We start from the raw sequence: 143,876 nt of genomic DNA, 5'->3' as shown, positions 1-143,876 counted from the left end.
GCTGAGCAGAACGATGTAAAGCAAGAGCGTTTGAACTTTGCTCCCACAGGAAAAGAGCCAGGAGTGAAAGATGTTGCTGGACATCTTCAGCACACAGTGAGCTTTGCAGGGTGACACAAACATAGCTGTCCCTCCTCCCTTCCAACCTAAAAGTGCATTTGAATCCAACATCTCTGGTGCCTGGTGCTCTCTGAGCACAGCAGAGTAAAGCACGAACGTTTAAGCTCTGCTCCCACAATAAAAGGGGCAAGAATGAAAGATGTTGCTGGGAAACTTCAGCACCCAGTGAGCTTTGCAATGGTGACACACTCATTGCTGTATCTCCCCCTTCCTACCGAAAAGTGCATTTGAATCCAACATCTCTGGTGTCTGGTGCTCTCTGAGCGCAGGAGAGTCAAGCACGAACGTTTGAACTTTGCTCCCACAGGAAAAGAGGCAAGAATGAAAGATGTTGCTGGGCATCTTCAGCACCCAGTGAGCTTTGCAATGGTGACACACTTATTGCTGTATCTCCCCCTTCCTACCGAAAAGTGCATTTGAATCCAACATCTCTGGTGTCTGGTGCTCTCTGAGCACAGCAGAGTAAAGCACGAACGTTTGAACTCTGCTCCCACAGGAAAGGAGTCAGGAGTGAAAGATGATGCTGGGCGTCTTCAGCACACAGTGAGAGTTGAAAGGGTGACACGCACATTGAGGTCTCTCCTCACTTTCGTTCCTCAAAGTGTATTTGAATCCAACATCTCCGGTGCCTGCTCTCGGCTGAGCAGAACGATGTAAAGCAAGAGCGTTTGAACTTTGCTCCCACAGGAAAAGAGCCAGGAGTGAAAGATGTTGCTGGACATCTTCAGCACACAGTGAGAGTTGAAAGGGTGACACAACCATAGCTGTCCCTCCTCCCTTCCAACCTAAAAGTGCATTTGAATCCAACATCTCTGGTGCCTGGTGCTCTCTGAGCACAGCAGAGTAAAGCACGAACGTTTGATCACTGCTCCCACAATAAAAGGGGCAAGAATGAAAGATGTTGCTGGGAATCTTCAGCACCCAGTGAGCTTTGCAATGGTGACACACTTATTGCTGTATCTCCCCCTTCCTACCGAAAAGTGCATTTGAATCCAACATCTCTGGTGTCTGGTGCTCTCTGAGCACAGCAGAGTCAAGCACGAACGTTTGAACTTTGCTCCCACAGGAAAAGAGGCAAGAATGAAAGATGTTGCTGGGCATCTTCAGCACCCAGTGAGCTTTGCAATGGTGACACACTTATTGCTGTATCTCCCCCTTCCTACCGAAAAGTGCATTTGAATCCAACATCTCTGGTGTCTGGTGCTCTCTGAGCACAGCAGAGTAAAGCACGAACGTTTGAACTCTGCTCGCGCAGGAAAGGAGTCAGGAGTGAAAGATGATGCTGGGCATCTTCAGCACACAGTGAGAGTTGAAAGGGTGACACGCACATTGAGGTCTCTCCTCACTTTCGTTCCTCAAAGTGTATTTGAATCCAACATCTCCGGTGCCTGCTCTCGGCTGAGCAGAACGATGTAAAGCAAGAGCGTTTGAACTTTGCTCCCACAGGAAAAGAGCCAGGAGTGAAAGATGTTGCTGGACATCTTCAGCACACAGTGAGCTTTGCAGGGTGACACAAACATAGCTGTCCCTCGTCCCTTCCAACCTAAAAGTGCATTTGAATCCAACATCTCTGGTGCCTGGTGCACTCTGAGCACAGCAGAGTAAAGCACGAACGTTTGAACTTTGCTCCCACAGGAAAAGAGGCAAGAATGAAAGATGTTGCTGGGAAACTTCAGCACCCAGTGAGCTTTGCAATGGTGACACACTCGTTGCTGTATCTCCCCCTTCCTACCGAAAAGTGCATTTGAATCCAACATCTCTGGTGTCTGGTGCACTCTGAGCACAGCAGAGTAAAGCACGAACGTTTGAACTTTGCTCCCACAGGAAAAGAGGCAAGAATGAAAGATGTTGCTGGGCATCTTCAGCACCCAGTGAGCTTTGCAATAGTGACACACTTATTGCTGTATCTCCCCCTTCCTACCGAAAAGTGCATTTGAATCCAACATCTCTGGTGTCTGGTGCTCTCTGAGCACAGCAGAGTCAAGCACGAACGTTTGAAGTCTGCTCCCACAGGAAAGGAGTCAGGAGTGAAAGATGTTGCTGGGCATCTTCAGCACCCAGTGAGCTTTGCAATGGTGACACACTTATTGCTGTATCTCCCCCTTCCTACCGAAAAGTGCATTTGAATCCAACATCTCTGGTGTCTGGTGCTCTCTGAGCACAGCAGAGTAAAGCACGAACGTTTGAACTCTGCTCCCACAGGAAAGGAGTCAGGAGTGAAAGATGATGCTGGGCGTCTTCAGCACACAGTGAGAGTTGAAAGGGTGACACGCACATTGAGGTCTCTCCTCACTTTCGTTCCTCAAAGTGTATTTGAATCCAACATCTCCGGTGCCTGCTCTCGGCTGAGCAGAACGATGTAAAGCAAGAGCGTTTGAACTTTGCTCCCACAGGAAAAGAGCCAGGAGTGAAAGATGTTGCTGGACATCTTCAGCACACAGTGAGCTTTGCAGGGTGACACAAACATAGATGTCCCTCCTCCCTTCCAACCTAAAAGTGCATTTGAATCCAACATCTCTGTGCCTGGTGCTCTCTGAGCACAGCAGAGTAAAGCACGAACGTTTGAACTTTGCTCCCACAGGAAGAGGGGCAAGAATGAAAGATGTTGCTGGGAAACTTCAGCACCCAGTGAGCTTTGCAATGGCGACACACTCATTGCTGTATCTCCCCCTTCCTACCGAAAAGTGCATTTGAATCCAACGTCTCTGGTGTCTGGTGCTCTCTGAGCACAGCAGAGTAAAGCACGAACGTTTGAACTTTGCTCCCACAGGAAAAGAGGCAAGAATGAAAGATGTTGCTGGGCATCTTCAGCACCCAGTGAGCTTTGCAATGGTGACACACTTATTGCTGTATCTCCCCCTTCCTACCGAAAAGTGCATTTGAATCCAACGTCTCTGGTGCCTGGTGCTCTCTGAGCACAGCAGAGTAAAGCACGAACGTTTGAACTCTGCTCCCACAGGAAAGGAGTCAGGAGTGAAAGATGATGCTGGGCGTCTTCAGCACACAGTGAGAGTTGAAAGGGTGACACGCACATTGAGGTCTCTCCTCACTTTCGTTCCTCAAAGTGTATTTGAATCCAACATCTCCGGTGCCTGCTCTCGGCTGAGCAGAACGATGTACAGCAAGAGCGTTTGAACTTTGCTCCCACAGGAAAAGAGCCAGGAGTGAAAGATGTTGCTGGACATCTTCAGCACACAGTGAGCTTTGCAGGGTGACACAAACATAGCTGTCCCTCCTCCCTTCCAACCTAAAAGTGCATTTGAATCCAACATCTCTGGTGCCTGGTGCTCTCTGAGCACAGCAGAGTAAAGCACGAATGTTTGATCACTGCTCCCACAATAAAAGGGGCAAGAATGAAAGATGTTGCTGGGAATCTTCAGCACCCAGTGAGCTTTGCAATGGCGACACACTCATTGCTGTATCTCCCCCTTCCTACCGAAAAGTGCATTTGAATCCCACATCTCTGGTGTCTGGTGCTCTCTGAGCACAGCAGAGTCAAGCACGAACGTTTAAACTTTGCTCCCACAATAAAAGGGGCAAGAATGAAAGATGTTGCTGGGAAACTTCAGCACCCAGTGAGCTTTGCAATGGCGACACACTCATTGCTGTATCTCCCCCTTCCTACCGAAAAGTGCATTTGAATCCAACATCTCTGGTGTCTGGTGCTCTCTGAGCACAGCAGAGTAAAGCACGAACGTTTGAACTCTGCTCCCACAGGAAAGGAGTCAGGAGTGAAAGATGATGCTGGGCATCTTCAGCACACAGTGAGAGTTGAAAGGGTGACACGCACATTGAGGTCTCTCCTCACTTTCGTTCCTCAAAGTGTATTTGAATCCAACATCTCCGGTGCCTGCTCTCGGCTGAGCAGAACGATGTAAAGCAAGAGCGTTTGAACTTTGCTCCCACAGGAAAAGAGCCAGGAGTGAAAGATGTTGCTGGACATCTTCAGCACACAGTGAGAGTTGAAAGGGTGACACAAACATAGCTGTCCCTCCTCCCTTCCAACCTAAAAGTGCATTTGAATCCAACATCTCTGGTGCCTGGTGCTCTCTGAGCACAGCAGAGTAAAGCACGAACGTTTGATCACTGCTCCCACAATAAAAGGGGCAAGAATGAAAGATGTTGCTGGGAATCTTCAGCACCCAGTGAGCTTTGCAATGGCGACACACTCATTGCTGTATCTCCCCCTTCCTACCGAAAAGTGCATTTGAATCCAACATCTCTGGTGTCTGGTGCTCTCTGAGCACAGCAGAGTAAAGCACGAACGTTTAAACTTTGCTCCCACAATAAAAGGGGCAAGAATGAAAGATGTTGCTGGGAAACTTCAGCACCCAGTGAGCTTTGCAATGGCGACACACTCATTGCTGTATCTCCCCCTTCCTACCGAAAAGTGCATTTGAATCCAACATCTCTGGTGTCTGGTGCTCTCTGAGCACAGCAGAGTAAAGCACGAACGTTTGAACTTTGCTCCCACAGGAAAAGAGGCAAGAATGAAAGATGTTGCTGGGCATCTTCAGCACCCAGTGAGCTTTGCAATGGTGACACACTTATTGCTGTATCTCCCCCTTCCTACCGAAAAGTGCATTTGAATCCAACGTCTCTGGTGCCTGGTGCTCTCTGAGCACAGCAGAGTAAAGCACGAACGTTTGAACTCTGCTCCCACAGGAAAGGAGTCAGGAGTGAAAGATGATGCTGGGCGTCTTCAGCACACAGTGAGAGTTGAAAGGGTGACACGCACATTGAGGTCTCTCCTCACTTTCGTTCCTCAAAGTGTATTTGAATCCAACATCTCCGGTGCCTGCTCTCGGCTGAGCAGAACGATGTAAAGCAAGAGCGTTTGAACTTTGCTCCCACAGGAAAAGAGCCAGGAGTGAAAGATGTTGCTGGACATCTTCAGCACACAGTGAGCTTTGCAGGGTGACACAAACATAGCTGTCCCTCCTCCCTTCCAACCTAAAAGTGCATTTGAATCCAACATCTCTGGTGCCTGGTGCTCTCTGAGCACAGCAGAGTAAAGCACGAATGTTTGATCACTGCTCCCACAATAAAAGGGGCAAGAATGAAAGATGTTGCTGGGAATCTTCAGCACCCAGTGAGCTTTGCAATGGCGACACACTCATTGCTGTATCTCCCCCTTCCTACCGAAAAGTGCATTTGAATCCAACATCTCTGGTGTCTGGTGCTCTCTGAGCACAGCAGAGTCAAGCACGAACGTTTAAACTTTGCTCCCACAATAAAAGGGGCAAGAATGAAAGATGTTGCTGGGAAACTTCAGCACCCAGTGAGCTTTGCAATGGCGACACACTCATTGCTGTATCTCCCCCTTCCTACCGAAAAGTGCATTTGAATCCAACATCTCTGGTGTCTGGTGCTCTCTGAGCACAGCAGAGTAAAGCACGAACGTTTGAACTCTGCTCCCACAGGAAAGGAGTCAGGAGTGAAAGATGATGCTGGGCATCTTCAGCACACAGTGAGAGTTGAAAGGGTGACACGCACATTGAGGTCTCTCCTCACTTTCGTTCCTCAAAGTGTATTTGAATCCAACATCTCCGGTGCCTGCTCTCGGCTGAGCAGAACGATGTAAAGCAAGAGCGTTTGAACTTTGCTCCCACAGGAAAAGAGCCAGGAGTGAAAGATGTTGCTGGACATCTTCAGCACACAGTGAGCTTTGCAGGGTGACACAAACATAGCTGTCCCTCCTCCCTTACAACCTAAAAGTGCATTTGAATCCAACATCTCTGGTGCCTGGTGCTCTCTGAGCACAGCAGAGTAAAGCACGAACGTTTGATCACTGCTCCCACAATAAAAGGGGCAAGAATGAAAGATGTTGCTGGGAATCTTCAGCACCCAGTGAGCTTTGCAATGGCGACACACTCATTGCTGTATCTCCCCCTTCCTACCGAAAAGTGCATTTGAATCCAACATCTCTGGTGTCTGGTGCTCTCTGAGCACAGCAGAGTAAAGCACGAACGTTTAAACTTTGCTCCCACAATAAAAGGGGCAAGAATGAAAGATGTTGCTGGGAAACTTCAGCACCCAGTGAGCTTTGCAATGGCGACACACTCATTGCTGTATCTCCCCCTTCCTACCGAAAAGTGCATTTGAATCCAACATCTCTGGTGTCTGGTGCTCTCTGAGCACAGCAGAGTAAAGCACGAACGTTTGAACTTTGCTCCCACAGGAAAAGAGGCAAGAATGAAAGATGTTGCTGGGCATCTTCAGCACCCAGTGAGCTTTGCAATGGTGACACACTTATTGCTGTATCTCCCCCTTCCTACCGAAAAGTGCATTTGAATCCAACGTCTCTGGTGCCTGGTGCTCTCTGAGCACAGCAGAGTAAAGCACGAACGTTTGAACTCTGCTCCCACAGGAAAGGAGTCAGGAGTGAAAGATGATGCTGGGCGTCTTCAGCACACAGTGAGAGTTGAAAGGGTGACACGCACATTGAGGTCTCTCCTCACTTTCGTTCCTCAAAGTGTATTTGAATCCAACATCTCCGGTGCCTGCTCTCGGCTGAGCAGAACGATGTAAAGCAAGAGCGTTTGAACTTTGCTCCCACAGGAAAAGAGCCAGGAGTGAAAGATGTTGCTGGACATCTTCAGCACACAGTGAGCTTTGCAGGGTGACACAAACATAGCTGTCCCTCCTCCCTTCCAACCTAAAAGTGCATTTGAATCCAACATCTCTGGTGCCTGGTGCTCTCTGAGCACAGCAGAGTAAAGCACGAACGTTTGATCACTGCTCCCACAATAAAAGGGGCAAGAATGAAAGATGTTGCTGGGAAACTTCAGCACCCAGTGAGCTTTGCAATGGTGACACACTCATTGCTGTATCTCCCCCTTCCTATCGAAAAGTGCATTTGAATCCAACATCTCTGGTGTCTGGTGCTCTCTGAGCGCAGCAGAGTCAAGCACGAACGTTTGAACTTTGCTCCCACAGGAAAAGAGGCAAGAATGAAAGATGTTGCTGGGCATCTTCAGCACCCAGTGAGCTTTGCAATGGTGACACACTTATTGCTGTATCTCCCCCTTCCTACCGAAAAGTGCATTTGAATCCAACATCTCTGGTGTCTGGTGCTCTCTGAGCACAGCAGAGTAAAGCACGAACGTTTGAACTCTGCTCCCACAGGAAAGGAGTCAGGAGTGAAAGATGATGCTGGGCGTCTTCAGCACACAGTGAGAGTTGAAAGGGTGACACGCACATTGAGGTCTCTCCTCACTTTCGTTCCTCAAAGTGTATTTGAATCCAACATCTCCGGTGCCTGCTCTCGGCTGAGCAGAACGATGTAAAGCAAGAGCGTTTGAACTTTGCTCCCACAGGAAAAGAGCCAGGAGTGAAAGATGTTGCTGGACATCTTCAGCACACAGTGAGCTTTGCAGGGTGACACAAACATAGCTGTCCCTCCTCCCTTCCAACCTAAAAGTGCATTTGAATCCAACATCTCTGGTGCCTGGTGCTCTCTGAGCACAGCAGAGTAAAGCACGAACGTTTGATCACTGCTCCCACAATAAAAGGGGCAAGAATGAAAGATGTTGCTGGGAAACTTCAGCACCCAGTGAGCTTTGCAATGGTGACACACTCATTGCTGTATCTCCCCCTTCCTATCGAAAAGTGCATTTGAATCCAACATCTCTGGTGTCTGGTGCTCTCTGAGCGCAGCAGAGTCAAGCACGAACGTTTGAACTTTGCTCCCACAGGAAAAGAGGCAAGAATGAAAGATGTTGCTGGGCATCTTCAGCACCCAGTGAGCTTTGCAATGGTGACACACTTATTGCTGTATCTCCCCCTTCCTACCGAAAAGTGCATTTGAATCCAACATCTCTGGTGTCTGGTGCTCTCTGAGCACAGCAGAGTAAAGCACGAACGTTTGAACTCTGCTCCCACAGGAAAGGAGTCAGGAGTGAAAGATGATGCTGGGCATCTTCAGCACACAGTGAGAGTTGAAAGGGTGACACGCACATTGAGGTCTCTCCTCACTTTCGTTCCTCAAAGTGTATTTGAATCCAACATCTCCGGTGCCTGCTCTCGGCTGAGCAGAACGATGTAAAGCAAGAGCGTTTGAACTTTGCTCCCACAGGAAAAGAGCCAGGAGTGAAAGATGTTGCTGGACATCTTCAGCACACAGTGAGAGTTGAAAGGGTGACACAAACATAGCTGTCCCTCCTCCCTTCCAACCTAAAAGTGCATTTGAATCCAACATCTCTGGTGCCTGGTGCTCTCTGAGCACAGCAGAGTAAAGCACGAACGTTTGATCACTGCTCCCACAATAAAAGGGGCAAGAATGAAAGATGTTGCTGGGAATCTTCAGCACCCAGTGAGCTTTGCAATGGCGACACACTCATTGCTGTATCTCCCCCTTCCTACCGAAAAGTGCATTTGAATCCAACATCTCTGGTGTCTGGTGCTCTCTGAGCACAGCAGAGTAAAGCACGAACGTTTAAACTTTGCTCCCACAATAAAAGGGGCAAGAATGAAAGATGTTGCTGGGAAACTTCAGCACCCAGTGAGCTTTGCAATGGCGACACACTCATTGCTGTATCTCCCCCTTCCTACCGAAAAGTGCATTTGAATCCAACATCTCTGGTGTCTGGTGCTCTCTGAGCACAGCAGAGTAAAGCACGAACGTTTGAACTTTGCTCCCACAGGAAAAGAGGCAAGAATGAAAGATGTTGCTGGGCATCTTCAGCACCCAGTGAGCTTTGCAATGGTGACACACTTATTGCTGTATCTCCCCCTTCCTACCGAAAAGTGCATTTGAATCCAACGTCTCTGGTGCCTGGTGCTCTCTGAGCACAGCAGAGTAAAGCACGAACGTTTGAACTCTGCTCCCACAGGAAAGGAGTCAGGAGTGAAAGATGATGCTGGGCGTCTTCAGCACACAGTGAGAGTTGAAAGGGTGACACGCACATTGAGGTCTCTCCTCACTTTCGTTCCTCAAAGTGTATTTGAATCCAACATCTCCGGTGCCTGCTCTCGGCTGAGCAGAACGATGTAAAGCAAGAGCGTTTGAACTTTGCTCCCACAGGAAAAGAGCCAGGAGTGAAAGATGTTGCTGGACATCTTCAGCACACAGTGAGCTTTGCAGGGTGACACAAACATAGCTGTCCCTCCTCCCTTACAACCTAAAAGTGCATTTGAATCCAACATCTCTGGTGCCTGGTGCTCTCTGAGCACAGCAGAGTAAAGCACGAATGTTTGATCACTGCTCCCACAATAAAAGGGGCAAGAATGAAAGATGTTGCTGGGAATCTTCAGCACCCAGTGAGCTTTGCAATGGCGACACACTCATTGCTGTATCTCCCCCTTCCTACCGAAAAGTGCATTTGAATCCAACATCTCTGGTGTCTGGTGCTCTCTGAGCACAGCAGAGTCAAGCACGAACGTTTAAACTTTGCTCCCACAATAAAAGGGGCAAGAATGAAAGATGTTGCTGGGAAACTTCAGCACCCAGTGAGCTTTGCAATGGCGACACACTCATTGCTGTATCTCCCCCTTCCTACCGAAAAGTGCATTTGAATCCAACATCTCTGGTGTCTGGTGCTCTCTGAGCACAGCAGAGTAAAGCACGAACGTTTGAACTCTGCTCCCACAGGAAAGGAGTCAGGAGTGAAAGATGATGCTGGGCATCTTCAGCACACAGTGAGAGTTGAAAGGGTGACACGCACATTGAGGTCTCTCCTCACTTTCGTTCCTCAAAGTGTATTTGAATCCAACATCTCCGGTGCCTGCTCTCGGCTGAGCAGAACGATGTAAAGCAAGAGCGTTTGAACTTTGCTCCCACAGGAAAAGAGCCAGGAGTGAAAGATGTTGCTGGACATCTTCAGCACACAGTGAGCTTTGCAGGGTGACACAAACATAGCTGTCCCTCCTCCCTTACAACCTAAAAGTGCATTTGAATCCAACATCTCTGGTGCCTGGTGCTCTCTGAGCACAGCAGAGTAAAGCACGAACGTTTGATCACTGCTCCCACAATAAAAGGGGCAAGAATGAAAGATGTTGCTGGGAATCTTCAGCACCCAGTGAGCTTTGCAATGGCGACACACTCATTGCTGTATCTCCCCCTTCCTACCGAAAAGTGCATTTGAATCCAACATCTCTGGTGTCTGGTGCTCTCTGAGCACAGCAGAGTAAAGCACGAACGTTTAAACTTTGCTCCCACAATAAAAGGGGCAAGAATGAAAGATGTTGCTGGGAAACTTCAGCACCCAGTGAGCTTTGCAATGGCGACACACTCATTGCTGTATCTCCCCCTTCCTACCGAAAAGTGCATTTGAATCCAACATCTCTGGTGTCTGGTGCTCTCTGAGCACAGCAGAGTAAAGCACGAACGTTTGAACTTTGCTCCCACAGGAAAAGAGGCAAGAATGAAAGATGTTGCTGGGCATCTTCAGCACCCAGTGAGCTTTGCAATGGTGACACACTTATTGCTGTATCTCCCCCTTCCTACCGAAAAGTGCATTTGAATCCAACGTCTCTGGTGCCTGGTGCTCTCTGAGCACAGCAGAGTAAAGCACGAACGTTTGAACTCTGCTCCCACAGGAAAGGAGTCAGGAGTGAAAGATGATGCTGGGCGTCTTCAGCACACAGTGAGAGTTGAAAGGGTGACACGCACATTGAGGTCTCTCCTCACTTTCGTTCCTCAAAGTGTATTTGAATCCAACATCTCCGGTGCCTGCTCTCGGCTGAGCAGAACGATGTAAAGCAAGAGCGTTTGAACTTTGCTCCCACAGGAAAAGAGCCAGGAGTGAAAGATGTTGCTGGACATCTTCAGCACACAGTGAGCTTTGCAGGGTGACACAAACATAGCTGTCCCTCCTCCCTTCCAACCTAAAAGTGCATTTGAATCCAACATCTCTGGTGCCTGGTGCTCTCTGAGCACAGCAGAGTAAAGCACGAACGTTTGATCACTGCTCCCACAATAAAAGGGGCAAGAATGAAAGATGTTGCTGGGAAACTTCAGCACCCAGTGAGCTTTGCAATGGTGACACACTCATTGCTGTATCTCCCCCTTCCTATCGAAAAGTGCATTTGAATCCAACATCTCTGGTGTCTGGTGCTCTCTGAGCGCAGCAGAGTCAAGCACGAACGTTTGAACTTTGCTCCCACAGGAAAAGAGGCAAGAATGAAAGATGTTGCTGGGCATCTTCAGCACCCAGTGAGCTTTGCAATGGTGACACACTTATTGCTGTATCTCCCCCTTCCTACCGAAAAGTGCATTTGAATCCAACATCTCTGGTGTCTGGTGCTCTCTGAGCACAGCAGAGTAAAGCACGAACGTTTGAACTCTGCTCCCACAGGAAAGGAGTCAGGAGTGAAAGATGATGCTGGGCGTCTTCAGCACACAGTGAGAGTTGAAAGGGTGACACGCACATTGAGGTCTCTCCTCACTTTCGTTCCTCAAAGTGTATTTGAATCCAACATCTCCGGTGCCTGCTCTCGGCTGAGCAGAACGATGTAAAGCAAGAGCGTTTGAACTTTGCTCCCACAGGAAAAGAGCCAGGAGTGAAAGATGTTGCTGGACATCTTCAGCACACAGTGAGCTTTGCAGGGTGACACAAACATAGCTGTCCCTCCTCCCTTCCAACCTAAAAGTGCATTTGAATCCAACATCTCTGGTGCCTGGTGCTCTCTGAGCACAGCAGAGTAAAGCACGAACGTTTGATCACTGCTCCCACAATAAAAGGGGCAAGAATGAAAGATGTTGCTGGGAAACTTCAGCACCCAGTGAGCTTTGCAATGGTGACACACTCATTGCTGTATCTCCCCCTTCCTATCGAAAAGTGCATTTGAATCCAACATCTCTGGTGTCTGGTGCTCTCTGAGCGCAGCAGAGTCAAGCACGAACGTTTGAACTTTGCTCCCACAGGAAAAGAGGCAAGAATGAAAGATGTTGCTGGGCATCTTCAGCACCCAGTGAGCTTTGCAATGGTGACACACTTATTGCTGTATCTCCCCCTTCCTACCGAAAAGTGCATTTGAATCCAACATCTCTGGTGTCTGGTGCTCTCTGAGCACAGCAGAGTAAAGCACGAACGTTTGAACTCTGCTCCCACAGGAAAGGAGTCAGGAGTGAAAGATGATGCTGGGCGTCTTCAGCACACAGTGAGAGTTGAAAGGGTGACACGCACATTGAGGTCTCTCCTCACTTTCGTTCCTCAAAGTGTATTTGAATCCAACATCTCCGGTGCCTGCTCTCGGCTGAGCAGAACGATGTAAAGCAAGAGCGTTTGAACTTTGCTCCCACAGGAAAAGAGCCAGGAGTGAAAGATGTTGCTGGACATCTTCAGCACACAGTGAGAGTTGAAAGGGTGACACAAACATAGCTGTCCCTCCTCCCTTCCAACCTAAAAGTGCATTTGAATCCAACATCTCTGGTGCCTGGTGCTCTCTGAGCACAGCAGAGTAAAGCACGAACGTTTGATCACTGCTCCCACAATAAAAGGGGCAAGAATGAAAGATGTTGCTGGGAATCTTCAGCACCCAGTGAGCTTTGCAATGGTGACACACTTATTGCTGTATCTCCCCCTTCCTACCGAAAAGTGCATTTGAATCCAACATCTCTGGTGTCTGGTGCTCTCTGAGCACAGCAGAGTCAAGCACGAACGTTTGAACTTTGCTCCCACAGGAAAAGAGGCAAGAATGAAAGATGTTGCTGGGCATCTTCAGCACCCAGTGAGCTTTGCAATGGTGACACACTTATTGCTGTATCTCCCCCTTCCTACCGAAAAGTGCATTTGAATCCAACATGTCTGGTGTCTGGTGCTCTCTGAGCACAGCAGAGTAAAGCACGAACGTTTGAACTCTGCTCCCACAGGAAAGGAGTCAGGAGTGAAAGATGATGCTGGGCATCTTCAGCACACAGTGAGAGTTGAAAGGGTGACACGCACATTGAGGTCTCTCCTCACTTTCGTTCCTCAAAGTGTATTTGAATCCAACATCTCCGGTGCCTGCTCTCGGCTGAGCAGAACGATGTAAAGCAAGAGCGTTTGAACTTTGCTCCCACAGGAAAAGAGCCAGGAGTGAAAGATGTTGCTGGACATCTTCAGCACACAGTGAGAGTTGAAAGGGTGACACAAACATAGCTGTCCCTCCTCCCTTCCAACCTAAAAGTGCATTTGAATCCAACATCTCTGGTGCCTGGTGCTCTCTGAGCACAGCAGAGTAAAGCACGAACGTTTGATCACTGCTCCCACAATAAAAGGGGCAAGAATGAAAGATGTTGCTGGGAATCTTCAGCACCCAGTGAGCTTTGCAATGGCGACACACTCATTGCTGTATCTCCCCCTTCCTACCGAAAAGTGCATTTGAATCCAACATCTCTGGTGTCTGGTGCTCTCTGAGCACAGCAGAGTAAAGCACGAACGTTTAAACTTTGCTCCCACAACAAAAGGGGCAAGAATGAAAGATGTTGCTGGGAAACTTCAGCACCCAGTGAGCTTTGCAATGGCGACACACTCATTGCTGTATCTCCCCCTTCCTACCGAAAAGTGCATTTGAATCCAACATGTCTGGTGTCTGGTGCTCTCTGAGCACAGCAGAGTAAAGCACGAACGTTTGAACTCTGCTCCCACAGGAAAGGAGTCAGGAGTGAAAGATGATGCTGGGCATCTTCAGCACACAGTGAGAGTTGAAAGGGTGACACGCACATTGAGGTCTCTCCTCACTTTCGTTCCTCAAAGTGTATTTGAATCCAACATCTCCGGTGCCTGCTCTCGGCTGAGCAGAACGATGTAAAGCAAGAGCGTTTGAACTTTGCTCCCACAGGAAAAGAGCCAGGAGTGAAAGATGTTGCTGGACATCTTCAGCACACAGTGAGAGTTGAAAGGGTGACACAAACATAGCTGTCCCTCCTCCCTTCCAACCTAAAAGTGCATTTGAATCCAACATCTCTGGTGCCTGGTGCTCTCTGAGCACAGCAGAGTAAAGCACGAACGTTTGATCACTGCTCCCACAATAAAAGGGGCAAGAATGAAAGATGTTGCTGGGAATCTTCAGCACCCAGTGAGCTTTGCAATGGCGACACACTCATTGCTGTATCTCCCCCTTCCTACCGAAAAGTGCATTTGAATCCAACATCTCTGGTGTCTGGTGCTCTCTGAGCACAGCAGAGTAAAGCACGAACGTTTAAACTTTGCTCCCACAATAAAAGGGGCAAGAATGAAAGATGTTGCTGGGAAACTTCAGCACCCAGTGAGCTTTGCAATGGCGACACACTCATTGCTGTATCTCCCCCTTCCTACCGAAAAGTGCATTTGAATCCAACATCTCTGGTGTCTGGTGCTCTCTGAGCACAGCAGAGTAAAGCACGAACGTTTGAACTTTGCTCCCACAGGAAAAGAGGCAAGAATGAAAGATGTTGCTGGGCATCTTCAGCACCCAGTGAGCTTTGCAATGGTGACACACTTATTGCTGTATCTCCCCCTTCCTACCGAAAAGTGCATTTGAATCCAACGTCTCTGGTGCCTGGTGCTCTCTGAGCACAGCAGAGTAAAGCACGAACGTTTGAACTCTGCTCCCACAGGAAAGGAGTCAGGAGTGAAAGATGATGCTGGGCGTCTTCAGCACACAGTGAGAGTTGAAAGGGTGACACGCACATTGAGGTCTCTCCTCACTTTCGTTCCTCAAAGTGTATTTGAATCCAACATCTCCGGTGCCTGCTCTCGGCTGAGCAGAACGATGTAAAGCAAGAGCGTTTGAACTTTGCTCCCACAGGAAAAGAGCCAGGAGTGAAAGATGTTGCTGGACATCTTCAGCACACAGTGAGCTTTGCAGGGTGACACAAACATAGCTGTCCCTCCTCCCTTCCAACCTAAAAGTGCATTTGAATCCAACATCTCTGGTGTCTGGTGCTCTCTGAGCACAGCAGAGTAAAGCACGAACGTTTAAGCTCTGCTCCCGCAATAAAAGGGGCAAGAATGAAAGATGTTGCTGGGAAACTTCAGCACCCAGTGAGCTTTGCAATGGCGACACACTCATTGCTGTATCTCCCCCTTCCTACCGAAAAGTGCATTTGAATCCAACATCTCTGGTGTCTGGTGCTCTCTGAGCACAGCAGAGTAAAGCACGAACGTTTGAACTTTGCTCCCACAGGAAAAGAGGCAAGAATGAAAGATGTTGCTGGGCATCTTCAGCACCCAGTGAGCTTTGCAATGGTGACACACTTATTGCTGTATCTCCCCCTTCCTACCGAAAAGTGCATTTGAATCCAACGTCTCTGGTGCCTGGTGCTCTCTGAGCACAGCAGAGTAAAGCACGAACGTTTGAACTCTGCTCCCACAGGAAAGGAGTCAGGAGTGAAAGATGATGCTGGGCATCTTCAGCACACAGTGAGAGTTGAAAGGGTGACACGCACATTGAGGTCTCTCCTCACTTTCGTTCCTCAAAGTGTATTTGAATCCAACATCTCCGGTGCCTGCTCTCGGCTGAGCAGAACGATGTAAAGCAAGAGCGTTTGAACTTTGCTCCCACAGGAAAAGAGCCAGGAGTGAAAGATGTTGCTGGACATCTTCAGCACACAGTGAGCTTTGCAGGGTGACACAAACATAGCTGTCCCTCCTCCCTTCCAACCTAAAAGTGCATTTGAATCCAACATCTCTGGTGCCTGGTGCTCTCTGAGCACAGCAGAGTAAAGCACGAACGTTTGATCACTGCTCCCACAATAAAAGGGGCAAGAATGAAAGATGTTGCTGGGAAACTTCAGCACCCAGTGAGCTTTGCAATGGTGACACACTCATTGCTGTATCTCCCCCTTCCTATCGAAAAGTGCATTTGAATCCAACATCTCTGGTGTCTGGTGCTCTCTGAGCGCAGCAGAGTCAAGCACGAACGTTTGAACTTTGCTCCCACAGGAAAAGAGGCAAGAATGAAAGATGTTGCTGGGCATCTTCAGCACCCAGTGAGCTTTGCAATGGTGACACACTTATTGCTGTATCTCCCCCTTCCTACCGAAAAGTGCATTTGAATCCAACATGTCTGGTGTCTGGTGCTCTCTGAGCACAGCAGAGTAAAGCACGAACGTTTGAACTCTGCTCCCACAGGAAAGGAGTCAGGAGTGAAAGATGATGCTGGGCGTCTTCAGCACACAGTGAGAGTTGAAAGGGTGACACGCACATTGAGGTCTCTCCTCACTTTCGTTCCTCAAAGTGTATTTGAATCCAACATCTCCGGTGCCTGCTCTCGGCTGAGCAGAACGATGTAAAGCAAGAGCGTTTGAACTTTGCTCCCACAGGAAAAGAGCCAGGAGTGAAAGATGTTGCTGGACATCTTCAGCACACAGTGAGCTTTGCAGGGTGACACAAACATAGCTGTCCCTCCTCCCTTCCAACCTAAAAGTGCATTTGAATCCAACATCTCTGGTGCCTGGTGCTCTCTGAGCACAGCAGAGTAAAGCACGAACGTTTAAGCTCTGCTCCCACAATAAAAGGGGCAAGAATGAAAGATGTTGCTGGGAAACTTCAGCACCCAGTGAGCTTTGCAATGGTGACACACTCATTGCTGTATCTCCCCCTTCCTACCGAAAAGTGCATTTGAATCCAACATCTCTGGTGTCTGGTGCTCTCTGAGCGCAGGAGAGTCAAGCACGAACGTTTGAACTTTGCTCCCACAGGAAAAGAGGCAAGAATGAAAGATGTTGCTGGGCATCTTCAGCACCCAGTGAGCTTTGCAATGGTGACACACTTATTGCTGTATCTCCCCCTTCCTACCGAAAAGTGCATTTGAATCCAACGTCTCTGGTGTCTGGTGCTCTCTGAGCACAGCAGAGTAAAGCACGAACGTTTGAACTCTGCTCCCACAGGAAAGGAGTCAGGAGTGAAAGATGATGCTGGGCGTCTTCAGCACACAGTGAGAGTTGAAAGGGTGACACGCACATTGAGGTCTCTCCTCACTTTCGTTCCTCAAAGTGTATTTGAATCCAACATCTCCGGTGCCTGCTCTCGGCTGAGCAGAACGATGTAAAGCAAGAGCGTTTGAACTTTGCTCCCACAGGAAAAGAGCCAGGAGTGAAAGATGTTGCTGGACATCTTCAGCACACAGTGAGAGTTGAAAGGGTGACACAACCATAGCTGTCCCTCCTCCCTTCCAACCTAAAAGTGCATTTGAATCCAACATCTCTGGTGCCTGGTGCTCTCTGAGCACAGCAGAGTAAAGCACGAACGTTTGATCACTGCTCCCACAATAAAAGGGGCAAGAATGAAAGATGTTGCTGGGAATCTTCAGCACCCAGTGAGCTTTGCAATGGCGACACACTCATTGCTGTATCTCCCCCTTCCTACCGAAAAGTGCATTTGAATCCAACATCTCTGGTGTCTGGTGCTCTCTGAGCACAGCAGAGTCAAGCACGAACGTTTAAACTTTGCTCCCACAATAAAAGGGGCAAGAATGAAAGATGTTGCTGGGAAACTTCAGCACCCAGTGAGCTTTGCAATGGCGACACACTCATTGCTGTATCTCCCCCTTCCTACCGAAAAGTGCATTTGAATCCAACATCTCTGGTGTCTGGTGCTCTCTGAGCACAGCAGAGTAAAGCACGAACGTTTGAACTCTGCTCCCACAGGAAAGGAGTCAGGAGTGAAAGATGATGCTGGGCATCTTCAGCACACAGTGAGAGTTGAAAGGGTGACACGCACATTGAGGTCTCTCCTCACTTTCGTTCCTCAAAGTGTATTTGAATCCAACATCTCCGGTGCCTGCTCTCGGCTGAGCAGAACGATGTAAAGCAAGAGCGTTTGAACTTTGCTCCCACAGGAAAAGAGCCAGGAGTGAAAGATGTTGCTGGACATCTTCAGCACACAGTGAGCTTTGCAGGGTGACACAAACATAGCTGTCCCTCCTCCCTTACAACCTAAAAGTGCATTTGAATCCAACATCTCTGGTGCCTGGTGCTCTCTGAGCACAGCAGAGTAAAGCACGAACGTTTGATCACTGCTCCCACAATAAAAGGGGCAAGAATGAAAGATGTTGCTGGGAATCTTCAGCACCCAGTGAGCTTTGCAATGGCGACACACTCATTGCTGTATCTCCCCCTTCCTACCGAAAAGTGCATTTGAATCCAACATCTCTGGTGTCTGGTGCTCTCTGAGCACAGCAGAGTAAAGCACGAACGTTTAAACTTTGCTCCCACAATAAAAGGGGCAAGAATGAAAGATGTTGCTGGGAAACTTCAGCACCCAGTGAGCTTTGCAATGGCGACACACTCATTGCTGTATCTCCCCCTTCCTACCGAAAAGTGCATTTGAATCCAACATCTCTGGTGTCTGGTGCTCTCTGAGCACAGCAGAGTAAAGCACGAACGTTTGAACTTTGCTCCCACAGGAAAAGAGGCAAGAATGAAAGATGTTGCTGGGCATCTTCAGCACCCAGTGAGCTTTGCAATGGTGACACACTTATTGCTGTATCTCCCCCTTCCTACCGAAAAGTGCATTTGAATCCAACGTCTCTGGTGCCTGGTGCTCTCTGAGCACAGCAGAGTAAAGCACGAACGTTTGAACTCTGCTCCCACAGGAAAGGAGTCAGGAGTGAAAGATGATGCTGGGCGTCTTCAGCACACAGTGAGAGTTGAAAGGGTGACACGCACATTGAGGTCTCTCCTCACTTTCGTTCCTCAAAGTGTATTTGAATCCAACATCTCCGGTGCCTGCTCTCGGCTGAGCAGAACGATGTAAAGCAAGAGCGTTTGAACTTTGCTCCCACAGGAAAAGAGCCAGGAGTGAAAGATGTTGCTGGACATCTTCAGCACACAGTGAGCTTTGCAGGGTGACACAAACATAGCTGTCCCTCCTCCCTTCCAACCTAAAAGTGCATTTGAATCCAACATCTCTGGTGCCTGGTGCTCTCTGAGCACAGCAGAGTAAAGCACGAACGTTTGATCACTGCTCCCACAATAAAAGGGGCAAGAATGAAAGATGTTGCTGGGAAACTTCAGCACCCAGTGAGCTTTGCAATGGTGACACACTCATTGCTGTATCTCCCCCTTCCTATCGAAAAGTGCATTTGAATCCAACATCTCTGGTGTCTGGTGCTCTCTGAGCGCAGCAGAGTCAAGCACGAACGTTTGAACTTTGCTCCCACAGGAAAAGAGGCAAGAATGAAAGATGTTGCTGGGCATCTTCAGCACCCAGTGAGCTTTGCAATGGTGACACACTTATTGCTGTATCTCCCCCTTCCTACCGAAAAGTGCATTTGAATCCAACATCTCTGGTGTCTGGTGCTCTCTGAGCACAGCAGAGTAAAGCACGAACGTTTGAACTCTGCTCCCACAGGAAAGGAGTCAGGAGTGAAAGATGATGCTGGGCGTCTTCAGCACACAGTGAGAGTTGAAAGGGTGACACGCACATTGAGGTCTCTCCTCACTTTCGTTCCTCAAAGTGTATTTGAATCCAACATCTCCGGTGCCTGCTCTCGGCTGAGCAGAACGATGTAAAGCAAGAGCGTTTGAACTTTGCTCCCACAGGAAAAGAGCCAGGAGTGAAAGATGTTGCTGGACATCTTCAGCACACAGTGAGCTTTGCAGGGTGACACAAACATAGCTGTCCCTCCTCCCTTCCAACCTAAAAGTGCATTTGAATCCAACATCTCTGGTGCCTGGTGCTCTCTGAGCACAGCAGAGTAAAGCACGAACGTTTGATCACTGCTCCCACAATAAAAGGGGCAAGAATGAAAGATGTTGCTGGGAAACTTCAGCACCCAGTGAGCTTTGCAATGGTGACACACTCATTGCTGTATCTCCCCCTTCCTATCGAAAAGTGCATTTGAATCCAACATCTCTGGTGTCTGGTGCTCTCTGAGCGCAGCAGAGTCAAGCACGAACGTTTGAACTTTGCTCCCACAGGAAAAGAGGCAAGAATGAAAGATGTTGCTGGGCATCTTCAGCACCCAGTGAGCTTTGCAATGGTGACACACTTATTGCTGTATCTCCCCCTTCCTACCGAAAAGTGCATTTGAATCCAACATGTCTGGTGTCTGGTGCTCTCTGAGCACAGCAGAGTAAAGCACGAACGTTTGAACTCTGCTCCCACAGGAAAGGAGTCAGGAGTGAAAGATGATGCTGGGCATCTTCAGCACACAGTGAGAGTTGAAAGGGTGACACGCACATTGAGGTCTCTCCTCACTTTCGTTCCTCAAAGTGTATTTGAATCCAACATCTCCGGTGCCTGCTCTCGGCTGAGCAGAACGATGTAAAGCAAGAGCGTTTGAACTTTGCTCCCACAGGAAAAGAGCCAGGAGTGAAAGATGTTGCTGGACATCTTCAGCACACAGTGAGAGTTGAAAGGGTGACACAAACATAGCTGTCCCTCCTCCCTTCCAACCTAAAAGTGCATTTGAATCCAACATCTCTGGTGCCTGGTGCTCTCTGAGCACAGCAGAGTAAAGCACGAACGTTTGATCACTGCTCCCACAATAAAAGGGGCAAGAATGAAAGATGTTGCTGGGAATCTTCAGCACCCAGTGAGCTTTGCAATGGCGACACACTCATTGCTGTATCTCCCCCTTCCTACCGAAAAGTGCATTTGAATCCAACATCTCTGGTGTCTGGTGCTCTCTGAGCACAGCAGAGTAAAGCACGAACGTTTAAACTTTGCTCCCACAATAAAAGGGGCAAGAATGAAAGATGTTGCTGGGAAACTTCAGCACCCAGTGAGCTTTGCAATGGCGACACACTCATTGCTGTATCTCCCCCTTCCTACCGAAAAGTGCATTTGAATCCAACATCTCTGGTGTCTGGTGCTCTCTGAGCACAGCAGAGTAAAGCACGAACGTTTGAACTTTGCTCCCACAGGAAAAGAGGCAAGAATGAAAGATGTTGCTGGGCATCTTCAGCACCCAGTGAGCTTTGCAATGGTGACACACTTATTGCTGTATCTCCCCCTTCCTACCGAAAAGTGCATTTGAATCCAACGTCTCTGGTGCCTGGTGCTCTCTGAGCACAGCAGAGTAAAGCACGAACGTTTGAACTCTGCTCCCACAGGAAAGGAGTCAGGAGTGAAAGATGATGCTGGGCGTCTTCAGCACACAGTGAGAGTTGAAAGGGTGACACGCACATTGAGGTCTCTCCTCACTTTCGTTCCTCAAAGTGTATTTGAATCCAACATCTCCGGTGCCTGCTCTCGGCTGAGCAGAACGATGTAAAGCAAGAGCGTTTGAACTTTGCTCCCACAGGAAAAGAGCCAGGAGTGAAAGATGTTGCTGGACATCTTCAGCACACAGTGAGCTTTGCAGGGTGACACAAACATAGCTGTCCCTCCTCCCTTCCAACCTAAAAGTGCATTTGAATCCAACATCTCTGGTGTCTGGTGCTCTCTGAGCACAGCAGAGTAAAGCACGAACGTTTAAGCTCTGCTCCCGCAATAAAAGGGGCAAGAATGAAAGATGTTGCTGGGAAACTTCAGCACCCAGTGAGCTTTGCAATGGCGACACACTCATTGCTGTATCTCCCCCTTCCTACCGAAAAGTGCATTTGAATCCAACATCTCTGGTGTCTGGTGCTCTCTGAGCACAGCAGAGTAAAGCACGAACGTTTGAACTTTGCTCCCACAGGAAAAGAGGCAAGAATGAAAGATGTTGCTGGGCATCTTCAGCACCCAGTGAGCTTTGCAATGGTGACACACTTATTGCTGTATCTCCCATTTCCTACCGAAAAGTGCATTTGAATCCAACGTCTCTGGTGCCTGGTGCTCTCTGAGCACAGCAGAGTAAAGCACGAACGTTTGAACTCTGCTCCCACAGGAAAGGAGTCAGGAGTGAAAGATGATGCTGGGCATCTTCAGCACACAGTGAGAGTTGAAAGGGTGACACGCACATTGAGGTCTCTCCTCACTTTCGTTCCTCAAAGTGTATTTGAATCCAACATCTCCGGTGCCTGCTCTCGGCTGAGCAGAACGATGTAAAGCAAGAGCGTTTGAACTTTGCTCCCACAGGAAAAGAGCCAGGAGTGAAAGATGTTGCTGGACATCTTCAGCACACAGTGAGCTTTGCAGGGTGACACAAACATAGCTGTCCCTCCTCCCTTCCAACCTAAAAGTGCATTTGAATCCAACATCTCTGGTGCCTGGTGCTCTCTGAGCACAGCAGAGTAAAGCACGAACGTTTGATCACTGCTCCCACAATAAAAGGGGCAAGAATGAAAGATGTTGCTGGGAAACTTCAGCACCCAGTGAGCTTTGCAATGGTGACACACTCATTGCTGTATCTCCCCCTTCCTATCGAAAAGTGCATTTGAATCCAACATCTCTGGTGTCTGGTGCTCTCTGAGCGCAGCAGAGTCAAGCACGAACGTTTGAACTTTGCTCCCACAGGAAAAGAGGCAAGAATGAAAGATGTTGCTGGGCATCTTCAGCACCCAGTGAGCTTTGCAATGGTGACACACTTATTGCTGTATCTCCCCCTTCCTACCGAAAAGTGCATTTGAATCCAACATGTCTGGTGTCTGGTGCTCTCTGAGCACAGCAGAGTAAAGCACGAACGTTTGAACTCTGCTCCCACAGGAAAGGAGTCAGGAGTGAAAGATGATGCTGGGCGTCTTCAGCACACAGTGAGAGTTGAAAGGGTGACACGCACATTGAGGTCTCTCCTCACTTTCGTTCCTCAAAGTGTATTTGAATCCAACATCTCCGGTGCCTGCTCTCGGCTGAGCAGAACGATGTAAAGCAAGAGCGTTTGAACTTTGCTCCCACAGGAAAAGAGCCAGGAGTGAAAGATGTTGCTGGACATCTTCAGCACACAGTGAGCTTTGCAGGGTGACACAAACATAGCTGTCCCTCCTCCCTTCCAACCTAAAAGTGCATTTGAATCCAACATCTCTGGTGCCTGGTGCTCTCTGAGCACAGCAGAGTAAAGCACGAACGTTTAAGCTCTGCTCCCACAATAAAAGGGGCAAGAATGAAAGATGTTGCTGGGAAACTTCAGCACCCAGTGAGCTTTGCAATGGTGACACACTCATTGCTGTATCTCCCCCTTCCTACCGAAAAGTGCATTTGAATCCAACATCTCTGGTGTCTGGTGCTCTCTGAGCGCAGGAGAGTCAAGCACGAACGTTTGAACTTTGCTCCCACAGGAAAAGAGGCAAGAATGAAAGATGTTGCTGGGCATCTTCAGCACCCAGTGAGCTTTGCAATGGTGACACACTTATTGCTGTATCTCCCCCTTCCTACCGAAAAGTGCATTTGAATCCAACGTCTCTGGTGTCTGGTGCTCTCTGAGCACAGCAGAGTAAAGCACGAACGTTTGAACTCTGCTCCCACAGGAAAGGAGTCAGGAGTGAAAGATGATGCTGGGCGTCTTCAGCACACAGTGAGAGTTGAAAGGGTGACACGCACATTGAGGTCTCTCCTCACTTTCGTTCCTCAAAGTGTATTTGAATCCAACATCTCCGGTGCCTGCTCTCGGCTGAGCAGAACGATGTAAAGCAAGAGCGTTTGAACTTTGCTCCCACAGGAAAAGAGCCAGGAGTGAAAGATGTTGCTGGACATCTTCAGCACACAGTGAGAGTTGAAAGGGTGACACAACCATAGCTGTCCCTCCTCCCTTCCAACCTAAAAGTGCATTTGAATCCAACATCTCTGGTGCCTGGTGCTCTCTGAGCACAGCAGAGTAAAGCACGAACGTTTGATCACTGCTCCCACAATAAAAGGGGCAAGAATGAAAGATGTTGCTGGGAATCTTCAGCACCCAGTGAGCTTTGCAATGGCGACACACTCATTGCTGTATCTCCCCCTTCCTACCGAAAAGTGCATTTGAATCCAACATCTCTGGTGTCTGGTGCTCTCTGAGCACAGCAGAGTCAAGCACGAACGTTTAAACTTTGCTCCCACAATAAAAGGGGCAAGAATGAAAGATGTTGCTGGGAAACTTCAGCACCCAGTGAGCTTTGCAATGGCGACACACTCATTGCTGTATCTCCCCCTTCCTACCGAAAAGTGCATTTGAATCCAACATCTCTGGTGTCTGGTGCTCTCTGAGCACAGCAGAGTAAAGCACGAACGTTTGAACTCTGCTCCCACAGGAAAGGAGTCAGGAGTGAAAGATGATGCTGGGCATCTTCAGCACACAGTGAGAGTTGAAAGGGTGACACGCACATTGAGGTCTCTCCTCACTTTCGTTCCTCAAAGTGTATTTGAATCCAACATCTCCGGTGCCTGCTCTCGGCTGAGCAGAACGATGTAAAGCAAGAGCGTTTGAACTTTGCTCCCACAGGAAAAGAGCCAGGAGTGAAAGATGTTGCTGGACATCTTCAGCACACAGTGAGCTTTGCAGGGTGACACAAACATAGCTGTCCCTCCTCCCTTACAACCTAAAAGTGCATTTGAATCCAACATCTCTGGTGCCTGGTGCTCTCTGAGCACAGCAGAGTAAAGCACGAACGTTTGATCACTGCTCCCACAATAAAAGGGGCAAGAATGAAAGATGTTGCTGGGAATCTTCAGCACCCAGTGAGCTTTGCAATGGCGACACACTCATTGCTGTATCTCCCCCTTCCTACCGAAAAGTGCATTTGAATCCAACATCTCTGGTGTCTGGTGCTCTCTGAGCACAGCAGAGTAAAGCACGAACGTTTAAACTTTGCTCCCACAATAAAAGGGGCAAGAATGAAAGATGTTGCTGGGAAACTTCAGCACCCAGTGAGCTTTGCAATGGCGACACACTCATTGCTGTATCTCCCCCTTCCTACCGAAAAGTGCATTTGAATCCAACATCTCTGGTGTCTGGTGCTCTCTGAGCACAGCAGAGTAAAGCACGAACGTTTGAACTTTGCTCCCACAGGAAAAGAGGCAAGAATGAAAGATGTTGCTGGGCATCTTCAGCACCCAGTGAGCTTTGCAATGGTGACACACTTATTGCTGTATCTCCCCCTTCCTACCGAAAAGTGCATTTGAATCCAACGTCTCTGGTGCCTGGTGCTCTCTGAGCACAGCAGAGTAAAGCACGAACGTTTGAACTCTGCTCCCACAGGAAAGGAGTCAGGAGTGAAAGATGATGCTGGGCGTCTTCAGCACACAGTGAGAGTTGAAAGGGTGACACGCACATTGAGGTCTCTCCTCACTTTCGTTCCTCAAAGTGTATTTGAATCCAACATCTCCGGTGCCTGCTCTCGGCTGAGCAGAACGATGTAAAGCAAGAGCGTTTGAACTTTGCTCCCACAGGAAAAGAGCCAGGAGTGAAAGATGTTGCTGGACATCTTCAGCACACAGTGAGCTTTGCAGGGTGACACAAACATAGCTGTCCCTCCTCCCTTCCAACCTAAAAGTGCATTTGAATCCAACATCTCTGGTGCCTGGTGCTCTCTGAGCACAGCAGAGTAAAGCACGAACGTTTGATCACTGCTCCCACAATAAAAGGGGCAAGAATGAAAGATGTTGCTGGGAAACTTCAGCACCCAGTGAGCTTTGCAATGGTGACACACTCATTGCTGTATCTCCCCCTTCCTATCGAAAAGTGCATTTGAATCCAACATCTCTGGTGTCTGGTGCTCTCTGAGCGCAGCAGAGTCAAGCACGAACGTTTGAACTTTGCTCCCACAGGAAAAGAGGCAAGAATGAAAGATGTTGCTGGGCATCTTCAGCACCCAGTGAGCTTTGCAATGGTGACACACTTATTGCTGTATCTCCCCCTTCCTACCGAAAAGTGCATTTGAATCCAACATCTCTGGTGTCTGGTGCTCTCTGAGCACAGCAGAGTAAAGCACGAACGTTTGAACTCTGCTCCCACAGGAAAGGAGTCAGGAGTGAAAGATGATGCTGGGCGTCTTCAGCACACAGTGAGAGTTGAAAGGGTGACACGCACATTGAGGTCTCTCCTCACTTTCGTTCCTCAAAGTGTATTTGAATCCAACATCTCCGGTGCCTGCTCTCGGCTGAGCAGAACGATGTAAAGCAAGAGCGTTTGAACTTTGCTCCCACAGGAAAAGAGCCAGGAGTGAAAGATGTTGCTGGACATCTTCAGCACACAGTGAGCTTTGCAGGGTGACACAAACATAGCTGTCCCTCCTCCCTTCCAACCTAAAAGTGCATTTGAATCCAACATCTCTGGTGCCTGGTGCTCTCTGAGCACAGCAGAGTAAAGCACGAACGTTTGATCACTGCTCCCACAATAAAAGGGGCAAGAATGAAAGATGTTGCTGGGAAACTTCAGCACCCAGTGAGCTTTGCAATGGTGACACACTCATTGCTGTATCTCCCCCTTCCTATCGAAAAGTGCATTTGAATCCAACATCTCTGGTGTCTGGTGCTCTCTGAGCGCAGCAGAGTCAAGCACGAACGTTTGAACTTTGCTCCCACAGGAAAAGAGGCAAGAATGAAAGATGTTGCTGGGCATCTTCAGCACCCAGTGAGCTTTGCAATGGTGACACACTTATTGCTGTATCTCCCCCTTCCTACCGAAAAGTGCATTTGAATCCAACATCTCTGGTGTCTGGTGCTCTCTGAGCACAGCAGAGTAAAGCACGAACGTTTGAACTCTGCTCCCACAGGAAAGGAGTCAGGAGTGAAAGATGATGCTGGGCGTCTTCAGCACACAGTGAGAGTTGAAAGGGTGACACGCACATTGAGGTCTCTCCTCACTTTCGTTCCTCAAAGTGTATTTGAATCCAACATCTCCGGTGCCTGCTCTCGGCTGAGCAGAACGATGTAAAGCAAGAGCGTTTGAACTTTGCTCCCACAGGAAAAGAGCCAGGAGTGAAAGATGTTGCTGGACATCTTCAGCACACAGTGAGAGTTGAAAGGGTGACACAAACATAGCTGTCCCTCCTCCCTTCCAACCTAAAAGTGCATTTGAATCCAACATCTCTGGTGCCTGGTGCTCTCTGAGCACAGCAGAGTAAAGCACGAACGTTTGATCACTGCTCCCACAATAAAAGGGGCAAGAATGAAAGATGTTGCTGGGAATCTTCAGCACCCAGTGAGCTTTGCAATGGTGACACACTTATTGCTGTATCTCCCCCTTCCTACCGAAAAGTGCATTTGAATCCAACATCTCTGGTGTCTGGTGCTCTCTGAGCACAGCAGAGTCAAGCACGAACGTTTGAACTTTGCTCCCACAGGAAAAGAGGCAAGAATGAAAGATGTTGCTGGGCATCTTCAGCACCCAGTGAGCTTTGCAATGGTGACACACTTATTGCTGTATCTCCCCCTTCCTACCGAAAAGTGCATTTGAATCCAACATGTCTGGTGTCTGGTGCTCTCTGAGCACAGCAGAGTAAAGCACGAACGTTTGAACTCTGCTCCCACAGGAAAGGAGTCAGGAGTGAAAGATGATGCTGGGCATCTTCAGCACACAGTGAGAGTTGAAAGGGTGACACGCACATTGAGGTCTCTCCTCACTTTCGTTCCTCAAAGTGTATTTGAATCCAACATCTCCGGTGCCTGCTCTCGGCTGAGCAGAACGATGTAAAGCAAGAGCGTTTGAACTTTGCTCCCACAGGAAAAGAGCCAGGAGTGAAAGATGTTGCTGGACATCTTCAGCACACAGTGAGAGTTGAAAGGGTGACACAAACATAGCTGTCCCTCCTCCCTTCCAACCTAAAAGTGCATTTGAATCCAACATCTCTGGTGCCTGGTGCTCTCTGAGCACAGCAGAGTAAAGCACGAACGTTTGATCACTGCTCCCACAATAAAAGGGGCAAGAATGAAAGATGTTGCTGGGAATCTTCAGCACCCAGTGAGCTTTGCAATGGCGACACACTCATTGCTGTATCTCCCCCTTCCTACCGAAAAGTGCATTTGAATCCAACATCTCTGGTGTCTGGTGCTCTCTGAGCACAGCAGAGTAAAGCACGAACGTTTAAGCTCTGCTCCCGCAATAAAAGGGGCAAGAATGAAAGATGTTGCTGGGAAACTTCAGCACCCAGTGAGCTTTGCAATGGCGACACACTCATTGCTGTATCTCCCCCTTCCTATCGAAAAGTGCATTTGAATCCAACATCTCTGGTGTCTGGTGCTCTCTGAGCACAGCAGAGTAAAGCACGAACGTTTGAACTTTGCTCCCACAGGAAAAGAGGCAAGAATGAAAGATGTTGCTGGGCATCTTCAGCACCCAGTGAGCTTTGCAATGGTGACACACTTATTGCTGTATCTCCCCCTTCCTACCGAAAAGTGCATTTGAATCCAACGTCTCTGGTGCCTGGTGCTCTCTGAGCACAGCAGAGTAAAGCACGAACGTTTGAACTCTGCTCCCACAGGAAAGGAGTCAGGAGTGAAAGATGATGCTGGGCATCTTCAGCACACAGTGAGAGTTGAAAGGGTGACACGCACATTGAGGTCTCTCCTCACTTTCGTTCCTCAAAGTGTATTTGAATCCAACATCTCCGGTGCCTGCTCTCGGCTGAGCAGAACGATGTAAAGCAAGAGCGTTTGAACTTTGCTCCCACAGGAAAAGAGCCAGGAGTGAAAGATGTTGCTGGACATCTTCAGCACACAGTGAGCTTTGCAGGGTGACACAAACATAGCTGTCCCTCCTCCCTTCCAACCTAAAAGTGCATTTGAATCCAACATCTCTGGTGCCTGGTGCTCTCTGAGCACAGCAGAGTAAAGCACGAACGTTTGATCACTGCTCCCACAATAAAAGGGGCAAGAATGAAAGATGTTGCTGGGAAACTTCAGCACCCAGTGAGCTTTGCAATGGTGACACACTCATTGCTGTATCTCCCCCTTCCTATCGAAAAGTGCATTTGAATCCAACATCTCTGGTGTCTGGTGCTCTCTGAGCGCAGCAGAGTCAAGCACGAACGTTTGAACTTTGCTCCCACAGGAAAAGAGGCAAGAATGAAAGATGTTGCTGGGCATCTTCAGCACCCAGTGAGCTTTGCAATGGTGACACACTTATTGCTGTATCTCCCCCTTCCTACCGAAAAGTGCATTTGAATCCAACATGTCTGGTGTCTGGTGCTCTCTGAGCACAGCAGAGTAAAGCACGAACGTTTGAACTCTGCTCCCACAGGAAAGGAGTCAGGAGTGAAAGATGATGCTGGGCGTCTTCAGCACACAGTGAGAGTTGAAAGGGTGACACGCACATTGAGGTCTCTCCTCACTTTCGTTCCTCAAAGTGTATTTGAATCCAACATCTCCGGTGCCTGCTCTCGGCTGAGCAGAACGATGTAAAGCAAGAGCGTTTGAACTTTGCTCCCACAGGAAAAGAGCCAGGAGTGAAAGATGTTGCTGGACATCTTCAGCACACAGTGAGCTTTGCAGGGTGACACAAACATAGCTGTCCCTCCTCCCTTCCAACCTAAAAGTGCATTTGAATCCAACATCTCTGGTGCCTGGTGCTCTCTGAGCACAGCAGAGTAAAGCACGAACGTTTAAGCTCTGCTCCCACAATAAAAGGGGCAAGAATGAAAGATGTTGCTGGGAAACTTCAGCACCCAGTGAGCTTTGCAATGGTGACACACTCATTGCTGTATCTCCCCCTTCCTACCGAAAAGTGCATTTGAATCCAACATCTCTGGTGTCTGGTGCTCTCTGAGCGCAGGAGAGTCAAGCACGAACGTTTGAACTTTGCTCCCACAGGAAAAGAGGCAAGAATGAAAGATGTTGCTGGGCATCTTCAGCACCCAGTGAGCTTTGCAATGGTGACACACTTATTGCTGTATCTCCCCCTTCCTACCGAAAAGTGCATTTGAATCCAACGTCTCTGGTGCCTGGTGCTCTCTGAGCACAGCAGAGTAAAGCACGAACGTTTGAACTCTGCTCCCACAGGAAAGGAGTCAGGAGTGAAAGATGATGCTGGGCGTCTTCAGCACACAGTGAGAGTTGAAAGGGTGACACGCACATTGAGGTCTCTCCTCACTTTCGTTCCTCAAAGTGTATTTGAATCCAACATCTCCGGTGCCTGCTCTCGGCTGAGCAGAACGATGTAAAGCAAGAGCGTTTGAACTTTGCTCCCACAGGAAAAGAGCCAGGAGTGAAAGATGTTGCTGGACATCTTCAGCACACAGTGAGCTTTGCAGGGTGACACAAACATAGCTGTCCCTCCTCCCTTCCAACCTAAAAGTGCATTTGAATCCAACATCTCTGGTGCCTGGTGCTCTCTGAGCACAGCAGAGTAAAGCACGAACGTTTGATCACTGCTCCCACAATAAAAGGGGCAAGAATGAAAGATGTTGCTGGGAATCTTCAGCACCCAGTGAGCTTTGCAATGGTGACACACTTATAGCTGTATCTCCCCCTTCCTACCGAAAAGTGCATTTGAATCCAACATCTCTGGTGTCTGGTGCTCTCTGAGCACAGCAGAGTCAAGCACGAACGTTTGAACTTTGCTCCCACAGGAAAAGAGGCAAGAATGAAAGATGTTGCTGGGCATCTTCAGCACCCAGTGAGCTTTGCAATGGTGACACACTTATTGCTGTATCTCCCCCTTCCTACCGAAAAGTGCATTTGAATCCAACATGTCTGGTGTCTGGTGCTCTCTGAGCACAGCAGAGTAAAGCACGAACGTTTGAACTCTGCTCGCACAGGAAAGGAGTCAGGAGTGAAAGATGATGCTGGGCATCTTCAGCACACAGTGAGAGTTGAAAGGGTGACACGCACATTGAGGTCTCTCCTCACTTTCGTTCCTCAAAGTGTATTTGAATCCAACATCTCCGGTGCCTGCTCTCGGCTGAGCAGAACGATGTAAAGCAAGAGCGTTTGAACTTTGCTCCCACAGGAAAAGAGCCAGGAGTGAAAGATGTTGCTGGACATCTTCAGCACACAGTGAGCTTTGCAGGGTGACACAAACATAGCTGTCCCTCCTCCCTTCCAACCTAAAAGTGCATTTGAATCCAACATCTCTGGTGTCTGGTGCTCTCTGAGCACAGCAGAGTAAAGCACGAACGTTTAAGCTCTGCTCCCGCAATAAAAGGGGCAAGAATGAAAGATGTTGCTGGGAAACTTCAGCACCCAGTGAGCTTTGCAATGGCGACACACTCATTGCTGTATCTCCCCCTTCCTACCGAAAAGTGCATTTGAATCCAACATCTCTGGTGTCTGGTGCTCTCTGAGCACAGCAGAGTAAAGCACGAACGTTTGAACTTTGCTCCCACAGGAAAAGAGGCAAGAATGAAAGATGTTGCTGGGCATCTTCAGCACCCAGTGAGCTTTGCAATGGTGACACACTTATTGCTGTATCTCCCCCTTCCTACCGAAAAGTGCATTTGAATCCAACGTCTCTGGTGCCTGGTGCTCTCTGAGCACAGCAGAGTAAAGCACGAACGTTTGAACTCTGCTCCCACAGGAAAGGAGTCAGGAGTGAAAGATGATGCTGGGCGTCTTCAGCACACAGTGAGAGTTGAAAGGGTGACACGCACATTGAGGTCTCTCCTCACTTTCGTTCCTCAAAGTGTATTTGAATCCAACATCTCCGGTGCCTGCTCTCGGCTGAGCAGAACGATGTAAAGCAAGAGCGTTTGAACTTTGCTCCCACAGGAAAAGAGCCAGGAGTGAAAGATGTTGCTGGACATCTTCAGCACACAGTGAGCTTTGCAGGGTGACACAAACATAGCTGTCCCTCCTCCTTTCCAACCTAAAAGTGCATTTGAATCCAACATCTCTGGTGCCTGGTGCTCTCTGAGCACAGCAGAGTAAAGCACGATCGTTTGATCACTGCTCCCACAATAAAAGGGGCAAGAATGAAAGATGTTGCTGGGAATCTTCAGCACCCAGTGAGCTTTGCAATGGTGACACACTTATTGCTGTATCTCCCCCTTCCTACCGAAAAGTGCATTTGAATCCAACATCTCTGGTGTCTGGTGCTCTCTGAGCACAGCAGAGTCAAGCACGAACGTTTGAACTTTGCTCCCACAGGAAAAGAGGCAAGAATGAAAGATGTTGCTGGGCATCTTCAGCACCCAGTGAGCTTTGCAATGGTGACACACTTATTGCTGTATCTCCCCCTTCCTACCGAAAAGTGCATTTGAATCCAACATGTCTGGTGTCTGGTGCTCTCTGAGCACAGCAGAGTAAAGCACGAACGTTTGAACTCTGCTCGCGCAGGAAAGGAGTCAGGAGTGAAAGATGATGCTGGGCATCTTCAGCACACAGTGAGAGTTGAAAGGGTGACACGCACATTGAGGTCTCTCCTCACTTTCGTTCCTCAAAGTGTATTTGAATCCAACATCTCCGGTGCCTGCTCTCGGCTGAGCAGAACGATGTAAAGCAAGAGCGTTTGAACTTTGCTCCCACAGGAAAAGAGCCAGGAGTGAAAGATGTTGCTGGACATCTTCAGCACACAGTGAGCTTTGCAGGGTGACACAAACATAGCTGTCCCTCGTCCCTTCCAACCTAAAAGTGCATTTGAATCCAACATCTCTGGTGCCTGGTGCACTCTGAGCACAGCAGAGTAAAGCACGAACGTTTGAACTTTGCTCCCACAGGAAAAGAGGCAAGAATGAAAGATGTTGCTGGGAAACTTCAGCACCCAGTGAGCTTTGCAATGGTGACACACTCGTTGCTGTATCTCCCCCTTCCTACCGAAAAGTGCATTTGAATCCAACATCTCTGGTGTCTGGTGCTCTCTGAGCACAGCAGAGTAAAGCACGAACGTTTGAACTTTGCTCCCACAGGAAAAGAGGCAAGAATGAAAGATGTTGCTGGGCATCTTCAGCACCCAGTGAGCTTTGCAATAGTGACACACTTATTGCTGTATCTCCCCCTTCCTACCGAAAAGTGCATTTGAATCCAACATCTCTGGTGTCTGGTGCTCTCTGAGCACAGCAGAGTCAAGCACGAACGTTTGAAGTCTGCTCCCACAGGAAAGGAGTCAGGAGTGAAAGATGTTGCTGGGCATCTTCAGCACCCAGTGAGCTTTGCAATGGTGACACACTTATTGCTGTATCTCCCCCTTCCTACCGAAAAGTGCATTTGAATCCAACATCTCTGGTGTCTGGTGCTCTCTGAGCACAGCAGAGTAAAGCACGAACGTTTGAACTCTGCTCCCACAGGAAAGGAGTCAGGAGTGAAAGATGATGCTGGGCGTCTTCAGCACACAGTGAGAGTTGAAAGGGTGACACGCACATTGAGGTCTCTCCTCACTTTCGTTCCTCAAAGTGTATTTGAATCCAACATCTCCGGTGCCTGCTCTCGGCTGAGCAGAACGATGTAAAGCAAGAGCGTTTGAACTTTGCTCCCACAGGAAAAGAGCCAGGAGTGAAAGATGTTGCTGGACATCTTCAGCACACAGTGAGCTTTGCAGGGTGACACAAACATAGATGTCCCTCCTCCCTTCCAACCTAAAAGTGCATTTGAATCCAACATCTCTGTGCCTGGTGCTCTCTGAGCACAGCAGAGTAAAGCACGAACGTTTGAACTTTGCTCCCACAGGAAGAGGGGCAAGAATGAAAGATGTTGCTGGGAATCTTCAGCACCCAGTGAGCTTTGCAATGGTGACACACTTATTGCTGTATCTCCCCCTTCCTACCGAAAAGTGCATTTGAATCCAACATCTCTGGTGTCTGGTGCTCTCTGAGCACAGCAGAGTAAAGCACGAACGTTTGAACTCTGCTCCCACAGGAAAGGAGTCAGGAGTGAAAGATGATGCTGGGCGTCTTCAGCACACAGTGAGAGTTGAAAGGGTGACACGCACATTGAGGTCTCTCCTCACTTTCGTTCCTCAAAGTGTATTTGAATCCAACATCTCCGGTGCCTGCTCTCGGCTGAGCAGAACGATGTAAAGCAAGAGCGTTTGAACTTTGCTCCCACAGGAAAAGAGCCAGGAGTGAAAGATGTTGCTGGACATCTTCAGCACACAGTGAGCTTTGCAGGGTGACACAAACATAGCTGTCCCTCCTCCCTTCCAACCTAAAAGTGCATTTGAATCCAACATCTCTGGTGCCTGGTGCTCTCTGAGCACAGCAGAGTAAAGCACGAACGTTTGATCTTTGCTCCCACAGGAAAAGAGGCAAGAATGAAAGATGTTGCTGGGAATCTTCAGCACCCAGTGAGCTTTGCAATGGTGACACACTTATTGCTCTATCTCCCCCTTCCTACCGAAAAGTGCATTTGAATCCAACATCTCTGGTGTCTGGTGCTCTCTGAGCACAGCAGAGTAAAGCACGAACGTTTGAACTTTGCTCCCACAGGAAAAGAGGCAAGAATGAAAGATGTTGCTGGGCATCTTCAGCACCCAGTGAGCTTTGCAATGGTGACACACTTATTGCTGTATCTCCCCCTTCCTACCGAAAAGTGCATTTGAATCCAACATCTCTGGTGTCTGGTGCTCTCTGAGCACAGCAGAGTAAAGCACGAACGTTTGAACTCTGCTCGCACAGGAAAGGAGTCAGGAGTGAAAGATGATGCTGGGCATCTTCAGCACACAGTGAGAGTTGAAAGGGTGACACGCACATTGAGGTCTCTACTCACTTTCGTTCCTCAAAGTGTATTTGAATCCAACATCTCCGGTGCCTGCTCTCGGCTGAGCAGAACGATGTAAAGCAAGAGCGTTTGAACTTTGCTCCCACAGGAAAAGAGCCAGGAGTGAAAGATGTTGCTGGACATCTTCAGCACACAGTGAGCTTTGCAGGGTGACACAAACATAGCTGTCCCTCCTCCCTTCCAACCTAAAAGTGCATTTGAATCCAACATCTCTGGTGCCTGGTGCTCTCTGAGCACAGCAGAGTAAAGCACGAACGTTTAAGCTCTGCTCCCACAATAAAAGGGGCAAGTATGAAAGATGTTGCTGGGAAACTTCAGCACCCAGTGAGCTTTGCAATGGTGACACACTCATTGCTGTATCTCCCCCTTCCTACCGAAAAGTGCATTTGAATCCAACATCTCTGGTGTCTGGTGCTCTCTGAGCACAGCAGAGTAAAGCACGAACGTTTGAACTTTGCTCCCACAGGAAAAGAGGCAAGAATGAAAGATGTTGCTGGGCATCTTCAGCACCCAGTGAGCTTTGCAATGGTGACACACTTATTGCTGTATCTCCCCCTTCCTACCGAAAAGTGCATTTGAATCCAACATCTCTGGTGTCTGGTGCTCTCTGAGCACAGCAGAGTAAAGCACGAACGTTTGAACTCTGCTCCCACAGGAAAGGAGTCAGGAGTGAAAGATGATGCTGGGCATCTTCAGCACACAGTGAGAGTTAAAAGGGTGACACGCACATTGAGGTCTCTCCTCACTTTCGTTCCTTAAAGTGTATTTGAATCCAACATCTCCGGTGCCTGCTCTCGGCTGAGCAGAACGATGTAAAGCAAGAGCGTTTGAACTTTGCTCCCACAGGAAAAGAGCCAGGAGTGAAAGATGTTGCTGGACATCTTCAGCACACAGTGAGCTTTGCAGGGTGACACAAACATAGCTGTCCCTCCTCCCTTCCAACCTAAAAGTGCATTTGAATCCAACATCTCTGGTGTCTGGTGCTCTCTGAGCACAGCAGAGTAAAGCACGAACGTTTGAACTTTGCTCCCACAGGAAAAGGGGCAAGAATGAAAGATGTTGCTGGGTATCTTCAGCACCCAGTGAGCTTTGCAATGGTGACACACTTATTGCTGTATCTCCCCCTTCCTACCGAAAAGTGCATTTGAATCCAACATCTCTGGTGTCTGGTGCTCTCTGAGCACAGCAGAGTAAAGCACGAACGTTTGAACTCTGCTCCCACAGGAAAGGAGTCAGGAGTGAAAGATGATGCTGGGCGTCTTCAGCACACAGTGAGAGTTGAAAGGGTGACACGCACATTGAGGTCTCTACTCACTTTCGTTCCTCAAAGTGTATTTGAATCCAACATCTCCGGTGCCTGCTCTCGGCTGAGCAGAACGATGTAAAGCAAGAGCGTTTGTACTTTGCTCCCACAGGAAAAGAGCCAGGAGTGAAAGATGTTGCTGGACATCTTCAGCACACAGTGAGCTTTGCAGGGTGACACAAACATAGCTGTCCCTCGTCCCTTCCAACCTAAAAGTGCATTTGAATCCAACATCTCTGGTGCCTGGTGCTCTCTGAGCACAGCAGAGTAAAGCACGAACGTTTGAACTTTGCTCCCACAGGAAAAGAGGCAAGAATGAAAGATGTTGCTGGGAAACTTCAGCACCCAGTGAGCTTTGCAATGGTGACACACTCGTTGCTGTATCTCCCCCTTCCTACCGAAAAGTGCATTTGAATCCAACATCTCTGGTGTCTTGTGCTCTCTGAGCACAGCAGAGTAAAGCACGAACGTTTGAACTTTGCTCCCACAGGAAAAGAGGCAAGAATGAAAGATGTTGCTGGGCATCTTCAGCACCCAGTGAGCTTTGCAATAGTGACACACTTATTGCTGTATCTCCCCCTTCCTACCGAAAAGTGCATTTGAATCCAACATCTCTGGTGTCTGGTGCTCTCTGAGCACAGCAGAGTCAAGCACGAACGTTTGAACTCTGCTCCCACAGGAAAGGAGTCAGGAGTGAAAGATGTTGCTGGGCATCTTCAGCACCCAGTGAGCTTTGCAATGGTGACACACTTATTGCTGTATCTCCCCCTTCCTACCGAAAAGTGCATTTGAATCCAACATCTCTGGTGTCTGGTGCTCTCTGAGCACAGCAGAGTAAAGCACGAACGTTTGAACTCTGCTCCCACAGGAAAGGAGTCAGGAGTGAAAGATGATGCTGGGCGTCTTCAGCACACAGTGAGAGTTGAAAGGGTGACACGCACATTGAGGTCTCTCCTCACTTTCGTTCCTCAAAGTGTATTTGAATCCAACATCTCCGGTGCCTGCTCTCGGCTGAGCAGAACGATGTAAAGCAAGAGCGTTTGAACTTTGCTCCCACAGGAAAAGAGCCAGGAGTGAAAGATGTTGCTGGACATCTTCAGCACACAGTGAGCTTTGCAGGGTGACACAAACATAGCTGTCCCTCCTCCCTTCCAACCTAAAAGTGCATTTGAATCCAACATCTCTGGTGCCTGGTGCTCTCTGAGCACAGCAGAGTAAAGCACGAACGTTTGAACTTTGCTCCCACAGGAAAAGAGGCAAGAATGAAAGATGTTGCTGGGAATCTTCAGCACCCAGTGAGCTTTGCAATGGTGACACACTCATTGCTGTATCTCCCCCTTCCTATCGAAAAGTGCATTTGAATCCAACATCTCTGGTGTCTGGTGCTCTCTGAGCGCAGCAGAGTAAAGCACGAACGTTTGAACTTTGCTCCCACAGGAAAAGAGGCAAGAATGAAAGATGTTGCTGGGCATCTTCAGCACCCAGTGAGCTTTGCAATGGTGACACACTTATTGCTGTATCTCCCCCTTCCTACCGAAAAGTGCATTTGAATCCAACATCTCTGGTGTCTGGTGCTCTCTGAGCACAGCAGAGTAAAGCACGAACGTTTGAACTCTGCTCCCACAGGAAAGGAGTCAGGAGTGAAAGATGATGCTGGGCGTCTTCAGCACACAGTGAGAGTTGAAAGGGTGACACGCACATTGAGGTCTCTCCTCACTTTCGTTCCTCAAAGTGTATTTGAATCCAACATCTCCGGTGCCTGCTCTCGGCTGAGCAGAACGACGTAAAGCAAGAGCGTTTGAACTTTGCTCCCACAGGAAAAGAGCCAGGAGTGAAAGATGTTGCTGGACATCTTCAGCACACAGTGAGCTTTGCAGGGTGACACAAACATAGCTGTCCCTCCTCCCTTCCAACCTAAAAGTGCATTTGAATCCAACATCTCTGTGCCTGGTGCTCTCTGAGCACAGCAGAGTAAAGCACGAACGTTTGAACTTTGCTCCCACAGGAAAAGGGGCAAGAATGAAAGATGTTGCTGGGAATCTTCAGCACCCAGTGAGCTTTGCAATGGTGACACACTTATTGCTGTATCTCCCCCTTCCTACCGAAAAGTGCATTTGAATCCAACATCTCTGGTGTCTGGTGCTCTCTGAGCACAGCAGAGTAAAGCACGAACGTTTGAACTTTGCTCCCACAGGAAAAGAGGCAAGAATGAAAGATGTTGCTGGGCATCTTCAGCACCCAGTGAGCTTTGCAATGGTGACACACTTATTGCTGTATCTCCCCCTTCCTACCGAAAAGTGCATTTGAATCCAACATCTCTGGTGTCTGGTGCTCTCTGAGCACAGCAGAGTAAAGCACGAACGTTTGAACTCTGCTCCCACAGGAAAGGAGTCAGGAGTGAAAGATGATGCTGGGCATCTTCAGCACACAGTGAGAGTTAAAAGGGTGACACGCACATTGAGGTCTCTCCTCACTTTCGTTCCTTAAAGTGTATTTGAATCCAACATCTCCGGTGCCTGCTCTCGGCTGAGCAGAACGATGTAAAGCAAGAGCGTTTGAACTTTGCTCCCACAGGAAAAGAGCCAGGAGTGAAAGATGTTGCTGGACATCTTCAGCACACAGTGAGCTTTGCAGGGTGACACAAACATAGCTGTCCCTCCTCCCTTCCAACCTAAAAGTGCATTTGAATCCAACATCTCTGTGCCTGGTGCTCTCTGAGCACAGCAGAGTAAAGCACGAACGTTTGAACTTTGCTCCCACAGGAAAAGGGGCAAGAATGAAAGATGTTGCTGGGTATCTTCAGCACCCAGTGAGCTTTGCAATGGTGACACACTTATTGCTGTATCTCCCCCTTCCTACCGAAAAGTGCATTTGAATCCAACATCTCTGGTGTCTGGTGCTCTCTGAGCACAGCAGAGTAAAGCACGAACGTTTGAACTCTGCTCCCACAGGAAAGGAGTCAGGAGTGAAAGATGATGCTGGGCGTCTTCAGCACACAGTGAGAGTTGAAAGGGTGACACGCACATTGAGGTCTCTACTCACTTTCGTTCCTCAAAGTGTATTTGAATCCAACATCTCCGGTGCCTGCTCTCGGCTGAGCAGAACGATGTAAAGCAAGAGCGTTTGTACTTTGCTCCCACAGGAAAAGAGCCAGGAGTGAAAGATGTTGCTGGACATCTTCAGCACACAGTGAGCTTTGCAGGGTGACACAAACATAGCTGTCCCTCGTCCCTTCCAACCTAAAAGTGCATTTGAATCCAACATCTCTGGTGCCTGGTGCACTCTGAGCACAGCAGAGTAAAGCACGAACGTTTGAACTTTGCTCCCACAGGAAAAGAGGCAAGAATGAAAGATGTTGCTGGGAAACTTCAGCACCCAGTGAGCTTTGCAATGGTGACACACTCGTTGCTGTATCTCCCCCTTCCTACCGAAAAGTGCATTTGAATCCAACATCTCTGGTGTCTGGTGCTCTCTGAGCACAGCAGAGTAAAGCACGAACGTTTGAACTTTGCTCCCACAGGAAAAGAGGCAAGAATGAAAGATGTTGCTGGGCATCTTCAGCACCCAGTGAGCTTTGCAATAGTGACACACTTATTGCTGTATCTCCCCCTTCCTACCGAAAAGTGCATTTGAATCCAACATCTCTGGTGTCTGGTGCTCTCTGAGCACAGCAGAGTCAAGCACGAACGTTTGAACTCTGCTCCCACAGGAAAGGAGTCAGGAGTGAAAGATGTTGCTGGGCATCTTCAGCACCCAGTGAGCTTTGCAATGGTGACACACTTATTGCTGTATCTCCCCCTTCCTACCGAAAAGTGCATTTGAATCCAACATCTCTGGTGTCTGGTGCTCTCTGAGCACAGCAGAGTAAAGCACGAACGTTTGAACTTTGCTCCCACAGGAAAAGAGGCAAGAATGAAAGATGTTGCTGGGCATCTTCAGCACCCAGTGAGCTTTGCAATGGTGACACACTTATTGCTGTATCTCCCCCTTCCTACCGAAAAGTGCATTTGAATCCAACATCTCTGGTGTCTGGTGCTCTCTGAGCACAGCAGAGTCAAGCACGAACGTTTGAACTCTGCTCCCACAGGAAAGGAGTCAGGAGTGAAAGATGTTGCTGGGCATCTTCAGCACCCAGTGAGCTTTGCAATGGTGACACACTTATTGCTGTATCTCCCCCTTCCTACCGAAAAGTGCATTTGAATCCAACATCTCTGGTGTCTGGTGCTCTCTGAGCACAGCAGAGTAAAGCACGAACATTTGAACTCTGCTCCCACAGGAAAGGAGTCAGGAGTGAAAGATGATGCTGGGCGTCTTCAGCACACAGTGAGAGTTGAAAGGGTGACACGCACATTGAGGTCTCTCCTCACTTTCGTTCCTCAAAGTGTATTTGAATCCAACATCTCCGGTGCCTGCTCTCGGCTGAGCAGAACGATGTAAAGCAAGAGCGTTTGAACTTTGCTCCCACAGGAAAAGAGCCAGGAGTGAAAGATGTTGCTGGACATCTTCAGCACACAGTGAGCTTTGCAGGGTGACACAAACATAGCTGTCCCTCCTCCCTTCCAACCTAAAAGTGCATTTGAATCCAACATCTCTGGTGCCTGGTGCTCTCTGAGCACAGCAGAGTAAAGCACGAACGTTTGATCTTTGCTCCCACAGGAAAAGAGGCAAGAATGAAAGATGTTGCTGGGAATCTTCAGCACCCAGTGAGCTTTGCAATGGTGACACACTTATTGCTCTATCTCCCCCTTCCTACCGAAAAGTGCATTTGAATCCAACATCTCTGGTGTCTGGTGCTCTCTGAGCACAGCAGAGTAAAGCACGAACGTTTGAACTTTGCTCCCACAGGAAAAGAGGCAAGAATGAAAGATGTTGCTGGGCATCTTCAGCACCCAGTGAGCTTTGCAATGGTGACACACTTATTGCTGTATCTCCCCCTTCCTACCGAAAAGTGCATTTGAATCCAACATCTCTGGTGTCTGGTGCTCTCTGAGCACAGCAGAGTAAAGCACGAACGTTTGAACTCTGCTCGCACAGGAAAGGAGTCAGGAGTGAAAGATGATGCTGGGCATCTTCAGCACACAGTGAGAGTTGAAAGGGTGACACGCACATTGAGGTCTCTACTCACTTTCGTTCCTCAAAGTGTATTTGAATCCAACATCTCCGGTGCCTGCTCTCGGCTGAGCAGAACGATGTAAAGCAAGAGCGTTTGAACTTTGCTCCCACAGGAAAAGAGCCAGGAGTGAAAGATGTTGCTGGACATCTTCAGCACACAGTGAGCTTTGCAGGGTGACACAAACATAGCTGTCCCTCCTCCCTTCCAACCTAAAAGTGCATTTGAATCCAACATCTCTGGTGCCTGGTGCTCTCTGAGCACAGCAGAGTAAAGCACGAACGTTTAAGCTCTGCTCCCACAATAAAAGGGGCAAGTATGAAAGATGTTGCTGGGAAACTTCAGCACCCAGTGAGCTTTGCAATGGTGACACACTCATTGCTGTATCTCCCCCTTCCTACCGAAAAGTGCATTTGAATCCAACATCTCTGGTGTCTGGTGCTCTCTGAGCACAGCAGAGTAAAGCACGAACGTTTGAACTTTGCTCCCACAGGAAAAGAGGCAAGAATGAAAGATGTTGCTGGGCATCTTCAGCACCCAGTGAGCTTTGCAATGGTGACACACTTATTGCTGTATCTCCCCCTTCCTACCGAAAAGTGCATTTGAATCCAACATCTCTGGTGTCTGGTGCTCTCTGAGCACAGCAGAGTAAAGCACGAACGTTTGAACTCTGCTCCCACAGGAAAGGAGTCAGGAGTGAAAGATGATGCTGGGCATCTTCAGCACACAGTGAGAGTTAAAAGGGTGACACGCACATTGAGGTCTCTCCTCACTTTCGTTCCTTAAAGTGTATTTGAATCCAACATCTCCGGTGCCTGCTCTCGGCTGAGCAGAACGATGTAAAGCAAGAGCGTTTGAACTTTGCTCCCACAGGAAAAGAGCCAGGAGTGAAAGATGTTGCTGGACATCTTCAGCACACAGTGAGCTTTGCAGGGTGACACAAACATAGCTGTCCCTCCTCCCTTCCAACCTAAAAGTGCATTTGAATCCAACATCTCTGTGCCTGGTGCTCTCTGAGCACAGCAGAGTAAAGCACGAACGTTTGAACTTTGCTCCCACAGGAAAAGGGGCAAGAATGAAAGATGTTGCTGGGTATCTTCAGCACCCAGTGAGCTTTGCAATGGTGACACACTTATTGCTGTATCTCCCCCTTCCTACCGAAAAGTGCATTTGAATCCAACATCTCTGGTGTCTGGTGCTCTCTGAGCACAGCAGAGTAAAGCACGAACGTTTGAACTCTGCTCCCACAGGAAAGGAGTCAGGAGTGAAAGATGATGCTGGGCGTCTTCAGCACACAGTGAGAGTTGAAAGGGTGACACGCACATTGAGGTCTCTACTCACTTTCGTTCCTCAAAGTGTATTTGAATCCAACATCTCCGGTGCCTGCTCTCGGCTGAGCAGAACGATGTAAAGCAAGAGCGTTTGTACTTTGCTCCCACAGGAAAAGAGCCAGGAGTGAAAGATGTTGCTGGACATCTTCAGCACACAGTGAGCTTTGCAGGGTGACACAAACATAGCTGTCCCTCGTCCCTTCCAACCTAAAAGTGCATTTGAATCCAACATCTCTGGTGCCTGGTGCACTCTGAGCACAGCAGAGTAAAGCACGAACGTTTGAACTTTGCTCCCACAGGAAAAGAGGCAAGAATGAAAGATGTTGCTGGGAAACTTCAGCACCCAGTGAGCTTTGCAATGGTGACACACTCGTTGCTGTATCTCCCCCTTCCTACCGAAAAGTGCATTTGAATCCAACATCTCTGGTGTCTGGTGCTCTCTGAGCACAGCAGAGTAAAGCACGAACGTTTGAACTTTGCTCCCACAGGAAAAGAGGCAAGAATGAAAGATGTTGCTGGGCATCTTCAGCACCCAGTGAGCTTTGCAATAGTGACACACTTATTGCTGTATCTCCCCCTTCCTACCGAAAAGTGCATTTGAATCCAACATCTCTGGTGTCTGGTGCTCTCTGAGCACAGCAGAGTCAAGCACGAACGTTTGAACTCTGCTCCCACAGGAAAGGAGTCAGGAGTGAAAGATGTTGCTGGGCATCTTCAGCACCCAGTGAGCTTTGCAATGGTGACACACTTATTGCTGTATCTCCCCCTTCCTACCGAAAAGTGCATTTGAATCCAACATCTCTGGTGTCTGGTGCTCTCTGAGCACAGCAGAGTAAAGCACGAACGTTTGAACTCTGCTCCCACAGGAAAGGAGTCAGGAGTGAAAGATGATGCTGGGCGTCTTCAGCACACAGTGAGAGTTGAAAGGGTGACACGCACATTGAGGTCTCTCCTCACTTTCGTTCCTCAAAGTGTATTTGAATCCAACATCTCCGGTGCCTGCTCTCGGCTGAGCAGAACGATGTAAAGCAAGAGCGTTTGAACTTTGCTCCCACAGGAAAAGAGCCAGGAGTGAAAGATGTTGCTGGACATCTTCAGCACACAGTGAGCTTTGCAGGGTGACACAAACATAGCTGTCCCTCCTCCCTTCCAACCTAAAAGTGCATTTGAATCCAACATCTCTGTGCCTGGTGCTCTCTGAGCACAGCAGAGTAAAGCACGAACGTTTGAACTTTGCTCCCACAGGAAAAGGGGCAAGAATGAAAGATGTTGCTGGGTATCTTCAGCACCCAGTGAGCTTTGCAATGGTGACACACTTATTGCTGTATCTCCCCCTTCCTACCGAAAAGTGCATTTGAATCCAACATCTCTGGTGTCTGGTGCTCTCTGAGCACAGCAGAGTAAAGCACGAACGTTTGAACTCTGCTCCCACAGGAAAGGAGTCAGGAGTGAAAGATGATGCTGGGCGTCTTCAGCACACAGTGAGAGTTGAAAGGGTGACACGCACATTGAGGTCTCTACTCACTTTCGTTCCTCAAAGTGTATTTGAATCCAACATCTCCGGTGCCTGCTCTCGGCTGAGCAGAACGATGTAAAGCAAGAGCGTTTGTACTTTGCTCCCACAGGAAAAGAGCCAGGAGTGAAAGATGTTGCTGGACATCTTCAGCACACAGTGAGCTTTGCAGGGTGACACAAACATAGCTGTCCCTCGTCCCTTCCAACCTAAAAGTGCATTTGAATCCAACATCTCTGGTGCCTGGTGCACTCTGAGCACAGCAGAGTAAAGCACGAACGTTTGAACTTTGCTCCCACAGGAAAAGAGGCAAGAATGAAAGATGTTGCTGGGAAACTTCAGCACCCAGTGAGCTTTGCAATGGTGACACACTCGTTGCTGTATCTCCCCCTTCCTACCGAAAAGTGCATTTGAATCCAACATCTCTGGTGTCTGGTGCTCTCTGAGCACAGCAGAGTAAAGCACGAACGTTTGAACTTTGCTCCCACAGGAAAAGAGGCAAGAATGAAAGATGTTGCTGGGCATCTTCAGCACCCAGTGAGCTTTGCAATAGTGACACACTTATTGCTGTATCTCCCCCTTCCTACCGAAAAGTGCATTTGAATCCAACATCTCTGGTGTCTGGTGCTCTCTGAGCACAGCAGAGTCAAGCACGAACGTTTGAACTCTGCTCCCACAGGAAAGGAGTCAGGAGTGAAAGATGTTGCTGGGCATCTTCAGCACCCAGTGAGCTTTGCAATGGTGACACACTTATTGCTGTATCTCCCCCTTCCTACCGAAAAGTGCATTTGAATCCAACATCTCTGGTGTCTGGTGCTCTCTGAGCACAGCAGAGTAAAGCACGAACGTTTGAACTCTGCTCCCACAGGAAAGGAGTCAGGAGTGAAAGATGATGCTGGGCGTCTTCAGCACACAGTGAGAGTTGAAAGGGTGACACGCACATTGAGGTCTCTCCTCACTTTCGTTCCTCAAAGTGTATTTGAATCCAACATCTCCGGTGCCTGCTCTCGGCTGAGCAGAACGATGTAAAGCAAGAGCGTTTGAACTTTGCTCCCACAGGAAAAGAGCCAGGAGTGAAAGATGTTGCTGGACATCTTCAGCACACAGTGAGCTTTGCAGGGTGACACAAACATAGCTGTCCCTCCTCCCTTCCAACCTAAAAGTGCATTTGAATCCAACATCTCTGTGCCTGGTGCTCTCTGAGCACAGCAGAGTAAAGCACGAACGTTTGAACTTTGCTCCCACAGGAAAAGAGGCAAGAATGAAAGATGTTGCTGGGAATCTTCAGCACCCAGTGAGCTTTGCAATGGTGACACACTTATTGCTGTATCTCCCCCTTCCTACCGAAAAGTGCATTTGAATCCAACATCTCTGGTGTCTGGTGCTCTCTGAGCACAGCAGAGTAAAGCACGAACGTTTGAACTCTGCTCCCACAGGAAAGGAGTCAGGAGTGAAAGATGATGCTGGGCGTCTTCAGCACACAGTGAGAGTTGAAAGGGTGACACGCACATTGAGGTCTCTACTCACTTTCGTTCCTCAAAGTGTATTTGAATCCAACATCTCCGGTGCCTGCTCTCGGCTGAGCAGAACGATGTAAAGCAAGAGCGTTTGAACTTTGCTCCCACAGGAAAAGAGCCAGGAGTGAAAGATGTTGCTGGACATCTTCAGCACACAGTGAGCTTTGCAGGGTGACACAAACATAGCTGTCCCTCCTCCCTTCCAACCTAAAAGTGCATTTGAATCCAACATCTCTGGTGCCTGGTGCTCTCTGAGCACAGCAGAGTAAAGCACGAACGTTTGAACTTTGCTCCCACAGGAAAAGAGGCAAGAATGAAAGATGTTGCTGGGAATCTTCAGCACCCAGTGAGCTTTGCAATGGTGACACACTTATTGCTCTATCTCCCCCTTCCTACCGAAAAGTGCATTTGAATCCAACATCTCTGGTGTCTGGTGCTCTCTGAGCACAGCAGAGTAAAGCACGAACGTTTGAACTTTGCTCCCACAGGAAAAGAGGCAAGAATGAAAGATGTTGCTGGGCATCTTCAGCACCCAGTGAGCTTTGCAATGGTGACACACTTATTGCTGTATCTCCCCCTTCCTACCGAAAAGTGCATTTGAATCCAACATCTCTGGTGTCTGGTGCTCTCTGAGCACAGCAGAGTAAAGCACGAACGTTTGAACTTTGCTCCCACAGGAAAAGAGGCAAGAATGAAAGATGTTGCTGGGCATCTTCAGCACCCAGTGAGCTTTGCAATGGTGACACACTTATTGCTGTATCTCCCCCTTCCTACCGAAAAGTGCATTTGAATCCAACATCTCTGGTGTCTGGTGCTCTCTGAGCACAGCAGAGTCAAGCACGAACATTTGAACTCTGCTCCCACAGGAAAGGAGTCAGGAGTGAAAGATGTTGCTGGGCATCTTCAGCACCCAGTGAGCTTTGCAATGGTGACACACTTATTGCTGTATCTCCCCCTTCCTACCGAAAAGTGCATTTGAATCCAACATCTCTGGTGTCTGGTGCTCTCTGAGCACAGCAGAGTAAAGCACGAACATTTGAACTCTGCTCCCACAGGAAAGGAGTCAGGAGTGAAAGATGATGCTGGGCGTCTTCAGCACACAGTGAGAGTTGAAAGGGTGACACGCACATTGAGGTCTCTCCTCACTTTCGTTCCTCAAAGTGTATTTGAATCCAACATCTCCGGTGCCTGCTCTCGGCTGAGCAGAACGATGTAAAGCAAGAGCGTTTGAACTTTGCTCCCACAGGAAAAGAGCCAGGAGTGAAAGATGTTGCTGGACATCTTCAGCACACAGTGAGCTTTGCAGGGTGACACAAACATAGCTGTCCCTCCTCCCTTCCAACCTAAAAGTGCATTTGAATCCAACATCTCTGGTGCCTGGGTGCTCTCTGAGCACAGCAGAGTAAAGCACGAACGTTTGAACTTTGCTCCCACAATAAAAGGGGCAAGAATGAAAGATGTTGCTGGGAATCTTCAGCACCCAGTGAGCTTTGCAATGGTGACACACTTATTGCTCTATCTCACCCTTCCTACCGAAAAGTGCGTTTGAATCCAACATCTCTGGTGTCTGGTGCTCTCTGAGCACAGCAGAGTAAAGCACGAACGTTTGAACTTTGCTCCCACAGGAAAAGAGGCAAGAATGAAAGATGTTGCTGGGCATCTTCAGCACCCAGTGAGCTTTGCAATGGTGACACACTTATTGCTGTATCTCCCCCTTCCTACCGAAAAGTGCATTTGAATCCAACATCTCTGGTGTCTGGTGCTCTCTGAGCACAGCAGAGTCAAGCACGAACGTTTGAACTCTGCTCCCACAGGAAAGGAGTCAGGAGTGAAAGATGTTGCTGGGCATCTTCAGCACCCAGTGAGCTTTGCAATGGTGACACACTTATTGCTGTATCTCCCCCTTCCTACCGAAAAGTGCATTTGAATCCAACATCTCTGGTGTCTGGTGCTCTCTGAGCACAGCAGAGTAAAGCACGAACGTTTGAACTCTGCTCCCACAGGAAAGGAGTCAGGAGTGAAAGATGATGCTGGGCGTCTTCAGCACACAGTGAGAGTTGAAAGGGTGACACGCACATTGAGGTCTCTACTCACTTTCGTTCCTCAAAGTGTATTTGAATCCAACATCTCCGGTGCCTGCTCTCGGCTGAGCAGAACGATGTAAAGCAAGAGCGTTTGTACTTTGCTCCCACAGGAAAAGAGCCAGGAGTGAAAGATGTTGCTGGACATCTTCAGCACACAGTGAGCTTTGCAGGGTGACACAAACATAGCTGTCCCTCGTCCCTTCCAACCTAAAAGTGCATTTGAATCCAACATCTCTGGTGCCTGGTGCACTCTGAGCACAGCAGAGTAAAGCACGAACGTTTGAACTTTGCTCCCACAGGAAAAGAGGCAAGAATGAAAGATGTTGCTGGGAAACTTCAGCACCCAGTGAGCTTTGCAATGGTGACACACTCGTTGCTGTATCTCCCCCTTCCTACCGAAAAGTGCATTTGAATCCAACATCTCTGGTGTCTGGTGCTCTCTGAGCACAGCAGAGTAAAGCACGAACGTTTGAACTTTGCTCCCACAGGAAAAGAGGCAAGAATGAAAGATGTTGCTGGGCATCTTCAGCACCCAGTGAGCTTTGCAATAGTGACACACTTATTGCTGTATCTCCCCCTTCCTACCGAAAAGTGCATTTGAATCCAACATCTCTGGTGTCTGGTGCTCTCTGAGCACAGCAGAGTCAAGCACGAACGTTTGAACTCTGCTCCCACAGGAAAGGAGTCAGGAGTGAAAGATGTTGCTGGGCATCTTCAGCACCCAGTGAGCTTTGCAATGGTGACACACTTATTGCTGTATCTCCCCCTTCCTACCGAAAAGTGCATTTGAATCCAACATCTCTGGTGTCTGGTGCTCTCTGAGCACAGCAGAGTAAAGCACGAACGTTTGAACTCTGCTCCCACAGGAAAGGAGTCAGGAGTGAAAGATGATGCTGGGCGTCTTCAGCACACAGTGAGAGTTGAAAGGGTGACACGCACATTGAGGTCTCTCCTCACTTTCGTTCCTCAAAGTGTATTTGAATCCAACATCTCCGGTGCCTGCTCTCGGCTGAGCAGAACGATGTAAAGCAAGAGCGTTTGAACTTTGCTCCCACAGGAAAAGAGCCAGGAGTGAAAGATGTTGCTGGACATCTTCAGCACACAGTGAGCTTTGCAGGGTGACACAAACATAGCTGTCCCTCCTCCCTTCCAACCTAAAAGTGCATTTGAATCCAACATCTCTGTGCCTGGTGCTCTCTGAGCACAGCAGAGTAAAGCACGAACGTTTGAACTTTGCTCCCACAGGAAAAGAGGCAAGAATGAAAGATGTTGCTGGGAATCTTCAGCACCCAGTGAGCTTTGCAATGGTGACACACTTATTGCTGTATCTCCCCCTTCCTACCGAAAAGTGCATTTGAATCCAACATCTCTGGTGTCTGGTGCTCTCTGAGCACAGCAGAGTAAAGCACGAACGTTTGAACTCTGCTCCCACAGGAAAGGAGTCAGGAGTGAAAGATGATGCTGGGCGTCTTCAGCACACAGTGAGAGTTGAAAGGGTGACACGCACATTGAGGTCTCTACTCACTTTCGTTCCTCAAAGTGTATTTGAATCCAACATCTCCGGTGCCTGCTCTCGGCTGAGCAGAACGATGTAAAGCAAGAGCGTTTGAACTTTGCTCTCACAGGAAAAGAGCCAGGAGTGAAAGATGTTGCTGGACATCTTCAGCACACAGTGAGCTTTGCAGGGTGACACAAACATAGCTGTCCCTCCTCCCTTCCAACCTAAAAGTGCATTTGAATCCAACATCTCTGGTGCCTGGTGCTCTCTGAGCACAGCAGAGTAAAGCACGAACGTTTGAACTTTGCTCCCGCAGGAAAAGAGGCAAGAATGAAAGATGTTGCTGGGAATCTTCAGCACCCAGTGAGCTTTGCAATGGTGACACACTCATTGCTGTATCTCCCCCTTCCTATCGAAAAGTGCATTTGAATCCAACATCTCTGGTGTCTGGTGCTCTCTGAGCGCAGCAGAGTAAAGCACGAACGTTTGAACTTTGCTCCCACAGGAAAAGAGGCAAGAATGAAAGATGTTGCTGGGCATCTTCAGCACCCAGTGAGCTTTGCAATGGTGACACACTTATTGCTGTATCTCCCCCTTCCTACCGAAAAGTGCATTTGAATCCAACATCTCTGGTGTCTGGTGCTCTCTGAGCACAGCAGAGTAAAGCACGAACGTTTGAACTCTGCTCCCACAGGAAAGGAGTCAGGAGTGAAAGATGATGCTGGGCGTCTTCAGCACACAGTGAGAGTTGAAAGGGTGACACGCACATTGAGGTCTCTCCTCACTTTCGTTCCTCAAAGTGTATTTGAATCCAACATCTCCGGTGCCTGCTCTCGGCTGAGCAGAACGATGTAAAGCAAGAGCGTTTGAACTTTGCTCCCACAGGAAAAGAGCCAGGAGTGAAAGATGTTGCTGGACATCTTCAGCACACAGTGAGCTTTGCAGGGTGACACAAACATAGCTGTCCCTCCTCCCTTCCAACCTAAAAGTGCATTTGAATCCAACATCTCTGTGCCTGGTGCTCTCTGAGCACAGCAGAGTAAAGCACGAACGTTTGAACTTTGCTCCCACAGGAAAAGGGGCAAGAATGAAAGATGTTGCTGGGAATCTTCAGCACCCAGTGAGCTTTGCAATGGTGACACACTTATTGCTGTATCTCCCCCTTCCTACCGAAAAGTGCATTTGAATCCAACATCTCTGGTGTCTGGTGCTCTCTGAGCACAGCAGAGTAAAGCACGAACGTTTGAACTCTGCTCCCACAGGAAAGGAGTCAGGAGTGAAAGATGATGCTGGGCGTCTTCAGCACACAGTGAGAGTTGAAAGGGTGACACGCACATTGAGGTCTCTACTCACTTTCGTTCCTCAAAGTGTATTTGAATCCAACATCTCCGGTGCCTGCTCTCGGCTGAGCAGAACGATGTAAAGCAAGAGCGTTTGAACTTTGCTCCCACAGGAAAAGAGCCAGGAGTGAAAGATGTTGCTGGACATCTTCAGCACACAGTGAGCTTTGCAGGGTGACACAAACATAGCTGTCCCTCCTCCCTTCCAACCTAAAAGTGCATTTGAATCCAACATCTCTGGTGCCTGGTGCTCTCTGAGCACAGCAGAGTAAAGCACGAACGTTTGAACTTTGCTCCCACAGGAAAAGAGGCAAGAATGAAAGATGTTGCTGGGAATCTTCAGCACCCAGTGAGCTTTGCAATGGTGACACACTTATTGCTCTATCTCCCCCTTCCTACCGAAAAGTGCATTTGAATCCAACATCTCTGGTGTCTGGTGCTCTCTGAGCACAGCAGAGTAAAGCACGAACGTTTGAACTTTGCTCCCACAGGAAAAGAGGCAAGAATGAAAGATGTTGCTGGGCATCTTCAGCACCCAGTGAGCTTTGCAATGGTGACACACTTATTGCTGTATCTCCCCCTTCCTACCGAAAAGTGCATTTGAATCCAACATCTCTGGTGTCTGGTGCTCTCTGAGCACAGCAGAGTAAAGCACGAACGTTTGAACTTTGCTCCCACAGGAAAAGAGGCAAGAATGAAAGATGTTGCTGGGCATCTTCAGCACCCAGTGAGCTTTGCAATGGTGACACACTTATTGCTGTATCTCCCCCTTCCTACCGAAAAGTGCATTTGAATCCAACATCTCTGGTGTCTGGTGCTCTCTGAGCACAGCAGAGTCAAGCACGAACGTTTGAACTCTGCTCCCACAGGAAAGGAGTCAGGAGTGAAAGATGTTGCTGGGCATCTTCAGCACCCAGTGAGCTTTGCAATGGTGACACACTTATTGCTGTATCTCCCCCTTCCTACCGAAAAGTGCATTTGAATCCAACATCTCTGGTGTCTGGTGCTCTCTGAGCACAGCAGAGTAAAGCACGAACATTTGAACTCTGCTCCCACAGGAAAGGAGTCAGGAGTGAAAGATGATGCTGGGCGTCTTCAGCACACAGTGAGAGTTGAAAGGGTGACACGCACATTGAGGTCTCTCCTCACTTTCGTTCCTCAAAGTGTATTTGAATCCAACATCTCCGGTGCCTGCTCTCGGCTGAGCAGAACGATGTAAAGCAAGAGCGTTTGAACTTTGCTCCCACAGGAAAAGAGCCAGGAGTGAAAGATGTTGCTGGACATCTTCAGCACACAGTGAGCTTTGCAGGGTGACACAAACATAGCTGTCCCTCCTCCCTTCCAACCTAAAAGTGCATTTGAATCCAACATCTCTGGTGCCTGGTGCTCTCTGAGCACAGCAGAGTAAAGCACGAACGTTTAAGCTCTGCTCCCACAATAAAAGGGGCAAGAATGAAAGATGTTGCTGGGAAACTTCAGCACCCAGTGAGCTTTGCAATGGCGACACAGTCATTGCTGTATCTACCCCTTCCTACCGAAAAGTGCATTTGAATCCAACATCTCTGGTGTCTGGTGCTCTCTGAGCACAGCAGAGTAAAGCACGAACGTTTGAACTTTGCTCCCACAGGAAAAGAGGCAAGAATGAAAGATGTTGCTGGGCATCTTCAGCACCCAGTGAGCTTTGCAATGGTGACACACTTATTGCTGTATCTCCCCCTTCCTACCGAAAAGTGCATTTGAATCCAACATCTCTGGTGTCTGGTGCTCTCTGAGCACAGCAGAGTAAAGCACGAACGTTTGAACTTTGTTCCCACAGGAAAAGAGGCAAGAATGAAAGATGTTGCTGGGCATCTTCAGCACCCAGTGAGCTTTGCAATGGTGACACACTTATTGCTGTATCTCCCCCTTCCTACCGAAAAGTGCATTTGAATCCAACATCTCTGGTGTCTGGCGCTCTCTGAGCACAGCAGAGTCAAGCACGAACGTTTGAACTCTGCTCCCACAGGAAAGGAGTCAGGAGTGAAAGATGTTGCTGGGCATCTTCAGCACCCAGTGAGCTTTGCAATGGTGACACACTTATTGCTGTATCTCCCCCTTCCTACCGAAAAGTGCATTTGAATCCAACATCTCTGGTGTCTGGTGCTCTCTGAGCACAGCAGAGTAAAGCACGAACATTTGAACTCTGCTCCCACAGGAAAGGAGTCAGGAGTGAAAGATGATGCTGGGCGTCTTCAGCACACAGTGAGAGTTGAAAGGGTGACACGCACATTGAGGTCTCTCCTCACTTTCGTTCCTCAAAGTGTATTTGAATCCAACATCTCCGGTGCCTGCTCTCGGCTGAGCAGAACGATGTAAAGCAAGAGCGTTTGAACTTTGCTCCCACAGGAAAAGAGCCAGGAGTGAAAGATGTTGCTGGACATCTTCAGCACACAGTGAGCTTTGCAGGGTGACACAAACATAGCTGTCCCTCCTCCCTTCCAACCTAAAAGTGCATTTGAATCCAACATCTCTGGTGCCTGGTGCTCTCTGAGCACAGCAGAGTAAAGCACGAACGTTTGAACTTTGCTCCCACAGGAAAAGAGGCAAGAATGAAAGATGTTGCTGGGAATCTTCAGCACCCAGTGAGCTTTGCAATGGTGACACACTTATTGCTCTATCTCCCCCTTCCTACCGAAAAGTGCATTTGAATCCAACATCTCTGGTGTCTGGTGCTCTCTGAGCACAGCAGAGTAAAGCACGAACGTTTGAACTTTGCTCCCACAGGGAAAGAGGCAAGAATGAAAGATGTTGCTGGGCATCTTCAGCACCCAGTGAGCTTTGCAATGGTGACACACTTATTGCTGTATCTCCCCCTTCCTACCGAAAAGTGCATTTGAATCCAACATCTCTGGTGTCTGGTGCTCTCTGAGCACAGCAGAGTAAAGCACGAACGTTTGAACTCTGCTCCCACAGGAAAGGAGTCAGGAGTGAAAGATGATGCTGGGCATCTTCAGCACACAGTGAGAGTTGAAAGGGTGACACGCACATTGAGGTCTCTCCTCACTTTCGTTCCTCAAAGTGTATTTGAATCCAACATCTCCGGTGCCTGCTCTCGGCTGAGCAGAACGATGTAAAGCAAGAGCGTTTGAACTTTGCTCTCACAGGAAAAGAGCCAGGAGTGAAAGATGTTGCTGGACATCTTCAGCACACAGTGAGCTTTGCAGGGTGACACAAACATAGCTGTCCCTCCTCCCTTCCAACCTAAAAGTGCATTTGAATCCAACATCTCTGGTGTCTGGTGCTCTCTGAGCACAGCAGAGTAAATCACGAACGTTTGAACTTTGCTCCCACAGGAAAAGGGGCAAGAATGAAAGATGTTGCTGGGCATCTTCAGCACCCAGTGAGCTTTGCAATGGTGACACACTTATTGCTGTATCTCCCCCTTCCTACCGAAAAGTGCATTTGAATCCAACATCTCTGGTGTCTGGTGCTCTCTGAGCACAGCAGAGTAAAGCACGAACGTTTGAACTCTGCTCCCACAGGAAAGGAGTCAGGAGTGAAAGATGATGCTGGGCGTCTTCAGCACACAGTGAGAGTTGAAAGGGTGACACGCACATTGAGGTCTCTACTCACTTTCGTTCCTCAAAGTGTATTTGAATCCAACATCTCCGGTGCCTGCTCTCGGCTGAGCAGAACGATGTAAAGCAAGAGCGTTTGAACTTTGCTCCCACAGGAAAAGAGCCAGGAGTGAAAGATGTTGCTGGACATCTTCAGCACACAGTGAGCTTTGCAGGGTGACACAAACATAGCTGTCCCTCCTCCCTTCCAACCTAAAAGTGCATTTGAATCCAACATCTCTGGTGCCTGGTGCACTCTGAGCACAGCAGAGTAAAGCACGAACGTTTGAACTTTGCTCCCACAGGAAAAGAGGCAAGAATGAAAGATGTTGCTGGGAAACTTCAGCACCCAGTGAGCTTTGCAATGGTGACACACTCGTTGCTGTATCTCCCCCTTCCTACCGAAAAGTGCATTTGAATCCAACATCTCTGGTGTCTGGTGCTCTCTGAGCACAGCAGAGTAAAGCACGAACGTTTGAACTCTGCTCCCACAGGAAAGGAGTCAGGAGTGAAAGATGATGCTGGGCGTCTTCAGCACACAGTGAGAGTTGAAAGGGTGACACGCACATTGAGGTCTCTACTCACTTTCGTTCCTCAAAGTGTATTTGAATCCAACATCTCCGGTGCCTGCTCTCGGCTGAGCAGAACGATGTAAAGCAAGAGCGTTTGAACTTTGCTCCCACAGGAAAAGAGCCAGGAGTGAAAGATGTTGCTGGACATCTTCAGCACACAGTGAGCTTTGCAGGGTGACACAAACATAGCTGTCCCTCGTCCCTTCCAACCTAAAAGTGCATTTGAATCCAACATCTCTGGTGCCTGGTGCACTCTGAGCACAGCAGAGTAAAGCACGAACGTTTGAACTTTGCTCCCACAGGAAAAGAGGCAAGAATGAAAGATGTTGCTGGGAAACTTCAGCACCCAGTGAGCTTTGCAATGGTGACACACTCGTTGCTGTATCTCCCCCTTCCTACCGAAAAGTGCATTTGAATCCAACATCTCTGGTGTCTGGTGCTCTCTGAGCACAGCAGAGTAAAGCACGAACGTTTGAACTTTGCTCCCACAGGAAAAGAGGCAAGAATGAAAGATGTTGCTGGGCATCTTCAGCACCCAGTGAGCTTTGCAATAGTGACACACTTATTGCTGTATCTCCCCCTTCCTACCGAAAAGTGCATTTGAATCCAACATCTCTGGTGTCTGGTGCTCTCTGAGCACAGCAGAGTCAAGCACGAACGTTTGAACTCTGCTCCCACAGGAAAGGAGTCAGGAGTGAAAGATGTTGCTGGGCATCTTCAGCACCCAGTGAGCTTTGCAATGGTGACACACTTATTGCTGTATCTCCCCCTTCCTACCGAAAAGTGCATTTGAATCCAACATCTCTGGTGTCTGGTGCTCTCTGAGCACAGCAGAGTAAAGCACGAACGTTTGAACTCTGCTCCCACAGGAAAGGAGTCAGGAGTGAAAGATGATGCTGGGCGTCTTCAGCACACAGTGAGAGTTGAAAGGGTGACACGCACATTGAGGTCTCTCCTCACTTTCGTTCCTCAAAGTGTATTTGAATCCAACATCTCCGGTGCCTGCTCTCGGCTGAGCAGAACGATGTAAAGCAAGAGCGTTTGTACTTTGCTCCCACAGGAAAAGAGCCAGGAGTGAAAGATGTTGCTGGACATCTTCAGCACACAGTGAGCTTTGCAGGGTGACACAAACATAGCTGTCCCTCGTCCCTTCCAACCTAAAAGTGCATTTGAATCCAACATCTCTGGTGCCTGGTGCACTCTGAGCACAGCAGAGTAAAGCACGAACGTTTGAACTTTGCTCCCACAGGAAAAGAGGCAAGAATGAAAGATGTTGCTGGGAAACTTCAGCACCCAGTGAGCTTTGCAATGGTGACACACTCGTTGCTGTATCTCCCCCTTCCTACCGAAAAGTGCATTTGAATCCAACATCTCTGGTGTCTGGTGCTCTCTGAGCACAGCAGAGTAAAGCACGAACGTTTGAACTTTGCTCCCACAGGAAAAGAGGCAAGAATGAAAGATGTTGCTGGGCATCTTCAGCACCCAGTGAGCTTTGCAATAGTGACACACTTATTGCTGTATCTCCCCCTTCCTACCGAAAAGTGCATTTGAATCCAACATCTCTGGTGTCTGGTGCTCTCTGAGCACAGCAGAGTCAAGCACGAACGTTTGAACTCTGCTCCCACAGGAAAGGAGTCAGGAGTGAAAGATGTTGCTGGGCATCTTCAGCACCCAGTGAGCTTTGCAATGGTGACACACTTATTGCTGTATCTCCCCCTTCCTACCGAAAAGTGCATTTGAATCCAACATCTCTGGTGTCTGGTGCTCTCTGAGCACAGCAGAGTAAAGCACGAACGTTTGAACTTTGCTCCCACAGGAAAAGAGGCAAGAATGAAAGATGTTGCTGGGAATCTTCAGCACCCAGTGAGCTTTGCAATGGTGACACACTTATTGCTGTATCTCCCCCTTCCTACCGAAAAGTGCATTTGAATCCAACATCTCTGGTGTCTGGTGCTCTCTGAGCACAGCAGAGTAAAGCACGAACGTTTGAACTCTGCTCCCACAGGAAAGGAGTCAGGAGTGAAAGATGATGCTGGGCGTCTTCAGCACACAGTGAGAGTTGAAAGGGTGACACGCACATTGAGGTCTCTACTCACTTTCGTTCCTCAAAGTGTATTTGAATCCAACATCTCCGGTGCCTGCTCTCGGCTGAGCAGAACGATGTAAAGCAAGAGCGTTTGAACTTTGCTCCCACAGGAAAAGAGCCAGGAGTGAAAGATGTTGCTGGACATCTTCAGCACACAGTGAGCTTTGCAGGGTGACACAAACATAGCTGTCCCTCCTCCCTTCCAACCTAAAAGTGCATTTGAATCCAACATCTCTGGTGCCTGGTGCTCTCTGAGCACAGCAGAGTAAAGCACGAACGTTTGAACTTTGCTCCCACAGGAAAAGAGGCAAGAATGAAAGATGTTGCTGGGAATCTTCAGCACCCAGTGAGCTTTGCAATGGTGACACACTCATTGCTGTATCTCCCCCTTCCTATCGAAAAGTGCATTTGAATCCAACATCTCTGGTGTCTGGTGCTCTCTGAGCGCAGCAGAGTAAAGCACGAACGTTTGAACTTTGCTCCCACAGGAAAAGAGGCAAGAATGAAAGATGTTGCTGGGCATCTTCAGCACCCAGTGAGCTTTGCAATGGTGACACACTTATTGCTGTATCTCCCCCTTCCTACCGAAAAGTGCATTTGAATCCAACATCTCTGGTGTCTGGTGCTCTCTGAGCACAGCAGAGTAAAGCACGAACGTTTGAACTCTGCTCCCACAGGAAAGGAGTCAGGAGTGAAAGATGATGCTGGGCGTCTTCAGCACACAGTGAGAGTTGAAAGGGTGACACGCACATTGAGGTCTCTCCTCACTTTCGTTCCTCAAAGTGTATTTGAATCCAACATCTCCGGTGCCTGCTCTCGGCTGAGCAGAACGATGTAAAGCAAGAGCGTTTGAACTTTGCTCCCACAGGAAAAGAGCCAGGAGTGAAAGATGTTGCTGGACATCTTCAGCACACAGTGAGCTTTGCAGGGTGACACAAACATAGCTGTCCCTCCTCCCTTCCAACCTAAAAGTGCATTTGAATCCAACATCTCTGTGCCTGGTGCTCTCTGAGCACAGCAGAGTAAAGCACGAACGTTTGAACTTTGCTCCCACAGGAAAAGGGGCAAGAATGAAAGATGTTGCTGGGAATCTTCAGCACCCAGTGAGCTTTGCAATGGTGACACACTTATTGCTGTATCTCCCCCTTCCTACCGAAAAGTGCATTTGAATCCAACATCTCTGGTGTCTGGTGCTCTCTGAGCACAGCAGAGTCAAGCACGAACGTTTGAACTCTGCTCCCACAGGAAAGGAGTCAGGAGTGAAAGATGTTGCTGGGCATCTTCAGCACCCAGTGAGCTTTGCAATGGTGACACACTTATTGCTGTATCTCCCCCTTCCTACCGAAAAGTGCATTTGAATCCAACATCTCTGGTGTCTGGTGCTCTCTGAGCACAGCAGAGTAAAGCACGAACATTTGAACTCTGCTCCCACAGGAAAGGAGTCAGGAGTGAAAGATGATGCTGGGCGTCTTCAGCACACAGTGAGAGTTGAAAGGGTGACACGCACATTGAGGTCTCTCCTCACTTTCGTTCCTCAAAGTGTATTTGAATCCAACATCTCCGGTGCCTGCTCTCGGCTGAGCAGAACGATGTAAAGCAAGAGCGTTTGAACTTTGCTCCCACAGGAAAAGAGCCAGGAGTGAAAGATGTTGCTGGACATCTTCAGCACACAGTGAGCTTTGCAGGGTGACACAAACATAGCTGTCCCTCCTCCCTTCCAACCTAAAAGTGCATTTGAATCCAACATCTCTGGTGCCTGGGTGCTCTCTGAGCACAGCAGAGTAAAGCACGAACGTTTGAACTTTGCTCCCACAGGAAAAGAGGCAAGAATGAAAGATGTTGCTGGGAATCTTCAGCACCCAGTGAGCTTTGCAATGGTGACACACTTATTGCTCTATCTCACCCTTCCTACCGAAAAGTGCGTTTGAATCCAACATCTCTGGTGTCTGGTGCTCTCTGAGCACAGCAGAGTAAAGCACGAACGTTTGAACTTTGCTCCCACAGGAAAAGAGGCAAGAATGAAAGATGTTGCTGGGCATCTTCAGCACCCAGTGAGCTTTGCAATGGTGACACACTTATTGCTGTATCTCCCCCTTCCTACCGAAAAGTGCATTTGAATCCAACATCTCTGGTGTCTGGTGCTCTCTGAGCACAGCAGAGTAAAGCACGAACGTTTGAACTCTGCTCCCACAGGAAAGGAGTCAGGAGTGAAAGATGATGCTGGGCATCTTCAGCACACAGTGAGAGTTGAAAGGGTGACACGCACATTGAGGTCTCTCCTCACTTTCGTTCCTCAAAGTGTATTTGAATCCAACATCTCCGGTGCCTGCTCTCGGCTGAGCAGAACGATGTAAAGCAAGAGCGTTTGAACTTTGCTCTCACAGGAAAAGAGCCAGGAGTGAAAGATGTTGCTGGACATCTTCAGCACACAGTGAGCTTTGCAGGGTGACACAAACATAGCTGTCCCTCCTCCCTTCCAACCTAAAAGTGCATTTGAATCCAACATCTCTGGTGCCTGGTGCTCTCTGAGCACAGCAGAGTAAAGCACGAACGTTTAAGCTCTGCTCCCACAATAAAAGGGGCAAGAATGAAAGATGTTGCTGGGAAACTTCAGCACCCAGTGAGCTTTGCAATGGCGACACAGTCATTGCTGTATCTACCCCTTCCTACCGAAAAGTGCATTTGAATCCAACATCTCTGGTGTCTGGTGCTCTCTGAGCACAGCAGAGTAAAGCACGAACGTTTGAACTTTGCTCCCACAGGAAAAGAGGCAAGAATGAAAGATGTTGCTGGGCATCTTCAGCACCCAGTGAGCTTTGCAATGGTGACACACTTATTGCTGTATCTCCCCCTTCCTACCGAAAAGTGCATTTGAATCCAACATCTCTGGTGTCTGGTGCTCTCTGAGCACAGCAGAGTCAAGCACGAACGTTTGAACTCTGCTCCCACAGGAAAGGAGTCAGGAGTGAAAGATGTTGCTGGGCATCTTCAGCACCCAGTGAGCTTTGCAATGGTGACACACTTATTGCTGTATCTCCCCCTTCCTACCGAAAAGTGCATTTGAATCCAACATCTCTGGTGTCTGGTGCTCTCTGAGCACAGCAGAGTAAAGCACGAACATTTGAACTCTGCTCCCACAGGAAAGGAGTCAGGAGTGAAAGATGATGCTGGGCGTCTTCAGCACACAGTGAGAGTTGAAAGGGTGACACGCACATTGAGGTCTCTCCTCACTTTCGTTCCTCAAAGTGTATTTGAATCCAACATCTCCGGTGCCTGCTCTCGGCTGAGCAGAACGATGTAAAGCAAGAGCGTTTGAAGTTTGCTCCCACAGGAAAAGAGCCAGGAGTGAAAGATGTTGCTGGACATCTTCAGCACACAGTGAGCTTTGCAGGGTGACACAAACATAGCTGTCCCTCCTCCCTTCCAACCTAAAAGTGCATTTGAATCCAACATCTCTGGTGCCTGGGTGCTCTCTGAGCACAGCAGAGTAAAGCACGAACGTTTGAACTTTGCTCCCACAGGAAAAGAGGCAAGAATGAAAGATGTTGCTGGGAATCTTCAGCACCCAGTGAGCTTTGCAATGGTGACACACTTATTGCTCTATCTCACCCTTCCTACCGAAAAGTGCATTTGAATCCAACATCTCTGGTGTCTGGTGCTCTCTGAGCACAGCAGAGTAAAGCACGAACGTTTGAACTTTGCTCCCACAGGAAAAGAGGCAAGAATGAAAGATGTTGCTGGGCATCTTCAGCACCCAGTGAGCTTTGCAATGGTGACACACTTATTGCTGTATCTCCCCCTTCCTACCGAAAAGTGCATTTGAATCCAACATCTCTGGTGTCTGGTGCTCTCTGAGCACAGCAGAGTAAAGCACGAACGTTTGAACTCTGCTCCCACAGGAAAGGAGTCAGGAGTGAAAGATGATGCTGGGCATCTTCAGCACACAGTGAGAGTTGAAAGGGTGACACGCACATTGAGGTCTCTCCTCACTTTCGTTCCTCAAAGTGTATTTGAATCCAACATCTCCGGTGCCTGCTCTCGGCTGAGCAGAACGATGTAAAGCAAGAGCGTTTGAACTTTGCTCTCACAGGAAAAGAGCCAGGAGTGAAAGATGTTGCTGGACATCTTCAGCACACAGTGAGCTTTGCAGGGTGACACAAACATAGCTGTCCCTCCTCCCTTCCAACCTAAAAGTGCATTTGAATCCAACATCTCTGGTGCCTGGTGCTCTCTGAGCACAGCAGAGTAAAGCACGAACGTTTAAGCTCTGCTCCCACAATAAAAGGGGCAAGAATGAAAGATGTTGCTGGGAAACTTCAGCACCCAGTGAGCTTTGCAATGGCGACACAGTCATTGCTGTATCTACCCCTTCCTACCGAAAAGTGCATTTGAATCCAACATCTCTGGTGTCTGGTGCTCTCTGAGCACAGCAGAGTAAAGCACGAACGTTTGAACTTTGCTCCCACAGGAAAAGAGGCAAGAATGAAAGATGTTGCTGGGCATCTTCAGCACCCAGTGAGCTTTGCAATGGTGACACACTTATTGCTGTATCTCCCCCTTCCTACCGAAAAGTGCATTTGAATCCAACATCTCTGGTGTCTGGTGCTCTCTGAGCACAGCAGAGTAAAGCACGAACGTTTGAACTTTGTTCCCACAGGAAAAGAGGCAAGAATGAAAGATGTTGCTGGGCATCTTCAGCACCCAGTGAGCTTTGCAATGGTGACACACTTATTGCTGTATCTCCCCCTTCCTACCGAAAAGTGCATTTGAATCCAACATCTCTGGTGTCTGGCGCTCTCTGAGCACAGCAGAGTCAAGCACGAACGTTTGAACTCTGCTCCCACAGGAAAGGAGTCAGGAGTGAAAGATGTTGCTGGGCATCTTCAGCACCCAGTGAGCTTTGCAATGGTGACACACTTATTGCTGTATCTCCCCCTTCCTACCGAAAAGTGCATTTGAATCCAACATCTCTGGTGTCTGGTGCTCTCTGAGCACAGCAGAGTAAAGCACGAACATTTGAACTCTGCTCCCACAGGAAAGGAGTCAGGAGTGAAAGATGATGCTGGGCGTCTTCAGCACACAGTGAGAGTTGAAAGGGTGACACGCACATTGAGGTCTCTCCTCACTTTCGTTCCTCAAAGTGTATTTGAATCCAACATCTCCGGTGCCTGCTCTCGGCTGAGCAGAACGATGTAAAGCAAGAGCGTTTGAACTTTGCTCCCACAGGAAAAGAGCCAGGAGTGAAAGATGTTGCTGGACATCTTCAGCACACAGTGAGCTTTGCAGGGTGACACAAACATAGCTGTCCCTCCTCCCTTCCAACCTAAAAGTGCATTTGAATCCAACATCTCTGGTGCCTGGTGCTCTCTGAGCACAGCAGAGTAAAGCACGAACGTTTGAACTTTGCTCCCACAGGAAAAGAGGCAAGAATGAAAGATGTTGCTGGGAATCTTCAGCACCCAGTGAGCTTTGCAATGGTGACACACTTATTGCTCTATCTCCCCCTTCCTACCGAAAAGTGCATTTGAATCCAACATCTCTGGTGTCTGGTGCTCTCTGAGCACAGCAGAGTAAAGCACGAACGTTTGAACTTTGCTCCCACAGGAAAAGAGGCAAGAATGAAAGATGTTGCTGGGCATCTTCAGCACCCAGTGAGCTTTGCAATGGTGACACACTTATTGCTGTATCTCCCCCTTCCTACCGAAAAGTGCATTTGAATCCAACATCTCTGGTGTCTGGTGCTCTCTGAGCACAGCAGAGTAAAGCACGAACGTTTGAACTCTGCTCCCACAGGAAAGGAGTCAGGAGTGAAAGATGATGCTGGGCATCTTCAGCACACAGTGAGAGTTGAAAGGGTGACACGCACATTGAGGTCTCTCCTCACTTTCGTTCCTCAAAGTGTATTTGAATCCAACATCTCCGGTGCCTGCTCTCGGCTGAGCAGAACGATGTAAAGCAAGAGCGTTTGAACTTTGCTCTCACAGGAAAAGAGCCAGGAGTGAAAGATGTTGCTGGACATCTTCAGCACACAGTGAGCTTTGCAGGGTGACACAAACATAGCTGTCCCTCCTCCCTTCCTACCGAAAAGTGCATTTGAATCCAACATCTCTGGTGTCTGGTGCTCTCTGAGCACAGCAGAGTAAAGCACGAACGTTTGAACTTTGCTCCCACAGGAAAAGGGGCAAGAATGAAAGATGTTGCTGGGCATCTTCAGCACCCAGTGAGCTTTGCAATGGTGACACACTTATTGCTGTATCTCCCCCTTCCTACCGAAAAGTGCATTTGAATCCAACATCTCTGGTGTCTGGTGCTCTCTGAGCACAGCAGAGTAAAGCACGAACGTTTGAACTCTGCTCCCACAGGAAAGGAGTCAGGAGTGAAAGATGATGCTGGGCGTCTTCAGCACACAGTGAGAGTTGAAAGGGTGACACGCACATTGAGGTCTCTCCTCACTTTCGTTCCTCAAAGTGTATTTGAATCCAACATCTCCAGTGCCTGCTCTCGGCTGAGCAGAACGATGTAAAGCAAGAGCGTTTGAACTTTGCTCCCACAGGAAAAGAGCCAGGAGTGAAAGATGTTGCTGGACATCTTCAGCACACAGTGAGCTTTGCAGGGTGACACAAACATAGCTGTCCCTCCTCCCTTCCAACCTAAAAGTGCATTTGAATCCAACATCTCTGGTGCCTGGTGCTCTCTGAGCACAGCAGAGTAAAGCACGAACGTTTAAGCTCTGCTCCCACAATAAAAGGGGCAAGAATGAAAGATGTTGCTGGGAAACTTCAGCACCCAGTGAGCTTTGCAATGGCGACACAGTCATTGCTGTATCTACCCCTTCCTACCGAAAAGTGCATTTGAATCCAACATCTCTGGTGTCTGGTGCTCTCTGAGCACAGCAGAGTAAAGCACGAACGTTTGAACTTTGCTCCCACAGGAAAAGAGGCAAGAATGAAAGATGTTGCTGGGCATCTTCAGCACCCAGTGAGCTTTGCAATGGTGACACACTTATTGCTGTATCTCCCCCTTCCTACCGAAAAGTGCATTTGAATCCAACATCTCTGGTGTCTGGTGCTCTCTGAGCACAGCAGAGTCAAGCACGAACGTTTGAACTCTGCTCCCACAGGAAAGGAGTCAGGAGTGAAAGATGTTGCTGGGCATCTTCAGCACCCAGTGAGCTTTGCAATGGTGACACACTTATTGCTGTATCTCCCCCTTCCTACCGAAAAGTGCATTTGAATCCAACATCTCTGGTGTCTGGTGCTCTCTGAGCACAGCAGAGTAAAGCACGAACATTTGAACTCTGCTCCCACAGGAAAGGAGTCAGGAGTGAAAGATGATGCTGGGCGTCTTCAGCACACAGTGAGAGTTGAAAGGGTGACACGCACATTGAGGTCTCTCCTCACTTTCGTTCCTCAAAGTGTATTTGAATCCAACATCTCCGGTGCCTGCTCTCGGCTGAGCAGAACGATGTAAAGCAAGAGCGTTTGAAGTTTGCTCCCACAGGAAAAGAGCCAGGAGTGAAAGATGTTGCTGGACATCTTCAGCACACAGTGAGCTTTGCAGGGTGACACAAACATAGCTGTCCCTCGTCCCTTCCAACCTAAAAGTGCATTTGAATCCAACATCTCTGGTGCCTGGGTGCTCTCTGAGCACAGCAGAGTAAAGCACGAACGTTTGAACTTTGCTCCCACAGGAAAAGAGGCAAGAATGAAAGATGTTGCTGGGAATCTTCAGCACCCAGTGAGCTTTGCAATGGTGACACACTTATTGCTCTATCTCACCCTTCCTACCGAAAAGTGCATTTGAATCCAACATCTCTGGTGTCTGGTGCTCTCTGAGCACAGCAGAGTAAAGCACGAACGTTTGAACTTTGCTCCCACAGGAAAAGAGGCAAGAATGAAAGATGTTGCTGGGCATCTTCAGCACCCAGTGAGCTTTGCAATGGTGACACACTTATTGCTGTATCTCCCCCTTCCTACCGAAAAGTGCATTTGAATCCAACATCTCTGGTGTCTGGTGCTCTCTGAGCACAGCAGAGTAAAGCACGAACGTTTGAACTCTGCTCCCACAGGAAAGGAGTCAGGAGTGAAAGATGATGCTGGGCATCTTCAGCACACAGTGAGAGTTGAAAGGGTGACACGCACATTGAGGTCTCTCCTCACTTTCGTTCCTCAAAGTGTATTTGAATCCAACATCTCCGGTGCCTGCTCTCGGCTGAGCAGAACGATGTAAAGCAAGAGCGTTTGAACTTTGCTCTCACAGGAAAAGAGCCAGGAGTGAAAGATGTTGCTGGACATCTTCAGCACACAGTGAGCTTTGCAGGGTGACACAAACATAGCTGTCCCTCCTCCCTTCCAACCTAAAAGTGCATTTGAATCCAACATCTCTGGTGCCTGGTGCTCTCTGAGCACAGCAGAGTAAAGCACGAACGTTTAAGCTCTGCTCCCACAATAAAAGGGGCAAGAATGAAAGATGTTGCTGGGAAACTTCAGCACCCAGTGAGCTTTGCAATGGTGACACACTCGTTGCTGTATCTACCCCTTCCTACCGAAAAGTGCATTTGAATCCAACATCTCTGGTGTCTGGTGCTCTCTGAGCACAGCAGAGTAAAGCACGAACGTTTGAACTTTGCTCCCACAGGAAAAGAGGCAAGAATGAAAGATGTTGCTGGGCATCTTCAGCACCCAGTGAGCTTTGCAATGGTGACACACTTATTGCTGTATCTCCCCCTTCCTACCGAAAAGTGCATTTGAATCCAACATCTCTGGTGTCTGGTGCTCTCTGAGCACAGCAGAGTAAAGCACGAACGTTTGAACTTTGTTCCCACAGGAAAAGAGGCAAGAATGAAAGATGTTGCTGGGCATCTTCAGCACCCAGTGAGCTTTGCAATGGTGACACACTTATTGCTGTATCTCCCCCTTCCTACCGAAAAGTGCATTTGAATCCAACATCTCTGGTGTCTGGCGCTCTCTGAGCACAGCAGAGTCAAGCACGAACGTTTGAACTCTGCTCCCACAGGAAAGGAGTCAGGAGTGAAAGATGTTGCTGGGCATCTTCAGCACCCAGTGAGCTTTGCAATGGTGACACACTTATTGCTGTATCTCCCCCTTCCTACCGAAAAGTGCATTTGAATCCAACATCTCTGGTGTCTGGTGCTCTCTGAGCACAGCAGAGTAAAGCACGAACATTTGAACTCTGCTCCCACAGGAAAGGAGTCAGGAGTGAAAGATGATGCTGGGCGTCTTCAGCACACAGTGAGAGTTGAAAGGGTGACACGCACATTGAGGTCTCTCCTCACTTTCGTTCCTCAAAGTGTATTTGAATCCAACATCTCCGGTGCCTGCTCTCGGCTGAGCAGAACGATGTAAAGCAAGAGCGTTTGAACTTTGCTCCCACAGGAAAAGAGCCAGGAGTGAAAGATGTTGCTGGACATCTTCAGCACACAGTGAGCTTTGCAGGGTGACACAAACATAGCTGTCCCTCCTCCCTTCCAACCTAAAAGTGCATTTGAATCCAACATCTCTGGTGCCTGGTGCTCTCTGAGCACAGCAGAGTAAAGCACGAACGTTTGAACTTTGCTCCCACAGGAAAAGAGGCAAGAATGAAAGATGTTGCTGGGAATCTTCAGCACCCAGTGAGCTTTGCAATGGTGACACACTTATTGCTCTATCTCCCCCTTCCTACCGAAAAGTGCATTTGAATCCAACATCTCTGGTGTCTGGTGCTCTCTGAGCACAGCAGAGTAAAGCACGAACGTTTGAACTTTGCTCCCACAGGAAAAGAGGCAAGAATGAAAGATGTTGCTGGGCATCTTCAGCACCCAGTGAGCTTTGCAATGGTGACACACTTATTGCTGTATCTCCCCCTTCCTACCGAAAAGTGCATTTGAATCCAACATCTCTGGTGTCTGGTGCTCTCTGAGCACAGCAGAGTAAAGCACGAACGTTTGAACTCTGCTCCCACAGGAAAGGAGTCAGGAGTGAAAGATGATGCTGGGCATCTTCAGCACACAGTGAGAGTTGAAAGGGTGACACGCACATTGAGGTCTCTCCTCACTTTCGTTCCTCAAAGTGTATTTGAATCCAACATCTCCGGTGCCTGCTCTCGGCTGAGCAGAACGATGTAAAGCAAGAGCGTTTGAACTTTGCTCTCACAGGAAAAGAGCCAGGAGTGAAAGATGTTGCTGGACATCTTCAGCACACAGTGAGCTTTGCAGGGTGACACAAACATAGCTGTCCCTCCTCCCTTCCTACCGAAAAGTGCATTTGAATCCAACATCTCTGGTGTCTGGTGCTCTCTGAGCACAGCAGAGTAAAGCACGAACGTTTGAACTTTGCTCCCACAGGAAAAGGGGCAAGAATGAAAGATGTTGCTGGGCATCTTCAGCACCCAGTGAGCTTTGCAATGGTGACACACTTATTGCTGTATCTCCCCCTTCCTACCGAAAAGTGCATTTGAATCCAACATCTCTGGTGTCTGGTGCTCTCTGAGCACAGCAGAGTAAAGCACGAACGTTTGAACTCTGCTCCCACAGGAAAGGAGTCAGGAGTGAAAGATGATGCTGGGCGTCTTCAGCACACAGTGAGAGTTGAAAGGGTGACACGCACATTGAGGTCTCTACTCACTTTCGTTCCTCAAAGTGTATTTGAATCCAACATCTCCAGTGCCTGCTCTCGGCTGAGCAGAACGATGTAAAGCAAGAGCGTTTGAACTTTGCTCCCACAGGAAAAGAGCCAGGAGTGAAAGATGTTGCTGGACATCTTCAGCACACAGTGAGCTTTGCAGGGTGACACAAACATAGCTGTCCCTCCTCCCTTCCAACCTAAAAGTGCATTTGAATCCAACATCTCTGGTGCCTGGTGCTCTCTGAGCACAGCAGAGTAAAGCACGAACGTTTGAACTTTGCTCCCACAGGAAAAGAGGCAAGAATGAAAGATGTTGCTGGGAATCTTCAGCACCCAGTGAGCTTTGCAATGGTGACACACTTATTGCTCTATCTCCCCCTTCCTACCGAAAAGTGCATTTGAATCCAACATCTCTGGTGTCTGGTGCTCTCTGAGCACAGCAGAGTAAAGCACGAACGTTTGAACTTTGCTCCCACAGGGAAAGAGGCAAGAATGAAAGATGTTGCTGGGCATCTTCAGCACCCAGTGAGCTTTGCAATGGTGACACACTTATTGCTGTATCTCCCCCTTCCTACCGAAAAGTGCATTTGAATCCAACATCTCTGGTGTCTGGTGCTCTCTGAGCACAGCAGAGTAAAGCACGAACGTTTGAACTCTGCTCCCACAGGAAAGGAGTCAGGAGTGAAAGATGATGCTGGGCATCTTCAGCACACAGTGAGAGTTGAAAGGGTGACACGCACATTGAGGTCTCTCCTCACTTTCGTTCCTCAAAGTGTATTTGAATCCAACATCTCCGGTGCCTGCTCTCGGCTGAGCAGAACGATGTAAAGCAAGAGCGTTTGAACTTTGCTCTCACAGGAAAAGAGCCAGGAGTGAAAGATGTTGCTGGACATCTTCAGCACACAGTGAGCTTTGCAGGGTGACACAAACATAGCTGTCCCTCCTCCCTTCCAACCTAAAAGTGCATTTGAATCCAACATCTCTGTGCCTGGTGCTCTCTGAGCACAGCAGAGTAAATCACGAACGTTTGAACTTTGCTCCCACAGGAAAAGGGGCAAGAATGAAAGATGTTGCTGGGCATCTTCAGCACCCAGTGAGCTTTGCAATGGTGACACACTTATTGCTGTATCTCCCCCTTCCTACCGAAAAGTGCATTTGAATCCAACATCTCTGGTGTCTGGTGCTCTCTGAGCACAGCAGAGTAAAGCAGGAACGTTTGAACTCTGCTCCCACAGGAAAGGAGTCAGGAGTGAAAGATGATGCTGGGCGTCTTCAGCACACAGTGAGAGTTGAAAGGGTGACACGCACATTGAGGTCTCTACTCACTTTCGTTCCTCAAAGTGTATTTGAATCCAACATCTCCGGTGCCTGCTCTCGGCTGAGCAGAACGATGTAAAGCAAGAGCGTTTGAACTTTGCTCCCACAGGAAAAGAGCCAGGAGTGAAAGATGTTGCTGGACATCTTCAGCACACAGTGAGCTTTGCAGGGTGACACAAACATAGCTGTCCCTCCTCCCTTCCAACCTAAAAGTGCATTTGAATCCAACATCTCTGGTGCCTGGTGCACTCTGAGCACAGCAGAGTAAAGCACGAACGTTTGAACTTTGCTCCCACAGGAAAAGAGGCAAGAATGAAAGATGTTGCTGGGAAACTTCAGCACCCAGTGAGCTTTGCAATGGTGACACACTCGTTGCTGTATCTCCCCCTTCCTACCGAAAAGTGCATTTGAATCCAACATCTCTGGTGTCTGGTGCTCTCTGAGCACAGCAGAGTAAAGCACGAACGTTTGAACTTTGTTCCCACAGGAAAAGAGGCAAGAATGAAAGATGTTGCTGGGCATCTTCAGCACCCAGTGAGCTTTGCAATGGTGACACACTTATTGCTGTATCTCCCCCTTCCTACCGAAAAGTGCATTTGAATCCAACATCTCTGGTGTCTGGCGCTCTCTGAGCACAGCAGAGTCAAGCACGAACGTTTGAACTCTGCTCCCACAGGAAAGGAGTCAGGAGTGAAAGATGTTGCTGGGCATCTTCAGCACCCAGTGAGCTTTGCAATGGTGACACACTTATTGCTGTATCTCCCCCTTCCTACCGAAAAGTGCATTTGAATCCAACATCTCTGGTGTCTGGTGCTCTCTGAGCACAGCAGAGTAAAGCACGAACATTTGAACTCTGCTCCCACAGGAAAGGAGTCAGGAGTGAAAGATGATGCTGGGCGTCTTCAGCACACAGTGAGAGTTGAAAGGGTGACACGCACATTGAGGTCTCTCCTCACTTTCGTTCCTCAAAGTGTATTTGAATCCAACATCTCCGGTGCCTGCTCTCGGCTGAGCAGAACGATGTAAAGCAAGAGCGTTTGAACTTTGCTCCCACAGGAAAAGAGCCAGGAGTGAAAGATGTTGCTGGACATCTTCAGCACACAGTGAGCTTTGCAGGGTGACACAAACATAGCTGTCCCTCCTCCCTTCCAACCTAAAAGTGCATTTGAATCCAACATCTCTGGTGCCTGGTGCTCTCTGAGCACAGCAGAGTAAAGCACGAACGTTTGAACTTTGCTCCCACAGGAAAAGAGGCAAGAATGAAAGATGTTGCTGGGAATCTTCAGCACCCAGTGAGCTTTGCAATGGTGACACACTTATTGCTCTATCTCCCCCTTCCTACCGAAAAGTGCATTTGAATCCAACATCTCTGGTGTCTGGTGCTCTCTGAGCACAGCAGAGTAAAGCACGAACGTTTGAACTTTGCTCCCACAGGAAAAGAGGCAAGAATGAAAGATGTTGCTGGGCATCTTCAGCACCCAGTGAGCTTTGCAATGGTGACACACTTATTGCTGTATCTCCCCCTTCCTACCGAAAAGTGCATTTGAATCCAACATCTCTGGTGTCTGGTGCTCTCTGAGCACAGCAGAGTAAAGCACGAACGTTTGAACTCTGCTCCCACAGGAAAGGAGTCAGGAGTGAAAGATGATGCTGGGCATCTTCAGCACACAGTGAGAGTTGAAAGGGTGACACGCACATTGAGGTCTCTCCTCACTTTCGTTCCTCAAAGTGTATTTGAATCCAACATCTCCGGTGCCTGCTCTCGGCTGAGCAGAACGATGTAAAGCAAGAGCGTTTGAACTTTGCTCTCACAGGAAAAGAGCCAGGAGTGAAAGATGTTGCTGGACATCTTCAGCACACAGTGAGCTTTGCAGGGTGACACAAACATAGCTGTCCCTCCTCCCTTCCTACCGAAAAGTGCATTTGAATCCAACATCTCTGGTGTCTGGTGCTCTCTGAGCACAGCAGAGTAAAGCACGAACGTTTGAACTTTGCTCCCACAGGAAAAGGGGCAAGAATGAAAGATGTTGCTGGGCATCTTCAGCACCCAGTGAGCTTTGCAATGGTGACACACTTATTGCTGTATCTCCCCCTTCCTACCGAAAAGTGCATTTGAATCCAACATCTCTGGTGTCTGGTGCTCTCTGAGCACAGCAGAGTAAAGCACGAACGTTTGAACTCTGCTCCCACAGGAAAGGAGTCAGGAGTGAAAGATGATGCTGGGCGTCTTCAGCACACAGTGAGAGTTGAAAGGGTGACACGCACATTGAGGTCTCTACTCACTTTCGTTCCTCAAAGTGTATTTGAATCCAACATCTCCAGTGCCTGCTCTCGGCTGAGCAGAACGATGTAAAGCAAGAGCGTTTGAACTTTGCTCCCACAGGAAAAGAGCCAGGAGTGAAAGATGTTGCTGGACATCTTCAGCACACAGTGAGCTTTGCAGGGTGACACAAACATAGCTGTCCCTCGTCCCTTCCAACCTAAAAGTGCATTTGAATCCAACATCTCTGGTGCCTGGTGCTCTCTGAGCACAGCAGAGTAAAGCACGAACGTTTGAACTTTGCTCCCACAGGAAAAGAGGCAAGAATGAAAGATGTTGCTGGGAATCTTCAGCACCCAGTGAGCTTTGCAATGGTGACACACTTATTGCTCTATCTCCCCCTTCCTACCGAAAAGTGCATTTGAATCCAACATCTCTGGTGTCTGGTGCTCTCTGAGCACAGCAGAGTAAAGCACGAACGTTTGAACTTTGCTCCCACAGGGAAAGAGGCAAGAATGAAAGATGTTGCTGGGCATCTTCAGCACCCAGTGAGCTTTGCAATGGTGACACACTTATTGCTGTATCTCCCCCTTCCTACCGAAAAGTGCATTTGAATCCAACATCTCTGGTGTCTGGTGCTCTCTGAGCACAGCAGAGTAAAGCACGAACGTTTGAACTCTGCTCCCACAGGAAAGGAGTCAGGAGTGAAAGATGATGCTGGGCATCTTCAGCACACAGTGAGAGTTGAAAGGGTGACACGCACATTGAGGTCTCTCCTCACTTTCGTTCCTCAAAGTGTATTTGAATCCAACATCTCCGGTGCCTGCTCTCGGCTGAGCAGAACGATGTAAAGCAAGAGCGTTTGAACTTTGCTCTCACAGGAAAAGAGCCAGGAGTGAAAGATGTTGCTGGACATCTTCAGCACACAGTGAGCTTTGCAGGGTGACACAAACATAGCTGTCCCTCCTCCCTTCCAACCTAAAAGTGCATTTGAATCCAACATCTCTGTGCCTGGTGCTCTCTGAGCACAGCAGAGTAAATCACGAACGTTTGAACTTTGCTCCCACAGGAAAAGGGGCAAGAATGAAAGATGTTGCTGGGCATCTTCAGCACCCAGTGAGCTTTGCAATGGTGACACACTTATTGCTGTATCTCCCCCTTCCTACCGAAAAGTGCATTTGAATCCAACATCTCTGGTGTCTGGTGCTCTCTGAGCACAGCAGAGTAAAGCACGAACGTTTGAACTCTGCTCCCACAGGAAAGGAGTCAGGAGTGAAAGATGATGCTGGGCGTCTTCAGCACACAGTGAGAGTTGAAAGGGTGACACGCACATTGAGGTCTCTACTCACTTTCGTTCCTCAAAGTGTATTTGAATCCAACATCTCCGGTGCCTGCTCTCGGCTGAGCAGAACGATGTAAAGCAAGAGCGTTTGAACTTTGCTCCCACAGGAAAAGAGCCAGGAGTGAAAGATGTTGCTGGACATCTTCAGCACACAGTGAGCTTTGCAGGGTGACACAAACATAGCTGTCCCTCCTCCCTTCCAACCTAAAAGTGCATTTGAATCCAACATCTCTGGTGCCTGGTGCACTCTGAGCACAGCAGAGTAAAGCACGAACGTTTGAACTTTGCTCCCACAGGAAAAGAGGCAAGAATGAAAGATGTTGCTGGGAAACTTCAGCACCCAGTGAGCTTTGCAATGGTGACACACTCGTTGCTGTATCTCCCCCTTCCTACCGAAAAGTGCATTTGAATCCAACATCTCTGGTGTCTGGTGCTCTCTGAGCACAGCAGAGTAAAGCACGAACGTTTGAACTCTGCTCCCACAGGAAAGGAGTCAGGAGTGAAAGATGATGCTGGGCGTCTTCAGCACACAGTGAGAGTTGAAAGGGTGACACGCACATTGAGGTCTCTACTCACTTTCGTTCCTCAAAGTGTATTTGAATCCAACATCTCCGGTGCCTGCTCTCGGCTGAGCAGAACGATGTAAAGCAAGAGCGTTTGAACTTTGCTCCCACAGGAAAAGAGCCAGGAGTGAAAGATGTTGCTGGACATCTTCAGCACACAGTGAGCTTTGCAGGGTGACACAAACATAGCTGTCCCTCGTCCCTTCCAACCTAAAAGTGCATTTGAATCCAACATCTCTGGTGCCTGGTGCACTCTGAGCACAGCAGAGTAAAGCACGAACGTTTGAACTTTGCTCCCACAGGAAAAGAGGCAAGAATGAAAGATGTTGCTGGGAAACTTCAGCACCCAGTGAGCTTTGCAATGGTGACACACTCGTTGCTGTATCTCCCCCTTCCTACCGAAAAGTGCATTTGAATCCAACATCTCTGGTGTCTGGTGCTCTCTGAGCACAGCAGAGTAAAGCACGAACGTTTGAACTTTGCTCCCACAGGAAAAGAGGCAAGAATGAAAGATGTTGCTGGGCATCTTCAGCACCCAGTGAGCTTTGCAATAGTGACACACTTATTGCTGTATCTCCCCCTTCCTACCGAAAAGTGCATTTGAATCCAACATCTCTGGTGTCTGGTGCTCTCTGAGCACAGCAGAGTCAAGCACGAACGTTTGAACTCTGCTCCCACAGGAAAGGAGTCAGGAGTGAAAGATGTTGCTGGGCATCTTCAGCACCCAGTGAGCTTTGCAATGGTGACACACTTATTGCTGTATCTCCCCCTTCCTACCGAAAAGTGCATTTGAATCCAACATCTCTGGTGTCTGGTGCTCTCTGAGCACAGCAGAGTAAAGCACGAACGTTTGAACTCTGCTCCCACAGGAAAGGAGTCAGGAGTGAAAGATGATGCTGGGCGTCTTCAGCACACAGTGAGAGTTGAAAGGGTGACACGCACATTGAGGTCTCTCCTCACTTTCGTTCCTCAAAGTGTATTTGAATCCAACATCTCCGGTGCCTGCTCTCGGCTGAGCAGAACGATGTAAAGCAAGAGCGTTTGAACTTTGCTCCCACAGGAAAAGAGCCAGGAGTGAAAGATGTTGCTGGACATCTTCAGCACACAGTGAGCTTTGCAGGGTGACACAAACATAGCTGTCCCTCCTCCCTTCCAACCTAAAAGTGCATTTGAATCCAACATCTCTGGTGCCTGGTGCTCTCTGAGCACAGCAGAGTAAAGCACGAACGTTTGAACTTTGCTCCCACAGGAAAAGAGGCAAGAATGAAAGATGTTGCTGGGAATCTTCAGCACCCAGTGAGCTTTGCAATGGTGACACACTTATTGCTCTATCTCCCCCTTCCTACCGAAAAGTGCATTTGAATCCAACATCTCTGGTGTCTGGTGCTCTCTGAGCACAGCAGAGTAAAGCACGAACGTTTGAACTTTGCTCCCACAGGGAAAGAGGCAAGAATGAAAGATGTTGCTGGGCATCTTCAGCACCCAGTGAGCTTTGCAATGGTGACACACTTATTGCTGTATCTCCCCCTTCCTACCGAAAAGTGCATTTGAATCCAACATCTCTGGTGTCTGGTGCTCTCTGAGCACAGCAGAGTAAAGCACGAACGTTTGAACTCTGCTCCCACAGGAAAGGAGTCAGGAGTGAAAGATGATGCTGGGCATCTTCAGCACACAGTGAGAGTTGAAAGGGTGACACGCACATTGAGGTCTCTCCTCACTTTCGTTCCTCAAAGTGTATTTGAATCCAACATCTCCGGTGCCTGCTCTCGGCTGAGCAGAACGATGTAAAGCAAGAGCGTTTGAACTTTGCTCTCACAGGAAAAGAGCCAGGAGTGAAAGATGTTGCTGGACATCTTCAGCACACAGTGAGCTTTGCAGGGTGACACAAACATAGCTGTCCCTCCTCCCTTCCAACCTAAAAGTGCATTTGAATCCAACATCTCTGTGCCTGGTGCTCTCTGAGCACAGCAGAGTAAATCACGAACGTTTGAACTTTGCTCCCACAGGAAAAGGGGCAAGAATGAAAGATGTTGCTGGGCATCTTCAGCACCCAGTGAGCTTTGCAATGGTGACACACTTATTGCTGTATCTCCCCCTTCCTACCGAAAAGTGCATTTGAATCCAACATCTCTGGTGTCTGGTGCTCTCTGAGCACAGCAGAGTAAAGCACGAACGTTTGAACTCTGCTCCCACAGGAAAGGAGTCAGGAGTGAAAGATGATGCTGGGCGTCTTCAGCACACAGTGAGAGTTGAAAGGGTGACACGCACATTGAGGTCTCTACTCACTTTCGTTCCTCAAAGTGTATTTGAATCCAACATCTCCGGTGCCTGCTCTCGGCTGAGCAGAACGATGTAAAGCAAGAGCGTTTGAACTTTGCTCCCACAGGAAAAGAGCCAGGAGTGAAAGATGTTGCTGGACATCTTCAGCACACAGTGAGCTTTGCAGGGTGACACAAACATAGCTGTCCCTCCTCCCTTCCAACCTAAAAGTGCATTTGAATCCAACATCTCTGGTGCCTGGTGCACTCTGAGCACAGCAGAGTAAAGCACGAACGTTTGAACTTTGCTCCCACAGGAAAAGAGGCAAGAATGAAAGATGTTGCTGGGAAACTTCAGCACCCAGTGAGCTTTGCAATGGTGACACACTCGTTGCTGTATCTCCCCCTTCCTACCGAAAAGTGCATTTGAATCCAACATCTCTGGTGTCTGGTGCTCTCTGAGCACAGCAGAGTAAAGCACGAACGTTTGAACTCTGCTCCCACAGGAAAGGAGTCAGGAGTGAAAGATGATGCTGGGCGTCTTCAGCACACAGTGAGAGTTGAAAGGGTGACACGCACATTGAGGTCTCTACTCACTTTCGTTCCTCAAAGTGTATTTGAATCCAACATCTCCGGTGCCTGCTCTCGGCTGAGCAGAACGATGTAAAGCAAGAGCGTTTGAACTTTGCTCCCACAGGAAAAGAGCCAGGAGTGAAAGATGTTGCTGGACATCTTCAGCACACAGTGAGCTTTGCAGGGTGACACAAACATAGCTGTCCCTCGTCCCTTCCAACCTAAAAGTGCATTTGAATCCAACATCTCTGGTGCCTGGTGCACTCTGAGCACAGCAGAGTAAAGCACGAACGTTTGAACTTTGCTCCCACAGGAAAAGAGGCAAGAATGAAAGATGTTGCTGGGAAACTTCAGCACCCAGTGAGCTTTGCAATGGTGACACACTCGTTGCTGTATCTCCCCCTTCCTACCGAAAAGTGCATTTGAATCCAACATCTCTGGTGTCTGGTGCTCTCTGAGCACAGCAGAGTAAAGCACGAACGTTTGAACTTTGCTCCCACAGGAAAAGAGGCAAGAATGAAAGATGTTGCTGGGCATCTTCAGCACCCAGTGAGCTTTGCAATAGTGACACACTTATTGCTGTATCTCCCCCTTCCTACCGAAAAGTGCATTTGAATCCAACATCTCTGGTGTCTGGTGCTCTCTGAGCACAGCAGAGTCAAGCACGAACGTTTGAACTCTGCTCCCACAGGAAAGGAGTCAGGAGTGAAAGATGTTGCTGGGCATCTTCAGCACCCAGTGAGCTTTGCAATGGTGACACACTTATTGCTGTATCTCCCCCTTCCTACCGAAAAGTGCATTTGAATCCAACATCTCTGGTGTCTGGTGCTCTCTGAGCACAGCAGAGTAAAGCACGAACGTTTGAACTCTGCTCCCACAGGAAAGGAGTCAGGAGTGAAAGATGATGCTGGGCGTCTTCAGCACACAGTGAGAGTTGAAAGGGTGACACGCACATTGAGGTCTCTCCTCACTTTCGTTCCTCAAAGTGTATTTGAATCCAACATCTCCGGTGCCTGCTCTCGGCTGAGCAGAACGATGTAAAGCAAGAGCGTTTGAACTTTGCTCCCACAGGAAAAGAGCCAGGAGTGAAAGATGTTGCTGGACATCTTCAGCACACAGTGAGCTTTGCAGGGTGACACAAACATAGCTGTCCCTCCTCCCTTCCAACCTAAAAGTGCATTTGAATCCAACATCTCTGGTGCCTGGTGCTCTCTGAGCACAGCAGAGTAAAGCACGAACGTTTGAACTTTGCTCCCACAGGAAAAGAGGCAAGAATGAAAGATGTTGCTGGGAATCTTCAGCACCCAGTGAGCTTTGCAATGGTGACACACTTATTGCTCTATCTCCCCCTTCCAACCGAAAAGTGCATTTGAATCCAACATCTCTGTGCCTGGTGCTCTCTGAGCACAGCAGAGTAAATCACGAACGTTTGAACTTTGCTCCCACAGGAAAAGGGGCAAGAATGAAAGATGTTGCTGGGCATCTTCAGCACCCAGTGAGCTTTGCAATGGTGACACACTTATTGCTGTATCTCCCCCTTCCTACCGAAAAGTGCATTTGAATCCAACATCTCTGGTGTCTGGTGCTCTCTGAGCACAGCAGAGTAAAGCACGAACGTTTGAACTCTGCTCCCACAGGAAAGGAGTCAGGAGTGAAAGATGATGCTGGGCGTCTTCAGCACACAGTGAGAGTTGAAAGGGTGACACGCACATTGAGGTCTCTACTCACTTTCGTTCCTCAAAGTGTATTTGAATCCAACATCTCCGGTGCCTGCTCTCGGCTGAGCAGAACGATGTAAAGCAAGAGCGTTTGAACTTTGCTCCCACAGGAAAAGAGCCAGGAGTGAAAGATGTTGCTGGACATCTTCAGCACACAGTGAGCTTTGCAGGGTGACACAAACATAGCTGTCCCTCGTCCCTTCCAACCTAAAAGTGCATTTGAATCCAACATCTCTGGTGCCTGGTGCACTCTGAGCACAGCAGAGTAAAGCACGAACGTTTGAACTTTGCTCCCACAGGAAAAGAGGCAAGAATGAAAGATGTTGCTGGGAAACTTCAGCACCCAGTGAGCTTTGCAATGGTGACACACTCGTTGCTGTATCTCCCCCTTCCTACCGAAAAGTGCATTTGAATCCAACATCTCTGGTGTCTGGTGCTCTCTGAGCACAGCAGAGTAAAGCACGAACGTTTGAACTCTGCTCCCACAGGAAAGGAGTCAGGAGTGAAAGATGATGCTGGGCGTCTTCAGCACACAGTGAGAGTTGAAAGGGTGACACGCACATTGAGGTCTCTACTCACTTTCGTTCCTCAAAGTGTATTTGAATCCAACATCTCCGGTGCCTGCTCTCGGCTGAGCAGAACGATGTAAAGCAAGAGCGTTTGAACTTTGCTCCCACAGGAAAAGAGCCAGGAGTGAAAGATGTTGCTGGACATCTTCAGCACACAGTGAGCTTTGCAGGGTGACACAAACATAGCTGTCCCTCGTCCCTTCCAACCTAAAAGTGCATTTGAATCCAACATCTCTGTGCCTGGTGCACTCTGAGCACAGCAGAGTAAAGCACGAACGTTTGAACTTTGCTCCCACAGGAAAAGAGGCAAGAATGAAAGATGTTGCTGGGAAACTTCAGCACCCAGTGAGCTTTGCAATGGTGACACACTCGTTGCTGTATCTCCCCCTTCCTACCGAAAAGTGCATTTGAATCCAACATCTCTGGTGTCTGGTGCTCTCTGAGCACAGCAGAGTAAAGCACGAACGTTTGAACTTTGCTCCCACAGGAAAAGAGGCAAGAATGAAAGATGTTGCTGGGCATCTTCAGCACCCAGTGAGCTTTGCAATAGTGACACACTTATTGCTGTATCTCCCCCTTCCTACCGAAAAGTGCATTTGAATCCAACATCTCTGGTTTCTGGTGCTCTCTGAGCACAGCAGAGTCAAGCACGAACGTTTGAACTCTGCTCCCACAGGAAAGGAGTCAGGAGTGAAAGATGTTGCTGGGCATCTTCAGCACCCAGTGAGCTTTGCAATGGTGACACACTTATTGCTGTATCTCCCCCTTCCTACCGAAAAGTGCATTTGAATCCAACATCTCTGGTATCTGGTGCTCTCTGAGCACAGCAGAGTAAAGCACGAACGTTTGAACTCTGCTCCCACAGGAAAGGAGTCAGGAGTGAAAGATGATGCTGGGCGTCTTCAGCACACAGTGAGAGTTGAAAGGGTGACACGCACATTGAGGTCTCTCCTCACTTTCGTTCCTCAAAGTGTATTTGAATCCAACATCTCCGGTGCCTGCTCTCGGCTGAGCAGAACGATGTAAAGCAAGAGCGTTTGAACTTTGCTCCCACAGGAAAAGAGCCAGGAGTGAAAGATGTTGCTGGACATCTTCAGCACACAGTGAGCTTTGCAGGGTGACACAAACATAGCTGTCCCTCCTCCCTTCCAACCTAAAAGTGCATTTGAATCCAACATCTCTGTGCCTGGTGCTCTCTGAGCACAGCAGAGTAAAGCACGAACGTTTGAACTTTGCTCCCACAGGAAAAGAGGCAAGAATGAAAGATGTTGCTGGGAATCTTAAGCACCCAGTGAGCTTTGCAATGGTGACACACTTATTGCTGTATCTCCCCCTTCCTACCGAAAAGTGCATTTGAATCCAACATCTCTGGTGTCTGGTGCTCTCTGAGCACAGCAGAGTAAAGCACGAACGTTTGAACTCTGCTCCCACAGGAAAGGAGTCAGGAGTGAAAGATGATGCTGGGCGTCTTCAGCACACAGTGAGAGTTGAAAGGGTGACACGCACATTGAGGTCTCTACTCACTTTCGTTCCTCAAAGTGTATTTGAATCCAACATCTCCGGTGCCTGCTCTCGGCTGAGCAGAACGATGTAAAGCAAGAGCGTTTGAACTTTGCTCCCACAGGAAAAGAGCCAGGAGTGAAAGATGTTGCTGGACATCTTCAGCACACAGTGAGCTTTGCAGGGTGACACAAACATAGCTGTCCCTCCTCCCTTCCAACCTAAAAGTGCATTTGAATCCAACATCTCTGGTGCCTGGTGCTCTCTGAGCACAGCAGAGTAAAGCACGAACGTTTGAACTTTGCTCCCACAGGAAAAGAGGCAAGAATGAAAGATGTTGCTGGGAATCTTCAGCACCCAGTGAGCTTTGCAATGGTGACACACTTATTGCTCTATCTCCCCCTTCCTACCGAAAAGTGCATTTGAATCCAACATCTCTGGTGTCTGGTGCTCTCTGAGCACAGCAGAGTAAAGCACGAACGTTTGAACTTTGCTCCCACAGGAAAAGAGGCAAGAACGAAAGATGTTGCTGGGCATCTTCAGCACCCAGTGAGCTTTGCAATGGTGACACACTTATTGCTGTATCTCCCCCTTCCTACCGAAAAGTGCATTTGAATCCAACATCTCTGGTGTCTGGTGCTCTCTGAGCACAGCAGAGTAAAGCCCGAACGTTTGAACTCTGCTCCCACAGGAAAGGAGTCAGGAGTGAAAGATGATTCTGGGCATCTTCAGCACACAGTGAGAGTTGAAAGGGTGACACGCACATTGAGGTCTCTCCTCACTTTCGTTCCTCAAAGTGTATTTGAATCCAACATCTCCGGTGCCTGCTCTCGGCTGAGCAGAACGATGTAAAGCAAGAGCGTTTGAACTTTGCTCCCACAGGAAAAGAGCCAGGAGTGAAAGATGTTGCTGGACATCTTCAGCACACAGTGAGCTTTGCAGGGTGACACAAACATAGCTGTCCCTCCTCCCTTCCAACCTAAAAGTGCATTTGAATCCAACATCTCTGTGCCTGGTGCTCTCTGAGCACAGCAGAGTAAAGCACGAACGTTTGAACTTTGCTCCCACAGGAAAAGGGGCAAGAATGAAAGATGTTGCTGGGAATCTTCAGCACCCAGTGAGCTTTGCAATGGTGACACACTTATTGCTCTATCTCCCCCTTCCTACCGAAAAGTGCATTTGAATCCAACATCTCTGGTGTCTGGTGCTCTCTGAGCACAGCAGAGTAAAGCACGAACGTTTGAACTTTGCTCCCACAGGAAAAGAGGCAAGAATGAAAGATGTTGCTGGGCATCTTCAGCACCCAGTGAGCTTTGCAATGGTGACACACTTATTGCTGTATCTCCCCCTTCCTACCGAAAAGTGCATTTGAATCCAACATCTCTGGTGTCTGGTGCTCTCTGAGCACAGCAGAGTAAAGCACGAACGTTTGAACTCTGCTCCCACAGGAAAGGAGTCAGGAGTGAAAGATGATTCTGGGCATCTTCAGCACACAGTGAGAGTTGAAAGGGTGACACGCACATTGAGGTCTCTCCTCACTTTCGTTCCTCAAAGTGTATTTGAATCCAACATCTCTGGTGCCTGCTCTCGGCTGAGCAGAACGATGTAAAGCAAGAGCGTTTGAACTTTGCTCCCACAGGAAAAGAGCCAGGAGTGAAAGATGTTGCTGGACATCTTCAGCACACAGTGAGCTTTGCAGGGTGACACAAACATAGCTGTCCCTCCTCCCTTCCAACCTAAAAGTGCATTTGAATCCAACATCTCTGGTGCCTGGTGCTCTCTGAGCACAGCAGAGTAAAGCACGAACGTTTAAGCTCTGCTCCCAGAATAAAAGGGGCAAGTATGAAAGATGTTGCTGGGAAACTTCAGCACCCAGTGAGCTTTGCAATGGTGACACACTCATTGCTGTATCTCCCCCTTCCTACCGAAAAGTGCATTTGAATCCAACATCTCTGGTGTCTGGTGCTCTCTGAGCACAGCAGAGTAAAGCACGAACGTTTGAACTTTGCTCCCACAGGAAAAGAGGCAAGAATGAAAGATGTTGCTGGGCATCTTCAGCACCCAGTGAGCTTTGCAATGGTGACACACTTATTGCTGTATCTCCCCCTTCCTACCGAAAAGTGCATTTGAATCCAACATCTCTGGTGTCTGGTGCTCTCTGAGCACAGCAGAGTAAAGCACGAACGTTTGAACTCTGCTCCCACAGGAAAGGAGTCAGGAGTGAAAGATGATGCTGGGCATCTTCAGCACACAGTGAGAGTTAAAAGGGTGACACGCACATTGAGGTCTCTCCTCACTTTCGTTCCTTAAAGTGTATTTGAATCCAACATCTCCGGTGCCTGCTCTCGGCTGAGCAGAACGATGTAAAGCAAGAGCGTTTGAACTTTGCTCCCACAGGAAAAGAGCCAGGAGTGAAAGATGTTGCTGGACATCTTCAGCACACAGTGAGCTTTGCAGGGTGACACAAACATAGCTGTCCCTCCTCCCTTCCAACCTAAAAGTGCATTTGAATCCAACATCTCTGTGCCTGGTGCTCTCTGAGCACAGCAGAGTAAAGCACGAACGTTTGAACTTTGCTCCCACAGGAAAAGGGGCAAGAATGAAAGATGTTGCTGGGTATCTTCAGCACCCAGTGAGCTTTGCAATGGTGACACACTTATTGCTGTATCTCCCCCTTCCTACCGAAAAGTGCATTTGAATCCAACATCTCTGGTGTCTGGTGCTCTCTGAGCACAGCAGAGTAAAGCACGAACGTTTGAACTCTGCTCCCACAGGAAAGGAGTCAGGAGTGAAAGATGATGCTGGGCGTCTTCAGCACACAGTGAGAGTTGAAAGGGTGACACGCACATTGAGGTCTCTACTCACTTTCGTTCCTCAAAGTGTATTTGAATCCAACATCTCCGGTGCCTGCTCTCGGCTGAGCAGAACGATGTAAAGCAAGAGCGTTTGAACTTTGCTCCCACAGGAAAAGAGCCAGGAGTGAAAGATGTTGCTGGACATCTTCAGCACACAGTGAGCTTTGCAGGGTGACACAAACATAGCTGTCCCTCCTCCCTTCCAACCTAAAAGTGCATTTGAATCCAACATCTCTGGTGCCTGGTGCACTCTGAGCACAGCAGAGTAAAGCACGAACGTTTGAACTTTGCTCCCACAGGAAAAGAGGCAAGAATGAAAGATGTTGCTGGGAAACTTCAGCACCCAGTGAGCTTTGCAATGGTGACACACTCGTTGCTGTATCTCCCCCTTCCTACCGAAAAGTGCATTTGAATCCAACATCTCTGGTGTCTGGTGCTCTCTGAGCACAGCAGAGTAAAGCACGAACGTTTGAACTTTGCTCCCACAGGAAAAGAGGCAAGAATGAAAGATGTTGCTGGACATCTTCAGCACACAGTGAGCTTTGCAATAGTGACACACTTATTGCTGTATCTCCCCCTTCCTACCGAAAAGTGCATTTGAATCCAACATCTCTGGTGTCTGGTGCTCTCTGAGCACAGCAGAGTCAAGCACGAACGTTTGAACTTTGCTCCCACAGGAAAAGAGGCAAGAATGAAAGATGTTGCTGGGCATCTTCAGCACCCAGTGAGCTTTGCAATGGTGACACACTTATTGCTGTATCTCCCCCTTCCTACCGAAAAGTGCATTTGAATCCAACATCTCTGGTGTCTGGTGCTCTCTGAGCACAGCAGAGTAAAGCACGAACGTTTGAACTCTGCTCCCACAGGAAAGGAGTCAGGAGTGAAAGATGATGCTGGGCGTCTTCAGCACACAGTGAGAGTTGAAAGGGTGACACGCACATTGAGGTCTCTACTCACTTTCGTTCCTCAAAGTGTATTTGAATCCAACATCTCCGGTGCCTGCTCTCGGCTGAGCAGAACGATGTAAAGCAAGAGCGTTTGAACTTTGCTCCCACAGGAAAGGAGCCAGGAGTGAAAGATGTTGCTGGACATCTTCAGCACACAGTGAGCTTTGCAGGGTGACACAAACATAGCTGTCCCTCGTCCCTTCCAACCTAAAAGTGCATTTGAATCCAACATCTCTGGTGCCTGGTGCTCTCTGAGCACAGCAGAGTAAAGCACGAACGTTTGAACTTTGCTCCCACAGGAAAAGAGGCAAGAATGAAAGATGTTGCTGGGAATCTTCAGCACCCAGTGAGCTTTGCAATGGTGACACACTTATTGCTCTATCTCCCCCTTCCTACCGAAAAGTGCATTTGAATCCAACATCTCTGGTGTCTGGTGCTCTCTGAGCACAGCAGAGTAAAGCACGAACATTTGAACTTTGCTCCCACAGGAAAAGAGGCAAGAATGAAAGATGTTGCTGGGCATCTTCAGCACCCAGTGAGCTTTGCAATGGTGACACACTTATTGCTGTATCTCCCCCTTCCTACCGAAAAGTGCATTTGAATCCAACATCTCTGGTGTCTGGTGCTCTCTGAGCACAGCAGAGTAAAGCACGAACTTTTGAACTCTGCTCCCACAGGAAAGGAGTCAGGAGTGAAAGATGATTCTGGGCATCTTCAGCACACAGTGAGAGTTGAAAGGGTGACACGCACATTGAGGTCTCTCCTCACTTTCGTTCCTCAAAGTGTATTTGAATCCAACATCTCCGGTGCCTGCTCTCGGCTGAGCAGAACGATGTAAAGCAAGAGCGTTTGAACTTTGCTCCCACAGGAAAAGAGCCAGGAGTGAAAGATGTTGCTGGACATCTTTAGCACACAGTGAGCTTTGCAGGGTGACACAAACATAGCTGTCCCTCCTCCCTTCCAACCTAAAAGTGCATTTGAATCCAACATCTCTGTGCCTGGTGCTCTCTGAGCACAGCAGAGTAAAGCACGAACGTTTGAACTTTGCTCCCACAGGAAAAGGGGCAAGAATGAAAGATGTTGCTGGGTATCTTCAGCACCCAGTGAGCTTTGCAATGGTGACACACTTATTGCTGTATCTCCCCCTTCCTACCGAAAAGTGCATTTGAATCCAACATCTCTGGTGTCTGGTGCTCTCTGAGCACAGCAGAGTAAAGCACGAACGTTTGAACTCTGCTCCCACAGGAAAGGAGTCAGGAGTGAAAGATGATGCTGGGCGTCTTCAGCACACAGTGAGAGTTGAAAGGGTGACACGCACATTGAGGTCTCTACTCACTTTCGTTCCTCAAAGTGTATTTGAATCCAACATCTCCGGTGCCTGCTCTCGGCTGAGCAGAACGATGTAAAGCAAGAGCGTTTGAACTTTGCTCCCACAGGAAAAGAGCCAGGAGTGAAAGATGTTGCTGGACATCTTCAGCACACAGTGAGCTTTGCAGGGTGACACAAACATAGCTGTCCCTCCTCCCTTCCAACCTAAAAGTGCATTTGAATCCAACATCTCTGGTGCCTGGTGCACTCTGAGCACAGCAGAGTAAAGCACGAACGTTTGAACTTTGCTCCCACAGGAAAAGAGGCAAGAATGAAAGATGTTGCTGGGAAACTTCAGCACCCAGTGAGCTTTGCAATGGTGACACACTCGTTGCTGTATCTCCCCCTTCCTACCGAAAAGTGCATTTGAATCCAACATCTCTGGTGTCTGGTGCTCTCTGAGCACAGCAGAGTAAAGCACGAACGTTTGAACTTTGCTCCCACAGGAAAAGAGGCAAGAATGAAAGATGTTGCTGGACATCTTCAGCACACAGTGAGCTTTGCAATAGTGACACACTTATTGCTGTATCTCCCCCTTCCTACCGAAAAGTGCATTTGAATCCAACATCTCTGGTGTCTGGTGCTCTCTGAGCACAGCAGAGTCAAGCACGAACGTTTGAACTTTGCTCCCACAGGAAAAGAGGCAAGAATGAAAGATGTTGCTGGGCATCTTCAGCACCCAGTGAGCTTTGCAATGGTGACACACTTATTGCTGTATCTCCCCCTTCCTACCGAAAAGTGCATTTGAATCCAACATCTCTGGTGTCTGGTGCTCTCTGAGCACAGCAGAGTAAAGCACGAACGTTTGAACTCTGCTCCCACAGGAAAGGAGTCAGGAGTGAAAGATGATGCTGGGCGTCTTCAGCACACAGTGAGAGTTGAAAGGGTGACACGCACATTGAGGTCTCTACTCACTTTCGTTCCTCAAAGTGTATTTGAATCCAACATCTCCGGTGCCTGCTCTCGGCTGAGCAGAACGATGTAAAGCAAGAGCGTTTGAACTTTGCTCCCACAGGAAAGGAGCCAGGAGTGAAAGATGTTGCTGGACATCTTCAGCACACAGTGAGCTTTGCAGGGTGACACAAACATAGCTGTCCCTCGTCCCTTCCAACCTAAAAGTGCATTTGAATCCAACATCTCTGGTGCCTGGTGCTCTCTGAGCACAGCAGAGTAAAGCACGAACGTTTGAACTTTGCTCCCACAGGAAAAGAGGCAAGAATGAAAGATGTTGCTGGGAATCTTCAGCACCCAGTGAGCTTTGCAATGGTGACACACTTATTGCTCTATCTCCCCCTTCCTACCGAAAAGTGCATTTGAATCCAACATCTCTGGTGTCTGGTGCTCTCTGAGCACAGCAGAGTAAAGCACGAACATTTGAACTTTGCTCCCACAGGAAAAGAGGCAAGAATGAAAGATGTTGCTGGGCATCTTCAGCACCCAGTGAGCTTTGCAATGGTGACACACTTATTGCTGTATCTCCCCCTTCCTACCGAAAAGTGCATTTGAATCCAACATCTCTGGTGTCTGGTGCTCTCTGAGCACAGCAGAGTAAAGCACGAACGTTTGAACTCTGCTCCCACAGGAAAGGAGTCAGGAGTGAAAGATGATTCTGGGCATCTTCAGCACACAGTGAGAGTTGAAAGGGTGACACGCACATTGAGGTCTCTCCTCACTTTCGTTCCTCAAAGTGTATTTGAATCCAACATCTCCGGTGCCTGCTCTCGGCTGAGCAGAACGATGTAAAGCAAGAGCGTTTGAACTTTGCTCCCACAGGAAAAGAGCCAGGAGTGAAAGATGTTGCTGGACATCTTTAGCACACAGTGAGCTTTGCAGGGTGACACAAACATAGCTGTCCCTCCTCCCTTCCAACCTAAAAGTGCATTTGAATCCAACATCTCTGTGCCTGGTGCTCTCTGAGCACAGCAGAGTAAAGCACGAACGTTTGAACTTTGCTCCCACAGGAAAAGGGGCAAGAATGAAAGATGTTGCTGGGAATCTTCAGCACCCAGTGAGCTTTGCAATGGTGACACACTTATTGCTCTATCTCCCCCTTCCTACCGAAAAGTGCATTTGAATCCAACATCTCTGGTGTCTGGTGCTCTCTGAGCACAGCAGAGTAAAGCACGAACGTTTGAACTTTGCTCCCACAGGAAAAGAGGCAAGAATGAAAGATGTTGCTGGGCATCTTCAGCACCCAGTGAGCTTTGCAATGGTGACACACTTATTGCTGTATCTCCCCCTTCCTACCGAAAAGTGCATTTGAATCCAACATCTCTGGTGTCTGGTGCTCTCTGAGCACAGCAGAGTAAAGCACGAACGTTTGAACTCTGCTCCCACAGGAAAGGAGTCAGGAGTGAAAGATGATTCTGGGCATCTTCAGCACACAGTGAGAGTTGAAAGGGTGACACGCACATTGAGGTCTCTCCTCACTTTCGTTCCTCAAAGTGTATTTGAATCCAACATCTCCGGTGCCTGCTCTCGGCTGAGCAGAACGATGTAAAGCAAGAGCGTTTGAACTTTGCTCCCACAGGAAAAGAGCCAGGAGTGAAAGATGTTGCTGGACATCTTCAGCACACAGTGAGCTTTGCAGGGTGACACAAACATAGCTGTCCCTCCTCCCTTCCAACCTAAAAGTGCATTTGAATCCAACATCTCTGGTGCCTGGTGCTCTCTGAGCACAGCAGAGTAAAGCACGAACGTTTAAGCTCTGCTCCCACAATAAAAGGGGCAAGAATGAAAGATGTTGCTGGGAAACTTCAGCACCCAGTGAGCTTTGCAATGGCGACACAGTCATTGCTGTATCTCCCCCTTCCTACCGAAAAGTGCATTTGAATCCAACATCTCTGGTGTCTGGTGCTCTCTGAGCACAGCAGAGTAAAGCACGAACGTTTGAACTTTGCTCCCACAGGAAAAGAGGCAAGAATGAAAGATGTTGCTGGGCATCTTCAGCACCCAGTGAGCTTTGCAATGGTGACACACTTATTGCTGTATCTCCCCCTTCCTACCGAAAAGTGCATTTGAATCCAACATCTCTGGTGTCTGGTGCTCTCTGAGCACAGCAGAGTAAAGCACGAACGTTTGAACTTTGTTCCCACAGGAAAGGAGTCAGGAGTGAAAGATGATGCTGGGCATCTTCAGCACACAGTGAGAGTTAAAAGGGTGACACGCACATTGAGGTCTCTCCTCACTTTCGTTCCTTAAAGTGTATTTGAATCCAACATCTCCGGTGCCTGCTCTCGGCTGAGCAGAACGATGTAAAGCAAGAGCGTTTGAACTTTGCTCCCACAGGAAAAGAGCCAGGAGTGAAAGATGTTGCTGGACATCTTCAGCACACAGTGAGCTTTGCAGGGTGACACAAACATAGCTGTCCCTCCTCCCTTCCAACCTAAAAGTGCATTTGAATCCAACATCTCTGTGCCTGGTGCTCTCTGAGCACAGCAGAGTAAAGCACGAACGTTTGAACTTTGCTCCCACAGGAAAAGGGGCAAGAATGAAAGATGTTGCTGGGTATCTTCAGCACCCAGTGAGCTTTGCAATGGTGACACACTCATTGCTGTATCTCCCCCTTCCTACCGAAAAGTGCATTTGAATCCAACATCTCTGGTGTCTGGTGCTCTCTGAGCACAGCAGAGTAAAGCACGAACGTTTGAACTCTGCTCCCACAGGAAAGGAGTCAGGAGTGAAAGATGATGCTGGGCGTCTTCAGCACACAGTGAGAGTTGAAAGGGTGACACGCACATTGAGGTCTCTACTCACTTTCGTTCCTCAAAGTGTATTTGAATCCAACATCTCCGGTGCCTGCTCTCGGCTGAGTAGAACGATGTAAAGCAAGAGCGTTTGAACTTTGCTCCCACAGGAAAAGAGCCAGGAGTGAAAGATGTTGCTGGACATCTTCAGCACACAGTGAGCTTTGCAGGGTGACACAAACATAGCTGTCCCTCGTCCCTTCCAACCTAAAAGTGCATTTGAATCCAACATCTCTGGTGCCTGGTGCACTCTGAGCACAGCAGAGTAAAGCACGAACGTTTGAACTTTGCTCCCACAGGAAAAGAGGCAAGAATGAAAGATGTTGCTGGGAAACTTCAGCACCCAGTGAGCTTTGCAATGGTGACACACTCGTTGCTGTATCTCCCCCTTCCTACCGAAAAGTGCATTTGAATCCAACATCTCTGGTGTCTGGTGCTCTCTGAGCACAGCAGAGTAAAGCACGAACGTTTGAACTTTGCTCCCACAGGAAAAGAGGCAAGAATGAAAGATGTTGCTGGGCATCTTCAGCACCCAGTGAGCTTTGCAATAGTGACACACTTATTGCTGTATCTCCCCCTTCCTACCGAAAAGTGCATTTGAATCCAACATCTCTGGTGTCTGGTGCTCTCTGAGCACAGCAGAGTCAAGCACGAACGTTTGAACTCTGCTCCCACAGGAAAGGAGTCAGGAGTGAAAGATGTTGCTGGGCATCTTCAGCACCCAGTGAGCTTTGCAATGGTGACACACTTATTGCTGTATCTCCCCCTTCCTACCGAAAAGTGCATTTGAATCCAACATCTCTGGTGTCTGGTGCTCTCTGAGCACAGCAGAGTAAAGCACGAACGTTTGAACTCTGCTCCCACAGGAAAGGAGTCAGGAGTGAAAGATGATTCTGGGCATCTTCAGCACACAGTGAGAGTTGAAAGGGTGACACGCACATTGAGGTCTCTCCTCACTTTCGTTCCTCAAAGTGTATTTGAATCCAACATCTCCGGTGCCTGCTCTCGGCTGAGCAGAACGATGTAAAGCAAGAGCGTTTGAACTTTGCTCCCACAGGAAAAGAGCCAGGAGTGAAAGATGTTGCTGGACATCTTCAGCACACAGTGAGCTTTGCAGGGTGACACAAACATAGCTGTCCCTCCTCCCTTCCAACCTAAAAGTGCATTTGAATCCAACATCTCTGGTGCCTGGTGCTCTCTGAGCACAGCAGAGTAAAGCACGAACGTTTAAGCTCTGCTCCCACAATAAAAGGGGCAAGAATGAAAGATGTTGCTGGGAAACTTCAGCACCCAGTGAGCTTTGCAATGGCGACACAGTCATTGCTGTATCTCCCCCTTCCTACCGAAAAGTGCATTTGAATCCAACATCTCTGGTGTCTGGTGCTCTCTGAGCACAGCAGAGTAAAGCACGAACGTTTGAACTTTGCTCCCACAGGAAAAGAGGCAAGAATGAAAGATGTTGCTGGGCATCTTCAGCACCCAGTGAGCTTTGCAATGGTGACACACTTATTGCTGTATCTCCCCCTTCCTACCGAAAAGTGCATTTGAATCCAACATCTCTGGTGTCTGGTGCTCTCTGAGCACAGCAGAGTAAAGCACGAACGTTTGAACTTTGTTCCCACAGGAAAGGAGTCAGGAGTGAAAGATGATGCTGGGCATCTTCAGCACACAGTGAGAGTTAAAAGGGTGACACGCACATTGAGGTCTCTCCTCACTTTCGTTCCTTAAAGTGTATTTGAATCCAACATCTCCGGTGCCTGCTCTCGGCTGAGCAGAACGATGTAAAGCAAGAGCGTTTGAACTTTGCTCCCACAGGAAAAGAGCCAGGAGTGAAAGATGTTGCTGGACATCTTCAGCACACAGTGAGCTTTGCAGGGTGACACAAACATAGCTGTCCCTCCTCCCTTCCAACCTAAAAGTGCATTTGAATCCAACATCTCTGTGCCTGGTGCTCTCTGAGCACAGCAGAGTAAAGCACGAACGTTTGAACTTTGCTCCCACAGGAAAAGGGGCAAGAATGAAAGATGTTGCTGGGTATCTTCAGCACCCAGTGAGCTTTGCAATGGTGACACACTCATTGCTGTATCTCCCCCTTCCTACCGAAAAGTGCATTTGAATCCAACATCTCTGGTGTCTGGTGCTCTCTGAGCACAGCAGAGTAAAGCACGAACGTTTGAACTCTGCTCCCACAGGAAAGGAGTCAGGAGTGAAAGATGATGCTGGGCGTCTTCAGCACACAGTGAGAGTTGAAAGGGTGACACGCACATTGAGGTCTCTACTCACTTTCGTTCCTCAAAGTGTATTTGAATCCAACATCTCCGGTGCCTGCTCTCGGCTGAGTAGAACGATGTAAAGCAAGAGCGTTTGAACTTTGCTCCCACAGGAAAAGAGCCAGGAGTGAAAGATGTTGCTGGACATCTTCAGCACACAGTGAGCTTTGCAGGGTGACACAAACATAGCTGTCCCTCGTCCCTTCCAACCTAAAAGTGCATTTGAATCCAACATCTCTGGTGCCTGGTGCACTCTGAGCACAGCAGAGTAAAGCACGAACGTTTGAACTTTGCTCCCACAGGAAAAGAGGCAAGAATGAAAGATGTTGCTGGGAAACTTCAGCACCCAGTGAGCTTTGCAATGGTGACACACTCGTTGCTGTATCTCCCCCTTCCTACCGAAAAGTGCATTTGAATCCAACATCTCTGGTGTCTGGTGCTCTCTGAGCACAGCAGAGTAAAGCACGAACGTTTGAACTTTGCTCCCACAGGAAAAGAGGCAAGAATGAAAGATGTTGCTGGGCATCTTCAGCACCCAGTGAGCTTTGCAATAGTGACACACTTATTGCTGTATCTCCCCCTTCCTACCGAAAAGTGCATTTGAATCCAACATCTCTGGTGTCTGGTGCTCTCTGAGCACAGCAGAGTCAAGCACGAACGTTTGAACTCTGCTCCCACAGGAAAGGAGTCAGGAGTGAAAGATGTTGCTGGGCATCTTCAGCACCCAGTGAGCTTTGCAATGGTGACACACTTATTGCTGTATCTCCCCCTTCCTACCGAAAAGTGCATTTGAATCCAACATCTCTGGTGTCTGGTGCTCTCTGAGCACAGCAGAGTAAAGCACGAACGTTTGAACTCTGCTCCCACAGGAAAGGAGTCAGGAGTGAAAGATGATGCTGGGCGTCTTCAGCACACAGTGAGAGTTGAAAGGGTGACACGCACATTGAGGTCTCTCCTCACTTTCGTTCCTCAAAGTGTATTTGAATCCAACATCTCCGGTGCCTGCTCTCGGCTGAGCAGAACGATGTAAAGCAAGAGCGTTTGAACTTTGCTCCCACAGGAAAAGAGCCAGGAGTGAAAGATGTTGCTGGACATCTTCAGCACACAGTGAGCTTTGCAGGGTGACACAAACATAGCTGTCCCTCCTCCCTTCCAACCTAAAAGTGCATTTGAATCCAACATCTCTGTGCCTGGTGCTCTCTGAGCACAGCAGAGTAAAGCACGAACGTTTGAACTTTGCTCCCACAGGAAAAGGGGCAAGAATGAAAGATGTTGCTGGGAATCTTCAGCACCCAGTGAGCTTTGCAATGGTGACACACTTATTGCTGTATCTCCCCCTTCCTACCGAAAAGTGCATTTGAATCCAACATCTCTGGTGTCTGGTGCTCTCTGAGCACAGCAGAGTAAAGCACGAACGTTTGAACTCTGCTCCCACAGGAAAGGAGTCAGGAGTGAAAGATGATGCTGGGCGTCTTCAGCACACAGTGAGAGTTGAAAGGGTGACACGCACATTGAGGTCTCTACTCACTTTCGTTCCTCAAAGTGTATTTGAATCCAACATCTCCGGTGCCTGCTCTCGGCTGAGCAGAACGATGTAAAGCAAGAGCGTTTGAACTTTGCTCCCACAGGAAAAGGGCCAGGAGTGAAAGATGTTGCTGGACATCTTCAGCACACAGTGAGCTTTGCAGGGTGACACAAACATAGCTGTCCCTCGTCCCTTCCAACCTAAAAGTGCATTTGAATCCAACATCTCTGGTGCCTGGTGCTCTCTGAGCACAGCAGAGTAAAGCACGAACGTTTGAACTTTGCTCCCACAGGAAAAGAGGCAAGAATGAAAGATGTTGCTGGGAATCTTCAGCACCCAGTGAGCTTTGCAATGGTGACACACTTATTGCTCTATCTCCCCCTTCCTACCGAAAAGTGCATTTGAATCCAACATCTCTGGTGTCTGGTGCTCTCTGAGCACAGCAGAGTAAAGCACGAACGTTTGAACTTTGCTCCCACAGGAAAAGAGGCAAGAATGAAAGATGTTGCTGGGCATCTTCAGCACCCAGTGAGCTTTGCAATGGTGACACACTTATTGCTGTATCTCCCCCTTCCTACCGAAAAGTGCATTTGAATCCAACATCTCTGGTGTCTGGTGCTCTCTGAGCACAGCAGAGTAAAGCACGAACGTTTGAACTCTGCTCCCACAGGAAAGGAGTCAGGAGTGAAAGATGATTCTGGGCATCTTCAGCACACAGTGAGAGTTGAAAGGGTGACACGCACATTGAGGTCTTTCCTCACTTTCGTTCCTCAAAGTGTATTTGAATCCAACATCTCCGGTGCCTGCTCTCGGCTGAGCAGAACGATGTAAAGCAAGAGCGTTTGAACTTTGCTCCCACAGGAAAAGAGCCAGGAGTGAAAGATGTTGCTGGACATCTTCAGCACACAGTGAGCTTTGCAGGGTGACACAAACATAGCTGTCCCTCCTCCCTTCCAACCTAAAAGTGCATTTGAATCCAACATCTCTGGTGCCTGGTGCTCTCTGAGCACAGCAGAGTAAAGCACGAACGTTTAAGCTCTGCTCCCACAATAAAAGGGGCAAGAATGAAAGATGTTGCTGGGAAACTTCAGCACCCAGTGAGCTTTGCAATGGCGACACAGTCATTGCTGTATCTCCCCCTTCCTACCGAAAAGTGCATTTGAATCCAACATCTCTGGTGTCTGGTGCTCTCTGAGCACAGCAGAGTAAAGCACGAACGTTTGAACTTTGCTCCCACAGGAAAAGAGGCAAGAATGAAAGATGTTGCTGGGCATCTTCAGCACCCAGTGAGCTTTGCAATGGTGACACACTTATTGCTGTATCTCCCCCTTCCTACCGAAAAGTGCATTTGAATCCAACATCTCTGGTGTCTGGTGCTCTCTGAGCACAGCAGAGTAAAGCACGAACGTTTGAACTTTGTTCCCACAGGAAAAGAGGCAAGAATGAAAGATGTTGCTGGGCATCTTCAGCACCCAGTGAGCTTTGCAATGGTGACACACTTATTGCTGTATCTGCCCCTTCCTACCGAAAAGTGCATTTGAATCCAACATCTCTGGTGTCTGGTGCTCTCTGAGCACAGCAGAGTCAAGCACGAACGTTTGAACACTGCTCCCACAGGAAAGGAGTCAGGAGTGAAAGATGTTGCTGGGCATCTTCAGCACCCAGTGAGCTTTGCAATGGTGACACACTTATTGCTGTATCTCCCCCTTCCTACCGAAAAGTGCATTTGAATCCAACATCTCTGGTGTCTGGTGCTCTCTGAGCACAGCAGAGTAAAGCACGAACATTTGAACTCTGCTCCCACAGGAAAGGAGTCAGGAGTGAAAGATGATGCTGGGCGTCTTCAGCACACAGTGAGAGTTGAAAGGGTGACACGCACATTGAGGTCTCTCCTCACTTTCGTTCCTCAAAGTGTATTTGAATCCAACATCTCCGGTGCCTGCTCTCGGCTGAGCAGAACGATGTAAAGCAAGAGCGTTTGAACTTTGCTCCCACAGGAAAAGAGCCAGGAGTGAAAGATGTTGCTGGACATCTTCAGCACACAGTGAGCTTTGCAGGGTGACACAAACATAGCTGTCCCTCCTCCCTTCCAACCTAAAAGTGCATTTGAATCCAACATCTCTGGTGCCTGGTGCTCTCTGAGCACAGCAGAGTAAAGCACGAATGTTTGATCACTGCTCCCACAATAAAAGGGGCAAGAATGAAAGATGTTGCTGGGAATCTTCAGCACCCAGTGAGCTTTGCAATGGCGACACACTCATTGCTGTATCTCCCCCTTCCTACCGAAAAGTGCATTTGAATCCAACATCTCTGGTGTCTGGTGCTCTCTGAGCACAGCAGAGTCAAGCACGAACGTTTAAACTTTGCTCCCACAATAAAAGGGGCAAGAATGAAAGATGTTGCTGGGAAACTTCAGCACCCAGTGAGCTTTGCAATGGCGACACACTCATTGCTGTATCTCCCCCTTCCTACCGAAAAGTGCATTTGAATCCAACATCTCTGGTGCCTGGTGCTCTCTGAGCACAGCAGAGTAAAGCACGAACGTTTGAACTCTGCTCCCACAGGAAAGGAGTCAGGAGTGAAAGATGATGCTGGGCATCTTCAGCACACAGTGAGAGTTGAAAGGGTGACACGCACATTGAGGTCTCTCCTCACTTTCGTTCCTCAAAGTGTATTTGAATCCAACATCTCCGGTGCCTGCTCTCGGCTGAGCAGAACGATGTAAAGCAAGAGCGTTTGAACTTTGCTCCCACAGGAAAAGAGCCAGGAGTGAAAGATGTTGCTGGACATCTTCAGCACACAGTGAGCTTTGCAGGGTGACACAAACATAGCTGTCCCTCCTCCCTTCCAACCTAAAAGTGCATTTGAATCCAACATCTCTGGTGCCTGGTGCTCTCTGAGCACAGCAGAGTAAAGCACGAACGTTTGAACTTTGCTCCCACAGGAAAAGAGGCAAGAATGAAAGATGTTGCTGGGAATCTTCAGCACCCAGTGAGCTTTGCAATGGTGACACACTTATTGCTGTATCTCCCCCTTCCTACCGAAAAGTGCATTTGAATCCAACATCTCTGGTGTCTGGTGCTCTCTGAGCACAGCAGAGTAAAGCACGAACGTTTGAACTTTGCTCCCACAGGAAAAGAGGCAAGAATGAAAGATGTTGCTGGGCATCTTCAGCACCCAGTGAGCTTTGCAATGGTGACACACTTATTGCTGTATCTCCCCCTTCCTACCGAAAAGTGCATTTGAATCCAACATCTCTGGTGTCTGGTGCTCTCTGAGCACAGCAGAGTAAAGCACGAACGTTTGAACTCTGCTCCCACAGGAAAGGAGTCTGGAGTGAAAGATGAGGCTGGGCATCTTCAGCACACAGTGAGAGTTGAAAGGGTGACACGCACATTGAGGTCTCTCCTCACTTTCGTTCCTCAAAGTGTATTTGAATCCAACATCTCCGGTGCCTGCTCTCGGCTGAGCAGAACGATGTAAAGCAAGAGCGTTTGAACTTTGCTCCCACAGGAAAAGAGCCAGGAGTGAAAGATGTTGCTGGACATCTTCAGCACACAGTGAGCTTTGCAGGGTGACACAAACATAGCTGTCCCTCCTCCCTTCCAACCTAAAAGTGCATTTGAATCCAACATCTCTGGTGCCTGGTGCTCTCTGAGCACAGCAGAGTAAAGCACGAACGTTTAAGCTCTGCTCCCACAATAAAAGGGGCAAGAATGAAAGATGTTGCTGGGAAACTTCAGCACCCAGTGAGCTTTGCAATGGCGACACAGTCATTGCTGTATCTCCCCCTTCCTACCGAAAAGTGCATTTGAATCCAACATCTCTGGTGTCTGGTGCTCTCTGAGCACAGCAGAGTAAAGCACGAACGTTTGAACTTTGCTCCCACAGGAAAAGAGGCAAGAATGAAAGATGTTGCTGGGCATCTTCAGCACCCAGTGAGCTTTGCAATGGTGACACACTTATTGCTGTATCTCCCCCTTCCTACCGAAAAGTGCATTTGAATCCAACATCTCTGGTGTCTGGTGCTCTCTGAGCACAGCAGAGTAAAGCACGAACGTTTGAACTCTGCTCCCACAGGAAAGGAGTCAGGAGTGAAAGATGATTCTGGGCATCTTCAGCACACAGTGAGAGTTGAAAGGGTGACACGCACATTGAGGTCTCTCCTCACTTTCGTTCCTCAAAGTGTATTTGAATCCAACATCTCCGGTGCCTGCTCTCGGCTGAGCAGAACGATGTAAAGCAAGAGCGTTTGAACTTTGCTCCCACAGGAAAAGAGCCAGGAGTGAAAGATGTTGCTGGACATCTTCAGCACACAGTGAGCTTTGCAGGGTGACACAAACATAGCTGTCCCTCCTCCCTTCCAACCTAAAAGTGCATTTGAATCCAACATCTCTGGTGCCTGGTGCTCTCTGAGCACAGCAGAGTAAAGCACGAACGTTTAAGCTCTGCTCCCACAATAAAAGGGGCAAGAATGAAAGATGTTGCTGGGAAACTTCAGCACCCAGTGAGCTTTGCAATGGCGACACAGTCATTGCTGTATCTCCCCCTTCCTACCGAAAAGTGCATTTGAATCCAACATCTCTGGTGTCTGGTGCTCTCTGAGCGCAGGAGAGTCAAGCACGAACGTTTGAACTTTGCTCCCACAGGAAAAGAGGCAAGAATGAAAGATGTTGCTGGGCATCTTCAGCACCCAGTGAGCTTTGCAATGGTGACACACTTATTGCTGTATCTCCCCCTTCCTACCGAAAAGTGCATTTGAATCCAACATCTCTGGTGTCTGGTGCTCTCTGAGCACAGCAGAGTAAAGCACGAACGTTTGAACTTTGTTCCCACAGGAAAAGAGGCAAGAATGAAAGATGTTGCTGGGCATCTTCAGCACCCAGTGAGCTTTGCAATGGTGACACACTTATTGCTGTATCTGCCCCTTCCTACCGAAAAGTGCATTTGAATCCAACATCTCTGGTGTCTGGTGCTCTCAGAGCACAGCAGAGTCAAGCACGAACGTTTGAACACTGCTCCCACAGGAAAGGAGTCAGGAGTGAAAGATGTTGCTGGGCATCTTCAGCACCCAGTGAGCTTTGCAATGGTGACACACTTATTGCTGTATCTCCCCCTTCCTACCGAAAAGTGCATTTGAATCCAACATCTCTGGTGTCTGGTGCTCTCTGAGCACAGCAGAGTAAAGCACGAACATTTGAACTCTGCTCCCACAGGAAAGGAGTCAGGAGTGAAAGATGATGCTGGGCGTCTTCAGCACACAGTGAGAGTTGAAAGGGTGACACGCACATTGAGGTCTCTCCTCACTTTCGTTCCTCAAAGTGTATTTGAATCCAACATCTCCGGTGCCTGCTCTCGGCTGAGCAGAACGATGTAAAGCAAGAGCGTTTGAACTTTGCTCCCACAGGAAAAGAGCCAGGAGTGAAAGATGTTGCTGGACATCTTCAGCACACAGTGAGCTTTGCAATGGTGACACACTCATTGCTGTCCCTCCTCCCTTCCAACCTAAAAGTGCATTTGAATCCAACATCTCTGGTGCCTGGTGCTCTCTGAGCACAGCAGAGTAAAGCACGAACGTTTGAACTTTGCTCCCACAGGAAAAGAGGCAAGAATGAAAGATGTTGCTGGGAATCTTCAGCACCCAGTGAGCTTTGCAATGGTGACACACTTATTGCTCTATCTCCCCCTTCCTACCGAAAAGTGCATTTGAATCCAACATCTCTGGTGTCTGGTGCTCTCTGAGCACAGCAGAGTAAAGCACGAACGTTTGAACTTTGCTCCCACAGGAAAAGAGGCAAGAATGAAAGATGTTGCTGGGCATCTTCAGCACCCAGTGAGCTTTGCAATGGTGACACACTTATTGCTGTATCTCCCCCTTCCTACCGAAAAGTGCATTTGAATCCAACATCTCTGGTGTCTGGTGCTCTCTGAGCACAGCAGAGTAAAGCACGAACGTTTGAACTCTGCTCCCACAGGAAAGGAGTCTGGAGTGAAAGATGATGCTGGGCATCTTCAGCACACAGTGAGAGTTGAAAGGGTGACACGCACATTGAGGTCTCTCCTCACTTTCGTTCCTCAAAGTGTATTTGAATCCAACATCTCCGGTGCCTGCTCTCGGCTGAGCAGAACGATGTAAAGCAAGAGCGTTTGAACTTTGCTCCCACAGGAAAAGAGCCAGGAGTGAAAGATGTTGCTGGACATCTTCAGCACACAGTGAGCTTTGCAGGGTGACACAAACATAGCTGTCCCTCCTCCCTTCCAACCTAAAAGTGCATTTGAATCCAACATCTCTGGTGCCTGGTGCTCTCTGAGCACAGCAGAGTAAAGCACGAACGTTTAAGCTCTGCTCCCACAATAAAAGGGGCAAGAATGAAAGATGTTGCTGGGAAACTTCAGCACCCAGTGAGCTTTGCAATGGCGACACAGTCATTGCTGTATCTCCCCCTTCCTACCGAAAAGTGCATTTGAATCCAACATCTCTGGTGTCTGGTGCTCTCTGAGCACAGCAGAGTAAAGCACGAACGTTTGAACTTTGCTCCCACAGGAAAAGAGGCAAGAATGAAAGATGTTGCTGGGAATCTTCAGCACCCAGTGAGCTTTGCAATGGTGACACACTTATTGCTGTATCTCCCCCTTCCTACCGAAAAGTGCATTTGAATCCAACATCTCTGGTGTCTGGTGCTCTCTGAGCACAGCAGAGTAAAGCACGAACGTTTGAACTTTGCTCCCACAGGAAAAGAGGCAAGAATGAAAGATGTTGCTGGGCATCTTCAGCACCCAGTGAGCTTTGCAATGGTGACACACTTATTGCTGTATCTCCCCCTTCCTACCGAAAAGTGCATTTGAATCCAACATCTCTGGTGTCTGGTGCTCTCTGAGCACAGCAGAGTAAAGCACGAACGTTTGAACTCTGCTCCCACAGGAAAGGAGTCTGGAGTGAAAGATGAGGCTGGGCATCTTCAGCACACAGTGAGAGTTGAAAGGGTGACACGCACATTGAGGTCTCTCCTCACTTTCGTTCCTCAAAGTGTATTTGAATCCAACATCTCCGGTGCCTGCTCTCGGCTGAGCAGAACGATGTAAAGCAAGAGCGTTTGAACTTTGCTCCCACAGGAAAAGAGCCAGGAGTGAAAGATGTTGCTGGACATCTTCAGCACACAGTGAGCTTTGCAGGGTGACACAAACATAGCTGTCCCTCCTCCCTTCCAACCTAAAAGTGCATTTGAATCCAACATCTCTGGTGCCTGGTGCTCTCTGAGCACAGCAGAGTAAAGCACGAACGTTTAAGCTCTGCTCCCACAATAAAAGGGGCAAGAATGAAAGATGTTGCTGGGAAACTTCAGCACCCAGTGAGCTTTGCAATGGCGACACAGTCATTGCTGTATCTCCCCCTTCCTACCGAAAAGTGCATTTGAATCCAACATCTCTGGTGTCTGGTGCTCTCTGAGCACAGCAGAGTAAAGCACGAACGTTTGAACTTTGCTCCCACAGGAAAAGAGGCAAGAATGAAAGATGTTGCTGGGCATCTTCAGCACCCAGTGAGCTTTGCAATGGTGACACACTTATTGCTGTATCTCCCCCTTCCTACCGAAAAGTGCATTTGAATCCAACATCTCTGGTGTCTGGTGCTCTCTGAGCACAGCAGAGTAAAGCACGAACGTTTGAACTCTGCTCCCACAGGAAAGGAGTCAGGAGTGAAAGATGATTCTGGGCATCTTCAGCACACAGTGAGAGTTGAAAGGGTGACACGCACATTGAGGTCTCTCCTCACTTTCGTTCCTCAAAGTGTATTTGAATCCAACATCTCCGGTGCCTGCTCTCGGCTGAGCAGAACGATGTAAAGCAAGAGCGTTTGAACTTTGCTCCCACAGGAAAAGAGCCAGGAGTGAAAGATGTTGCTGGACATCTTCAGCACACAGTGAGCTTTGCAGGGTGACACAAACATAGCTGTCCCTCCTCCCTTCCAACCTAAAAGTGCATTTGAATCCAACATCTCTGGTGCCTGGTGCTCTCTGAGCACAGCAGAGTAAAGCACGAACGTTTAAGCTCTGCTCCCACAATAAAAGGGGCAAGAATGAAAGATGTTGCTGGGAAACTTCAGCACCCAGTGAGCTTTGCAATGGCGACACAGTCATTGCTGTATCTCCCCCTTCCTACCGAAAAGTGCATTTGAATCCAACATCTCTGGTGTCTGGTGCTCTCTGAGCGCAGGAGAGTCAAGCACGAACGTTTGAACTTTGCTCCCACAGGAAAAGAGGCAAGAATGAAAGATGTTGCTGGGCATCTTCAGCACCCAGTGAGCTTTGCAATGGTGACACACTTATTGCTGTATCTCCCCCTTCCTACCGAAAAGTGCATTTGAATCCAACATCTCTGGTGTCTGGTGCTCTCTGAGCACAGCAGAGTAAAGCACGAACGTTTGAACTTTGTTCCCACAGGAAAAGAGGCAAGAATGAAAGATGTTGCTGGGCATCTTCAGCACCCAGTGAGCTTTGCAATGGTGACACACTTATTGCTGTATCTGCCCCTTCCTACCGAAAAGTGCATTTGAATCCAACATCTCTGGTGTCTGGTGCTCTCAGAGCACAGCAGAGTCAAGCACGAACGTTTGAACACTGCTCCCACAGGAAAGGAGTCAGGAGTGAAAGATGTTGCTGGGCATCTTCAGCACCCAGTGAGCTTTGCAATGGTGACACACTTATTGCTGTATCTCCCCCTTCCTACCGAAAAGTGCATTTGAATCCAACATCTCTGGTGTCTGGTGCTCTCTGAGCACAGCAGAGTAAAGCACGAACATTTGAACTCTGCTCCCACAGGAAAGGAGTCAGGAGTGAAAGATGATGCTGGGCGTCTTCAGCACACAGTGAGAGTTGAAAGGGTGACACGCACATTGAGGTCTCTCCTCACTTTCGTTCCTCAAAGTGTATTTGAATCCAACATCTCCGGTGCCTGCTCTCGGCTGAGCAGAACGATGTAAAGCAAGAGCGTTTGAACTTTGCTCCCACAGGAAAAGAGCCAGGAGTGAAAGATGTTGCTGGACATCTTCAGCACACAGTGAGCTTTGCAATGGTGACACACTCATAGCTGTCCCTCCTCCCTTCCAACCTAAAAGTGCATTTGAATCCAACATCTCTGGTGCCTGGTGCTCTCTGAGCACAGCAGAGTAAAGCACGAACGTTTGAACTTTGCTCCCACAGGAAAAGAGGCAAGAATGAAAGATGTTGCTGGGAATCTTCAGCACCCAGTGAGCTTTGCAATGGTGACACACTTATTGCTCTATCTCCCCCTTCCTACCGAAAAGTGCATTTGAATCCAACATCTCTGGTGTCTGGTGCTCTCTGAGCACAGCAGAGTAAAGCACGAACGTTTGAACTTTGCTCCCACAGGAAAAGAGGCAAGAATGAAAGATGTTGCTGGGCATCTTCAGCACCCAGTGAGCTTTGCAATGGTGACACACTTATTGCTGTATCTCCCCCTTCCTACCGAAAAGTGCATTTGAATCCAACATCTCTGGTGTCTGGTGCTCTCTGAGCACAGCAGAGTAAAGCACGAACGTTTGAACTCTGCTCCCACAGGAAAGGAGTCTGGAGTGAAAGATGATGCTGGGCATCTTCAGCACACAGTGAGAGTTGAAAGGGTGACACGCACATTGAGGTCTCTCCTCACTTTCGTTCCTCAAAGTGTATTTGAATCCAACATCTCCGGTGCCTGCTCTCGGCTGAGCAGAACGATGTAAAGCAAGAGCGTTTGAACTTTGCTCCCACAGGAAAAGAGCCAGGAGTGAAAGATGTTGCTGGACATCTTCAGCACACAGTGAGCTTTGCAGGGTGACACAAACATAGCTGTCCCTCCTCCCTTCCAACCTAAAAGTGCATTTGAATCCAACATCTCTGGTGCCTGGTGCTCTCTGAGCACAGCAGAGTAAAGCACGAACGTTTAAGCTCTGCTCCCACAATAAAAGGGGCAAGAATGAAAGATGTTGCTGGGAAACTTCAGCACCCAGTGAGCTTTGCAATGGCGACACAGTCATTGCTGTATCTCCCCCTTCCTACCGAAAAGTGCATTTGAATCCAACATCTCTGGTGTCTGGTGCTCTCTGAGCACAGCAGAGTAAAGCACGAACGTTTGAACTTTGCTCCCACAGGAAAAGAGGCAAGAATGAAAGATGTTGCTGGGCATCTTCAGCACCCAGTGAGCTTTGCAATGGTGACACACTTATTGCTGTATCTCCCCCTTCCTACCGAAAAGTGCATTTGAATCCAACATCTCTGGTGTCTGGTGCTCTCTGAGCACAGCAGAGTAAAGCACGAACGTTTGAACTTTGTTCCCACAGGAAAAGAGGCAAGAATGAAAGATGTTGCTGGGCATCTTCAGCACCCAGTGAGCTTTGCAATGGTGACACACTTATTGCTGTATCTGCCCCTTCCTACCGAAAAGTGCATTTGAATCCAACATCTCTGGTGTCTGGTGCTCTCTGAGCACAGCAGAGTCAAGCACGAACGTTTGAACACTGCTCCCACAGGAAAGGAGTCAGGAGTGAAAGATGTTGCTGGGCATCTTCAGCACCCAGTGAGCTTTGCAATGGTGACACACTTATTGCTGTATCTCCCCCTTCCTACCGAAAAGTGCATTTGAATCCAACATCTCTGGTGTCTGGTGCTCTCTGAGCACAGCAGAGTAAAGCACGAACATTTGAACTCTGCTCCCACAGGAAAGGAGTCAGGAGTGAAAGATGATGCTGGGCGTCTTCAGCACACAGTGAGAGTTGAAAGGGTGACACGCACATTGAGGTCTCTCCTCACTTTCGTTCCTCAAAGTGTATTTGAATCCAACATCTCCGGTGCCTGCTCTCGGCTGAGCAGAACGATGTAAAGCAAGAGCGTTTGAACTTTGCTCCCACAGGAAAAGAGCCAGGAGTGAAAGATGTTGCTGGACATCTTCAGCACACAGTGAGCTTTGCAATGGTGACACACTCATTGCTGTCCCTCCTCCCTTCCAACCTAAAAGTGCATTTGAATCCAACATCTCTGGTGCCTGGTGCTCTCTGAGCACAGCAGAGTAAAGCACGAACGTTTGAACTTTGCTCCCACAGGAAAAGAGGCAAGAATGAAAGATGTTGCTGGGAATCTTCAGCACCCAGTGAGCTTTGCAATGGTGACACACTTATTGCTCTATCTCCCCCTTCCTACCGAAAAGTGCATTTGAATCCAACATCTCTGGTGTCTGGTGCTCTCTGAGCACAGCAGAGTAAAGCACGAACGTTTGAACTTTGCTCCCACAGGAAAAGAGGCAAGAATGAAAGATGTTGCTGGGCATCTTCAGCACCCAGTGAGCTTTGCAATGGTGACACACTTATTGCTGTATCTCCCCCTTCCTACCGAAAAGTGCATTTGAATCCAACATCTCTGGTGTCTGGTGCTCTCTGAGCACAGCAGAGTAAAGCACGAACGTTTGAACTCTGCTCCCACAGGAAAGGAGTCAGGAGTGAAAGATGATGCTGGGCATCTTCAGCACACAGTGAGAGTTGAAAGGGTGACACGCACATTGAGGTCTCTCCTCACTTTCGTTCCTCAAAGTGTATTTGAATCCAACATCTCCGGTGCCTGCTCTCGGCTGAGCAGAACGATGTAAAGCAAGAGCGTTTGAACTTTGCTCCCACAGGAAAAGAGCCAGGAGTGAAAGATGTTGCTGGACATCTTCAGCACACAGTGAGCTTTGCAGGGTGACACAAACATAGCTGTCCCTCGTCCCTTCCAACCTAAAAGTGCATTTGAATCCAACATCTCTGGTGCCTGGTGCTCTCTGAGCACAGCAGAGTAAAGCACGAACGTTTAAGCTCTGCTCCCACAATAAAAGGGGCAAGAATGAAAGATGTTGCTGGGAAACTTCAGCACCCAGTGAGCTTTGCAATGGCGACACAGTCATTGCTGTATCTCCCCCTTCCTACCGAAAAGTGCATTTGAATCCAACATCTCTGGTGTCTGGTGCTCTCTGAGCACAGCAGAGTAAAGCACGAACGTTTGAACTTTGCTCCCACAGGAAAAGAGGCAAGAATGAAAGATGTTGCTGGGCATCTTCAGCACCCAGTGAGCTTTGCAATGGTGACACACTTATTGCTGTATCTCCCCCTTCCTACCGAAAAGTGCATTTGAATCCAACATCTCTGGTGTCTGGTGCTCTCTGAGCACAGCAGAGTAAAGCACGAACGTTTGAACTCTGCTCCCACAGGAAAGGAGTCAGGAGTGAAAGATGATTCTGGGCATCTTCAGCACACAGTGAGAGTTGAAAGGGTGACACGCACATTGAGGTCTCTCCTCACTTTCGTTCCTCAAAGTGTATTTGAATCCAACATCTCCGGTGCCTGCTCTCGGCTGAGCAGAACGATGTAAAGCAAGAGCGTTTGAACTTTGCTCCCACAGGAAAAGAGCCAGGAGTGAAAGATGTTGCTGGACATCTTCAGCACACAGTGAGCTTTGCAGGGTGACACAAACATAGCTGTCCCTCCTCCCTTCCAACCTAAAAGTGCATTTGAATCCAACATCTCTGGTGCCTGGTGCTCTCTGAGCACAGCAGAGTAAAGCACGAACGTTTAAGCTCTGCTCCCACAATAAAAGGGGCAAGAATGAAAGATGTTGCTGGGAAACTTCAGCACCCAGTGAGCTTTGCAATGGCGACACAGTCATTGCTGTATCTCCCCCTTCCTACCGAAAAGTGCATTTGAATCCAACATCTCTGGTGTCTGGTGCTCTCTGAGCACAGCAGAGTAAAGCACGAACGTTTGAACTTTGCTCCCACAGGAAAAGAGGCAAGAATGAAAGATGTTGCTGGGCATCTTCAGCACCCAGTGAGCTTTGCAATGGTGACACACTTATTGCTGTATCTCCCCCTTCCTACCGAAAAGTGCATTTGAATCCAACATCTCTGGTGTCTGGTGCTCTCTGAGCACAGCAGAGTAAAGCACGAACGTTTGAACTTTGTTCCCACAGGAAAAGAGGCAAGAATGAAAGATGTTGCTGGGCATCTTCAGCACCCAGTGAGCTTTGCAATGGTGACACACTTATTGCTGTATCTCCCCCTTCCTACCGAAAAGTGCATTTGAATCCAACATCTCTGGTGTCTGGTGCTCTCTGAGCACAGCAGAGTCAAGCACGAACGTTTGAACTCTGCTCCCACAGGAAAGGAGTCAGGAGTGAAAGATGATGCTGGGCATCTTCAGCACACAGTGAGAGTTGAAAGGGTGACACGCACATTGAGGTCTCTCCTCACTTTCGTTCCTCAAAGTGTATTTGAATCCAACATCTCCGGTGCCTGCTCTCGGCTGAGCAGAACGATGTAAAGCAAGAGCGTTTGAACTTTGCTCCCACAGGAAAAGGGCCAGGAGTGAAAGATGTTGCTGGACATCTTCAGCACACAGTGAGCTTTGCAGGGTGACACAAACATAGCTGTCCCTCCTCCCTTCCAACCTAAAAGTGCATTTGAATCCAACATCTCTGGTGCCTGGTGCTCTCTGAGCACAGCAGAGTAAAGCACGAACGTTTGAACTTTGCTCCCACAGGAAAAGAGGCAAGAATGAAAGATGTTGCTGGGAATCTTCAGCACCCAGTGAGCTTTGCAATGGTGACACACTTATTGCTCTATCTCCCCCTTCCTACCGAAAAGTGCATTTGAATCCAACATCTCTGGTGTCTGGTGCTCTCTGAGCACAGCAGAGTAAAGCACGAACGTTTGAACTTTGCTCCCACAGGAAAAGAGGCAAGAATGAAAGATGTTGCTGGGCATCTTCAGCACCCAGTGAGCTTTGCAATGGTGACACACTTATTGCTGTATCTCCCCCTTCCTACCGAAAAGTGCATTTGAATCCAACATCTCTGGTGTCTGGTGCTCTCTGAGCACAGCAGAGTAAAGCACGAACGTTTGAACTCTGCTCCCACAGGAAAGGAGTCAGGAGTGAAAGATGATTCTGGGCATCTTCAGCACACAGTGAGAGTTGAAAGGGTGACACGCACATTGAGGTCTTTCCTCACTTTCGTTCCTCAAAGTGTATTTGAATCCAACATCTCCGGTGCCTGCTCTCGGCTGAGCAGAACGATGTAAAGCAAGAGCGTTTGAACTTTGCTCCCACAGGAAAAGAGCCAGGAGTGAAAGATGTTGCTGGACATCTTCAGCACACAGTGAGCTTTGCAGGGTGACACAAACATAGCTGTCCCTCCTCCCTTCCAACCTAAAAGTGCATTTGAATCCAACATCTCTGGTGCCTGGTGCTCTCTGAGCACAGCAGAGTAAAGCACGAACGTTTAAGCTCTGCTCCCACAATAAAAGGGGCAAGAATGAAAGATGTTGCTGGGAAACTTCAGCACCCAGTGAGCTTTGCAATGGCGACACAGTCATTGCTGTATCTCCCCCTTCCTACCGAAAAGTGCATTTGAATCCAACATCTCTGGTGTCTGGTGCTCTCTGAGCACAGCAGAGTAAAGCACGAACGTTTGAACTTTGCTCCCACAGGAAAAGAGGCAAGAATGAAAGAGGTTGCTGGGCATCTTCAGCACCCAGTGAGCTTTGCAATGGTGACACACTTATTGCTCTATCTCCCCCTTCCTACCGAAAAGTGCATTTGAATCCAACATCTCTGGTGTCTGGTGCTCTCTGAGCACAGCAGAGTAAAGCACGAACGTTTGAACTTTGTTCCCACAGGAAAAGAGGCAAGAATGAAAGATGTTGCTGGGCATCTTCAGCACCCAGTGAGCTTTGCAATGGTGACACACTTATTGCTGTATCTGCCCCTTCCTACCGAAAAGTGCATTTGAATCCAACATCTCTGGTGTCTGGTGCTCTCTGAGCACAGCAGAGTCAAGCACGAACGTTTGAACACTGCTCCCACAGGAAAGGAGTCAGGAGTGAAAGATGTTGCTGGGCATCTTCAGCACCCAGTGAGCTTTGCAATGGTGACACACTTATTGCTGTATCTCCCCCTTCCTACCGAAAAGTGCATTTGAATCCAACATCTCTGGTGTCTGGTGCTCTCTGAGCACAGCAGAGTAAAGCACGAACATTTGAACTCTGCTCCCACAGGAAAGGAGTCAGGAGTGAAAGATGATGCTGGGCGTCTTCAGCACACAGTGAGAGTTGAAAGGGTGACACGCACATTGAGGTCTCTCCTCACTTTCGTTCCTCAAAGTGTATTTGAATCCAACATCTCCGGTGCCTGCTCTCGGCTGAGCAGAACGATGTAAAGCAAGAGCGTTTGAACTTTGCTCCCACAGGAAAAGAGCCAGGAGTGAAAGATGTTGCTGGACATCTTCAGCACACAGTGAGCTTTGCAGGGTGACACAAACATAGCTGTCCCTCCTCCCTTCCAACCTAAAAGTGCATTTGAATCCAACATCTCTGGTGCCTGGTGCTCTCTGAGCACAGCAGAGTAAAGCACGAACGTTTGAACTTTGCTCCCACAGGAAAAGAGGCAAGAATGAAAGATGTTGCTGGGAATCTTCAGCACCCAGTGAGCTTTGCAATGGTGACACACTTATTGCTCTATCTCCCCCTTCCTACCGAAAAGTGCATTTGAATCCAACATCTCTGGTGTCTGGTGCTCTCTGAGCACAGCAGAGTAAAGCACGAACGTTTGAACTTTGCTCCCACAGGAAAAGAGGCAAGAATGAAAGATGTTGCTGGGCATCTTCAGCACCCAGTGAGCTTTGCAATGGTGACACACTTATTGCTGTATCTCCCCCTTCCTACCGAAAAGTGCATTTGAATCCAACATCTCTGGTGTCTGGTGCTCTCTGAGCACAGCAGAGTAAAGCACGAACGTTTGAACTCTGCTCCCACAGGAAAGGAGTCTGGAGTGAAAGATGATGCTGGGCATCTTCAGCACACAGTGAGAGTTGAAAGGGTGACACGCACATTGAGGTCTCTCCTCACTTTCGTTCCTCAAAGTGTATTTGAATCCAACATCTCCGGTGCCTGCTCTCGGCTGAGCAGAACGATGTAAAGCAAGAGCGTTTGAACTTTGCTCCCACAGGAAAAGAGCCAGGAGTGAAAGATGTTGCTGGACATCTTCAGCACACAGTGAGCTTTGCAGGGTGACACAAACATAGCTGTCCCTCCTCCCTTCCAACCTAAAAGTGCATTTGAATCCAACATCTCTGGTGCCTGGTGCTCTCTGAGCACAGCAGAGTAAAGCACGAACGTTTAAGCTCTGCTCCCACAATAAAAGGGGCAAGAATGAAAGATGTTGCTGGGAAACTTCAGCACCCAGTGAGCTTTGCAATGGCGACACAGTCATTGCTGTATCTCCCCCTTCCTACCGAAAAGTGCATTTGAATCCAACATCTCTGGTGTCTGGTGCTCTCTGAGCACAGCAGAGTAAAGCACGAACGTTTGAACTTTGCTCCCACAGGAAAAGAGGCAAGAATGAAAGATGTTGCTGGGCATCTTCAGCACCCAGTGAGCTTTGCAATGGTGACACACTTATTGCTGTATCTCCCCCTTCCTACCGAAAAGTGCATTTGAATCCAACATCTCTGGTGTCTGGTGCTCTCTGAGCACAGCAGAGTAAAGCACGAACGTTTGAACTCTGCTCCCACAGGAAAGGAGTCAGGAGTGAAAGATGATTCTGGGCATCTTCAGCACACAGTGAGAGTTGAAAGGGTGACACGCACATTGAGGTCTCTCCTCACTTTCGTTCCTCAAAGTGTATTTGAATCCAACATCTCCGGTGCCTGCTCTCGGCTGAGCAGAACGATGTAAAGCAAGAGCGTTTGAACTTTGCTCCCACAGGAAAAGAGCCAGGAGTGAAAGATGTTGCTGGACATCTTCAGCACACAGTGAGCTTTGCAGGGTGACACAAACATAGCTGTCCCTCCTCCCTTCCAACCTAAAAGTGCATTTGAATCCAACATCTCTGGTGCCTGGTGCTCTCTGAGCACAGCAGAGTAAAGCACGAACGTTTAAGCTCTGCTCCCACAATAAAAGGGGCAAGAATGAAAGATGTTGCTGGGAAACTTCAGCACCCAGTGAGCTTTGCAATGGCGACACAGTCATTGCTGTATCTCCCCCTTCCTACCGAAAAGTGCATTTGAATCCAACATCTCTGGTGTCTGGTGCTCTCTGAGCACAGCAGAGTAAAGCACGAACGTTTGAACTTTGCTCCCACAGGAAAAGAGGCAAGAATGAAAGATGTTGCTGGGCATCTTCAGCACCCAGTGAGCTTTGCAATGGTGACACACTTATTGCTGTATCTCCCCCTTCCTACCGAAAAGTGCATTTGAATCCAACATCTCTGGTGTCTGGTGCTCTCTGAGCACAGCAGAGTAAAGCACGAACGTTTGAACTTTGTTCCCACAGGAAAAGAGGCAAGAATGAAAGATGTTGCTGGGCATCTTCAGCACCCAGTGAGCTTTGCAATGGTGACACACTTATTGCTGTATCTCCCCCTTCCTACCGAAAAGTGCATTTGAATCCAACATCTCTGGTGTCTGGTGCTCTCTGAGCACAGCAGAGTCAAGCACGAACGTTTGAACTCTGCTCCCACAGGAAAGGAGTCAGGAGTGAAAGATGATGCTGGGCATCTTCAGCACACAGTGAGAGTTGAAAGGGTGACACGCACATTGAGGTCTCTCCTCACTTTCGTTCCTCAAAGTGTATTTGAATCCAACATCTCCGGTGCCTGCTCTCGGCTAAGCAGAACGATGTAAAGCAAGAGCGTTTGAACTTTGCTCCCACAGGAAAAGAGCCAGGAGTGAAAGATGTTGCTGGACATCTTCAGCACACAGTGAGCTTTGCAGGGTGACACAAACATAGCTGTCCCTACTCCCTTCCAACCTAAAAGTGCATTTGAATCCAACATCTCTGGTGCCTGGTGCTCTCTGAGCACAGCAGAGTAAAGCACGAACGTTTAAGCTCTGCTCCCACAATAAAAGGGGCAAGTATGAAAGATGTTGCTGGGAAACTTCAGCACCCAGTGAGCTTTGCAATGGTGACACACTCATTGCTGTATCTCCCCCTTCCTACCGAAAAGTGCATTTGAATCCAACATCTCTGGTGTCTGGTGCTCTCTGAGCACAGCAGAGTAAAGCACGAACGTTTGAACTTTGCTCCCACAGGAAAAGAGGCAAGAATGAAAGATGTTGCTGGGCATCTTCAGCACCCAGTGAGCTTTGCAATGGTGACACACTTATTGCTGTATCTCCCCCTTCCTACCGAAAAGTGCATTTGAATCCAACATCTCTGGTGTCTGGTGCTCTCTGAGCACAGCAGAGTAAAGCACGAACGTTTGAACTCTGCTCCCACAGGAAAGGAGTCAGGAGTGAAAGATGATTCTGGGCATCTTCAGCACACAGTGAGAGTTGAAAGGGTGACACGCACATTGAGGTCTCTCCTCACTTTCGTTCCTCAAAGTGTATTTGAATCCAACATCTCCGGTGCCTGCTCTCGGCTGAGCAGAACGATGTAAAGCAAGAGCGTTTGAACTTTGCTCCCACAGGAAAAGAGCCAGGAGTGAAAGATGTTGCTGGACATCTTCAGCACACAGTGAGCTTTGCAGGGTGACACAAACATAGCTGTCCCTCCTCCCTTCCAACCTAAAAGTGCATTTGAATCCAACATCTCTGGTGCCTGGTGCTCTCTGAGCACAGCAGAGTAAAGCACGAACGTTTAAGCTCTGCTCCCACAATAAAAGGGGCAAGAATGAAAGATGTTGCTGGGAAACTTCAGCACCCAGTGAGCTTTGCAATGGCGACACAGTCATTGCTGTATCTCCCCCTTCCTACCGAAAAGTGCATTTGAATCCAACATCTCTGGTGTCTGGTGCTCTCTGAGCACAGCAGAGTAAAGCACGAACGTTTGAACTTTGCTCCCACAGGAAAAGAGGCAAGAATGAAAGAGGTTGCTGGGCATCTTCAGCACCCAGTGAGCTTTGCAATGGTGACACACTTATTGCTGTATCTCCCCCTTCCTACCGAAAAGTGCATTTGAATCCAACATCTCTGGTGTCTGGTGCTCTCTGAGCACAGCAGAGTAAAGCACGAACGTTTGAACTTTGTTCCCACAGGAAAAGAGGCAAGAATGAAAGATGTTGCTGGGCATCTTCAGCACCCAGTGAGCTTTGCAATGGTGACACACTTATTGCTGTATCTGCCCCTTCCTACCGAAAAGTGCATTTGAATCCAACATCTCTGGTGTCTGGTGCTCTCTGAGCACAGCAGAGTCAAGCACGAACGTTTGAACACTGCTCCCACAGGAAAGGAGTCAGGAGTGAAAGATGTTGCTGGGCATCTTCAGCACCCAGTGAGCTTTGCAATGGTGACACACTTATTGCTGTATCTCCCCCTTCCTACCGAAAAGTGCATTTGAATCCAACATCTCTGGTGTCTGGTGCTCTCTGAGCACAGCAGAGTAAAGCACGAACATTTGAACTCTGCTCCCACAGGAAAGGAGTCAGGAGTGAAAGATGATGCTGGGCGTCTTCAGCACACAGTGAGAGTTGAAAGGGTGACACGCACATTGAGGTCTCTCCTCACTTTCGTTCCTCAAAGTGTATTTGAATCCAACATCTCCGGTGCCTGCTCTCGGCTGAGCAGAACGATGTAAAGCAAGAGCGTTTGAACTTTGCTCCCACAGGAAAAGAGCCAGGAGTGAAAGATGTTGCTGGACATCTTCAGCACACAGTGAGCTTTGCAGGGTGACACAAACATAGCTGTCCCTCCTCCCTTCCAACCTAAAAGTGCATTTGAATCCAACATCTCTGGTGCCTGGTGCTCTCTGAGCACAGCAGAGTAAAGCACGAACGTTTGAACTTTGCTCCCACAGGAAAAGAGGCAAGAATGAAAGATGTTGCTGGGAATCTTCAGCACCCAGTGAGCTTTGCAATGGTGACACACTTATTGCTCTATCTCCCCCTTCCTACCGAAAAGTGCATTTGAATCCAACATCTCTGGTGTCTGGTGCTCTCTGAGCACAGCAGAGTAAAGCACGAACGTTTGAACTTTGCTCCCACAGGAAAAGAGGCAAGAATGAAAGATGTTGCTGGGCATCTTCAGCACCCAGTGAGCTTTGCAATGGTGACACACTTATTGCTGTATCTCCCCCTTCCTACCGAAAAGTGCATTTGAATCCAACATCTCTGGTGTCTGGTGCTCTCTGAGCACAGCAGAGTAAAGCACGAACGTTTGAACTCTGCTCCCACAGGAAAGGAGTCAGGAGTGAAAGATGATGCTGGGCATCTTCAGCACACAGTGAGAGTTGAAAGGGTGACACGCACATTGAGGTCTCTCCTCACTTTCGTTCCTCAAAGTGTATTTGAATCCAACATCTCCGGTGCCTGCTCTCGGCTGAGCAGAACGATGTAAAGCAAGAGCGTTTGAACTTTGCTCCCACAGGAAAAGAGCCAGGAGTGAAAGATGTTGCTGGACATCTTCAGCACACAGTGAGCTTTGCAGGGTGACACAAACATAGCTGTCCCTCCTCCCTTCCAACCTAAAAGTGCATTTGAATCCAACATCTCTGGTGCCTGGTGCTCTCTGAGCACAGCAGAGTAAAGCACGAACGTTTAAGCTCTGCTCCCACAATAAAAGGGGCAAGAATGAAAGATGTTGCTGGGAAACTTCAGCACCCAGTGAGCTTTGCAATGGCGACACAGTCATTGCTGTATCTCCCCCTTCCTACCGAAAAGTGCATTTGAATCCAACATCTCTGGTGTCTGGTGCTCTCTGAGCACAGCAGAGTAAAGCACGAACGTTTGAACTTTGCTCCCACAGGAAAAGAGGCAAGAATGAAAGATGTTGCTGGGCATCTTCAGCACCCAGTGAGCTTTGCAATGGTGACACACTTATTGCTGTATCTCCCCCTTCCTACCGAAAAGTGCATTTGAATCCAACATCTCTGGTGTCTGGTGCTCTCTGAGCACAGCAGAGTAAAGCACGAACGTTTGAACTCTGCTCCCACAGGAAAGGAGTCAGGAGTGAAAGATGATTCTGGGCATCTTCAGCACACAGTGAGAGTTGAAAGGGTGACACGCACATTGAGGTCTCTCCTCACTTTCGTTCCTCAAAGTGTATTTGAATCCAACATCTCCGGTGCCTGCTCTCGGCTGAGCAGAACGATGTAAAGCAAGAGCGTTTGAACTTTGCTCCCACAGGAAAAGAGCCAGGAGTGAAAGATGTTGCTGGACATCTTCAGCACACAGTGAGCTTTGCAGGGTGACACAAACATAGCTGTCCCTCCTCCCTTCCAACCTAAAAGTGCATTTGAATCCAACATCTCTGGTGCCTGGTGCTCTCTGAGCACAGCAGAGTAAAGCACGAACGTTTAAGCTCTGCTCCCACAATAAAAGGGGCAAGAATGAAAGATGTTGCTGGGAAACTTCAGCACCCAGTGAGCTTTGCAATGGCGACACAGTCATTGCTGTATCTCCCCCTTCCTACCGAAAAGTGCATTTGAATCCAACATCTCTGGTGTCTGGTGCTCTCTGAGCACAGCAGAGTAAAGCACGAACGTTTGAACTTTGCTCCCACAGGAAAAGAGGCAAGAATGAAAGATGTTGCTGGGCATCTTCAGCACCCAGTGAGCTTTGCAATGGTGACACACTTATTGCTGTATCTCCCCCTTCCTACCGAAAAGTGCATTTGAATCCAACATCTCTGGTGTCTGGTGCTCTCTGAGCACAGCAGAGTAAAGCACGAACGTTTGAACTTTGTTCCCACAGGAAAAGAGGCAAGAATGAAAGATGTTGCTGGGCATCTTCAGCACCCAGTGAGCTTTGCAATGGTGACACACTTATTGCTGTATCTCCCCCTTCCTACCGAAAAGTGCATTTGAATCCAACATCTCTGGTGTCTGGTGCTCTCTGAGCACAGCAGAGTCAAGCACGAACGTTTGAACTCTGCTCCCACAGGAAAGGAGTCAGGAGTGAAAGATGATGCTGGGCATCTTCAGCACACAGTGAGAGTTGAAAGGGTGACACGCACATTGAGGTCTCTCCTCACTTTCGTTCCTCAAAGTGTATTTGAATCCAACATCTCCGGTGCCTGCTCTCGGCTGAGCAGAACGATGTAAAGCAAGAGCGTTTGAACTTTGCTCCCACAGGAAAAGGGCCAGGAGTGAAAGATGTTGCTGGACATCTTCAGCACACAGTGAGCTTTGCAGGGTGACACAAACATAGCTGTCCCTCCTCCCTTCCAACCTAAAAGTGCATTTGAATCCAACATCTCTGGTGCCTGGTGCTCTCTGAGCACAGCAGAGTAAAGCACGAACGTTTGAACTTTGCTCCCACAGGAAAAGAGGCAAGAATGAAAGATGTTGCTGGGAATCTTCAGCACCCAGTGAGCTTTGCAATGGTGACACACTTATTGCTCTATCTCCCCCTTCCTACCGAAAAGTGCATTTGAATCCAACATCTCTGGTGTCTGGTGCTCTCTGAGCACAGCAGAGTAAAGCACGAACGTTTGAACTTTGCTCCCACAGGAAAAGAGGCAAGAATGAAAGATGTTGCTGGGCATCTTCAGCACCCAGTGAGCTTTGCAATGGTGACACACTTATTGCTGTATCTCCCCCTTCCTACCGAAAAGTGCATTTGAATCCAACATCTCTGGTGTCTGGTGCTCTCTGAGCACAGCAGAGTAAAGCACGAACGTTTGAACTCTGCTCCCACAGGAAAGGAGTCAGGAGTGAAAGATGATTCTGGGCATCTTCAGCACACAGTGAGAGTTGAAAGGGTGACACGCACATTGAGGTCTTTCCTCACTTTCGTTCCTCAAAGTGTATTTGAATCCAACATCTCCGGTGCCTGCTCTCGGCTGAGCAGAACGATGTAAAGCAAGAGCGTTTGAACTTTGCTCCCACAGGAAAAGAGCCAGGAGTGAAAGATGTTGCTGGACATCTTCAGCACACAGTGAGCTTTGCAGGGTGACACAAACATAGCTGTCCCTCCTCCCTTCCAACCTAAAAGTGCATTTGAATCCAACATCTCTGGTGCCTGGTGCTCTCTGAGCACAGCAGAGTAAAGCACGAACGTTTAAGCTCTGCTCCCACAATAAAAGGGGCAAGAATGAAAGATGTTGCTGGGAAACTTCAGCACCCAGTGAGCTTTGCAATGGCGACACAGTCATTGCTGTATCTCCCCCTTCCTACCGAAAAGTGCATTTGAATCCAACATCTCTGGTGTCTGGTGCTCTCTGAGCACAGCAGAGTAAAGCACGAACGTTTGAACTTTGCTCCCACAGGAAAAGAGGCAAGAATGAAAGAGGTTGCTGGGCATCTTCAGCACCCAGTGAGCTTTGCAATGGTGACACACTTATTGCTCTATCTCCCCCTTCCTACCGAAAAGTGCATTTGAATCCAACATCTCTGGTGTCTGGTGCTCTCTGAGCACAGCAGAGTAAAGCACGAACGTTTGAACTTTGTTCCCACAGGAAAAGAGGCAAGAATGAAAGATGTTGCTGGGCATCTTCAGCACCCAGTGAGCTTTGCAATGGTGACACACTTATTGCTGTATCTGCCCCTTCCTACCGAAAAGTGCATTTGAATCCAACATCTCTGGTGTCTGGTGCTCTCTGAGCACAGCAGAGTCAAGCACGAACGTTTGAACACTGCTCCCACAGGAAAGGAGTCAGGAGTGAAAGATGTTGCTGGGCATCTTCAGCACCCAGTGAGCTTTGCAATGGTGACACACTTATTGCTGTATCTCCCCCTTCCTACCGAAAAGTGCATTTGAATCCAACATCTCTGGTGTCTGGTGCTCTCTGAGCACAGCAGAGTAAAGCACGAACATTTGAACTCTGCTCCCACAGGAAAGGAGTCAGGAGTGAAAGATGATGCTGGGCGTCTTCAGCACACAGTGAGAGTTGAAAGGGTGACACGCACATTGAGGTCTCTCCTCACTTTCGTTCCTCAAAGTGTATTTGAATCCAACATCTCCGGTGCCTGCTCTCGGCTGAGCAGAACGATGTAAAGCAAGAGCGTTTGAACTTTGCTCCCACAGGAAAAGAGCCAGGAGTGAAAGATGTTGCTGGACATCTTCAGCACACAGTGAGCTTTGCAGGGTGACACAAACATAGCTGTCCCTCCTCCCTTCCAACCTAAAAGTGCATTTGAATCCAACATCTCTGGTGCCTGGTGCTCTCTGAGCACAGCAGAGTAAAGCACGAACGTTTGAACTTTGCTCCCACAGGAAAAGAGGCAAGAATGAAAGATGTTGCTGGGAATCTTCAGCACCCAGTGAGCTTTGCAATGGTGACACACTTATTGCTCTATCTCCCCCTTCCTACCGAAAAGTGCATTTGAATCCAACATCTCTGGTGTCTGGTGCTCTCTGAGCACAGCAGAGTAAAGCACGAACGTTTGAACTTTGCTCCCACAGGAAAAGAGGCAAGAATGAAAGATGTTGCTGGGCATCTTCAGCACCCAGTGAGCTTTGCAATGGTGACACACTTATTGCTGTATCTCCCCCTTCCTACCGAAAAGTGCATTTGAATCCAACATCTCTGGTGTCTGGTGCTCTCTGAGCACAGCAGAGTAAAGCACGAACGTTTGAACTCTGCTCCCACAGGAAAGGAGTCTGGAGTGAAAGATGATGCTGGGCATCTTCAGCACACAGTGAGAGTTGAAAGGGTGACACGCACATTGAGGTCTCTCCTCACTTTCGTTCCTCAAAGTGTATTTGAATCCAACATCTCCGGTGCCTGCTCTCGGCTGAGCAGAACGATGTAAAGCAAGAGCGTTTGAACTTTGCTCCCACAGGAAAAGAGCCAGGAGTGAAAGATGTTGCTGGACATCTTCAGCACACAGTGAGCTTTGCAGGGTGACACAAACATAGCTGTCCCTCCTCCCTTCCAACCTAAAAGTGCATTTGAATCCAACATCTCTGGTGCCTGGTGCTCTCTGAGCACAGCAGAGTAAAGCACGAACGTTTAAGCTCTGCTCCCACAATAAAAGGGGCAAGAATGAAAGATGTTGCTGGGAAACTTCAGCACCCAGTGAGCTTTGCAATGGCGACACAGTCATTGCTGTATCTCCCCCTTCCTACCGAAAAGTGCATTTGAATCCAACATCTCTGGTGTCTGGTGCTCTCTGAGCACAGCAGAGTAAAGCACGAACGTTTGAACTTTGCTCCCACAGGAAAAGAGGCAAGAATGAAAGATGTTGCTGGGCATCTTCAGCACCCAGTGAGCTTTGCAATGGTGACACACTTATTGCTGTATCTCCCCCTTCCTACCGAAAAGTGCATTTGAATCCAACATCTCTGGTGTCTGGTGCTCTCTGAGCACAGCAGAGTAAAGCACGAACGTTTGAACTCTGCTCCCACAGGAAAGGAGTCAGGAGTGAAAGATGATTCTGGGCATCTTCAGCACACAGTGAGAGTTGAAAGGGTGACACGCACATTGAGGTCTCTCCTCACTTTCGTTCCTCAAAGTGTATTTGAATCCAACATCTCCGGTGCCTGCTCTCGGCTGAGCAGAACGATGTAAAGCAAGAGCGTTTGAACTTTGCTCCCACAGGAAAAGAGCCAGGAGTGAAAGATGTTGCTGGACATCTTCAGCACACAGTGAGCTTTGCAGGGTGACACAAACATAGCTGTCCCTCCTCCCTTCCAACCTAAAAGTGCATTTGAATCCAACATCTCTGGTGCCTGGTGCTCTCTGAGCACAGCAGAGTAAAGCACGAACGTTTAAGCTCTGCTCCCACAATAAAAGGGGCAAGAATGAAAGATGTTGCTGGGAAACTTCAGCACCCAGTGAGCTTTGCAATGGCGACACAGTCATTGCTGTATCTCCCCCTTCCTACCGAAAAGTGCATTTGAATCCAACATCTCTGGTGTCTGGTGCTCTCTGAGCACAGCAGAGTAAAGCACGAACGTTTGAACACTGCTCCCACAGGAAAAGAGGCAAGAATGAAAGATGTTGCTGGGCATCTTCAGCACCCAGTGAGCTTTGCAATGGTGACACACTTATTGCTGTATCTCCCCCTTCCTACCGAAAAGTGCATTTGAATCCAACATCTCTGGTGTCTGGTGCTCTCTGAGCACAGCAGAGTAAAGCACGAACGTTTGAACTTTGTTCCCACAGGAAAAGAGGCAAGAATGAAAGATGTTGCTGGGCATCTTCAGCACCCAGTGAGCTTTGCAATGGTGACACACTTATTGCTGTATCTCCCCCTTCCTACCGAAAAGTGCATTTGAATCCAACATCTCTGGTGTCTGGTGCTCTCTGAGCACAGCAGAGTCAAGCACGAACGTTTGAACTCTGCTCCCACAGGAAAGGAGTCAGGAGTGAAAGATGATGCTGGGCATCTTCAGCACACAGTGAGAGTTGAAAGGGTGACACGCACATTGAGGTCTCTCCTCACTTTCGTTCCTCAAAGTGTATTTGAATCCAACATCTCCGGTGCCTGCTCTCGGCTAAGCAGAACGATGTAAAGCAAGAGCGTTTGAACTTTGCTCCCACAGGAAAAGAGCCAGGAGTGAAAGATGTTGCTGGACATCTTCAGCACACAGTGAGCTTTGCAGGGTGACACAAACATAGCTGTCCCTACTCCCTTCCAACCTAAAAGTGCATTTGAATCCAACATCTCTGGTGCCTGGTGCTCTCTGAGCACAGCAGAGTAAAGCACGAACGTTTAAGCTCTGCTCCCACAATAAAAGGGGCAAGTATGAAAGATGTTGCTGGGAAACTTCAGCACCCAGTGAGCTTTGCAATGGTGACACACTCATTGCTGTATCTCCCCCTTCCTACCGAAAAGTGCATTTGAATCCAACATCTCTGGTGTCTGGTGCTCTCTGAGCACAGCAGAGTAAAGCACGAACGTTTGAACTTTGCTCCCACAGGAAAAGAGGCAAGAATGAAAGATGTTGCTGGGCATCTTCAGCACCCAGTGAGCTTTGCAATGGTGACACACTTATTGCTGTATCTCCCCCTTCCTACCGAAAAGTGCATTTGAATCCAACATCTCTGGTGTCTGGTGCTCTCTGAGCACAGCAGAGTAAAGCACGAACGTTTGAACTCTGCTCCCACAGGAAAGGAGTCAGGAGTGAAAGATGATTCTGGGCATCTTCAGCACACAGTGAGAGTTGAAAGGGTGACACGCACATTGAGGTCTCTCCTCACTTTCGTTCCTCAAAGTGTATTTGAATCCAACATCTCCGGTGCCTGCTCTCGGCTGAGCAGAACGATGTAAAGCAAGAGCGTTTGAACTTTGCTCCCACAGGAAAAGAGCCAGGAGTGAAAGATGTTGCTGGACATCTTCAGCACACAGTGAGCTTTGCAGGGTGACACAAACATAGCTGTCCCTCCTCCCTTCCAACCTAAAAGTGCATTTGAATCCAACATCTCTGGTGCCTGGTGCTCTCTGAGCACAGCAGAGTAAAGCACGAACGTTTAAGCTCTGCTCCCACAATAAAAGGGGCAAGAATGAAAGATGTTGCTGGGAAACTTCAGCACCCAGTGAGCTTTGCAATGGCGACACAGTCATTGCTGTATCTCCCCCTTCCTACCGAAAAGTGCATTTGAATCCAACATCTCTGGTGTCTGGTGCTCTCTGAGCACAGCAGAGTAAAGCACGAACGTTTGAACTTTGCTCCCACAGGAAAAGAGGCAAGAATGAAAGATGTTGCTGGGCATCTTCAGCACCCAGTGAGCTTTGCAATGGTGACACACTTATTGCTGTATCTCCCCCTTCCTACCGAAAAGTGCATTTGAATCCAACATCTCTGGTGTCTGGTGCTCTCTGAGCACAGCAGAGTAAAGCACGAACGTTTGAACTTTGTTCCCACAGGAAAAGAGGCAAGAATGAAAGATGTTGCTGGGCATCTTCAGCACCCAGTGAGCTTTGCAATGGTGACACACTTATTGCTGTATCTCCCCCTTCCTACCGAAAAGTGCATTTGAATCCAACATCTCTGGTGTCTGGTGCTCTCTGAGCACAGCAGAGTAAAGCACGAACGTTTGAACTTTGCTCCCACAGGAAAAGAGGCAAGAATGAAAGATGTTGCTGGGCATCTTCAGCACCCAGTGAGCTTTGCAATGGTGACACACTTATTGCTGTATCTCCCCCTTCCTACCGAAAAGTGCATTTGAATCCAACATCTCTGGTGTCTGGTGCTCTCTGAGCACAGCAGAGTAAAGCACGAACGTTTGAACTTTGTTCCCACAGGAAAAGAGGCAAGAATGAAAGATGTTGCTGGGCATCTTCAGCACCCAGTGAGCTTTGCAATGGTGACACACTTATTGCTGTATCTCCCCCTTCCTACCGAAAAGTGCATTTGAATCCAACATCTCTGGTGTCTGGTGCTCTCTGAGCACAGCAGAGTCAAGCACGAACGTTTGAACTCTGCTCCCACAGGAAAGGAGTCAGGAGTGAAAGATGATGCTGGGCATCTTCAGCACACAGTGAGAGTTGAAAGGGTGACACGCACATTGAGGTCTCTCCTCACTTTCGTTCCTCAAAGTGTATTTGAATCCAACATCTCCGGTGCCTGCTCTCGGCTAAGCAGAACGATGTAAAGCAAGAGCGTTTGAACTTTGCTCCCACAGGAAAAGAGCCAGGAGTGAAAGATGTTGCTGGACATCTTCAGCACACAGTGAGCTTTGCAGGGTGACACAAACATAGCTGTCCCTACTCCCTTCCAACCTAAAAGTGCATTTGAATCCAACATCTCTGGTGCCTGGTGCTCTCTGAGCACAGCAGAGTAAAGCACGAACGTTTAAGCTCTGCTCCCACAATAAAAGGGGCAAGTATGAAAGATGTTGCTGGGAAACTTCAGCACCCAGTGAGCTTTGCAATGGTGACACACTCATTGCTGTATCTCCCCCTTCCTACCGAAAAGTGCATTTGAATCCAACATCTCTGGTGTCTGGTGCTCTCTGAGCACAGCAGAGTAAAGCACGAACGTTTGAACTTTGATCCCACAGGAAAAGAGGCAAGAATGAAAGATGTTGCTGGGCATCTTCAGCACCCAGTGAGCTTTGCAATGGTGACACACTTATTGCTGTATCTCCCCCTTCCTACCGAAAAGTGCATTTGAATCCAACATCTCTGGTGTCTGGTGCTCTCTGAGCACAGCAGAGTCAAGCACGAACGTTTGAACTCTGCTCCCACAGGAAAGGAGTCAGGAGTGAAAGATGATTCTGGGCATCTTCAGCACCCAGCGAGCTTTGCAATGGTGACACACTTATTGCTGTATCTCCCCCTTCCTACCGAAAAGTGCATTTGAATCCAACATCTCTGGTGTCTGGTGCTCTCTGAGCACAGCAGAGTAAAGCACGAACGTTTGAACTCTGCTCCCACAGGAAAGGAGTCAGGAGTGAAAGATGATGCTGGGCGTCTTCAGCACACAGTGAGAGTTGAAAGGGTGACACGCACATTGAGGTCTCTACTCACTTTCGTTCCTCAAAGTGTATTTGAATCCAACATCTCCGGTGCCTGCTCTCGGCTGAGCAGAACGATGTAAAGCAAGAGCGTTTGAACTTTGCTCCCACAGGAAAAGGGCCAGGAGTGAAAGATGTTGCTGGACATCTTCAGCACACAGTGAGCTTTGCAGGGTGACACAAACATAGCTGTCCCTCCTCCCTTCCAACCTAAAAGTGCATTTGAATCCAACATCTCTGGTGCCTGGTGCTCTCTGAGCACAGCAGAGTAAAGCACGAACGTTTGAACTTTGCTCCCACAGGAAAAGAGGCAAGAATGAAAGATGTTGCTGGGAATCTTCAGCACCCAGTGAGCTTTGCAATGGTGACACACTTATTGCTCTATCTCCCCCTTCCTACCGAAAAGTGCATTTGAATCCAACATCTCTGGTGTCTGGTGCTCTCTGAGCACAGCAGAGTAAAGCACGAACGTTTGAACTTTGCTCCCACAGGAAAAGAGGCAAGAATGAAAGATGTTGCTGGGCATCTTCAGCACCCAGTGAGCTTTGCAATGGTGACACACTTATTGCTGTATCTCCCCCTTCCTACCGAAAAGTGCATTTGAATCCAACATCTCTGGTGTCTGGTGCTCTCTGAGCACAGCAGAGTAAAGCACGAACGTTTGAACTCTGCTCCCACAGGAAAGGAGTCAGGAGTGAAAGATGATTCTGGGCATCTTCAGCACACAGTGAGAGTTGAAAGGGTGACACGCACATTGAGGTCTTTCCTCACTTTCGTTCCTCAAAGTGTATTTGAATCCAACATCTCCGGTGCCTGCTCTCGGCTGAGCAGAACGATGTAAAGCAAGAGCGTTTGAACTTTGCTCCCACAGGAAAAGAGCCAGGAGTGAAAGATGTTGCTGGACATCTTCAGCACACAGTGAGCTTTGCAGGGTGACACAAACATAGCTGTCCCTCCTCCCTTCCAACCTAAAAGTGCATTTGAATCCAACATCTCTGGTGCCTGGTGCTCTCTGAGCACAGCAGAGTAAAGCACGAACGTTTAAGCTCTGCTCCCACAATAAAAGGGGCAAGAATGAAAGATGTTGCTGGGAAACTTCAGCACCCAGTGAGCTTTGCAATGGCGACACAGTCATTGCTGTATCTCCCCCTTCCTACCGAAAAGTGCATTTGAATCCAACATCTCTGGTGTCTGGTGCTCTCTGAGCACAGCAGAGTAAAGCACGAACGTTTGAACTTTGCTCCCACAGGAAAAGAGGCAAGAATGAAAGATGTTGCTGGGCATCTTCAGCACCCAGTGAGCTTTGCAATGGTGACACACTTATTGCTGTATCTCCCCCTTCCTACCGAAAAGTGCATTTGAATCCAACATCTCTGGTGTCTGGTGCTCTCTGAGCACAGCAGAGTAAAGCACGAACGTTTGAACTTTGTTCCCACAGGAAAAGAGGCAAGAATGAAAGATGTTGCTGGGCATCTTCAGCACCCAGTGAGCTTTGCAATGGTGACACACTTATTGCTGTATCTGCCCCTTCCTACCGAAAAGTGCATTTGAATCCAACATCTCTGGTGTCTGGTGCTCTCTGAGCACAGCAGAGTCAAGCACGAACGTTTGAACACTGCTCCCACAGGAAAGGAGTCAGGAGTGAAAGATGTTGCTGGGCATCTTCAGCACCCAGTGAGCTTTGCAATGGTGACACACTTATTGCTGTATCTCCCCCTTCCTACCGAAAAGTGCATTTGAATCCAACATCTCTGGTGTCTGGTGCTCTCTGAGCACAGCAGAGTAAAGCACGAACATTTGAACTCTGCTCCCACAGGAAAGGAGTCAGGAGTGAAAGATGATGCTGGGCGTCTTCAGCACACAGTGAGAGTTGAAAGGGTGACACGCACATTGAGGTCTCTCCTCACTTTCGTTCCTCAAAGTGTATTTGAATCCAACATCTCCGGTGCCTGCTCTCGGCTGAGCAGAACGATGTAAAGCAAGAGCGTTTGAACTTTGCTCCCACAGGAAAAGAGCCAGGAGTGAAAGATGTTGCTGGACATCTTCAGCACACAGTGAGCTTTGCAGGGTGACACAAACATAGCTGTCCCTCCTCCCTTCCAACCTAAAAGTGCATTTGAATCCAACATCTCTGTGCCTGGTGCTCTCTGAGCACAGCAGAGTAAAGCACGAACGTTTGAACTTTGCTCCCACAGGAAAAGGGGCAAGAATGAAAGATGTTGCTGGGAATCTTCAGCACCCAGTGAGCTTTGCAATGGTGACACACTTATTGCTGTATCTCCCCCTTCCTACCGAAAAGTGCATTTGAATCCAACATCTCTGGTGTCTGGTGCTCTCTGAGCACAGCAGAGTAAAGCACGAACGTTTGAACTCTGCTCCCACAGGAAAGGAGTCAGGAGTGAAAGATGATGCTGGGCGTCTTCAGCACACAGTGAGAGTTGAAAGGGTGACACGCACATTGAGGTCTCTACTCACTTTCGTTCCTCAAAGTGTATTTGAATCCAACATCTCCGGTGCCTGCTCTCGGCTGAGCAGAACGATGTAAAGCAAGAGCGTTTGAACTTTGCTCCCACAGGAAAAGGGCCAGGAGTGAAAGATGTTGCTGGACATCTTCAGCACACAGTGAGCTTTGCAGGGTGACACAAACATAGCTGTCCCTCCTCCCTTCCAACCTAAAAGTGCATTTGAATCCAACATCTCTGGTGCCTGGTGCTCTCTGAGCACAGCAGAGTAAAGCACGAACGTTTGAACTTTGCTCCCACAGGAAAAGAGGCAAGAATGAAAGATGTTGCTGGGAATCTTCAGCACCCAGTGAGCTTTGCAATGGTGACACACTTATTGCTCTATCTCCCCCTTCCTACCGAAAAGTGCATTTGAATCCAACATCTCTGGTGTCTGGTGCTCTCTGAGCACAGCAGAGTAAAGCACGAACGTTTGAACTTTGCTCCCACAGGAAAAGAGGCAAGAATGAAAGATGTTGCTGGGCATCTTCAGCACCCAGTGAGCTTTGCAATGGTGACACACTTATTGCTGTATCTCCCCCTTCCTACCGAAAAGTGCATTTGAATCCAACATCTCTGGTGTCTGGTGCTCTCTGAGCACAGCAGAGTAAAGCACGAACGTTTGAACTCTGCTCCCACAGGAAAGGAGTCAGGAGTGAAAGATGATTCTGGGCATCTTCAGCACACAGTGAGAGTTGAAAGGGTGACACGCACATTGAGGTCTTTCCTCACTTTCGTTCCTCAAAGTGTATTTGAATCCAACATCTCCGGTGCCTGCTCTCGGCTGAGCAGAACGATGTAAAGCAAGAGCGTTTGAACTTTGCTCCCACAGGAAAAGAGCCAGGAGTGAAAGATGTTGCTGGACATCTTCAGCACACAGTGAGCTTTGCAGGGTGACACAAACATAGCTGTCCCTCCTCCCTTCCAACCTAAAAGTGCATTTGAATCCAACATCTCTGGTGCCTGGTGCTCTCTGAGCACAGCAGAGTAAAGCACGAACGTTTAAGCTCTGCTCCCACAATAAAAGGGGCAAGAATGAAAGATGTTGCTGGGAAACTTCAGCACCCAGTGAGCTTTGCAATGGCGACACAGTCATTGCTGTATCTCCCCCTTCCTACCGAAAAGTGCATTTGAATCCAACATCTCTGGTGTCTGGTGCTCTCTGAGCACAGCAGAGTAAAGCACGAACGTTTGAACTTTGCTCCCACAGGAAAAGAGGCAAGAATGAAAGAGGTTGCTGGGCATCTTCAGCACCCAGTGAGCTTTGCAATGGTGACACACTTATTGCTCTATCTCCCCCTTCCTACCGAAAAGTGCATTTGAATCCAACATCTCTGGTGTCTGGTGCTCTCTGAGCACAGCAGAGTAAAGCACGAACGTTTGAACTTTGTTCCCACAGGAAAAGAGGCAAGAATGAAAGATGTTGCTGGGCATCTTCAGCACCCAGTGAGCTTTGCAATGGTGACACACTTATTGCTGTATCTGCCCCTTCCTACCGAAAAGTGCATTTGAATCCAACATCTCTGGTGTCTGGTGCTCTCTGAGCACAGCAGAGTCAAGCACGAACGTTTGAACACTGCTCCCACAGGAAAGGAGTCAGGAGTGAAAGATGTTGCTGGGCATCTTCAGCACCCAGTGAGCTTTGCAATGGTGACACACTTATTGCTGTATCTCCCCCTTCCTACCGAAAAGTGCATTTGAATCCAACATCTCTGGTGTCTGGTGCTCTCTGAGCACAGCAGAGTAAAGCACGAACATTTGAACTCTGCTCCCACAGGAAAGGAGTCAGGAGTGAAAGATGATGCTGGGCGTCTTCAGCACACAGTGAGAGTTGAAAGGGTGACACGCACATTGAGGTCTCTCCTCACTTTCGTTCCTCAAAGTGTATTTGAATCCAACATCTCCGGTGCCTGCTCTCGGCTGAGCAGAACGATGTAAAGCAAGAGCGTTTGAACTTTGCTCCCACAGGAAAAGAGCCAGGAGTGAAAGATGTTGCTGGACATCTTCAGCACACAGTGAGCTTTGCAGGGTGACACAAACATAGCTGTCCCTCCTCCCTTCCAACCTAAAAGTGCATTTGAATCCAACATCTCTGGTGCCTGGTGCTCTCTGAGCACAGCAGAGTAAAGCACGAACGTTTGAACTTTGCTCCCACAGGAAAAGAGGCAAGAATGAAAGATGTTGCTGGGAATCTTCAGCACCCAGTGAGCTTTGCAATGGTGACACACTTATTGCTCTATCTCCCCCTTCCTACCGAAAAGTGCATTTGAATCCAACATCTCTGGTGTCTGGTGCTCTCTGAGCACAGCAGAGTAAAGCACGAACGTTTGAACTTTGCTCCCACAGGAAAAGAGGCAAGAATGAAAGATGTTGCTGGGCATCTTCAGCACCCAGTGAGCTTTGCAATGGTGACACACTTATTGCTGTATCTCCCCCTTCCTACCGAAAAGTGCATTTGAATCCAACATCTCTGGTGTCTGGTGCTCTCTGAGCACAGCAGAGTAAAGCACGAACGTTTGAACTCTGCTCCCACAGGAAAGGAGTCTGGAGTGAAAGATGATGCTGGGCATCTTCAGCACACAGTGAGAGTTGAAAGGGTGACACGCACATTGAGGTCTCTCCTCACTTTCGTTCCTCAAAGTGTATTTGAATCCAACATCTCCGGTGCCTGCTCTCGGCTGAGCAGAACGATGTAAAGCAAGAGCGTTTGAACTTTGCTCCCACAGGAAAAGAGCCAGGAGTGAAAGATGTTGCTGGACATCTTCAGCACACAGTGAGCTTTGCAGGGTGACACAAACATAGCTGTCCCTCCTCCCTTCCAACCTAAAAGTGCATTTGAATCCAACATCTCTGGTGCCTGGTGCTCTCTGAGCACAGCAGAGTAAAGCACGAACGTTTAAGCTCTGCTCCCACAATAAAAGGGGCAAGAATGAAAGATGTTGCTGGGAAACTTCAGCACCCAGTGAGCTTTGCAATGGCGACACAGTCATTGCTGTATCTCCCCCTTCCTACCGAAAAGTGCATTTGAATCCAACATCTCTGGTGTCTGGTGCTCTCTGAGCACAGCAGAGTAAAGCACGAACGTTTGAACTTTGCTCCCACAGGAAAAGAGGCAAGAATGAAAGATGTTGCTGGGCATCTTCAGCACCCAGTGAGCTTTGCAATGGTGACACACTTATTGCTGTATCTCCCCCTTCCTACCGAAAAGTGCATTTGAATCCAACATCTCTGGTGTCTGGTGCTCTCTGAGCACAGCAGAGTAAAGCACGAACGTTTGAACTTTGTTCCCACAGGAAAAGAGGCAAGAATGAAAGATGTTGCTGGGCATCTTCAGCACCCAGTGAGCTTTGCAATGGTGACACACTTATTGCTGTATCTCCCCCTTCCTACCGAAAAGTGCATTTGAATCCAACATCTCTGGTGTCTGGTGCTCTCTGAGCACAGCAGAGTCAAGCACGAACGTTTGAACTCTGCTCCCACAGGAAAGGAGTCAGGAGTGAAAGATGTTGCTGGGCATCTTCAGCACCCAGTTTGCTTTGCAATGGTGACACACTTATTGCTGTATCTCCCCCTTCCTACCGAAAAGTGCATTTGAATCCAACATCTCTGGTGTCTGGTGCTCTCTGAGCACAGGAGAGTCAAGCACGAACGTTTGAACTCTGCTCCCACAGGAAAGGAGTCAGGAGTGAAAGATGATGCTGGGCGTCTTCAGCACACAGTGAGAGTTGAAAGGGTGACACGCACATTGAGGTCTCTCCTCACTTTCGTTCCTCAAAGTGTATTTGAATCCAACATCTCCGGTGCCTGCTCTCGGCTGAGCAGAACGATGTAAAGCAAGAGCGTTTGAACTTTGCTCCCACAGGAAAAGAGCCAGGAGTGAAAGATGTTGCTGGACATCTTCAGCACACAGTGAGCTTTGCAGGGTGACACAAACATAGCTGTCCCTCCTCCCTTCCAACCTAAAAGTGCATTTGAATCCAACATCTCTGGTGCCTGGTGCTCTCTGAGCACAGCAGAGTAAAGCACGAACGTTTGAACTTTGCTCCCACAGGAAAAGAGGCAAGAATGAAAGATGTTGCTGGGCATCTTCAGCACCCAGTGAGCTTTGCAATGGTGACACACTTATTGCTCTATCTCCCCCTTCCTACCGAAAAGTGCATTTGAATCCAACATCTCTGGTGTCTGGTGCTCTCTGAGCACAGCAGAGTAAAGCACGAACGTTTGAACTTTGCTCCCACAGGAAAAGAGGCAAGAATGAAAGATGTTGCTGGGCATCTTCAGCACCCAGTGAGCTTTGCAATGGTGACACACTTATTGCTGTATCTCCCCCTTCCTACCGAAAAGTGCATTTGAATCCAACATCTCTGGTGTCTGGTGCTCTCTGAGCACAGCAGAGTAAAGCACGAACGTTTGAACTCTGCTCCCACAGGAAAGGAGTCAGGAGTGAAAGATGATGCTGGGCGTCTTCAGCACACAGTGAGAGTTGAAAGGGTGACACGCACATTGAGGTCTCTACTCACTTTCGTTCCTCAAAGTGTATTTGAATCCAACATCTCGGGTGCCTGCTCTCGGCTGAGCAGAACGATGTAAAGCAAGAGCGTTTGAACTTTGCTCCCACAGGAAAAGAGCCAGGAGTGAAAGATGTTGCTGGACATCTTCAGCACACAGTGAGCTTTGCAGGGTGACACAAACATAGCTGTCCCTCGTCCCTTCCAACCTAAAAGTGCATTTGAATCCAACATCTCTGGTGCCTGGTGCTCTCTGAGCACAGCAGAGTAAAGCACGAACGTTTGAACTTTGCTCCCACAGGAAAAGAGGCAAGAATGAAAGATGTTGCTGGGCATCTTCAGCACCCAGTGAGCTTTGCAATGGTGACACACTTATTGCTGTATCTCCCCCTTCCTACCGAAAAGTGCATTTGAATCCAACATCTCTGGTGTCTGGTGCTCTCTGAGCACAGCAGAGTAAAGCACGAACGTTTGAACTTTGCTCCCACAGGAAAAGAGGCAAGAATGAAAGATGTTGCTGGGCATCTTCAGCACCCAGTGAGCTTTGCAATGGTGACACACTTATTGCTGTATCTCCCCCTTCCTACCGAAAAGTGCATTTGAATCCAACATCTCTGGTGTCTGGTGCTCTCTGAGCACAGCAGAGTAAAGCACGAACGTTTGAACTCTGCTCCCACAGGAAAGGAGTCAGGAGTGAAAGATGATGCTGGGCGTCTTCAGCACACAGTGAGAGTTGAAAGGGTGACACGCACATTGAGGTCTCTACTCACTTTCGTTCCTCAAAGTGTATTTGAATCCAACATCTCGGGTGCCTGCTCTCGGCTGAGCAGAACGATGTAAAGCAAGAGCGTTTGAACTTTGCTCCCACAGGAAAAGAGCCAGGAGTGAAAGATGTTGCTGGACATCTTCAGCACACAGTGAGCTTTGCAGGGTGACACAAACATAGCTGTCCCTCGTCCCTTCCAACCTAAAAGTGCATTTGAATCCAACATCTCTGGTGCCTGGTGCTCTCTGAGCACAGCAGAGTAAAGCACGAACGTTTGAACTTTGCTCCCACAGGAAAAGAGGCAAGAATGAAAGATGTTGCTGGGCATCTTCAGCACCCAGTGAGCTTTGCAATGGTGACACACTTATTGCTGTATCTCCCCCTTCCTACCGAAAAGTGCATTTGAATCCAACATCTCTGGTGTCTGGTGCTCTCTGAGCACAGCAGAGTAAAGCACGAACGTTTGAACTTTGCTCCCACAGGAAAAGAGGCAAGAATGAAAGATGTTGCTGGGAATCTTCAGCACCCAGTGAGCTTTGCAATGGTGACACACTTATTGCTCTATCTCCCCCTTCCTACCGAAAAGTGCATTTGAATCCAACATCTCTGGTGTCTGGTGCTCTCTGAGCACAGCAGAGTAAAGCACGAACGTTTGAACTTTGCTCCCACAGGAAAAGAGGCAAGAATGAAAGATGTTGCTGGGCATCTTCAGCACCCAGTGAGCTTTGCAATGGTGACACACTTATTGCTGTATCTCCCCCTTCCTACCGAAAAGTGCATTTGAATCCAACATCTCTGGTGTCTGGTGCTCTCTGAGCACAGCAGAGTAAAGCACGAACGTTTGAACTCTGCTCCCACAGGAAAGGAGTCAGGAGTGAAAGATGATTCTGGGCATCTTCAGCACACAGTGAGAGTTGAAAGGGTGACACGCACATTGAGGTCTTTCCTCACTTTCGTTCCTCAAAGTGTATTTGAATCCAACATCTCCGGTGCCTGCTCTCGGCTGAGCAGAACGATGTAAAGCAAGAGCGTTTGAACTTTGCTCCCACAGGAAAAGAGCCAGGAGTGAAAGATGTTGCTGGACATCTTCAGCACACAGTGAGCTTTGCAGGGTGACACAAACATAGCTGTCCCTCCTCCCTTCCAACCTAAAAGTGCATTTGAATCCAACATCTCTGGTGCCTGGTGCTCTCTGAGCACAGCAGAGTAAAGCACGAACGTTTAAGCTCTGCTCCCACAATAAAAGGGGCAAGAATGAAAGATGTTGCTGGGAAACTTCAGCACCCAGTGAGCTTTGCAATGGCGACACAGTCATTGCTGTATCTCCCCCTTCCTACCGAAAAGTGCATTTGAATCCAACATCTCTGGTGTCTGGTGCTCTCTGAGCACAGCAGAGTAAAGCACGAACGTTTGAACTTTGCTCCCACAGGAAAAGAGGCAAGAATGAAAGAGGTTGCTGGGCATCTTCAGCACCCAGTGAGCTTTGCAATGGTGACACACTTATTGCTCTATCTCCCCCTTCCTACCGAAAAGTGCATTTGAATCCAACATCTCTGGTGTCTGGTGCTCTCTGAGCACAGCAGAGTAAAGCACGAACGTTTGAACTTTGTTCCCACAGGAAAAGAGGCAAGAATGAAAGATGTTGCTGGGCATCTTCAGCACCCAGTGAGCTTTGCAATGGTGACACACTTATTGCTGTATCTGCCCCTTCCTACCGAAAAGTGCATTTGAATCCAACATCTCTGGTGTCTGGTGCTCTCTGAGCACAGCAGAGTCAAGCACGAACGTTTGAACACTGCTCCCACAGGAAAGGAGTCAGGAGTGAAAGATGTTGCTGGGCATCTTCAGCACCCAGTGAGCTTTGCAATGGTGACACACTTATTGCTGTATCTCCCCCTTCCTACCGAAAAGTGCATTTGAATCCAACATCTCTGGTGTCTGGTGCTCTCTGAGCACAGCAGAGTAAAGCACGAACATTTGAACTCTGCTCCCACAGGAAAGGAGTCAGGAGTGAAAGATGATGCTGGGCGTCTTCAGCACACAGTGAGAGTTGAAAGGGTGACACGCACATTGAGGTCTCTCCTCACTTTCGTTCCTCAAAGTGTATTTGAATCCAACATCTCCGGTGCCTGCTCTCGGCTGAGCAGAACGATGTAAAGCAAGAGCGTTTGAACTTTGCTCCCACAGGAAAAGAGCCAGGAGTGAAAGATGTTGCTGGACATCTTCAGCACACAGTGAGCTTTGCAGGGTGACACAAACATAGCTGTCCCTCCTCCCTTCCAACCTAAAAGTGCATTTGAATCCAACATCTCTGGTGCCTGGTGCTCTCTGAGCACAGCAGAGTAAAGCACGAACGTTTGAACTTTGCTCCCACAGGAAAAGAGGCAAGAATGAAAGATGTTGCTGGGAATCTTCAGCACCCAGTGAGCTTTGCAATGGTGACACACTTATTGCTCTATCTCCCCCTTCCTACCGAAAAGTGCATTTGAATCCAACATCTCTGGTGTCTGGTGCTCTCTGAGCACAGCAGAGTAAAGCACGAACGTTTGAACTTTGCTCCCACAGGAAAAGAGGCAAGAATGAAAGATGTTGCTGGGCATCTTCAGCACCCAGTGAGCTTTGCAATGGTGACACACTTATTGCTGTATCTCCCCCTTCCTACCGAAAAGTGCATTTGAATCCAACATCTCTGGTGTCTGGTGCTCTCTGAGCACAGCAGAGTAAAGCACGAACGTTTGAACTCTGCTCCCACAGGAAAGGAGTCTGGAGTGAAAGATGATGCTGGGCATCTTCAGCACACAGTGAGAGTTGAAAGGGTGACACGCACATTGAGGTCTCTCCTCACTTTCGTTCCTCAAAGTGTATTTGAATCCAACATCTCCGGTGCCTGCTCTCGGCTGAGCAGAACGATGTAAAGCAAGAGCGTTTGAACTTTGCTCCCACAGGAAAAGAGCCAGGAGTGAAAGATGTTGCTGGACATCTTCAGCACACAGTGAGCTTTGCAGGGTGACACAAACATAGCTGTCCCTCCTCCCTTCCAACCTAAAAGTGCATTTGAATCCAACATCTCTGGTGCCTGGTGCTCTCTGAGCACAGCAGAGTAAAGCACGAACGTTTAAGCTCTGCTCCCACAATAAAAGGGGCAAGAATGAAAGATGTTGCTGGGAAACTTCAGCACCCAGTGAGCTTTGCAATGGCGACACAGTCATTGCTGTATCTCCCCCTTCCTACCGAAAAGTGCATTTGAATCCAACATCTCTGGTGTCTGGTGCTCTCTGAGCACAGCAGAGTAAAGCACGAACGTTTGAACTTTGCTCCCACAGGAAAAGAGGCAAGAATGAAAGATGTTGCTGGGCATCTTCAGCACCCAGTGAGCTTTGCAATGGTGACACACTTATTGCTGTATCTCCCCCTTCCTACCGAAAAGTGCATTTGAATCCAACATCTCTGGTGTCTGGTGCTCTCTGAGCACAGCAGAGTAAAGCACGAACGTTTGAACTTTGTTCCCACAGGAAAAGAGGCAAGAATGAAAGATGTTGCTGGGCATCTTCAGCACCCAGTGAGCTTTGCAATGGTGACACACTTATTGCTGTATCTCCCCCTTCCTACCGAAAAGTGCATTTGAATCCAACATCTCTGGTGTCTGGTGCTCTCTGAGCACAGCAGAGTCAAGCACGAACGTTTGAACTCTGCTCCCACAGGAAAGGAGTCAGGAGTGAAAGATGTTGCTGGGCATCTTCAGCACCCAGTTTGCTTTGCAATGGTGACACACTTATTGCTGTATCTCCCCCTTCCTACCGAAAAGTGCATTTGAATCCAACATCTCTGGTGTCTGGTGCTCTCTGAGCACAGGAGAGTCAAGCACGAACGTTTGAACTCTGCTCCCACAGGAAAGGAGTCAGGAGTGAAAGATGATGCTGGGCGTCTTCAGCACACAGTGAGAGTTGAAAGGGTGACACGCACATTGAGGTCTCTCCTCACTTTCGTTCCTCAAAGTGTATTTGAATCCAACATCTCCGGTGCCTGCTCTCGGCTGAGCAGAACGATGTAAAGCAAGAGCGTTTGAACTTTGCTCCCACAGGAAAAGAGCCAGGAGTGAAAGATGTTGCTGGACATCTTCAGCACACAGTGAGCTTTGCAGGGTGACACAAACATAGCTGTCCCTCCTCCCTTCCAACCTAAAAGTGCATTTGAATCCAACATCTCTGGTGCCTGGTGCTCTCTGAGCACAGCAGAGTAAAGCACGAACGTTTGAACTTTGCTCCCACAGGAAAAGAGGCAAGAATGAAAGATGTTGCTGGGCATCTTCAGCACCCAGTGAGCTTTGCAATGGTGACACACTTATTGCTCTATCTCCCCCTTCCTACCGAAAAGTGCATTTGAATCCAACATCTCTGGTGTCTGGTGCTCTCTGAGCACAGCAGAGTAAAGCACGAACGTTTGAACTTTGCTCCCACAGGAAAAGAGGCAAGAATGAAAGATGTTGCTGGGCATCTTCAGCACCCAGTGAGCTTTGCAATGGTGACACACTTATTGCTGTATCTCCCCCTTCCTACCGAAAAGTGCATTTGAATCCAACATCTCTGGTGTCTGGTGCTCTCTGAGCACAGCAGAGTAAAGCACGAACGTTTGAACTCTGCTCCCACAGGAAAGGAGTCAGGAGTGAAAGATGATGCTGGGCGTCTTCAGCACACAGTGAGAGTTGAAAGGGTGACACGCACATTGAGGTCTCTACTCACTTTCGTTCCTCAAAGTGTATTTGAATCCAACATCTCGGGTGCCTGCTCTCGGCTGAGCAGAACGATGTAAAGCAAGAGCGTTTGAACTTTGCTCCCACAGGAAAAGAGCCAGGAGTGAAAGATGTTGCTGGACATCTTCAGCACACAGTGAGCTTTGCAGGGTGACACAAACATAGCTGTCCCTCGTCCCTTCCAACCTAAAAGTGCATTTGAATCCAACATCTCTGGTGCCTGGTGCTCTCTGAGCACAGCAGAGTAAAGCACGAACGTTTGAACTTTGCTCCCACAGGAAAAGAGGCAAGAATGAAAGATGTTGCTGGGCATCTTCAGCACCCAGTGAGCTTTGCAATGGTGACACACTTATTGCTGTATCTCCCCCTTCCTACCGAAAAGTGCATTTGAATCCAACATCTCTGGTGTCTGGTGCTCTCTGAGCACAGCAGAGTAAAGCACGAACGTTTGAACTCTGCTCCCACAGGAAAGGAGTCAGGAGTGAAAGATGTTGCTGGGCATCTTCAGCACCCAGTGAGCTTTGCAATGGTGACACACTTATTGCTGTATCTCCCCCTTCCTACCGAAAAGTGCATTTGAATCCAACATCTCTGGTGTCTGGTGCTCTCTGAGCACAGCAGAGTAAAGCACGAACGTTTGAACTCTGCTCCCACAGGAAAGGAGTCAGGAGTGAAAGATGATGCTGGGCATCTTCAGCACACAGTGAGAGTTGAAAGGGTTACACGCACATTGAGGTCTCTCCTCACTTTCGTTCCTCAAAGTGTATTTGAATCCAACATCTCCGGTGCCTGCTCTCGGCTAAGCAGAACGATGTAAAGCAAGAGCGTTTGAACTTTGCTCCCACAGGAAAAGAGCCAGGAGTGAAAGATGTTGCTGGACATCTTCAGCACACAGTGAGCTTTGCAGGGTGACACAAACATAGCTGTCCCTCCTCCCTTCCAACCTAAAAGTGCATTTGAATCCAACATCTCTGGTGCCTGGTGCTCTCTGAGCACAGCAGAGTAAAGCACGAACGTTTAAGCTCTGCTCCCACAATAAAAGGGGCAAGTATGAAAGATGTTGCTGGGAAACTTCAGCACCCAGTGAGCTTTGCAATGGTGACACACTCATTGCTGTATCTCCCCCTTCCTACCGAAAAGTGCATTTGAATCCAACATCTCTGGTGTCTGGTGCTCTCTGAGCACAGCAGAGTAAAGCACGAACGTTTGAACTTTGCTCCCACAGGAAAAGAGGCAAGAATGAAAGATGTTGCTGGGCATCTTCAGCACCCAGTGAGCTTTGCAATGGTGACACACTTATTGCTGTATCTCCCCCTTCCTACCGAAAAGTGCATTTGAATCCAACATCTCTGGTGTCTGGTGCTCTCTGAGCACAGCAGAGTAAAGCACGAACGTTTGAACTCTGCTCCCACAGGAAAGGAGTCAGGAGTGAAAGATGATGCTGGGCATCTTCAGCACACAGTGAGAGTTAAAAGGGTGACACGCACATTGAGGTCTCTCCTCACTTTCGTTCCTTAAAGTGTATTTGAATCCAACATCTCCGGTGCCTGCTCTCGGCTGAGCAGAACGATGTAAAGCAAGAGCGTTTGAACTTTGCTCCCACAGGAAAAGAGCCAGGAGTGAAAGATGTTGCTGGACATCTTCAGCACACAGTGAGCTTTGCAGGGTGACACAAACATAGCTGTCCCTCCTCCCTTCCAACCTAAAAGTGCATTTGAATCCAACATCTCTGTGCCTGGTGCTCTCTGAGCACAGCAGAGTAAAGCACGAACGTTTGAACTTTGCTCCCACAGGAAAAGGGGCAAGAATGAAAGATGTTGCTGGGTATCTTCAGCACCCAGTGAGCTTTGCAATGGTGACACACTTATTGCTGTATCTCCCCCTTCCTACCGAAAAGTGCATTTGAATCCAACATCTCTGGTGTCTGGTGCTCTCTGAGCACAGCAGAGTAAAGCACGAACGTTTGAACTCTGCTCCCACAGGAAAGGAGTCAGGAGTGAAACATGATGCTGGGCGTCTTCAGCACACAGTGAGAGTTGAAAGGGTGACACGCACATTGAGGTCTCTACTCACTTTCGTTCCTCAAAGTGTATTTGAATCCAACATCTCCGGTGCCTGCTCTCGGCTGAGCAGAACGATGTAAAGCAAGAGCGTTTGAACTTTGCTCCCACAGGAAAAGAGCCAGGAGTGAAAGATATTGCTGGACATCTTCAGCACACAGTGAGCTTTGCAGGGTGACACAAACATAGCTGTCCCTCGTCCCTTCCAACCTAAAAGTGCATTTGAATCCAACATCTCTGGTGCCTGGTGCACTCTGAGCACAGCAGAGTAAAGCACGAACGTTTGAACTTTGCTCCCACAGGAAAAGAGGCAAGAATGAAAGATGTTGCTGGGAATCTTCAGCACCCAGTGAGCTTTGCAATGGTGACACACTTATTGCTCTATCTCCCCCTTCCTACCGAAAAGTGCATTTGAATCCAACATCTCTGGTGTCTGGTGCTCTCTGAGCACAGCAGAGTAAAGCACGAACGTTTGAACTTTGCTCCCACAGGAAAAGAGGCAAGAATGAAAGATGTTGCTGGGCATCTTCAGCACCCAGTGAGCTTTGCAATGGTGACACACTTATTGCTGTATCTCCCCCTTCCTACCGAAAAGTGCATTTGAATCCAACATCTCTGGTGTCTGGTGCTCTCTGAGCACAGCAGAGTAAAGCACGAACGTTTGAACTCTGCTCCCACAGGAAAGGAGTCTGGAGTGAAAGATGATGCTGGGCATCTTCAGCACACAGTGAGAGTTGAAAGGGTGACACGCACATTGAGGTCTCTCCTCACTTTCGTTCCTCAAAGTGTATTTGAATCCAACATCTCCGGTGCCTGCTCTCGGCTGAGCAGAACGATGTAAAGCAAGAGCGTTTGAACTTTGCTCCCACAGGAAAAGAGCCAGGAGTGAAAGATGTTGCTGGACATCTTCAGCACACAGTGAGCTTTGCAGGGTGACACAAACATAGCTGTCCCTCCTCCCTTCCAACCTAAAAGTGCATTTGAATCCAACATCTCTGGTGCCTGGTGCTCTCTGAGCACAGCAGAGTAAAGCACGAACGTTTAAGCTCTGCTCCCACAATAAAAGGGGCAAGAATGAAAGATGTTGCTGGGAAACTTCAGCACCCAGTGAGCTTTGCAATGGCGACACAGTCATTGCTGTATCTCCCCCTTCCTACCGAAAAGTGCATTTGAATCCAACATCTCTGGTGTCTGGTGCTCTCTGAGCACAGCAGAGTAAAGCACGAACGTTTGAACTTTGCTCCCACAGGAAAAGAGGCAAGAATGAAAGATGTTGCTGGGCATCTTCAGCACCCAGTGAGCTTTGCAATGGTGACACACTTATTGCTGTATCTCCCCCTTCCTACCGAAAAGTGCATTTGAATCCAACATCTCTGGTGTCTGGTGCTCTCTGAGCACAGCAGAGTAAAGCACGAACGTTTGAACTTTGTTCCCACAGGAAAAGAGGCAAGAATGAAAGATGTTGCTGGGCATCTTCAGCACCCAGTGAGCTTTGCAATGGTGACACACTTATTGCTGTATCTCCCCCTTCCTACCGAAAAGTGCATTTGAATCCAACATCTCTGGTGTCTGGTGCTCTCTGAGCACAGCAGAGTCAAGCACGAACGTTTGAACTCTGCTCCCACAGGAAAGGAGTCAGGAGTGAAAGATGTTGCTGGGCATCTTCAGCACCCAGTGAGCTTTGCAATGGTGACACACTTATTGCTGTATCTCCCCCTTCCTACCGAAAAGTGCATTTGAATCCAACATCTCTGGTGTCTGGTGCTCTCTGAGCACAGGAGAGTCAAGCACGAACGTTTGAACTCTGCTCCCACAGGAAAGGAGTCAGGAGTGAAAGATGATGCTGGGCGTCTTCAGCACACAGTGAGAGTTGAAAGGGTGACACGCACATTGAGGTCTCTCCTCACTTTCGTTCCTCAAAGTGTATTTGAATCCAACATCTCCGGTGCCTGCTCTCGGCTGAGCAGAACGATGTAAAGCAAGAGCGTTTGAACTTTGCTCCCACAGGAAAAGAGCCAGGAGTGAAAGATGTTGCTGGACATCTTCAGCACACAGTGAGCTTTGCAGGGTGACACAAACATAGCTGTCCCTCCTCCCTTCCAACCTAAAAGTGCATTTGAATCCAACATCTCTGGTGCCTGGTGCTCTCTGAGCACAGCAGAGTAAAGCACGAACGTTTGAACTTTGCTCCCACAGGAAAAGAGGCAAGAATGAAAGATGTTGCTGGGAATCTTCAGCACCCAGTGAGCTTTGCAATGGTGACACACTTATTGCTCTATCTCCCCCTTCCTACCGAAAAGTGCATTTGAATCCAACATCTCTGGTGTCTGGTGCTCTCTGAGCACAGCAGAGTAAAGCACGAACGTTTGAACTTTGCTCCCACAGGAAAAGAGGCAAGAATGAAAGATGTTGCTGGGCATCTTCAGCACCCAGTGAGCTTTGCAATGGTGACACACTTATTGCTGTATCTCCCCCTTCCTACCGAAAAGTGCATTTGAATCCAACATCTCTGGTGTCTGGTGCTCTCTGAGCACAGCAGAGTAAAGCACGAACGTTTGAACTCTGCTCCCACAGGAAAGGAGTCAGGAGTGAAAGATGATGCTGGGCGTCTTCAGCACACAGTGAGAGTTGAAAGGGTGACACGCACATTGAGGTCTCTACTCACTTTCGTTCCTCAAAGTGTATTTGAATCCAACATCTCCGGTGCCTGCTCTCGGCTGAGCAGAACGATGTAAAGCAAGAGCGTTTGAACTTTGCTCCCACAGGAAAAGAGCCAGGAGTGAAAGATGTTGCTGGACATCTTCAGCACACAGTGAGCTTTGCAGGGTGACACAAACATAGCTGTCCCTCGTCCCTTCCAACCTAAAAGTGCATTTGAATCCAACATCTCTGGTGCCTGGTGCTCTCTGAGCACAGCAGAGTAAAGCACGAACGTTTGAACTTTGCTCCCACAGGAAAAGAGGCAAGAATGAAAGATGTTGCTGGGAATCTTCAGCACCCAGTGAGCTTTGCAATGGTGACACACTTATTGCTCTATCTCCCCCTTCCTACCGAAAAGTGCATTTGAATCCAACATCTCTGGTGTCTGGTGCTCTCTGAGCACAGCAGAGTAAAGCACGAACGTTTGAACTCTGCTCCCACAGGAAAGGAGTCAGGAGTGAAAGATGATTCTGGGCATCTTCAGCACACAGTGAGAGTTGAAAGGGTGACACGCACATTGAGGTCTTTCCTCACTTTCGTTCCTCAAAGTGTATTTGAATCCAACATCTCCGGTGCCTGCTCTCGGCTGAGCAGAACGATGTAAAGCAAGAGCGTTTGAACTTTGCTCCCACAGGAAAAGAGCCAGGAGTGAAAGATGTTGCAGGACATCTTCAGCACACAGTGAGCTTTGCAGGGTGACACAAACATAGCTGTCCATCCTCCCTTCCAACCTAAAAGTGCATTTGAATCCAACATCTCTGGTGCCTGGTGCTCTCTGAGCACAGCAGAGTAAAGCACGAACGTTTAAGCTCTGCTCCCACAATAAAAGGGGCAAGAATGAAAGATGTTGCTGGGAAACTTCAGCACCCAGTGAGCTTTGCAATGGCGACACAGTCATTGCTGTATCTCCCCCTTCCTACCGAAAAGTGCATTTGAATCCAACATCTCTGGTGTCTGGTGCTCTCTGAGCACAGCAGAGTAAAGCACGAACGTTTGAACTTTGCTCCCACAGGAAAAGAGGCAAGAATGAAAGATGTTGCTGGGCATCTTCAGCACCCAGTGAGCTTTGCAATGGTGACACACTTATTGCTGTATCTCCCCCTTCCTACCGAAAAGTGCATTTGAATCCAACATCTCTGGTGTCTGGTGCTCTCTGAGCACAGCAGAGTAAAGCACGAACGTTTGAACTCTGCTCCCACAGGAAAGGAGTCAGGAGTGAAAGATGATTCTGGGCATCTTCAGCACACAGTGAGAGTTGAAAGGGTGACACGCACATTGAGGTCTCTCCTCACTTTCGTTCCTCAAAGTGTATTTGAATCCAACATCTCCGGTGCCTGCTCTCGGCTGAGCAGAACGATGTAAAGCAAGAGCGTTTGAACTTTGCTCCCACAGGAAAAGAGCCAGGAGTGAAAGATGTTGCTGGACATCTTCAGCACACAGTGAGCTTTGCAGGGTGACACAAACATAGCTGTCCCTCCTCCCTTCCAACCTAAAAGTGCATTTGAATCCAACATCTCTGGTGCCTGGTGCTCTCTGAGCACAGCAGAGTAAAGCACGAACGTTTAAGCTCTGCTCCCACAATAAAAGGGGCAAGAATGAAAGATGTTGCTGGGAAACTTCAGCACCCAGTGAGCTTTGCAATGGCGACACAGTCATTGCTGTATCTCCCCCTTCCTACCGAAAAGTGCATTTGAATCCAACATCTCTGGTGTCTGGTGCTCTCTGAGCACAGCAGAGTAAAGCACGAACGTTTGAACTTTGCTCCCACAGGAAAAGAGGCAAGAATGAAAGATGTTGCTGGGCATCTTCAGCACCCAGTGAGCTTTGCAATGGTGACACACTTATTGCTGTATCTCCCCCTTCCTACCGAAAAGTGCATTTGAATCCAACATCTCTGGTGTCTGGTGCTCTCTGAGCACAGCAGAGTAAAGCACGAACGTTTGAACTTTGTTCCCACAGGAAAAGAGGCAAGAATGAAAGATGTTGCTGGGCATCTTCAGCACCCAGTGAGCTTTGCAATGGTGACACACTTATTGCTGTATCTCCCCCTTCCTACCGAAAAGTGCATTTGAATCCAACATCTCTGGTGTCTGGTGCTCTCTGAGCACAGCAGAGTAAAGCACGAACGTTTGAACTTTGCTCCCACAGGAAAAGAGGCAAGAATGAAAGATGTTGCTGGGCATCTTCAGCACCCAGTGAGCTTTGCAATGGTGACACACTTATTGCTGTATCTCCCCCTTCCTACCGAAAAGTGCATTTGAATCCAACATCTCTGGTGTCTGGTGCTCTCTGAGCACAGCAGAGTCAAGCACGAACGTTTGAACTCTGCTCCCACAGGAAAGGAGTCAGGAGTGAAAGATGATGCTGGGCATCTTCAGCACACAGTGAGAGTTGAAAGGGTGACACGCACATTGAGGTCTCTCCTCACTTTCGTTCCTCAAAGTGTATTTGAATCCAACATCTCCGGTGCCTGCTCTCGGCTAAGCAGAACGATGTAAAGCAAGAGCGTTTGAACTTTGCTCCCACAGGAAAAGAGCCAGGAGTGAAAGATGTTGCTGGACATCTTCAGCACACAGTGAGCTTTGCAGGGTGACACAAACATAGCTGTCCCTACTCCCTTCCAACCTAAAAGTGCATTTGAATCCAACATCTCTGGTGCCTGGTGCTCTCTGAGCACAGCAGAGTAAAGCACGAACGTTTAAGCTCTGCTCCCACAATAAAAGGGGCAAGTATGAAAGATGTTGCTGGGAAACTTCAGCACCCAGTGAGCTTTGCAATGGTGACACACTCATTGCTGTATCTCCCCCTTCCTACCGAAAAGTGCATTTGAATCCAACATCTCTGGTGTCTGGTGCTCTCTGAGCACAGCAGAGTAAAGCACGAACGTTTGAACTTTGATCCCACAGGAAAAGAGGCAAGAATGAAAGATGTTGCTGGGCATCTTCAGCACCCAGTGAGCTTTGCAATGGTGACACACTTATTGCTGTATCTCCCCCTTCCTACCGAAAAGTGCATTTGAATCCAACATCTCTGGTGTCTGGTGCTCTCTGAGCACAGCAGAGTCAAGCACGAACGTTTGAACTCTGCTCCCACAGGAAAGGAGTCAGGAGTGAAAGATGATTCTGGGCATCTTCAGCACCCAGCGAGCTTTGCAATGGTGACACACTTATTGCTGTATCTCCCCCTTCCTACCGAAAAGTGCATTTGAATCCAACATCTCTGGTGTCTGGTGCTCTCTGAGCACAGCAGAGTAAAGCACGAACGTTTGAACTCTGCTCCCACAGGAAAGGAGTCAGGAGTGAAAGATGATGCTGGGCGTCTTCAGCACACAGTGAGAGTTGAAAGGGTGACACGCACATTGAGGTCTCTACTCACTTTCGTTCCTCAAAGTGTATTTGAATCCAACATCTCCGGTGCCTGCTCTCGGCTGAGCAGAACGATGTAAAGCAAGAGCGTTTGAACTTTGCTCCCACAGGAAAAGGGCCAGGAGTGAAAGATGTTGCTGGACATCTTCAGCACACAGTGAGCTTTGCAGGGTGACACAAACATAGCTGTCCCTCCTCCCTTCCAACCTAAAAGTGCATTTGAATCCAACATCTCTGGTGCCTGGTGCTCTCTGAGCACAGCAGAGTAAAGCACGAACGTTTGAACTTTGCTCCCACAGGAAAAGAGGCAAGAATGAAAGATGTTGCTGGGAATCTTCAGCACCCAGTGAGCTTTGCAATGGTGACACACTTATTGCTCTATCTCCCCCTTCCTACCGAAAAGTGCATTTGAATCCAACATCTCTGGTGTCTGGTGCTCTCTGAGCACAGCAGAGTAAAGCACGAACGTTTGAACTTTGCTCCCACAGGAAAAGAGGCAAGAATGAAAGATGTTGCTGGGCATCTTCAGCACCCAGTGAGCTTTGCAATGGTGACACACTTATTGCTGTATCTCCCCCTTCCTACCGAAAAGTGCATTTGAATCCAACATCTCTGGTGTCTGGTGCTCTCTGAGCACAGCAGAGTAAAGCACGAACGTTTGAACTCTGCTCCCACAGGAAAGGAGTCAGGAGTGAAAGATGATTCTGGGCATCTTCAGCACACAGTGAGAGTTGAAAGGGTGACACGCACATTGAGGTCTTTCCTCACTTTCGTTCCTCAAAGTGTATTTGAATCCAACATCTCCGGTGCCTGCTCTCGGCTGAGCAGAACGATGTAAAGCAAGAGCGTTTGAACTTTGCTCCCACAGGAAAAGAGCCAGGAGTGAAAGATGTTGCTGGACATCTTCAGCACACAGTGAGCTTTGCAGGGTGACACAAACATAGCTGTCCCTCCTCCCTTCCAACCTAAAAGTGCATTTGAATCCAACATCTCTGGTGCCTGGTGCTCTCTGAGCACAGCAGAGTAAAGCACGAACGTTTAAGCTCTGCTCCCACAATAAAAGGGGCAAGAATGAAAGATGTTGCTGGGAAACTTCAGCACCCAGTGAGCTTTGCAATGGCGACACAGTCATTGCTGTATCTCCCCCTTCCTACCGAAAAGTGCATTTGAATCCAACATCTCTGGTGTCTGGTGCTCTCTGAGCACAGCAGAGTAAAGCACGAACGTTTGAACTTTGCTCCCACAGGAAAAGAGGCAAGAATGAAAGATGTTGCTGGGCATCTTCAGCACCCAGTGAGCTTTGCAATGGTGACACACTTATTGCTGTATCTCCCCCTTCCTACCGAAAAGTGCATTTGAATCCAACATCTCTGGTGTCTGGTGCTCTCTGAGCACAGCAGAGTAAAGCACGAACGTTTGAACTTTGTTCCCACAGGAAAAGAGGCAAGAATGAAAGATGTTGCTGGGCATCTTCAGCACCCAGTGAGCTTTGCAATGGTGACACACTTATTGCTGTATCTGCCCCTTCCTACCGAAAAGTGCATTTGAATCCAACATCTCTGGTGTCTGGTGCTCTCTGAGCACAGCAGAGTCAAGCACGAACGTTTGAACACTGCTCCCACAGGAAAGGAGTCAGGAGTGAAAGATGTTGCTGGGCATCTTCAGCACCCAGTGAGCTTTGCAATGGTGACACACTTATTGCTGTATCTCCCCCTTCCTACCGAAAAGTGCATTTGAATCCAACATCTCTGGTGTCTGGTGCTCTCTGAGCACAGCAGAGTAAAGCACGAACATTTGAACTCTGCTCCCACAGGAAAGGAGTCAGGAGTGAAAGATGATGCTGGGCGTCTTCAGCACACAGTGAGAGTTGAAAGGGTGACACGCACATTGAGGTCTCTCCTCACTTTCGTTCCTCAAAGTGTATTTGAATCCAACATCTCCGGTGCCTGCTCTCGGCTGAGCAGAACGATGTAAAGCAAGAGCGTTTGAACTTTGCTCCCACAGGAAAAGAGCCAGGAGTGAAAGATGTTGCTGG

This window comes from Lathamus discolor, chromosome 9 (genome assembly GCF_037157495.1).
Source record: "Lathamus discolor isolate bLatDis1 chromosome 9, bLatDis1.hap1, whole genome shotgun sequence".
In the NCBI taxonomy this organism is placed as follows: domain Eukaryota; kingdom Metazoa; phylum Chordata; class Aves; order Psittaciformes; family Psittacidae; genus Lathamus; species Lathamus discolor.
This window is presented reverse-complemented; position numbering follows the sequence as displayed.